Source organism: Cryptomeria japonica, chromosome 6 (genome assembly GCF_030272615.1).
Source record: "Cryptomeria japonica chromosome 6, Sugi_1.0, whole genome shotgun sequence".
Classification (NCBI taxonomy): Eukaryota; Viridiplantae; Streptophyta; class Pinopsida; order Cupressales; family Cupressaceae; genus Cryptomeria; species Cryptomeria japonica.
Window position 1 is genome coordinate 333834139 of NC_081410.1, and position 144179 is coordinate 333978317.

Here is a 144179-nt window from a genome sequence, read left to right on the forward strand (position 1 = left end):
TTCATCAGAGTCTTCGACATCCAAAGAAGTTCTTGAAGGGGCACTAGTGATAGTGATATTAGGCACTAGAGTGTACCCCAAGCCCTTGTTATACTTGTATGAGATAGGATTTATTGGTGCTTTTCTTCCTTTCTCCTCTAGTCCCAAGACATGTCCTTTGTAACCCATATTTTCCACTATAGCTGATGCTTTTGGATACATTTTCTTAGGTATTTTTGCTAGGTCTTCATCTTCTTCCTGATACAACCATGAAGAGACATCTGTATCAAGTCTCTCCTCATCAAGTGGATCTAATTGCTGAAAGGTGGCATCTTTGCATTTTATAACAGGTTTTTGATCTTTTTTTATTTCTTTTGATTTGCCGAATGACTTGGGAGATAAGGGGAGATTGCCTATTAATAAGACATCCTTGAGTTTGTATTCTCTATAACCATTATCCAAGATCTTGATTTTGGGCTCTGCTTGGGATGAGGTGGAGGCAACGTTTGATGTGTCAGATGGAGGAGTTAGAGAGGGTATATTTAGTGGGCAATGATATGGATGCTTCCCCTCTAAGAGCTTGAAATATTGAGAGGGTTGTGGATCACCTTTTATAGTGATCTCTCTTCCATTGAAGGGGAATTTGATGCATTGATGATAAGTAGATGGGATGTCTAGCAAGGAATGAATCCATGGGTGACTGAGTAGAATATTGTAAGGGAGATCAAGATCTAGGACTTGGCAAGGGGTCTTAATTGTAATAGGGCCCACTTGAAGAGGAGAGGTGATCATGCCTTTAAAAACTCTTTCTACATCATCATATGCTTTTATTGTGATTCATCCTGATTTATCTACTAGGTCCTTAGAAAGCCCCAATTGTTTTATTAACTTGTATGCACATAAATTGAGTCTAGATCCACCGTTTATCATGATATGTTTGACCTTGGGCTTTTGGGTAAGGGATTCATTGTCCAAAGGTTTATTATGGTCTTCATTTGTAGGAGCATCACTCGAAGTGAACACAAGGTATTGCTGGGTAGAAAGATTTCCAATGAGAGCTTGAAATTGGGTGGCATTGATATTATTGGGAATGCGAGACTCAAGGAGGGTTTGTCCCAAAATTTCCTTGTGGACAGGGGAATTTTTGAGAAGTTCTAGGATGGAGATTTGTGCGGGGGTCTTCCCAAGCTAGCGAAGGAGGTCATATTGGTGGGTGGAAGACATGAGGGGAGGGTTTGGTGGGGGAGGAGCTCCTTGGACATTGAATCTGCCTTGACAGATGGTTACGTTGCAGTCATTCTAAGAGTGGGAAGTGGAAGGTGTAGCGCCTTGAATGACTATCTTAGCAAGGTTAGATCTGCTTTGGGTAGGGGGAAGGTTAGCTTCTTGGATAGTTATGACATTGACATGGTTGTCCGTAGGCTCAATGTGACCCACTAAAAAGTCAAAGCCAATGTTACATGATGAGCCTTTACCTTTATCATGCTTTGGGAAGGGTTCCTTGTACATTTTGAGTTTGTCATTGTTGTTACTAGGTTTTGAATTTTCTACCTCAATCTCACCTCTATCAATGAGATCTTGTATGTATATTTTAAACTTCATACACTTTCGTGTATCATGCCCATTGATACAGTGATACTCACAATACTCATTCTCATTATACCACCTAGGTTTGGGTTGATTGGGGTCGAATGAGAGAGTTATTAGGAAGACCATTGCACCTACTTGGACAATATTTTGAAACACCACTTCAATGGGCTTGACAAGAGGAGTAAGGTCTCTTGGAGTCTTGTTATTGGATCAGGGTGGTCACCCCTGGACTGAGACATTGTTATGGGGTTTTTGAGATTGATTTTGATTATTTTGATTGTTGAATTGGGGATTGGTGGTGGGTTTTGGAGGAGAGGCCACGGTCTCGACCCGTTTTGTGTCAGCCACACCATCGTTGACAATGTTCTTGTTTTTGGACCAAAATTTTGGTTTATCATTATGGTAAGAGGAAGAATTTTGACTTGATTTTTGGTAATTTTTTAAGGTTCCTTCCTCTAACAAGACACTTTCAAGAGCTAGGCCCTTGTCAGTCAATTTTTGGAAAGATTTGATACATTGAGATGTTAAAGGTCTTGATAGTTTGGGCACTAGATTATTTAAAAATAATTCAGTTTGGTGTTGTTCTGGCATGTCCCATTGGAATTTATTGATAAGATGTCACCATATTTGCAAGAAGTTAGGAAAAGTCTCTCTAGGAGTTTGGTTTGTGTTACAAAGGTCCATCATGGGAACATCATTGGCAATGTTGTAGGCATAGTGAGCCACAAACTTCTCTGCTAAGTCTGAGAAGGAGGTGATAGAACCTTGATGTAAGGACAAGAACCATGAAAGAGAATCTCCAGTGAGACTCTTAGGGAAGAGTCTTCAAAGGTATAAGTCACTATAGGAGACTTCTTGACATAAAATGTGAAACTCACGAACATGGTCTCGGGGGTCCGCTTTGCCTTCATACTTTGTGAACTTAGGCATCTCAAACCCTAGTGGGTATGGTGCAATTGATATAGATGGGGTCATAAGGACAAGGAAAAAATTCCTCAAACAAGTAAGGTTTCCTCTTGTTAGTCCCTTCCTTCATGTCTTGGATTTCTTTAATGAGGTCTTGTTGTGGATTTTGGACATAATGAATTATGTTTGCCGCTAGAATCGGATGAGTCATGGAAGGTGGACCACCACCACTAATGTATTGATATGATGAGGAAGAGGGGATGTGAGATGTGATGACTGATGTCAAATGGACCTGAGTGACAGTTGGTTGCGACCTGCAAATTGTTGTGACAGGAGGAAGTGAAGCTTGAATGAAGTTAGCGATGTTGTTGAGAGGAATGGAGGATTGTGGAATAGAAATGTATGGATGGGTAGATGAAGATGGTATAGAAGCACATTGGAGAATAGATGAGATCAGATTTTATATTGGCATAGATGATAGGAAAGAAGAAGATGGAATGGAGACCACGGGGATAGATGCTGTGAGCGCTATTGATTGGGGTTGAATGATGGTCGGGGGTGCACTTGACTAAGGTTGGAGAACGGGTGTGATGGTATGTGTAGGGGCAAGGTCTCCTTTTGGTTTTTGATGATGCGGAGGATATTGGTCTACAAGCACTCCATTAGGCAATACTTGTTGTTTTGTCAAATTGACCTTGGAAACCTTCAAGATTCTCAAGTCTTTCCCTTTCACCAATGGACTCAAATTTGGATTAACGACTCAATCAATAAAACTAACATCACCTAGGATCTTCACATGCCCCAAACAAATTGCCTCAAAAATTAACACATCCCCATTCGCTTGGTTTACACAAAAACCCTCTTACCCAGGCGCAACCTAGGCCTTATTTTAGTAGCCCTGACAAATTGGTTTTTCCCACTTAGTTCAAATTTTCCCCAAAACACTTGAAACATAAATTGGACTTCTAGATACCCTTTTGGAAGTTTCATAACATATGTGAAACTCATCTATGCTTCCTTTTGACAAAATACCTTGACCAGTGCCCTGCTACACACCGACTAGGCCTAATTAGCCCTTTTTTTCCAGAGAAAGTGCCAACAAATGGTACGACCACAACTCCAAACAAAAAAAAGTCTTGAAAAATGTTCCAAAAGAATATATTTTCCAGCTTTCAAGGCAAGACACACTCATTTGACAGGTTAGATATCAAACCCTCCTTTTTAGGCCTCCTAACCTAGGGCTCACTCAAAACCACTCCTCCATTCACTTCCAGACTTAACCAAGGGTCATTTCACCTTGTATTCAACCTCCACAAACATCTTCCAGCATAAAAACATCACCTTTTTAAACTACGTCTTCTGCTCCTATACTCATGCCTCCATTTTCATGCTTTTTCTCACACAAACAATCACTTTTCTTGGTGATAACCTATTCAATCTCTTTTCCTTGCATTCTTGTCATTGGGTTAGTTAAAAATATATTGATAGGGTCTCATTCCTCAAGGAATAATAAATACATAAAGAGGAATGAGCCCTAACTTCTCATTTTGACTCCAAACTAACACAAAATGTGCACCTACAACAGGGTTCTTTGGGACAGTCAAAATAAGTAATAAAAAATAGATGTAAAAACCTTCAAAATGGATTTAAATGCTCATCAATACCCAAAGAAATCACCTGCAATCCATTGCCAATCCTCAAAATGAAAGAAATAATCCAAATCAAGCAAGTAACTTTCAGATTTTTGTATTACAAAAGAAGTTGTTCGTACAATGCAATTGGGATTCTTTCCCAAACTTCAACCTTGCTTCTCTAGGTCATGTAACATGAGGTATAAATCAATATAAACCTTCCTAAACCAGCCATAACTACCTTTGTCCTTAACAAACTCTTAAAACTCTTGTTTGGCTAACTAACCATTGGTTTTCAAATTTGAATTTGACAACACTAGACATAATCCTCTTAATCCCAATTTATCAACACCAAAGGCTTTATTTGAGCCTTATTACACCAAAATGACTCAACACAACCTAATTAAACTCATTAGGAATCCTTTGCGCTATTTTTACATATTTAGACTTAATGATCCCTATTAGGTCCATTTGCACTCATAACTCATTTCATTCTTCGTATTACATTCAAATGCCTTAATAGGCTTTATTACATCATTTCTAGGTCCTTTAGACCCTTGACTCCATGTTCTATACCAAAATGGCTTCATGTGCCTCCATGTCACAGGAAGTGCTCCTGCACCATACTCCCCCGCATGAAAAATATCTTGTCCCAAGAGAATAGGGGTCTTGTCTGTACTCCATGCATCCTTATAGAAGGCCACCTACACCTTTGGCCTCTTGCAAACTTCTATGGCAATAACAACTCATGAAATGAGTTGGCCTTTCACCTATTACCTGCAGAAAACTATGATAAAAAAAAAAAAATCATTAGATGTTTGGTTTAGATAGTCATGTATGGACTATTGCTGCACCATTTTCCTTACCTTTGTGAGGTCCAAATGACCCCCAACTCCATTCACCTTTGAAGAAAAATCATTGTCCTTAGTCTGCACACCTAGAGGGCACTCAACAGTCCCTACCATCACACTGGTCTTCACCTTCCTTTTGCTGTCAGCAACAGAATGTTGCTGCCCTTCTGATTTCTTTCCAAACCCCTAATCACTGCCTTGTGTTCCCTTCACATTAGGAACCTGCATACTCACATACTCCTTCCTACCAAAGCATATTACACTGGATTCAAAGATAGTATTATTTTTTAAAGGAGTTAGTGTAAATTTCTTACCATCTTTGTGAACAACATATGTGTTCAAGAACCCATCATGCAATGTCCTTCTTTGATATTGCCAAGGCCTTCCCAAGAGTACATGACAAAATGTCATAGGAACAATGTCACACAATACCCTATCATGATAATCACCAATGGTAAAATCTACATATGCTTGTTGTTGGACTACTAGATTTTGTTCATCTTTTACCCAAGTGGCTTTGTAGGGTCTATTATGTGGTATTATTACTAAATTCAACTTGTCAACCATCTCTTGAGAAACCAAGTTATCAAAAGAACCTAAATCAATGATAATCTTACATACTTTAACATGGATCAAGTATTGAGTTCTAAAAATGGATACCTAGTGTTGTACCTGCTGCAACCTTTGTCCTCTTCCAAACATCAGAAAGTCACCCTCAAGTTCTGGAGCAGCAATACCAACTTTCTCTTCTGTTGGTTGTTCTTGCCCTTGGGCCAACTGAACTATTTTCTCAATCTTCTTGCCAACTTGTTTATTCATTGGACACATGAAGGAAGTGTGCCCAAATTCATTGCATGTGAAACACCTTCCCGTAAAGACTCCTAATCCTCTACCTGATCCAAATCTGCCTCCACCTCTGTATTGACCTCTCGGATCAGAAAATGACTCCTTGCTCTTATCATTGCTGCCTTGTCCTTGTCCTTCATTGTTAGGCCCACTTCCCCTTCCTCTATTTGCATTACTTCTTCCACTTCCTCCTTGTCTCTCTTGCTTCCTCTTTACCTTTTCTTTAACCCTTATAGCCAATTGCAAACACTCCCCAAGTGTCTTTGGTATACTGAAACCAATCTCATCTTGCAAGTTGTATCTAAGCCTATTGAGATATCTTGCAACCTTCTCATCCCCATCTTCCAATCCACCTCTTCTACTCAACTTGTGAAATTGCTCAGTGTAGGTCATCACATCCATGTCTTTTTGTTTCAGATTTTGTCTTAACCTCTTTATCTGAATAGCATAATCAGATGAATGAATTGATCCTTTATCATGGCCTTCATCCTACTCCATGTTGAGATCTTAGTCACCGCTCTTTCTACTCTCTCCATCCACACACTACTCCACCATGTTAGAGTATTACCTCTCAACTTTGTCTTGGAAAAATTCACCTTCTTGTCCTCATTCATGTCTTCATACTCAAAGTAGTTTTCTAGGGCATCACTCCAATACCTCTTCACTATCCATCTTGCCATGATACATAGGAAAATCAATGGTTGTTTTACTTCTACCTCCTTGGACTACCTTCAATAACCTCACCATCCATCTCTCTTCAGGGTCTAGTTCCCCTTCTCCATTCCCTTCATTTTGATTCTCATCTGCTCCATCATTTGCTTCAACATCATCTTCCTCATTTGGTGGTCCTCTTCTAGATCCTCTCTCCAAGGCTTCCAACCTTACTTGCAATGCTGCATTCTCCCTTCTCATTTATCTCATCTCTCTATCCCTTGTTGCTTCTTGTTCTCTCCTTTCTCTCCTTTCCATCTCCAAGGTCTCTTTCAACTCTTGGTTCTCCCTAGCTATTTGTTGTTTAGGAGGCATCTTGTATATACCCCAGCTAGTGCACAACTTCTCCCTCTTCTTCACTTCCATCAAGAACCTACTAGTGGCTCTGATACCATTATGATGTAGAGGATACTAGTCTACAAGCACTCCATTAGGCAATACTTTTTATTTTGTCAAATTGACCTTGGAAACCTTTAAGGTTCTCAAGTCTTCCCCTTTCACCAATAGACTCAAATTTGGATTACCGACTCAATAAAAAAAACTAACATCACCTAGGGTCTTCACATGCCCCAACCAACTTGCCTCAATAATGAACACATCCCCATTTGCTTTGTTTACACAAAAACCCTCTTACCCGGGTGCAACCTAGGCCTTATCCTAGTAGCCTTGCCATATTGGTTTTTACCACTAGTTAAACTTTTCCCCAAAAGACTTGAAACATAAATTGGACTTCCAGATACCCTTTTGGAAGTTTCATAACATATATGAAACTCATCTATGGTTCCTTTGGATGAAATACCCTGACTAGTACCCTGCTAAACACCGACTAGGCCCAATTAGCCCTCTTTTACAAAGCAAGTACCAACAAATGGTACAACCACAACACCAAACATAAATAATTCTTGATAAATGTTTTAAAACAAAATATTTTCCAACTTTCAAGGCAAGACACACTCATTTGACAGGTTAGATATCAAACCCTCCTTTTTAGGCCTCCTAACCTAGGGATCACTCAAAACCACTCCTCCATTCACTTCCAAACTCAGCCAAGGGTCATTTAACCTTGTATTCAACCCCCAAAAACATCATCCATCATAAAAACACCACCTTGTTAAGCTACCTCTTATGCTGCTATACTCATGCCTCCATTTTCATTCTTTTTCTTACACAAACGATCACTTTTCTTGGTGATCACCTATTCAATCTCTTTTCCCTGCATTCTTGTCATTTGGTTAGTTAAAAATACATTGATAGGGTCTCATTCTTAAAGGAACAGTAAATACATAAATAGGAATGAGTCCTAACTTCTCATTTTGACTCCAAAGTAACACAAAATGTGCACCTACAACAAGGTTCTTTGGGATAGTCAAAATAAATGATCAAAAATAGATGTAAAAACCTTCAATGGATTCAAATTCTCATCAATACCCAAAAGAATCACCTGCAACCCATTGCCAATCCTCAAAATGAAAGAAACAAGCCAAATCAAGCAAGTAACTTTCATATTTTTGTTTTACAAAAGAAGTTGTCCGTACAATGCAATTGGGATTTTTTCCCAAACTTCAACCTTGCTTCTCCAGGTCGTGTAACATGAGATATAAATCAATACAACCTTCCCAAACTGACCATAACTACCTTTCTCCTTAACAAACTCTTAAATCTCTTGTTTGGCGAACGAACTGCTGGTTTTCAAATTTGAATTTGATAACACTAGACATAATCCCCTTAAACCCAATTTATCAACACCAAAGGCTTTATTTGAGCCTTATTACATCAAAATGACTCAACACAACCTAATTAAACTCATTAGGCATCCTTTGTGCCATTTTTACATATTTAGACTTAATGACCCCTATCAGGTCCATTTGCACTCATTACTCATTTCATTCTTCCTATTACATTCAAATGCCTTAATAGGCTTTATTACATCATTTTTAGGTCCTTTAGACCCTTGACTCCATGTTATATACCAAAATGGCTTCATGTGCCTCCATATCACATGAAGTGCTCCTACAGCATTTGACCAAGAATGGATCTATTAAAATTGGGGGGGATTTGAGCTCCATTTTCAAGGAGAGTCTTTAGAATATCACTAAGATTATGTCGGATAAATTTCTACAACATTTCTTGATTATAAGAGTCATCTAAGAAAGTTTGCACTTTCGGAGAGAGTTCATCTTCATCATCCATATTAGGGTCTTGTGGTTGATTTTGGATGTTGGGTTGCAAACTTTAGGTACGATCTTGTGTAGTCTTCATATAGGACACTAATATCTGACATGCCATATTGTTGTTCGGCCATCTTTTTCTTTTGAGATCGAGTTGCGACCATACAAGAATAGCGTTAGAAAGGTTGATTAGAGGAAGAAGAAACTTGATGAAAGGAATTAGCAAGGATCTTGGATTTTAGATTTAATTTGGATTTGATTTATTGGTAGAGGCCTTGGATTAGGACACTGGTTTGATTAATATTTCACCTTAGTCCTTGGATGAGGATTTTAGGTGGGAGATGTTGATGAAACCACAAACAAGGTAATAACCAAATAAGGTAAAATTTAGATGTTAGGATGATGATAAAAGTCTTTCTTCTACTAAGGATTGACTAGTGATCCTAAGAAAAATAAAGACAAGAGATAAGAGTCTTGAGCGGCTCAAAGGATAGGGAAAAGGTAATTGGAGAGGATTATTCTTCAAGCACAAAGCCAAATGATTGATTGATTAAGGATGAGGTCCAAATAAAACTTCACAAGGCATAAAACCTTAACGTGAGGTTAAATTGGATTAAAGGATGATTTGATTTGGATTTGAGAATTGATTTGATAATTGAAGATGATTGATTTTTGATCAATTGATGTGTTAAGTCCTTAGGAAAATATTGAGTGTGATTGACCAAAGAGAGATGATGGTGATGAATAGAATAAATTTTATGACTAGGCTATTCTTGGCATGAACATGACTCAATAGATGATTGGTTCAGATGGTAAGTTGTATGAAGGAATGTGACCACCCTGATTCTTATGATAGTTGGTGTTAAAAGACAAACCTAAACCTTGATGGAGGGCATGGACTCTTAATTCATCAATAGCATCAAACTCATTGATGTGACCATGGATGTAATCATGGTAAGGGTGCAAAAAGGTCCTATGTTTAAGCAAGAGTTTACGATTTGTGTACCAAAAATTCCAACATCTAATAAGTTGTGCTTGTGTGAGCTTCTTCTTATTGATAGGTCAGTGGATTGACTTCTTTGGATTCTTATATGACTTGGGCTTATGAAACATGAGATGGATGGAGTTCCGACATAGTTTGGGACTTGTTTGGTAAACTTGAGTTTGTTATGACTTGCACTTGATTGATGTTGGTTCAAAATTTTTGTGTGACTAGGACATGACCTTGAATATGATATGGACTAGACTTGAATTTGGTGATAATGACTAGGATGTTGATTAATTCTACTCTTGGCAAGAAGACAAAGAAAACACATTGGACATTAATTCAAACAAGAACATCAAGCATATCAAGCTACCCTAAGGAATTGGCTAAGGAGGAAAACCTTTGCTTGCTTACTCAGGCACACACCCAATAGGTAATCAGAATACAACCACTGGGTCTCATGCAATGGATTCCCAATGCCGTATTAGCCGGCTTCAAATTATAATGGGGGCACAATATGGCTAGTCTCTTATGGGAGTTACTATCTCCCTTGCACAAAGATTATCCACCTTTCAGAGGTGAATCAGGTGGCCTCTAATCCTAGAGTTCTTAATATGGATTTTCATTCAAAGACTACTTCTTGTAGTCATGCAAGAATGATTGAGCCCTATAGCCCTACAAAGTACCAAGAAAGATGTAGTCACACAAGCGTGATTGAGACCTAAAGGCCCTACAAAATAACCAATATGAGAGTGAACTCCCAAATAGCTCCATCCTCTGAAACTTTCAGCTCAAGATGCCTATTTATTATAATGAGTCAGAATGACTAGGTCCGGTCATACTCACTTGGATCGTTCCCCTCTCACAATGCCTAAGAAAATCAAGAGGGAAGGCCCACTAAAGGAAAGCACTCAACAAACTAGAAAAGTGCCAAAGGTCTGGATTTCTGATTGTCTAGATATCTACAAGAGCATACTCTCCTACTTTCACACTTTTTCCAAACAAAATCAAGCACTTTAGTTATTTTACCTTCCTAATTAAATCTGGGTGCCTAAGATAAACTAGAAAGACACAAGATTTGTTTGTATCTCCTTGGAAACCTACAAAACAAAATGATTAGAAGTTTAATCAATGCTTTCTTTGGAAAGTGAGATGCAAAAGAACTATTAGTAATTTATAGTGATGTCTTGGACAGATCAAAAAACTTGCAAAAACCTCAAAATTTTGATCAGTAGACAAAGGTCTCCAGAAACAACGCTCATGCTATTCTACAGACACCCACACAGAAGCGCTTGCGCAGGTACTGAAATGCACGCGTACATGATGAAATGCCTACGTACGTGCTAAACGGGGTAGAGAAGTAAAAACAACAGGTACTGTACAAATTTTTTAAAATGACAGAATATACCTTCGGTCACATTGATGTAAAGTTAGATGCGCTAAAATGTGAGCGCACACGCTAAAACGGGCTAGCAAAGAAAAACAACAATAAAAAACCCAAAAAATTGAAATTTTAAAAATGAGCACCAAACCACTAAAGCGCCCTCGCTATTCACTTGGCGACCATGCTGAACTAGAAAACTTAGAATAAAAACATTGTAAAACTACTAAAAAACAATATTTTTTTCTTTTCCTTGGATTTTTCCCTTTTTAGTGTTTTTTGTTATTATTTAGGTAATAAAAATAGAAAATACAGCAAAACATTAAACTGAAAGAAAATGTGAAAATACAGCTATTGGATGCACTGTTTCAGCGTCGCTCGTGCTGTTTTGGGATCCTATAGAAAAGGCGGGTTAAAATTTTAAATTCTGAGCGCTCACACTAAAGCGCGTGTACACATGCTAAAACTTCCATTTCTCATGCTAAAGCCGTGGCGCTTGTGCTGATTTGCAAACAATCACGCTATTCTGATATTTGTGACAAAAAGCTCACAAGAACTCCAAAAAAGTTAAATTTTAGGGACGTGGGTCCCATCGAGCATGCTAGAATGAAGAGGGAAAAAAACCAACAAGATGGATTTATATGGTTAGTATGAAAATAGAGCATTCAAACACATAAAAACATGAAAACATCAAACAAATGACATAAAACACAAAACAACTATTTATACCTTTCAAATTTATACCTTCTCCTTTGGATTGAGCCTTTGATGAAGACAAAGATGTACCCCTCCTTGACTTGATTGGATTGGCTCCCTTGTTTAATGTGGATGACTCTCCAAGATTGTGCACAAGATGATTAGATGGAATGGTTGAGGGATTTTGACTAAGTGATGGATGAGTGTAAAATTGAGTAGAGTTTGGATGCTATGGATGATTTCTTACACTTGATTGGACAACATAAACTTGCCTAATTTGGAGATGTGAAGTAAGGGGATGGAGTCCTCAATTTATAGGAGAAGAGGAGAAGAAGTGGAGGGCTAGGATTGATCCAAGATGAGGGGTCAGGACTCCATGTGAGCCCACACATGGCCCGAGGAGGTGACATGACAAGTGTGGAGACCAAGAGATATGCCTTAAAGGCATTTCTTGTCTCCACACTCCTCAAGGTTCATTGGGAAGACTTCCCAATATGCCTAGGGAAGAGAAAGGAATAAAATATTCCTTGAGAGATGTGGACGAGGAATTAAAAATTATTCAAAAAGGATGATCATAGGGATTGGAGGAATAAGGAGGAATTAAAAATTCCTTGGAGGAGGAGATGTCTAGAGGAATGTGAGGTTTTGAAAATCTCATATTCACCTAGTAATAGGGCATTTAAGGAAGGTGGTTGGATGGAAGGGACAAGGAGTTGAATTTTTGGCTATGAGGATTAACCACTAGCAACTCATTAGGAGAGGGATTAGAAGAATGATTAGGTGGGATTAGGACAAATAGGATTTGCAGGAGGATTTGACTAGGAGAGAGAATGAGTGGAGGGAATTAAAAATTAGAAGAATAATGATAAGTGAGATTAGGAGGTTTCTAAAAGAATTCATTAGGTTAATGATGGATTAGAAAAAGGGTGATTTGTAGGAATCACCTAGATTAATTAATTAATTGGAATTAATTAATTAAAAGAAGGAATTTGGAGAATTAATTTTAGGGATTTTAGAAGAATAAAGGTAGATTGATTTATTAAATAAATCAATCAGCTAGACTATAGTGACAATATTAATCATATCTAATTAATATTGAGAAACTATAAGGATTGACATAATAAATTAATTATGCGAGGAAATTAAATTAATTAACTAAAATAATTAATTTAAGTGTCTACAACAAGATCAAGCTTTGTCGCTATAGGAACCTTAGGTTGCTCCCCTTTTTGATATTTTGGGTCAAATTTTGATCCCTATTTGGAGCAACTATCTTGTCCAAGGTATCTGGCATTGTAGCTTTAATAGAAATCTAAGAAACCTAGGCTATTGTAGAAGGTGCATAATTTCCTATAGCACTTTTCTTTGACCTAGTATTACTAGCAATAGGGTCACTGTTCATTTGATCCACACCCCAAAAATTTGCCTCCTGTCAATTCATAACGGAAGAATCTCCTTGTGCATAGTTTGGACAATCATAAAATTGTTGTTGTCCTAAAGAAGTTAGCTTACCCTGTGCCACTAAGGCCTGAGAGAGCTCTCCATTTTTGCATGCAATCTGATTATGAGGCTGATGGCATCGATTACACCATTCTTTGTCTTGAGCAAGATTATTCTATGTTGGAACTAATGCCTTTGAGGTACTTGAAGTCGTAGGGTTCAAAATACTCAAAGGCCTGACGTTTCTTCATTGGTTCTACCCTTGAAAGTATGACCTATTTTATTGATAATTTTAACTCTATGGTTGATAGGGTTTACTGGCCTGAGACTATTGTCTCTTTATTGTAACCAATTCATTACTAAATCCCCACATCTTGGTCTTGATTTCTGTCCTGAGCTCTTGAATCTCCAAGGACGGTGGAGTAGGTGTAGGTGTGAGTAGATAACTTTTAGATGTTGTTGGCATATGTGCCAAAATAAGTTGCTATGTAGGAGCCTCTGAGAATAGGGGAATTGTGGGTCTAGGAGCTAATTTCCCTACTTGTATTAGACAATTTTTTGCCGTTATGGTAGTATCACACGCTCCTGGTAATTTCTCCCATTGACTATATCATAGTGGCAGTATCACTATTGAAAACTCTGAGGAAGTATAAGGATGCATGGTTAGAAGATGGCTTGACCAACATTGGGATCCTATCCCAAGTCTCCCATGAACTTATGAGGTGCTCTTTTGATAGCTGCCAACTATTCAACCAATGACAAATGGTCACCCTTGTCTTCAAAGTACTTGCATAGTTTCTCTCCTAAATCATCCAAATTATCAAAAGAGAGAGATTAATCCCCTATACCATTGTAGGGATTTTCCTTTGAAGGATGAGACAAGAAGGCTAACTACTATTTTATCCTTTTTTACATCAAACATAATGCAAATGCTAGCAACATCCTGAACATGCTCAGCTGGGGTAACAAAGATTTCTCCCATAAAAAATGGTATGGCCTTCAAAGCAGCTACTGGGATATCATCCTTTTGGACTAAACCAAAGGAAATCTACCATTGAAAGTGACTAAAGCATTTTCGCTAGGGACAACCATAAGAAATAATGGCCTTTTGATGTGAATGGAAGGGCCTTTAGACTATGATAGTCTTGTGAATGGAGGGGTAGAATGAGACCTTAAGGGTGTTGATGCCACTGCTTCAACACCCCTAATAGGTGATAGTGAATGTCTACCTCCTCTTGTTTTAGAGATAGAACTTGAAATCTCAATATACTAAAAATTACCTCTAGAAGATGCTCGGATTTGAGTTCTTGGCATGAAAATTGAAATTGGTCATGAACAAGAGACTTAATTTCTCCTTGGAGTAGCCAAGTGCTTGAATGGTACCTACCTCCAAAGGCTAGATTTCTAAGAGAAGAATTGAATCTATATCATACAAGTTGAGAGTGTGTCCCATTGGATGTGGTAGAAACTATTGTCACAAAATTTTGCACCCTTGATGAACACCTATTCTCATCAACCTCTTGAAAGATTGAAACAACCTCTAGGTGTGGGACCTTGCATAATGTGAGGTTGAGTCTCTGAAGAAGACTGACTTCCTTATCAATCCAAATGCATATGTTGGACCAACCCAACACATATAAGACCTAATATAATGATATTGAGAGGGAAAATGGAGAAGGAATTCTTGAAAGGGAATTAAGGTGATGCGCCTAGATTGAAGTGTGATCCTCTCTACAAATAACTGCACAAAACATCAAGAAAATGACCCATAGTATTCACAAATTTCTATTCAAATTAGCCCCATAAGTGTAAGTGAAGGTTGGAATTCTATAGGATGAAGAAAATGAATTACATAAATTTATAGATGACATCCACAAAGGCATAAACTTAATCATATAAACTAAGGAAATGAAAGAGAATAAGTTTAGATAATGAGGTAAAAGAGAATACAAAGATTATGAGAATTGAAAATGTATACACCTAAAAATGGTCTGAAGATAGTTAATTAAATATGCAGTTATTTGATTAATTCCCCTTCCCAATTAATTGAATTCACAAGCAATTTAATTAATTTCTCTATTCATCTACTAGTAAATAAATCTAAATGATTTATTTATATAGTTAATCTCACATCCCCTTTTGATTAATTAATTCTAAATTAATTAATGTCTCCCCATATTAATCAATTCTTCTAATCCCTAATTAAGATTAACAAACTCAAGTTTGTTGATATTAATTACCCATTTTCCTATTATTTGAATTTCTAAATTCAAATGAGCACATGGCTCCTAGCTTTAACCACCTAACCTAACCATCCCCTAACTTAACCCATTCAATCTAATCTTGGGTCTAACTAACCCTATCCTATCTTTCACATTCTAACCTCCTCATCCTAGCCTCTCATGGTGTGGATATTCTCTCATTGAGACACATGGCACTTTTGCCACATGTCTCCTCCCTTGGAGACTTGCCCTCTCATGAGAAAGGCTCCTTGACACTTGTCACCACAAAGATGACAAGTGTCCCTTCCTCCAACCTCTTCTCTAACTTCCTCAATCTTGGCCCTTGATATCTTCAGATCAAATTTGGATCATCGATTCCTACCACCTCAGCTTTGGCCTTGGAATTCCTATAAATACCCCTCATTTTGGAGCAATAAGGATCCCATCTCATTTCAGCTTATGCATTGTTACTATAGGCACATCCCATCTCATATCAATTTAGGCATTGTTACTATAGGCATTTGCATTTCAATTATCTAGTAATTAGCTTTGGATTTATCATAGCATGTTCATCTAGGTTCTTAAATCATGCATTTCATATCATCTCCATAATCAATCATGATCAATTAGCTACTCAACTCTTGAGTTGTCATTTTGGAGGTCATTGCTCCGCTGAGAGCCCATCAATCCAACACTTCCAAGATCCTCAAGAATAGAGGAAAATGGGACATTTCAAGGAAGGCTTATGGTTTGCATCTTTGATTTAGTTTTCAATTAAGCTTTCAATTATGTTTTTATTGTCTCATTATATGTGTATGCTTCTTATACTAACCACATTTTTAGCATCACATTAATTGGCGCCCACCGTGGGGCCTAGCCCCTTTGATCTTTAACAAGTTTGTTTGCAGGAAATTTCATTGACAGGTTGATTAGCTCTTTTGGAGTGCAAATTAGCTCTGTTGGGCTCCCAAATCGTGTTCTTGGCATCTCTTGTAGCATTCCAGCACCTCAAATGGCATTTTTGGGAGATTCCTCAACTTTGTTTTTATGCTTTTCTATACTTTAGCATTTTCAGTCTGTACTTTAGCATTTTTGGTATGTATGGTGGCATTTTTGGTACATTTGGCAGCATTTTCAATTTTTTTGACAACATTTTTGGTTTGCAGAATAGCATTTTTGGTTTGTAGAGCAGTGTTTCTAGTGTGCAGAGTAGAGTTCTTGGCACATATGATGGCGTTCTTGGTCAATTTGATGGCGTTTTCAGTTTTTTATTAATTTTGCAAATATTGTATATTGCATTCCTTATTTCTGCTTCTGGACTATCATTTTCCTGAACCTAATTTGCAGATTGTTGGTTTTGCAAGTACTTATTTTGCTGTGAAAGACCAGAGTTATAAACTACTTTGCCGCTAAAGAATGCAATATAAACTACTAACTTTGTTTGCAGTTGCGGGATTTTGCACTTATATTTGTTAAATTAGGCACAGAGACTAATTACTATGGAAATGAACAAACATGTCTTACGTGTCTTGATGATAGGCGAGTATGCTCTCACCTTTCTTAGGTGATCAGAAAGCTAGACTCATCCTTTTTTTTCAATTGCATATCTTTAGAGGGCCTGTCACAGTGGGAAAAAGTAATCACCCTGTGAGAATGACCCAAGTGAGTATAGCTAGACCTAAGCATTCCAACTCACTATAATAAATAGGTCTCTGATGATTAAAGTCTCAGAGAATGGGATTATTTGAGTTTTCTCTTTGAGATCTCTCATATCGAGCATTTTGTAGGGCCTCACGGTCTCAATCACGTTTACATGACTACAGCTTGTTTCAGTACCTTGTTGGGCTATAGGCCTCAATCATGCTTGTGTGGCTTCAAGGGGTAATTCCTGACTAAGAACTTTAAAATAGAAGCTACCCAATTCACCTCCAAAAGGGTGATAATCTTTGTGCAAGAGAGATAGTAACTCTCCCAATACACTTGCCATATCATGCCCCCATTAGCGTTTGGAGTTAGATAATACAGCATTGAGAATCCATTGCGTGAGACTCAACGACCGTATTCTGATTAGCTATTGGGTGTGTACCTAAGTCAGCAAGCAAAGGTTTTCATTCTTAGCCAATCTCCTTAGGATAGACTGATTGATGTGTTTTTAACAATTAAAAACCTTTTGAAACAAAAATACAATCTGATTTTTGTGTTTATAAGTCAAGTCAAGATCTCATCCATTGAAATACAACAAAAATTGCAAACTCAAACCTCAAATTGTCAAATTTACAAGTTTCACAGTAGATTAGCTCTTTCAGTCCAAACGGTCGCACATACAGTCCAAACAATCACACATATGGTCCAAATGGTCACACATATGGTTCAAACAGTCGCACCTACGGTCCAAATAGTCGCACCTACAGATTAGCTCTTTTGGTTCAAACAATCACACATACGGTCCAAACGGTCGCACATACGGTCCAAACGGTCGCACATACGGTCCAAACGGTCGCACATATGGTTCAAACAGTAGCACCTACTGTCCAAATAGTCACACCTACAGATTAGCTCTTTTGGTTCAAATAGTCGCACATACAGTCCAAACGGTCGCACATACAGTTCAAACAGTCGCACCTATGGTCCAAATAGTCGCACCTACATATTAGCTCTTTTGGTTCAAACAGTCGCACATACGGTCCAAACGGTCGCACATACGGTCCAAATGATCACACATATGGTCCAAACGGTCACACATATGGTTCAAACAGTCATAGCTATGGTCCAAATAGTCGTACCTACAGATTAGCTCTTTTGGTTCAAATAGTCGCACATATGGTCCAAGTGGTCTCACATACGGTCCAAACGGTCACACATATGGTCCAAACAGTCGCACCTATGATCCAAATAGTCGCACCTATAGTCCAAACAGTCGCACCTACGGTCCAAACGGTCGCATTTTCAGTCCAAACATTATCTCTCTTGGTGTGAATGTTAACGTTCTCATTTTTCCACATAAACTCTCCAAGGTTGAGCACAATTAGAGTTTCTAGTCTAAACAACAGAGTTCTTAGTCTAAACAATAGCTCTCTTGGTCTAAAGGTCATCTCCTTTGATCTAATCAACAACTCTTATGAGTTGCATATCAAATTGCTCATATTGCAACATTAAATCTCCTAATTTGTACTTGTTAGGTCTTAATACCCATTGTCCAAGTCTGAAAATCACAAAGTTGGATAAAAATTGTAATCTCCTAAGTTCAAATACTCAATTTGTTAAACCTACATATCATTATTTGAACTTTAGAGTCATTGTATTGCAGAACAGAGTTCCTGGTTTGTCTGTCAACGTTTCTGGTCTGTATGTTAGCATTTCTGGTGAGTATAGTAGCATTTTTGGTAAGTCTATCAGAGTTTTTGGTCCAAACAAGAGCATTTCTAGTCCAAACATCAATGTTTCTGGTCCAAACATCAATGTTTCTTGTACAAATAGTAGCGTTTCTGGTCCAAAGAGCAGCATTTCTGGTCCAAACATCAGCGTTTCTGGTTAGTATAGCACCGTTTCCGGTTTGTCTATCAGCATTTTTGGTCCAAACAACAACGTTTCTGGTCAGTATAGCAGCATTTCTGGTAAGTTTATCAGCGTTTCTAGTCAGTATAGCAGAGTTCCTTTTCATTTTGTCAGTGTTTTCAGTAAACTGCATCAAAATCAGAAAACAAAAACAACCCATTTCTCAAATAGTCAAACATAGATCGTAGGTCATATTGTTGGGTCATTCAATCAGGTTATCTTCACACAAGACTCAAGAACAAGACACACAAAGGTCTCAAGTATTCACCTCAAACAAGTTAAAGATCAAACACCTTCAAAGTCCTCAGGAATAGAGGAAAAAGGGACATTTCAAGGAAAGCTTAGGGTTTGCATCTTTGATTTAGTTTTCAATTAAGCTTTCAATTATGTTTTTATTGTCTCATTATATGTGTATGCCTATTGTACTAACCACATTTTTAGCATCATAGAAATAAGGCAAGATGGCTAATTTTATTAGTGCAAAGGCAAGACATTTTTTTTTATAGTTGAAAAAAAACACGAATTCTATCAAAGAAAAGGAAGAAGATCCTTAGAAAAGGTTAAAAAATTGCCTTTGTAGTTTAGGCATAACTTAGATAAAACCCTAGGTTCAGAATTCTAGGGTTAGGTTACAAAAAGAGAGGATCAGATCTAAACAAACTAATCTAATTATTGCGTGCCCTGGAGATATCTTCCTTTATTGGGAAAAGGCAATGATCTCTGCGTTGGGAATTTTTTTTTGCATATTGAAGACTTTTTTGCCCCTACAAGTGCCTTCTAGATGTTCATCTGTAGAAATTCTTCCCAACATAGAGATCATTACTTTTTCCCAGTAGAGAAAGATATCATTAGGGCACACAACCATCAAATCCATATGTTCGGATCTGATCCTCTATTTTATAACCTAACCATAGTTGGTTAGGGTTTATGAACCTATGGTTCTATCTGAGTTATGTCTCAACTACAAAGGAAATTTGGTAACCTTTTCTAAGGATCTTCTTCCTTTTCTTTGACAAAATTCATGTAATATGTAACTGTAAATTTTTTTTCCTTGCCTATGCATTTATAAAATTAGCCATCTTGCCTTCTTTTAGTTCTCATAATCTATATAATCCCTTTTATCTCACTATCTAAATGTATTCTCTTTTGTTTCCTTAGTTTATGTGATTGAGTTTATGCCTCTGTGGATGTCATTTGTGAATTTATTTAATTCCTTTTCTTCATCCTATAGAATTCCAACCTTCACTTACACTTAGGTGGGTAATTTGAATAGAAATTTGTGCATACTTTGGGTAGTTTTCTTGATATTTTGTAGAGTTATAGGAAGGGAGGATCAAACTTCAATCTAGGTGTATCACCTTATTTCCCTTTCAAGCATTCCTTCTCCCTTGTCCCTCTCAAGATAATTAAATTAGGTCTTATATGTGTTGGTTTGGTCCAACATATGAATATGGATTGATAAGGAAGTCAGACTTCTTTTGAGAATCAACCTCACATTATGCAAGGTCTGACACTTGGAGGTTATTTCCATGTTTCACTAGGTTGATGAGCATAGGCGTTCATCAAGGGTGCAAACTTTTGTGACAATAGTTTCCTCATGAGGGAGAAGCGTAGACCATTTAGGACACTAGATATAATCCAATTATGTCATTGTTGGCATTGTGTTGTCATTGATGTGTCAACTGATATATCTTGACTGGTGTGGGAGATTGAAGTGTATTGGTGACATTGATGTCAGCCAATTATTGTAGGTCACGGGTACACAAGTTAGTGTTAACTTGTGTTGATGACAGGTATTGAAGACCAATATGGTATGATGACTAGTAAAGTAATGTGTTGGCATTGAGATGTTGCCAACCAGTAAGTATGTGTTTGGCAAGTTAGTAGGGCGATCTAATAACAAAGTGCAAAAATGGTATGCAAGTGGATGTGAAACTGCAAGACTCCCACCGGAAGACTAGGTCATCCCAGGATGGTGACATGACTGATAGAGTTTGGACTTGTTCAAGTTAGTAAAGTAGACAAAGGGGATGTCTACTGGATTATGTGTAGGAGATGTATCTGCTCACACAAGGAGGCCATATTAGTGCAACACTGGAAGCTGAAGAGCACAATATATTGATAAATGATTCTCTTCTATCATTGGCCCACAAGAGACAAGGATTCACTTCTACCGGTAAGTGGTAATTAATTGGCTTATCTCTTAACAAACATGGAATGCATTATGACTCTTTGGGATAAGACAGAGCAAGAAAGGTAGGTAATTGGATGCATAAAATAGATGAGTAATGAAGAAGATAAGGAAGCCCCCTAAGGTTCAGATCAGAGATGTGCATCAGGTCAGCATGTGAAGACATGATTTGCTACCAAATTAGAGAAAGAAGAGTTAAGATGGTGAGTTTGCCTTATTGGAAAATCGGTTAAGAAGAGAACCAGTCAAATGAAAATGAGGCTCTGCAGTTGCACACATGGAGTTACCGGTATGCAGATGGAAAGTGGTGTTGCCACATATGCATAACAGATGGATATAGTTGGCATGAAGATATCATGCACACTACCGGTATGAAGGAAAAAATATGCAAATCAGTAAACAAGGAGAATACTAACATACAACCAAGCGGACAAAGAGACAAAGGTGAAGTTCTCTCAGTCTGATGAAGGTGCGCATGATGTTTCTTCAAAGATTCCTACTGAAGACTGACATGATTGATGACCAGGCTGACAAGATCCATTGACACAAGGAAGGAAAAGGAAAGAAGGTTATCCAGTAGGCAAAGAGGGACAGGTAGTATGAAGCATACAACAGTTGTGTGATATTGGTCAGTGACTATGTTGGTTCGACATAGTGAGCTAAGTTGGATGTCGACAAAGCTACTAAGAGAAGACATACCAGAAGGGTTACTTGAGAATCGGTAGGGTTAGATGTCTGGTAGGTGTGAACCAGTTGAGCATTTGATCAGTGATCCTATTTTAACTGACACATAGGTATAAGATGTGATGGATACTGATAGGGATGCCATGTGGAATTGAAGTGGAAAGCTTGTAGAGGTTATTGAAGTGCCATGATGGTGAGGTTGTTGCAAAGTTAGTCGACATTTAATGTTGACTGTGACTGTTATGGGTTGAGTTACAGAGGGGTTGTGGGTCAAGGTAGGACATATAAAATCAGATCCATGGAGTGCATTGATTGATGCAAGATCTCTAGATACAGATCACAGTAGGTGAAGCAAACCATCAAACCATTTATGGTGATTGACCAAAAGATGAGCCAATAGATTGAATGCAGATTGCTAAAGATGGAAGACATTCATTGGAAGGCATGATGTTGGTAGTGATGTATAGGCAATCATCTCTGAGACATGATTTATGAATATTTGATTGGATATAGTATGGCTCATTGGTCAAAGAAGAAACCCTAATCGTGCTAGTGTTTGAATTTGTGTTTTGGTGGGAAAACTTGGATAAATGTATGCAAACTAAAGACCAGGAGATGAGGATGCTCCATGAGATATGTGAAGTGTGGAGTGTGAAAGAGCAACAAAGAGCCAACCATTCAATGACTTCAATGAAGATCATATAAATTGTGCATTGGAGATGCAATCGGTGAAAGGGTATTAACCAGTAAGGTGAAGGACACAAGTAAAGAAGTATTTCAGCATGAATGGCAGTTGAATGGTGAAGAAGAAAAGGCAGTGAATCTACAGTGAAAGATAGAAGTGGACTAGATAAAGGTGAACTGATAGAGTAGAAATAGAGTAGAGGTAACTAGTAGAGAAGAACCGGTAAGGCAACAAATAAAGAATGTAGCAGAGAACAAAATATAGAGAGCTATATAGAGGTAGAGTGATAAGAAGAGGAAATATTCAGTAATACAAAAAAGGAGTTATACCGACAGGGTGAAGTATATGCAGTGTTTGGAAGATTCACTTATAACAGGTTATTACTTTTGTAATTGATGATATACATTGTAGGTCACTGAGTTGTAGCTCGGTGCAGGGGTTGGTGCTCATTGGGTTGGTGCTCCTTGGGTTGGTGCCCTAAACATTGTAATCAATTTTTGTTGTGAGGTTGGATTGGAACATGAGACTCCAACAACATTTCTCACTAAGGTTTTTCCCATCTTGGGTTTTCCTCATATATACTAGTGTTATGTGATGTGCCTTTATGTGATTGCATTGTGTTGCTTTACCTTATCCTACCATTATGTTGTTTAGTGCTTGATTTACTAACTGATATCTTCTTTTTGTAGTTAAAAAGGGAAAAGGATTGAAAACTACTGATTCACTCCCCTCTCAGTGGTACATTATGTCTACCAATTGGTGTTTGAGCCCTAGGTTCCCAGTTGATAAGCTTTCTCTAGCTTGGGTAGATTCTGGCTTGAGGACACAATGGTTTGTTTAGTGTCAATCCCTGCTCTGGGTTTTGATGGTTCAAACTATTCCATTTGGAGTTGTAGAATGGAAGTCTACCTATCCTCTCTAGGGTTTGATGTATTGATGTCTATTGTAAATGGTTTCCCTAGTAAAGTATGTCCTCCCACCGATTAAGATGCAGAAAGAAGATATAGGTGCAATGAAGAAGCCATGAAGGCTATATTCAGTGGATTGTCTGGTGATGTTTCTTCATAGGTAGATAAGTGGAGATCTGCAAAAAGTCTATAGGATAGATTGAAGAAACTTTATGGTAATGAACCTTAGACTACATAATCGGTTTGTGGAAACAAGAAAAGGAATGAAGCACGTGTGTCTTTAGATGATGAAGGTAAATCTTTTAGTAGCAACAAAAATGATGAAGAGAAAAATCACCTCTTTATGGCTCAAGAATCATAAGATGAGAGGCACACATCAAAGAGTAATCATGTAAATCACTCTTACCGACATGATGTGTTTGGGAGTGATGATGAAGATGAAGCTAAAGTTGATCTTGAATGTGAATTGGTAAGTGCACTAGAAGAGCTGCAAAATGTTAGAAATGCATTTAAGAGGTACAAAGATTTAGTTCATGAAGAATGTAGTTAGTTGAGAATATGCCTTGAAGAATCAAATAATATTTTTTGCGTATTAACATCTCAACTAGAAGAGGCAAAATGATTGATTGGTGAATTGAAATCAATCTTTTATTCTAAGGAGAGAAGATGTGAAGAACTCCAACTAGAAGTGGAGAAAAAGGACAAAGAATGTCAGGACCTAAAAGGAGGAATGGAGAAAATGAGGAAAGACCTTGAAAAGTGTCAAAATGAGCTCAAGGTAAGGATCCGATATGATGGCAGCATTGAGACCTTGGACAAAATGTTGAGTAAACAAAAACACACCAAGGATACTGAAGGATTAGGATATGCTTCCTGTGAATGCTCCTCAAGTGAGGATGTCTCTCACAAGGACATTCAGTTTGTCTCTTATAATGGAGATAACAAGGGTCAGACCTTCACAGTATGAAGTGCACCAAGAAAGAAGGTTGACCTAGCTACAATCAGTGAGGACTTGAGGCTAAAAATGAAGATTGGTGCAACAAGAAGAAATAATGTAGATCCTAAAGGAAAGGGAAAGCTAAGAGAAGATAGGCTCACCAGAAAAAAGAATGGAAGAAAGTAGCCTAAGAGAGTCCCCACCAGTGGAAGACAAAGAGATGCAACACCCCAGAGAAGTAGAAGTGGAGAAGGCAAACTAGCTAGATCACCTCATGTTTGGCAAAATGAATTTGTAAGTAATATGTCTTCAATCTCTGGTTACTGTTTTGCTTGTAAAGGATATCGCCATAGGGTAGAGGAATGCAAAAAGATGTCTAGGAATAGAAAAAGTGTTCTTGCTAGGAATAGCAATTTAGTTTGTAGAAGATGTAATGCATTTGAGCATAGAACATTAGAATGTAGAAACCTACATAAGCCCACTCCCGGTTATGCTAACCATAGTCCATTTGCTGGCTCAAGAAATATAAATTATATATGTTATAACTGTATACACCTAAAAATGGTCTGAAGATAATTAATTAAATAAACAATTATTTAATTAATCCTCCTCCCCAATTTAATTGAGTTCACTAAGCAATTTGATTAAATTTCCTTTTCATCTACTTATTAATAAATCTAAGGATTTATTAAATAGGTTCATTTCACCCCTTTAATTAATAAATTCAAATTAATTAATTCCCTCATCCAAAATCATTTCTTCTAAATCCATTAATTAATTAAAAGAAATCAAATTCATGAGTTTTTGAGATTAATTATCCATTTCATATTATTTGAATTTTTAAATTCAAATTCTCCTAACTTCTACCACTCCTAAACCTAACCCATTCTACCTACCACCATGTCTCCTTTCATTCAACATCTTCTAGAACCTTTGTGACACTTGTCACTAAGTGTTCCCTTTCATCCAACTCCTTCTAGAAGCCTCTTGACACTTGTCACCATAGAGATGATAGATTTTCCCTTTAATCCAACCCCCTTTGCCATCCTCATCCAATTTAACCATTGATATCTTCAGATCAATCGTCACCATTGATTCTTACCACATCACCCCTAGCCTTGGAAAATCTTATAAATAGACCTCATTTTGGAGCTCAAAGGGTCCCAATTTCATATCATTTGATCCCATCTCATTCTCATCTTATGCATTATTATTATAGGCATCTAGCTTATAGTTTATCAGTTTTAGCAATGTTATCATGCTCAATTTTAGCTTAAATATTAGCTTAATCATGCTAGATAAATCATTCATGTAGCTTAATCATGCTATTCTTGCTAAGATCATGCATTTTCATCTTTCAAATCCTCCATCTCGGTGTAGTCAAGTCACTAGAATATGCATAATCAGATCTGAGAGCATTTTTCATACTCACATTTACTAGGAGGCAATAAGTCAATTAGCTATGGTTTTGTCTTTCTTTGATTTAAATATTCTAACCATGCTTGTAATGATTTTTTGAGTGCATTATGGTTGCAGGTACAAGTACACTTCATAGAGCATGACATTTTGGTGCCCACCGTGGGGCAGAAATTATCATTTTCGACCTCTCAAGCTTTAGCAAACTTCATCTCTGTTGGATCAAAATCAGAATGTCGTATGAGTTGATTTTCCAACTCGTACGAACTACCTTTTAGCCTAGGATGACACTTCATCCTAACTCGTACTAGGTCTAATGCTGACTCGTACGAGCTTTTACATTGAAAATTCTTTATTCATTCTAGCTCATTCCTATGTTGTACGAGTTGATTTTCACTGTCGTACTAGAGCTAATTCTGTTTCGTATGAATTTCTGGATTCAAAATCTGATGTCGTACAAGTCTGTTTGTATTACAGTATGAAATCTAAAGTTCTATCATACTAACTGATAAAGCATGTCGTATGAGTCTTTGGTTCTGTGATTTTTTGAAAAACTACAAATTAGAATTTTCAAGTTTGTCTATACATTTGTTATTTCCATTTTTGAAGGCCTTCTGGTCATTTTTAGCCCTTAAAAGTGCTGAAAAAAGCATAGCTAGTGTAAGCCCTTTCAAAATCTCATTTGCAACTCTTGGAGACCTTTCCAATGAGTGAAACGATTTGTAATTTTGAGTCCCGAGCAGAAAGTTATGCCTATTTGAAGTTAGGCTAAAATTTCATATAGCTTTTTTTGAAAATTTCATAGTTCGGATCACTAATGCTAATCTTGTTATGTCTATGAGATGTTTGTAGCCTAACTCTTTTCTATAGGACACTTGTCAAAGACAAGTTCAAAACACAATCATGACTACTAATGGATCTATTTTGCAGTTTGCCTAAGGATTCAACAAAAACTGTGTATTGTTTAAGATTTTTAGGCACATTTCAATTTGGGCTTAAAGAAATGAACAATCATGTCTTATGTGTATTTGATGATAGGCGAGTATGCTCTCACCTTTCTTAGGTGATCAGAAAGCTAGACTCATCTTTTGCTTTCATTTGTGCATCTCTTTAGCAGGCCTGCCCTCCTGAGGAGTTATTAACTCTTAGCCCTTAAGGCCGGTGAGAGGGGAACGACGTAAGTGGGAACGGCTAATGCCAAGTAATCCAACCCACTATAAAATAAATGTGTTTTTGATGAAAATCAAATCAATGACAGTGCTCAGGAATAACTCTCCTCCGTACCTTCGGGTATATCAAACCTTGGTTTTCAAGGCTGGGAGACCTCTTAATTGAGTTTATACCCCGACGCGCTGAATGGATCCCTTTCTAGTGCCAGTTAAAATAGAAGCTACCTGATTCACCTCCGAAAGGGTGATAATCTTTGTGCAAGAGAGATAGTAACTCTCCCAAGACACTTTCCATATTGTGCCCGTATTAGCGTTTGGAGTCAGATAATACGGCGTTGAGAATCCATTGCGTGAGACTTAGCGGCCGTATTCTGATTAGCTATTGGGTGTGTACCTAAGTCAGCAAGCAAAGGTTTTCATTCTCAACCAACTTCCTTAGGGTTTATCTTGATTGAGAGTCATGTATCACATCATGTGTTTGCTGTGTATTCAGCCCTAAATTGAAAAATAAGACACTTAAAACTGGAAAACCAAAGTAAAACATCAAAATTCAATGATAAAAAACTCAAACAAACAAACACTTTTTACACCTGTTAAAATACCTATCGTACGAGTCAAGATATTCTGTTGTATTGCTTGATCTTTTGTTGTACGAGTCAAGGTTCTATGTCATACGAAACACTGCTTTACACACGAAGTCACTAGTCTATCGTTCTATTTTGTATCTCTTGTCGTTCTATGCTGCATAATCTCTCGTATGAAACTCTGCATCTGTCAGTCCAGAACTATGTCTTACATGCCTGTTTTAGACTTGTCATTTCTGTCTAATCAATTTGTAGTAAGCATAAACACCTGTTATCTGTCAATCCATTCTTAGATTGTCTAGTTGGTTTGCTTGGTCAAGTTATCATTCGTCAAAATTAGACTCTAGAAAATAAACACCTCAAGATTTTCAAGTGCTTACCCCCAACAAGTTCAAAATCTAAACATCTCAAAGTGCATTATCATCCTCTTTGATTAACTGATCACTCAAACATAGTTTCTCATTAGGATCAATCATCCTTTATCATGAAACTGAAACGTTTGGTTAGGATAACCTTGTCCCACATCGTAGGATAGATCATTCCTACTGGACTTGGTTCTTATCAAATCACCACCATTGCACTCCTAAATCGAAGATCGAAAAACTTACAAACTTTTAAACACTTGAATTCTCTTTTAGTGTCATATCACTCTATTGCCTTGAAATTGACTATTGATCACTTACTCAAAACAACCTTTTCGACAATCAAATCCTAGCACAATATCAAACACAATGCCCATTTTAATAAAAGAGCAGAGACATAAGATCGCTAAAACATTTGAAATAGCAGAAAATCATATTGACATGACATACCAAAGCAAAACACAAGAAGAAAAAATGACAAACCAACATATTAGAGAAATCAAACAAGTTCAAAATCAAAATCCAACTATGTTAAAACCTCACAAGGATTTAAATACATCTCAAAAGAAAGGTGGCTCTTTTATGCACCTGTTAAAGAGATCCCTAAAGGATTTGGTTAAAGAAGATCAAAATTATACACCTATATCTAACAATGATCCATCCATCCATAAGCAAATTGACTCTCCAAAGGCATCTATTCATACATCTCTTGAAAGCTTGCAAGAACCTTCCATAGCATCCTTGCCAAATAATGCATCCAAAGCTAAAGTTCCCCAACGGATATCCATAATGGCTATCAAACCTATTTTAGAGGATACTATTCAAAGCCCATGTACTTCATATCCAAGAATTAATTCATTGCAGAATCCCCATAACACTTCCTTGCAAATTGAAGTCCTTATTCATAGAATGCTTGTTAAACATGTCCTAATAGATGGGGGAGTTGGCTTGAACATTTGCTCTATGAATCTTGTCCGTGCTCTAGGATATTCAGAAGATGTAGCTGATCCCCAGAAAAGGATAAAAATCAAAGCATCTGGTGAAGAAGAACATTACTCTAAAGGAATTGTGAGGTTACCTATCAGGGTGGGACCTTTGCAAAAAGATGCAGCATGCCAAGTTCTAGACGTGGACCTACCATACAATATACTCTTGGGGAGATCATGGATACATGACATAAAGGCTATTCCATCAACATGTCATCAGTGCTTAGATTTTCCCTATGCAGTACAAAAAATCACAATATCACCAGATTCAAATCCATTGCAGTGTTGTAGTAATCTGAGATCAGCTCAAGAGATCATTATTCCACATAACAAAGAGGCAACACCTTCAAGCACACAATCCAAGGAACAATCATTTGCATCAATTTTGTCAAACATGGAAGAACAAATGCAGCTGAAAGATCAAGGAAATGGAGAATATTTGCTATCTTGGAAAAACAAACAAGAGCAACGTGAAATTGAGAAGGATGAAGAAGCAGATGTAGTAGTCGATGTAGTTCACACGTATGCAGAACAAACGTTAGGAACTAGCCTACTTGAATTAGAATTACATTAGACTGACATGGACTTAATCGAGGATGATCAAGATTTTCTTATATGAGGTCATTCTGATGAGAGTACTGTTATAGACAATGACATACACACTAAAAGCTCGGATATCTCTATCATGACCCCTAATATCTTTGAAACTATTCAACCTGAAGATCCTTTATCCTTAAGCTATCTTGAACCTATGGACTGGGAAAATGAAGGACATACTAACATTGATACCTTACCTAATGACCATGCTATATCCTTATATCTTAATGAAATCAAACCAGCAACAACTTTCACCAGGGATTCCACTAACGTATCTTTGATTCAAATGGATGTCAAATCTCCTAGTCGCAAAAGTGAAAATAAAGAAAACAATATCAAGTCTAATGCTGAAAACCATTTATTGGAAACATTAGACCAAGAAAAAGTAAAAATAAAGGATGAATCTAATAGTGAAAACCTCCTAGAGGCACCAGAAGATGGGATATTTGACACCTTACCTGAATTTTATCAAGAAAGATCGTCCATTTTGATAGAACCAGTAGAGGCAGCTATCATTGGCACAACTGATCTACATCCAACAATATCTCTATCAAAACCAGCAAGACAAAAATATTTTGAACCATTCAAAAAATGGCAAGTCAATTTTATCTGGTCATATACAAACATTCTAGGGTTCGATCCATATCTTACAATACATCACCCGAATATCAATCCAGGAGTAGACATCAATAATGAAACACATCATGGATCAAAAGAAAAATATGAAGCATTGGTAACAGGTATCAAAATGGCTGTAGAATGGAACATTAAACAACTTCAAGTCTTTGGAAACTCTCAGCTTGTCATTAATCAAATCAATTATGACTATCAAACAAAAGATGATAAACTAATGCCTTACAAAAAGATGGTGGATGATATCAAGAAGTACTTTGTAGAAATAACTTTTGATTAAATTCCAGGAAATGACAACAAAGAAGAAGACACCATGGCTACACTTGCTTCTCTATTGTAGACATAGGAAAATCAATAGCGTTATGAATTCCTGGTTGAAGAGTTGTTTCATCCTGCCTTTAATTGTCCTGATTCCCAAACCATCTATCAACTTATTGGACACGATTCCTCCCACTAATGTCAAACTTACACATACCTGAAAGACAATATCATTCCTCCTGACTTATCAAAGAACCAAAAGAGAAACTTTATTCACCAATCCTCTCATTTTACTCTCATTGCAGATACCCTGTATAAACGAGGTCTAGATGGTACTCTTTTATGATGTCTTGAACAAGAAGAATCTGAGAAGGCTTTACATGAAGTCCATAATGGCATTTGTGGCACTCATTCAAGTGGTCTTACCCTTTTGAAAAAATCATACTCTTGGGCTACTATTGGCCGACTATGGAACGAGATTCTTTTAAGATAGCAAGAACATGCAAACAATGCCAAATCCATCGGAACTCGATCCATGCACCAGCACAAGAACTATATGATTTGTTAACATCTTGGCCTTTTTGTCAATGGGGACTTGATCTAATAGGAAAGATAAATCCTTCCTCATCTAATGGACACAAATTCATCCTGGTAGATACTGAATATTTTACAAAATGTATTGAAGCTTTACCTCTCATAAACATCACAGGAAAACAAATTGTTGCATTTATCTTGAACTAGATCATCTGTCGCTATGGAATACGAATGACCATTATCACTAATAATGGGCGAACATTCAAGAATCAAGATGTATAAGAGCTATGTGAGAAGTTTAAAATCCACCACAGATTCTCCACAGGGAAATGGGCAAGCAAAAACATCTAACAAAACTATTCTGAAAATCCTCAAAAAGATAGTGAATGATGCCGAGAAAGATTGGCATATCCAACTAAACCCTGCTCTATGGGCCTACCACACTAGTATCCACACACCAATAGGTGCCACACCTTTCTCTCTTGTATATGGATCAGAAGCCATATTGCCAATCGAAGTAGAGATACCCTCTCTACGTGTATCACTAAAAGGTCTCATCCTAGACAAAGAACAACGAGTATCTAGACTACAAGAGTTAGAACTAATCCATGAATGAAGACAAAATTCCTTTGATCATCTAAAGGTATATCAACAAAGAATGTGTCAGAGCTATAATCACAAGGTGAAACCATGAATCTTTCAAGTGGGAGAACTAGTGCTAAAGGAAAATCCACGCAACTAGGCAGATTGAGAAAAGAAAGGAAAGTTTGAACCTAACTAGTTAGGTCCATTTGTGGTCACAAAAGTATTTGGATCAGGAGCATATCAATTATCAACACAAGATGAAGATAAACTTGAAGAACCCATCAATAGCATGCACCTGAAGAAATTCTATGTCTGAAAAATTAAAAAAAAATAAAAATAGCGAAAAATCAGAAAAAATCAAAAAAAGTGAATAAGAAAAAAAAAAGAAAAAAATTAGAAAATCCTGAAAAAGTGAAAAAGAAGAAAAATAAAATAAAATAAAATAAAATATTAGAAAAAGTGCAATGAAAATAGATGGTGAAAACCTTGCAAACAGGTGCTATCTATCAGCTAGCTCTTCCATCTATCAGTTCATGCATTTTTTCTGCTTGCATTCATTCATCTTCCATGAAGCGCTATACATAACCATCATAAAGCTTTTGGACATATGCAGACATCCCAAGTGGCTTCTTACCATGGTTTGGATCATTGGATATATCATAACGACTTTGTTTCTAGGCTTGGGGCAAAATCCTACACCTAGCTGGGGGCAAAACTCTTGATCAATTTTGAGCTTAATCAAACAGGTAGAACAAACAGTTAGACAACTCTTATCAAGCGAAAACTGAGACACATCCAACATTGAACACAAGATCAAACTATCAACTATCAAGCTATCATGAAGTCAATCAAAGCACATCACACACTTTTCAGTGGATAATATCTTTTGGATAATGATTGTAACATGATTGTTCAACTTTTCTATATTGATTTTTTCTATCATGATTTCTGAGTGACTTCAGGATGTCATTTACTAGAGGAACAAGGAAGAAACATGATATTTTTCTTGTCTACTGTCTGAAAATTAATCATTAATATGTGCAAATTTGTCTCGGGACATGATCATCAGAATATCATTGAAGACATTTCCAATTTGCATATTGCAATGATTAATACTACCTGTTTTATGCAAACAACACTCAGGTCATCTCAGTTCAATTATACCTCGAAGCTTGTGTTAACTTGCTATATCAAAATCCAGGAAAGTAATGCTTAGGTCATCATGTTTTAATTATACCATCGATGTTTGCACTCACTTCCCACATTCAAAAGCTCAATGATGATAAAAAACACAAAATAATCCAGTGACTAGACTGGTCATAGTTTGCATTCCATTGCATTTTAGTTTGCATTTCATTCTTGCATGGGATCTAACAAAGCTCCTTTTATCCAAGGCTAAATCTATCGCAAGAATCATCAAAGTATCGTCACAAGTGTATACGCAATCAGAATGACAACTCATCTCTCTCATGATATTATCAACCCATCAAAAATCTTATGCTATCTCTCTCAATAGAATAAACAATCAACATATCCAAATATTTCTGCAACTTGATATCAACAAACTATTAGTTCTTTATCTATCAACCTTATCAAATCAAATCAATCAATCAAACCTAATCAATTCTATCACATCTTATACAAGATGAATCCTTCCTGAAACAAAATGATCTGATTCTAATTCATGTCTTATATAGGATGTATCCTTCCTAAAACCAGACATTCTAATCATGTCTTATACAGGATAAATCCTTCCTGAAACCAAACGCTTTGATCATCGTTGTCTTATATGGGATGAATACTTCCTGAAACTAGACTGAATCTAATCAATCAAAAATTTCTATTCTTACCCATCTAAGAAATCAAGCTAATCGAAGAACTCACATTTTCATCAAACCACAGTTACAGAAATCAAATCAAATCTATCGGGCTATCAATCTCGCAAAAACTCCAAAGATCAATTATCTCAATTGATCTCTCGAGGGGGCATCATCATATCAAAATTTAGCAATCAAGAGCTGGGGCATCCTATCAAATCAATATCAGTGTCAAAATGAGATTATTCTTTGAATCAACGTGTCATCACACCTTGCTTCAAAGAGGGGAAAAATGTATACACCTAAAAATGGTCTGAATATAATTAATTAAATAAGCAATTATTTAATTAATCCTCCTCCCCAAATTAATTGAATTCACTAAGCAATTTGATTAAATTTCCTTTTCATCTACTTATTAATAAATCTAACGATTTATTAAATAGGTTCATTTCACCCCTTTAATTAATTAATTCAAATTAATTAATTCCCTCATCCAAAATCATTTCTTCTAAATCCATTAATTAATTAAAACAAATCAAATTCATGAGTTGTTGAGATTAATTATCCTTTTCATATTATTTGAATTTTTAAATTCAAATTCTCCTAACTTCTACCACTCCTAAACCTAACCATTCCTAAACCTAACCCATTCTACCTACCACCATGTTCCCTTTCATCTAACATCTTCTAGAACCTTTGTGACACTTGTCACTAAGTGTTCCATTTCATCCAACTCCTTCTAGAAGCCTCTTGACACTTGTCACCATAGAGATGATAGATGTTCCCTTTAATCCAACCCCCTTTTCCATCCTCCTCCAATTTAACCATTGATATCTTCAGATCATTCATGACCATTGATTCTTGCCACATCACCCCTAGCCTTGGAAAATCTTATAAATAGACCTCATTTTAGAGCTCAAAGGGTCCCAATTTCATATCATTCTTTCATATCATTTGATCCCATCTCATTCTCATCTTATGCATTATTATTATAGGCATCTAGCTTATAGTTTATCAGTTTTACCAATGTTATCATGCTCAATTTTAGTTTAAATCTTAGCTTAATCATGCTATATCAATCATTCATGTAGCTTAATCATGCTATTCTTGCTAAGATCATGCATTTTCATCTTTCAAATCCTCCATCTAGGTGTAGTCAAGTCATTGGAATATGCATAATTAGATCTGAGAGCATTTTTCATACTCGCATTTACTAGGAGGCAATAACTCGATTAGCTATGGTTTTTTCTATCTTTGATTTAAATCTTCTAACCATGCTTGTAATGATTTATTGAGTGCATTGTGGCTGTAGGTACAAGTACACTTCATAGAGCATGACAATAACTGGAATGGATCTGGCCATAGAAGTAATGTGTATGAGAAGATTATGTTTCATGCACATGGTAGTTGACATAACAACTATGCCCAAGGGAGAGATGCTCCTGCAATATCAATAAGTGAGTTGAAATCGGTAGTGGGCTATAATGGCATGACCCTGAGAAGAAGATCAAATTGGCCTGATAGAGGGTCTTCCAATCATCAAGTTGGGATGAGTGCAGTATGCTTCTATGGAAATGTATCCTGTTATACTGTAGAATCTAGTAATGCAAAGACCTATCAATAGAAGAAGATGAGATCTTCTCCAAAGGCTACAAATGAGAAGAGAAGGGAGTCCAAGTAGGTATGTAGGAAAAGGGAAGAGAATGCGACCATGGACCAACATTGTGCACTTAATGCATAGGTGATATCTCCTAAAGTTTAAAGGAGATGAAGATCCTTAGGGGGAGCTATATGTTGGTCAGATCATTCAACCCCATATGTTGAGAAGGACAAAGGAAAGAACGGACAGTCATTGACATGATGAAGAAGCTGAGATAAAAGAATGTGTAAAATTGATATCTTGGCTACACATTCACATGGGCAAGATGGATCACTGCTGCAAGTGTCAAAGTGGGATGCGACATTGGAAGGAGAGCCAATGGATAAAGTATACTGGTAGAGAAACTAAATTGGTATAGTAAACTGACAGGTGGAGTATGTTGTCAGTAGGGACAGTTACTGACACTAAAGAATATGTGGGTAAATATGTTTTGGTTGTGTTGTAGTGACTTTGGTGGCCTGGATAGATGAATTTATGTCTTTGATGATATCAAAAGTTGTCCTAAGTGATAGTGTGTTGGACCAGTAGCTGATCCCATGTGTATGAGACATTATGATGTCAATAGGTGTGAGAGTTGACATGGAGTCAATGTGACATGGTATTGTGTTTAGGTTTGTTTATGTCACACAGATGGGATGGATGTCATGGAAGTGAAAGACCATCAACATGTATAGATGCTCACATCTACCAGTACAAAGTGCAGTTCGGGGTACCGGTTTAGGACTTGATAGAAAATGAAGACTAGAGGACTGTGATTCAGGGGGAGTTGACAGTCATATCTTATGATTGGTACCTAATATACTTGACACAAGAGTAAATAAGGTGTCATCACTATTGCACTATGGACTGGTGTATAGGGAGATGTGAGTTACCTGCATAGGGCAAGAATATGTCAAACTATTTGATGTTTGTTCTTTGGTTTATATGCTTCCAGTTGAAAGGTTGCAGAGCATAGTGGTAAAAAGGGAACAAGCAACTAGTATGAAAAGGGGAAGCAAGAGCTTGCAATATACTGACTATCAAGACCCTTTGCCATTACTGTCAAAGGGGGAGAAAGGATCTATAGTATACCGAATACTACATGTGTGTTGACATCAATGCCAAAGGGGGAGTTTGTTGGAATTATGTTGTCATTGATGTCAACCAGTATAGCATGATTGGTGTAGGAGATTGAAGTGTATTGGTGACATTGATGTCAACCAAGTATTGCAGGTCACCGATACAAAAGTTAATGTTGACTTGTGCTGATGGCAAGTATTGAAGACCGGTATTGTATGATGACCGGTAAAGTAATGTGTTGGCATTGAGATGTTGCCAATAGATAAGCATGTGTCTAGCAAGTTAGTAGGATGAGCTAATAAAAAAGTGTAAAACCCGTATGCAGGTGGATATGAAACTGCAATAATCCCACTGGAAGACTAGGTCACCACAGGATGGTGACATGATCGAGAGAGTTTGGACTGCTTCAAGTTAGTAAAGTAGACAAAGGAGATTTCTATTGAATTATGTGTAGGAGATGTATCTGCTCACACACAGAGGTCATATCATTGCAACATTGGAAGCTAAAGAGCATAATATGTTGATAATTGATTCTCTTCTATCATTGGCCCATAGGAGACAAGGATTCACTTCTACTGGTAAGTGGTAATTACTTGGCTTATCTCTTAACATACATGAAATGCATTATGAATCTCCAAGATAAGATAGAGTAAGCAAAGGCAGGTAATTGGATGCATAGAATGGATGAATAATATAGAAGATAAGGAAGCCCCCTGAGGTTGAGATCAGAGATGTGCACCAGGTCAGCATGTGAAGACATGATGTGCTACCAGGGTATAGAAGGAAGAGATAAGATGGTGAGTTTGCCTTCTTGGTAACCGGTTAAGAAGAGAACCAGTGAAATGAAAATGAGGCTCTACAGTTGCACACATGGAGTTACCGATATGTAGATGGAAAGTGGTGTTGCCATAGATGCATAATAGATGGAGATATTTGGTATGAAGATATCATGCATACTACTGGTATGAAGGAAAAAAAATGCAAATTGGTGAAAAAGGAGAATACCAACATACAACCAAGTGGACAAAGAGACAATACCAACATACAACCAAGTGGACAAAGAGACAAAGGTGAATTTATCTTAGTCTGATGAAGATGCACATGATGTGTCATCCAAGATTCCTGTTGAAGACTGAGATGATTGATCACCAAGCTAACAAGATCCACCGGCACAAGGAAGGAGAAGGCAAGAGGGTTAATCAATAGGCAAAGAGGGACCGGTAGTATGAAGCATACACCAGTTGTGTGATATTGGTTGGTGACCATGTTGGTTTGACATAGTGAGATAAGGTGGATTTTGAAAATGTTGCTTAGAGAAGACATACCAGTAGGGTTACTAGAGAACTGATAGGGTTAGATGTTTGGTAGGTGTGCACCAGTTGAGCGTTTGGTCAGTGATCATGTTTGAATTGACACAAAGGTCTAAGATGAGATGGATACCGATAGGGATGCCACGTGAAATTGAAGTGGCAAGCTTGCAGAGGTTTGTGAAGTGTCATGGTGGTGAGGTTGTTGCAGAGTTGGTTGACATTTAATGTTGACTGTGACTGTTATGGGTCGAGTTGCACAGGGGTTGTGGCTTGAGGTAGGATGTATTAGATCAAATCCATGGAATGCACTGATTGATGTAGGATGTATGGATGCAAATCAAAGTAGGTGAAGCAAACCATCAAACCATTTATCGTGATTGACCAAAAGATGAACTGATAGATTGAATGCAAATTGCTAAAGATGGAAGGTGTGCACTGGAAGGCATGATGTTGGTAGTGATGTACATGCAATCAAAACTAATACATGATTTGTGGAGATTTGATTGGATATGGTATGGCTCATTGGTCAAATAAGAAACCCTAATTGCGCCAATATTTTAATTTGTGTTTTAGTGGGAAAAACTGGATAAATGTATGTAGACCAAAGACCAGGAGATGAGGATGTTGCATGCTGTATGTTGAAGTGTGGAGTGTAAAAGAGCAGCAAAGAGCCAACCATTCAGTGACTTCATCGAAGATCATATAAATTGTGTGTTGGAGATGCAATCGGTGAAAGGGTATTAACCGGTAAGGTCAAGGCCATAAGTAAAGAAGTATTTCAGCATGAATGTTAATTGAATGGTGACGAAGAAAAGGCAATGAATCAGTAGTGAAAGATAGAAGTGGGAAAGATAAAGGCATATTGAGAGAGAAGAAACAAAGTATAGGTAACTGGTAGAGAAGAACCGGTAAGGCATAAACAAAAGAGTGTAGCAGAGAACATAAGACAAAGAGCTATAGAGAGGCAGAGTCATAGGAAGAGCAAAGATCCAATAAAATAGAAAAGGAGTTATACTGGCAAGGTGAAGTGTATGCAGTGGTTGCAAGTTTCACTTGCAATAGGTTATTACTTTTGTAATTGATGATATACATTGGAGATCGCTGAGTTGTAGCTCAATGCAGGGGTTGGTGCCCTAAACATTGTAATCAATTTTTCATTGTGAGGCTGGATTGGAGCAACAGACTCCAACAACATTTCTCACCAAGTTTTTTCCCATCTTGGGTTTTCCTCATATATACTGGTGTTATGTGATGTGCCTTTATGTGATTTCATTGTGTTGCTTTGCCTTATCCTATTGGTATGATATTTAGTGATTGCATTGCTAACTAGCATCTTCTTTTGGGGTTAAAAAGGGAAATGGATTGAAAACCACCGATTCACCCCCCTCTCAGTGGTACATTGTGTCTAGCAGTCATGTCATGGAATTTATTCAAACCATTTTTGGCCCACTCTAGTTGGACCCATGTTACCCTGGAAAGATCCTTTTTACAAGGCATATTATAAGTTCAAAACTAGGGAGTTATAATCACTGTCAATTCAGCCCATTTGTTCTTTATCTCTTATATCTTTTGTCCCTCCATCTTAGTCTACTCTTTCATAACAACATACTTCATCCTCTACTCTTTCTTTATCAAGAGTTAAAGATAAGTCTCTTCTTCTCATAAAACCCCCTCACACTCCCAACACATAGAAACTTCCCATTCCTTTGATTCCGCCTAGCATAATAAAAGGCGCATATTTTGATGAAGTTGAAACCCCATTTCTTTGATATTCCCATTATTTTGGATATCCCTCACCCTATTCTGCATAGAAAGGGTAAGTTTTATTTGCATGCTATCCTTCACTTGCAATACCCACATCTCAGCTTCTGAGGGATAGTTTGTTCCTTCAACTACTCCCACAAAAAAAGAGGAAATGTGTTTGTGGTTTATCCTAAGGTTCCTACAGATATAGAACCCCCTACTTCATTGGTTGAAACTTCTCCTCTACTGAAAATAGCACAAAAAACTTTGTTTGTGATGCAGGATGCTACATAGTTTTCTCAGGCTTCTCCTCTTGGTGTTCATCTATGTTGGAACTAGCTTGTGCATGAGAATTAGTATTTTTGATGGGTTATGTCTTGACAACAGGAGGCTAGATTGAAGACTAAGGTTGAGTCTTTGAATTCTACTATTGAATTTTCTTCATCTATTCTTATTCTACTTTCTTATGTTCTTACTATCTTGGCTCCTATCTTCACCCCTTCTATTTTTCTTCTTGATTATTTGAGGGCTATCCATGAGTCTCACCCTAAGACGATGAATTTTTTCACTTATCCCTCTTTAGATCCACCTCTTATCACCTCTCTTATTTATATCCCTTTGTTCTCACAACCCATAGGCATGCTTCACATGGAATTTGTTGTAGTACCCCTCCCCGATCACACTCTAGTTAACGTAGTTTGACCATGGTAGACCTTATTAACAACTTGCATGGATGGTTGGAACACTATATAAAGATGCTTTTATTCAATATGACAGACTATGCTAGCCAAGTAAATTAGTGAATGTGGACCTCCTTGTGATGATTATATAAAGTTGGCTTATGCATCTTATATCGATTAGGGGTTTGGGGTCCTATCCTGAAACCATCATAAGAATATATTTTATTTCTATTATGGGCTTATCTTTCAAGATAGAGCCTTGATACATCATGGTCATGAGGCCTTTTGACATATGACCTTCATGGGACTAGTGGATAAGATGTATTCCAAATTATGATTGATTTCAGTACTTAGATTGATGATGTCATGATACATTTATGCATGTCTTGAGAGTTGATTTATATGATTCCTAAGATGATGCACTTGAGTAATTGATTGCATATGAATTTGATAGGAAAATTTTTAATTGGATAATATCTTTATTGTTCTTTGATTTGGGTCAATTTATGAGGTATTATAAATTGGATGTTATGTATCAGATGTGTATTACCTTTCATATACTTCTATATGCATGTGGTTTTGGATTACTAATGTGTTAAATGAGATGTGCGATAAATTAATCCATGTGACCATGGAAATGCACAGAGAACTAAGACCAAACCTATGTGAAATAGTAATGCCAAGGGTTATCTATTTGGAGAGACAATACCTCGTATGTGATGTATTTAATTTCATAATAGTGATGCTTGAGTGTAAGTTCATAAATTGTAATTGTTATTGTTAATATTCCCAAAAAGGACATACCAAGTCTATTTTAGTGATGTGTATTTTATGGTGTGACTTGACACGTGATGTGTGTGAGTTGGAAAATGACATGTCCTTAGGAGGGAATGTCTGTAACACAATGTATTTTTTAAATATCATGTTGTGGTCCCAAAGATAACTTAGTTAGAGATCCATTAGTTTTGTCAAATCAAGTTTGACCCATCGACAAACTTTAGGTTGGTTTTTTGGGGGGTCAAACTGACTCCTAGGGTTGGGTTTAAGTCAATTTTTAAGGATCATATGATACACCTATGGGTAAGGGTCATTTTAAGCCACATGACCACTCACATTTGACTATCAAGTCACCTCAAAAGTGTGTTTTCCAAGATGGACGAAAATTGAACTTCTACAAGATTGATTCTTGGGTAGACAACCTTCCCTTTTGGTGTTTAGGTGCACTTCCCTACCTTGTAAACACCTTTTTTAGTTTCCATTTGTAGAACCTCTTATGTAGAACCATGTAAGAGGTTTGGAAGACCAACCTATGGGAACTCACATCCTTTCCAAGAAAGTTGGAAAGTGTGATGAGATCCTACATAAGGGAGATTTTCAAACTTGGGGCTTTGATCACCCACTCTCCAATCTTGGAGACAAGTTTCTGGTATTGAATCTGAAATTTTAGAATAGGAATCTAGACAAGTAAGAGGATTGTAAGGGAATTGGGCAGCTCTTCTACAACATACAAACCATAGAAGGAGTAAAGGTTCGTGTCAATCCTTCCAAGTAGTTAGTTGCATACATGTTGTAAAATGGTGAATATGAATTTGTTAAGAAATGAATATGTTATCTATGTTCTTGAAACTATGTTTGTTTTTGGAATTGTTTTAGTTGTTTTTCCTTTGTAATTTCTAGTTGTTGTACATGGGAGTCAAGACTAAACTCACCCTTGGAAGGGAAGAGTAGTCTTGGGGTGGAGGGTTTTAGGAGAGTCTAAGGGTGTAGAGTCTCTCTTCTAGGAAGAGAGGGATAAACAAGAATTATGGGATCCTTGTTGTTGTTCTTTTTTTGTATAAATTGGGGCTCATAAGGGGAGTTTTGGCTTAAAGCCTTTGGGGGTCATAAGGATCTTTTTGGTCATGTGAGAGACCAAGTAGATGGATTATTTTAGCCTTGTGAAGGAATTTTGTTATCAATGGTTTTATTGTAGTTTCTGCCTTTAGATACTTGGTCCACCTTCAACCCATTGTTTTGAGTCACTTGGTGACTATGTACAAGCCTTGGGTTGGGAGTTATTGTTGAAATGTTTTCCTTGTAAATTTGTGTTTTGTATGTGTGTGTTTGAGTATGTGTGTAACCTATTTGGTCCTTGGTTCTCCTAGCTTGGGGGTGGCCTCTTATAGGCCTAGGTTGGGAGGTGCTCCTCCATGATCACAACCAAGAGTTCATTTACTTGAAAGTCTGCAAATAGGTTGTTGAAGATGAAGAAAAACAATTTTCCTATGTGGTTGTTAAGGAGTGGTTTTAGGAGCTCTTACATGTTTATTTTTAGAATTTGATTCTTGTTATGTGAAAATATAGAAGGGATTGTAATGAAGAAATAATACATGTATTTGAGTGCTCAAAAAGCCATGAGTGAAAGATTGTGACATTCATTTAAGTTTATTGCTTAGAAGCAAAGAAAAGAGTTATGAATGACTTTTGAACCCGATGTAATCATTATTAGTAAATGCATGTAAAGAGGGAAGCAAAAAAAATAAAAATAGGAGACTTGGAAGTTTGTACTCTTATTATTGCTATTGTATAATGAAAGTAGAAAGAAGAGAATGTATTTAATCCCTTGTTTTGTTTATTCATTAGCATAAAAAAAGAGAAATTCTTAATTTGCATTTTGTTGAAGGAAGTTTATTCTTCCAATAATGAAAGAAAGAGATCCTTTGCATTTCGTGTTTACATTATTAGTATTGAATTAAGGTAGCATAGCCTAAAAGGGAAAATAACAGATTCAGATTTTTTTTTTGTTTTACTTTTAAAATGTTTATAGTTAGAAACTCCATTATCTAGCTGGAAATGTTTTAGCATTATATGTTAATACAAGGTTTAGAAATGTTTAACAATATATATAACTTAAGCAACAACTTGTTACTTCAAAAGTAAAAAAAATAGAGCAGATCAAAATGTCTTCTCCCTTCTATTCATTTGAATGAATACACATGATTATAGGCATAAAAATACATCTAAATACACTAATACTTAAACCTGCAACTACACGCACACACACACACATATGATTATTGTGTACACAAACATTGGAAACTTGCAGATCTAGTTTTAAATATCCACTAAAATATGAGTTTTAACATGGGTAAGTTTTATATATATATATATTTGAATACAAAACCCCTCATATTTATAAACTGGAAAAAAATACTGATTAATAAATAAACCCGTTCTAGCATAGCGAGTTTCACCTGTGTGTGTGTATTTATATATACATGTATATATAGAGATATATATACACACACACAAATATTTATATTATATATAAAATTTAAAATGTTGATATTAAATTAGAAAATATATATATACATATATATATATATATATATATATATATATATATATATATATATATATATATATATATATATATATATATATATATATATATATATATATATGCACATGTGTGTATATATATATATATATATGTATAAATGACATATCATATTTAGTAGTTGATAAAAGAGTTTTAAAAATAAATTTGAACAAAAAAAAAGAGGAGAAATTATTTCGCGGGGTGGGGAGGGGTGGGTGAACTATGGGGAAGGCTGTGGCCACCCATAGTCGCGGAGGGTCTCTCCTGCGACTGTGGGGAGGCCACCCAACAGTCGCGGAGCCGAGGTTGTGGGGGGGGGCATCCCCATAGGCATAGGGGGCTTCCCGACGGCTGTGGGCGGTGGTCACCACGATGATCACCACCCCTTCCCTCTTCATCGTCATCACCGCCTTCAAAAAAACTCTATGTTGCCCCTCCTAGACCATGCACCACTGTCCGTCATGGATGCGTGCACTTAAATCTGCCATGGGACATTTGCATAGAAGAATACCCAAATCTGATTTAGGGTTTGGGTAGTAAAGAAAAGAATAAGAAAAAAATATATAAAAAGAGAACAAAGGTGTAGAATACCTCATTAATAAGAAGGAAAACCCTAAATAGGGTTAACCCTAGAAAGGGTTAGATAAAATATAATTTAAAAATTATAGGGTGTTCACAAATGGATAAGAATAATAGAGGCTTTTAAGATTAAAATATGGTTATTGGGGAAGCAAACTTATTCTTAATAAAGTGATTTTATTATATCTTATGGTATTTTATTTTATATCTTATGGTATTAATGAAAGAGGATAAATTGTGTTAAATGAATGTATAGAAAGGGAGTAAAATTTTATTAACAAGGTGATTGTTATTTTGAAATTTTGGTGACTTATTAAGTGAGATGAAAATTTGAAAGGGGTTATAATTTATTGGGGGTATTTTAGTGGTAAATGATTATTTAAACTCTTAAGGGGGAATTAGTTATCAACAATGGGAGATTTATTTTCTAAGCAACATTATTAATGGTTTAATTATTAAAATATTATTTTTGGAACTTTATATCCATTGCTCAATTGATTAATACTAATACAATGAATTTGTATTAATATTAATTTATTGGAATTGGGAATTATTTGAATATTATAAGGAAATAATATTAACACTTAATGTAATTAAAATTGAAGAATTTATTGGGTGAATTAATTAATTATAAGGGTTGTGTCGACTTTATAGGAATAATTTATTCATCCTTAGTTAATGGGAAATATTGTAAATGCTAAGTAATTTAAATATAATTTATTAGGAACTAAATTCAAGATTATTGGATGGCTTTCAACACTTAGATAAAACCTAATTAAATTGATTATCAACTCGTATAGGAGCTTGGGAAAGGTCGTAAGCCTCCTAGTTCAATAAAATAATTTATCGCCCACATTAGAGGCCCATTCATATTGTCAATTAAGATATATTTTAGTGAAACTAATTAAGTTATCACATCTATTTAAATGTAAAACACAAGTATTTTAGTGGTAATAAAAAAATTGTTGTTGTGTTTTTTCCCAAAAATTTGGGCATCACACTTTGGTATCAGAGCCCTAGGTTCATATACTGGAGAACATGAGCTACCTTCATAACTTAATTGATCCAAATTATGATGTTAGAATAACCCACCTAGGTGAGGAGCCACAAAAAATTCGCAATAATGACACAAGATAAAAAGTGAAGTTCATTTTAACTATAGGATCAACGTTTATCAATTCATGGGGTTCCAAGGGTCACCAAAAATCTTAAAATTTGAAAATCAATAGTTATAATGGTTATGACATTATAAGACCCCAAAATTACAAAATTTTGTCAAAAAAATTATATCAGAACTTACCCTAACTTAAACTAGTCATAACTTCCCACTCGGGACTTAAAAATGTGAGGTGTTTACTTCATTGGAAAGGTCTTCTAGAGTTGTAGGTGAAGTCTTGAAAGAGTTTCTCTATGACCACACTCTAAAGGACTGAGCAAATTCTTCAAAGATTAAAGTGCTCCGAAGGTCTTTAAATGGTAAATACTAACATCTATAAATACAAAATATATATATATATATATATATATGAAAATATTTTTGATATTTCATAATTAAATTTAGATCACTAGTACATATGAGGTTTCTATTTAATTGTAACCTAATTGCAATAATTTTACTTAGTCAAATCGAGTATGAGGAGTTAATTCTACAATAGAATACGCATAATAGTAACTAAGGCAATACCATCAATCGGGGTATGTTCTTGGCGTGGCAAGTCAAGAAGGCTAGATAGATGTGAGGTGAAGGCACAGTTAACAATTTAAGTTAGATGGATCTAGTTCTACTTAACATTTAACACTATGAGAAGTTGTGGTGGTTTGTAAACCATGATTTCCATATGAGGCACCATTGAAGAGAGAGTTAAGAGGCACCCTTATAAATATTGGGTAGAAACATTACCCTATCTTAGTGGATAGATGCCTTAAGCATGTGACTATACTATGTTACACCTCTTGATACCACCTGTCAAGGATTCCCATATCAATGCGAAGGAGCTTGTGGTGAATGACCTTGATGATGATGGATGAAATGATGAATAACAATCTCCTTGATTATGAACCCTAGTAATACTATATATAATTGAAATGAGAAGCAAGGAGACATGAACCTCTTTGGATTAAATCATGTAATTGCAAATGAATCTGAAGTCCTTTCGTAGTTATGTCCAATAATTGGAGATCAAACAAAGTAAAGTCATAACTAGTCCCTTTATGGGTAAAGAATCTTGAGAGAACTAAGTAAATGGTCAAGAGAGTAGAGATGATATGGGAATCATGTATAATCCCTACTAAAGTACAAGGAGTTGTAGATGACTCATGATTAGATAATCAAGAAATGATTAACTCATATGAAATTTAGAACCTAAGGAGAAAGTGCAACCCCATCATGACTAGTAACTAGATATAGGTTAGTTTGGAACATTCTTACTACTTTGGCACAACCGACAGAGGTTTGTAAAATAATGACACTTGAGTGTGAAAGTATGAGGAACATTAGGTATGGACGAGTCAACATACAAATTGGATAAGACATATGGAAGGTTAGTATAGTATTATAATTAGTACCAATGTTTTAATGAGAATTAGTTGGCAATATAATATGGTGTTCAAATGCAAGGATTTATCAATACAATGCTAAGGATCCTATTTATGTGGTTGGCTAAGGAAGAACTTGAAAATTATGAGAATCTTAAGACATTGGTAATTATGGTACACCTTTACGTTATGCAGTAATAGTTTAACTTGATATTATGATAATAAGGTGATTTTATTGGATTAAAGGTAATTGAAAGTTGTGATCTATCATGGTCGGCTAGCAAGTAAGAATATAAGAAACAAGATAGAAAATGATAATTTATTTTAGTCAAAATTTAATTAAAAGGAGGGTGTTGATGTCTATGCTTGTCACTTCTTGAGTAAGCACCCCCTTATTCTCATGGTTGCATAAGTGGAATAGGTGAGAATAATTCAAATTTCCACATCACTAAAGAAGGAACATGGTATGTGTGATAGTATGAATTAGTTGTCAAAGCGTTATTTATTATACTTAATGATTATTCCACTTTTGTTTGTTCCTAACCATAATTGATAGTAACTTTGGCATCATGCTCCTACTTGATGTGGTCAATTAATAATTAGTTACGAAGGTACTAGGAGCTAACACAAGTTGCTAAGAAAACAAATGATGTCTCTATTAAAACTATGTAATTGCATTGTACAACTCCTAAAGTGGTTCTAAGTATACAAGTATTGAGTTTGTACTCAAATATCTACCTATTAGTAAGCAAGGCATAAAAGTATTCATGCATGAGTTACCATGTCATATTGAACAAATGAATTATCATATTTTGTTAGTTAATGGAAGTCCAAGAATAATGGACGAAGGATGGTAGAATTAGTGCATCCATCCATTAGAATTTAACTATGGTTGTTGAAAATCCTAAGTGGATAACGGTTTACATTGGAAAGTGTTGCTTGTAATGGTAATAACATGGATGTAAGTGGAACATGATCTATGTAATTAATGTACTCTCATGTGTATGTTGGAATCCAATAACACTGAGAGAGGGGGGGCGAATCAATGTTATACTGGGAAGTCCAATTTTAACCTTATTAAAACATGCATACACCAACCGGTATATCGATACATACATAATTGAAAGAAGTAAAGAAAATCATAATCCAATCACATAAATGAGAACCATAACATAGAATTATATGTGGAAAAACTCAAAGAAGAAAAACCACGATGGGATTTGTGACCCATAATATCAATCCACTGGCCATATGAAGAGATATTACAAAACATAAGGGGCCTACACTTGCAAGAAGGCTTACAACCTAGAGCACACTACTCAATATCAAAAGGAGTCTTACTGACTACATATAAATCTAGATTACAATCTAGAGAAGTGTTGAATTGCTAAGATAGTATCTTCTATGCTAGAATACAGTTTTGGTTTAAGCTTTGTCTATTCCAGTCTCAAACCCTAAACCCTTTGATGAAATAACCCTTACATAAATATCCTCACATACATAATCTCTCTGATATATTTCACATTATATCACATCCACACTTCCATCACCATATCTCTATATCAAAATGATCTAATCCAACTGACCTATATACCTTATACAACTTATCATGCCTTATGTCGGCTTACAAAGATTATTACAATATCAAATTACATGTCGGCTAGATAACATAAATATATGAATATCAAAAACAATTATCAATGTCAGACCCAAGAGATGTCAGCCTCCAATATTGATAATCATATTCTAAACCATGTTGGCCTGCATTGTCGGTAACCAAAGAAATCCTTCTATCCGTCGATGCACAACTGAACCAAAACATGAAGCCAGAACAAAATATCATATGGCCATCAATGACAACATAGTGAAACCAACCAATTGAGTGTCAATTGCCAACAATCTCCCCCTTTGGCATTGAGGGAAACAATCATGTGAAAAATATGGTCAAGGTTTTATTTGCCGGTTTCATCCTGCCTACTTCCCCTAAGCTGAATATTCATCAATGCAAAATACTCCATATTCCCATAGATTTCCATATCTCCCCTTAATGTATACAACTCCTTCTATTTCTTTTTCACATCTATATCACTCTCCCTTTGACATCAATGCCACCAAAATTTCAAAAGAATGTCAAAGATCCAAACTATACAATGAATATCCCAAAAGTATCTTACTGGAGATTAACAAATTTGAAAGATTCTAGACATGCCTTCTCCAATAGCTCAATATAAGGATCCCAACCAGATTTGAAAGTGTCAGAGATAGATACAAGTCCATTCAGTATATGTGCAAAGGAATCTTTCTCATTTAGCTCTGGCGGTGTGGGCTTCCCAACCATATCTATACATTCCTTCTTATGTACACTGAGTGAATCCAATTGGGGACTCACCAAGCCTCTAAGACTTCTGTCTCTTCTTATGATTTAGTCTCTTTTCTTCTCAAGAATAGAAATTTGGGCTTCCAAAACCAAAATTTGACCATCAATGGATGTAGTCAATGAAGTCAATCCATCAAAATAATTATCTATATTTGCAATTTTCTCCTAAAATTCCTTTATCTTCTTATCCACATTAACTGTAAGTATATCTGTGTTACAACATACCCTATAAATATGTGTACATTGCTTCAAAGAATTATCTATCAGTTTCAACTTTTCATCAATCTTCTTCTTCTCAGATTCAATCACCTGATCAAATGTGGCTCTTTTAGCCTAAGTGAATCTCTCTAGTGCTTGCCTATTTGAAATCTGTTGCAAGGATTGAAAATCCTTTGAAATATGCTTAGTAATTGTCTTAAGCTTTCCGGATGGGCTCACTTCCCTGTCAATCTTGCACTCTGGGACTAGTCTATGTAAAACAGTGATAGACTGATCAATAATCCCTTTATTTGTAGATCCCTCCTTCATTAATTTTTGTGTCACCATCATCATGAGTTTAGTAGGACTCATCTTGGTTATTATTCTATTTACAACCTACGAGGTGTCAATTGACAACAATGATGGACCTACTATCGGTTCCCTATCGGATTCTCCTTTCTTCTCCTCTGATGATTTATCCTTAATAGCTTCCTCACTTGCACCGGTGGCTTCACCACTTGGTGCAGTCTTTGTAACTTCTGGTTCCTCTCTAGGAACTATAATCACCTATACATTAGTATCATGTACAATATTAACCTTTTCACTCTTTGTATTAGCCGATGTCTCAATATTTGATTGTAAACTTGTATCTACCAGGGGCTTAATTTCCACTATCTTAATGTTCTTCAAAATTGAGGGTGAAGTACCCATAATACCCTTTCCTTTTCCTTGAATTGGGGTGTCTGCAATGTCTATTTTTGATTCTGATGAAGTAAAGAATTCTTTGTTTTCCTCAAAGAACTTAGCCCATGCCTTTTGGGTCTCCTTTATTATCTCATTTACCCTTCTTAGCATAAGACTGGTTATTCTATGTTTTTTGTTGAAGAATTTTCTATCTGTAACCACAAGTGTCTTATCCATTTCCTCTCGAGTAATAGAAACACAAATAGATAACAACTCTTGAATTTTAATATGCTTGTCTTCCTATATTGTTGATATCCTCCTAGCATCTAACATATCATACAGTTTTTCAGGTATTTCATTTTCAATTTCTATCAAGGCTTTCTTATAAATATCTAAATATAACAAAACTACCTTCTCTATCTCTCTTTGTTCAATATTATCTAAATGATCATAATAAAACTGTGGTATGATAGTTACATTGCCAATTTGAATAGCCATGTCAATGTCATTCTTCTTCTTCTTCCATTTTGCAGTACTGGATGGAGCTGAAGTGGTTACTTTTGGTGCTTTCTTTTGTGTTGAAAAACTTGAATGTAACCTTCCTAACCAGTTTCTTTTTAGTCTCTACCTTTGTTTCCTCTATTTTCTTCCTTACAACCCTCTTGAATGCCAGGGGTGTGTCATCCTCATATGTAGACTCAGTTGTGATAGAATCAATGAACACTTTTGGTTCCTTCCTCTTCCTACCTTTCTTTGGGACATCAATTAATGCTTTGATGTCCTATGAAACCTTCTCAACAAAATTGTTTGCCTTTCCTTCTTGCTTCTCTCTCTTCTTCTGGTTGAGCTCTGTTTCAACCTCTTGTGTTTTTTTTTTTGCAGTACAATAGGGCTTCTCAGCCTCATCAATAGGTGCATCAATCAACATTTTTGCATAAGCCTCAAGGATCCGTGCATCAACTTCATAGCCCATTTCCTCAATCCAAATTTTCTAGGGCTTAACAACTTCCATAAGTGTTTCATCTTTCTTCACCATGAAGCATATGTTGGTTGAGTATTTTTCAACAATATGCTTAGGAACCCTTTCCCTAGATTTCATAGACTTTTGGAATCCCTTAAAATATCCCCATACTTTATCATTTCTCTAACTACCTAAAGTAGCAATTGATTGTTTCAATTGTCTCCTTACCGGGATATCAAATGCCCATTGCCTCTTCCCAAAACCGGGAGTGTCATTCATTAAAAATAACATTAAGCAGACAATTAAGTTGCCATACCCGAAAGTCCCTTTCTTTTCACCTTTAATCTTTCCTAGGTTTATTAACAATTCATGTAACATCCAACTGCATAGATCCAATTTCTCATTTTCTCTCATCATTTTGTAAGCTGTGAAAATGCAGGAACTGGAAAAAGAATTCAGTCAGTTTGACTGAGTTACCTTATAATCAATGATCATGCTACCAAATCTAATGTTTGTGTCGGTAATAGTGCTTATTCTCATAGATCTTCTATTAGATGTCACACCACTGATTTTGTTGACATAGTCATTCGAAACCTTCTTGTCTGGATGTTACCCAATCTATGGTAAACTAGTGAATGCCCTAATGGCTTCCTTGGTGATCTTGTAAGTTCTATCTAACCAGATAAATCTCCATGTACTTTGCTCAAAACATACCTAATTATTTCATCTTCAAATTCTAGAATATCCAGAATGCCGATAAACCCTAAGTTTTCAATGTGCTTATATGCTAGTTTGATCTTTTCAGAATCTCCCATAAGCTCACTCACGTACATGCTCTTTATATTATATGTCCCCAAATCCTCAATGTGATAGTGTATGTATGCCCTAACATCTTCGATATAAACAACTCCCTCCGTAACACGGGAAAATGCTCCAATCAAATCTTTCATGGTAGCCACATGTGGATACCACTTGAAAATTATCTTGGGGTGGTCCTTGACCTCTACTATAGTCAGATTTGCAACAAAGATAGGAATAGATGATGATCCCACTTCCATGATTAAAGATATATACCTATTGATCGCTTCTAGTGAAAACCCTTAACAAACTCTCCAGTCGCTGATGAAATCGCTCAAGAAGAAATCTAATCATACTGAATAGCCTTTGATCACTCTGAATCATTCTAAATCATACTCAAATTGCTTTGAATGCAAGGTGATCAATAATGAAGTGAATTCGACCTTTTAACCTCCAATAAAAACCCTAATCTTTCATTGACATCAATGAATTTCAATGAAAGATACCGAATCTCTAACAGAACACCTCCATGCTGAATAAGCATCTCCAATGTCTAGAACATCTTCCAGAACCTCTTCCTGGGGTATATGCAGTATCTTCATGAATTTTGCCTACCCCTAGGGCATCTGCCTTAGTTACTGATTGAGCTACCTATTGGTGCAAGAGAAACCTCTTCTGCCGGATAAGTAACTGGTGCATTTCCATCTGTTGATTGTTCTTCAGTCTTCCTGACCCATCTTTGAGAATGATCTTGTTGGATTTAACTAGCCTTTTATTTCCCCTTCTCATTTGATCCTCCATTACCAACTGGTGGATTTCTACTTCTACAAAATTTAGCAATATGTCCAACCTCATTACATGCATAACATGTAACATTGTTCCTTTGAATTGCTTTGCTAAAACTAGTGAAATTGCTTGACCTACACTAATTAGCCATATGTCCAAACTTTCCACATGCATATCATTTAACATTCATTTTGCAATCTTCTATCTTATGACCATACTTATTACATTTAGAACATTTACCAGGAGTAGAATCTGGGTTTTGATTTGCTCTATTTCTATATTACCTAGCCATGTGACCAAATCTATTGCAAACAAAACATCTACCATTAAATTTATAAGCATTAAAACTGGGAGCATAATTTGGGTTTTGATTTGCTCTATTTCTATATTACCTAGCCATGTGACCAAATCTATTGCAAACAAAACATCTACCATTAAATTTATAAGCATTAAACTGCCTTATCGGTGCCTTATGGTTTTGATCTTCATTAGCAGTACCAAAATCCCATCCTTACTGAAACCCAAGTCCACTAGAATCTCCAATATTCCTTTGTCTCTTCAATAATTCATCTAGCCGTGCTGAACTAATCTTGAATTTCTCTTTGTACTCACTTGCAATAGTTAGATCATCTCTCAGAATTATCATTTGCCTCTCAAGCTCTTGTTCATTACTATGGGATTCTACTAAATCAATTCTCAACATATCATTCTCATGAACCAACCTACCACATTCTTCAAATTTGTTCTTCAGGGATACAATAAGTTTTTCTTCCATTTTCTTCCGGTCCTCAATCTCTTTAGACACTCTCATAGTTATAGCTTGCATTTCATTTCTCATTAACATATTCTCCTGACTTAATTTTTGACATTGTTCCTTAAGTGCATCTTTTTCTTCATCATCTTGACTTTGCAAAATTTTCTTCCTCCTAGCTTGAACATATGATAGCCTCTCTTGTAGGACAAGAATGAATTCCTTAGTAGAATTCAATTCATCTTGTAGCTTCAAGTTCTTCAACCTTTCAACATCATAATATTCAAGTGCCATCTCAAGTTGCTTCTCCAAACCCATGTCCATGGATTCCGGATCAGGCTCTCCCTCAATATGTTAAACTTCCTCTGAGGTACAAATATTTGATACCAATTGTTACAATCCAATAACACTAAGGGGGGGGGGATCAACATTATGCCGAGAAGTCCAATTAACCTTATTAAAACATGCATACACCAACCGATATTCTGGTACATACAAAATTGAAAGGAGTAAAGCAACTAATAAGCCAATCACATAAATGAGAACAATAATACACAAAATTATACATGGAAAAACTCAAAGAGGAAAAACCATGGTGGGATTTGTGACCCACAATATTAATCCACTAGCCATATGAAGAGATATTACAAAATATAAGGGGTTTGCACTTGTAGGAAGGCTTACAGCCTAGAGCACACTGCTCAATCACAAAAGGAGTCTCACTGGCTACATATAAATCCAGACTACAATCCGGAGAAGTGTTGAACTACTAAGATCACATCTTCTATGCCAGAATACAGTTCTGGTTTAAGCTTTGTCTCTTCCGGTCTGAAACCCTAAACCCTTTCCCAGAATAACCCTTACATAAATATCCTCACATACATAATCTCTTTGATATATTTCGAATTATATCACATCCACACTTCCATCACCATATGTCTATATCTAAATGATCTAATCCAAATTACCTATATACCATATACAACTTATCATGCCTTGTGTCATCTTACAAAGATTATTACAATATCAAATTACATGTTAGCTAGATAACATAAATACATGAATATCAAAAACAATTGTCAATGCTAGATCCAAGAGATGTCGGCCTCCAATACCGATAACCATATTATAAACCATGTCGGCCTACATTGCTGGTAACCAAATAAATCCTTCTATCCGTCGATGCTAGTGCCGGTGTAGTGTCTGCATGTACACAACTGAACCAAAACATGAAGCCAAAACAAAATATCATTTTTCCATCAATGACAACATAGTGAAACCAGCCAATTGAGTGTCAATTTCCAATAGTGTATAAGATATTTCATGATAATAAAGAAAATTATATAATCTAATAGCCTTAAGTGTCTGATAATCACTGCCTAATGCACTCAGGACGTGTGATCTTGGGTGATGTGCAGCAGTTACTACCTATAGTGTGGCTAAAATGGTCACCTTGTTTGAGTTTTGATTTCGAGGGTGTTTTTACTGTCTATGTATAATGTTATGTGACCTATGGGCTAGTACTTTCTTTGATATTTCTTATGATGGAAGGACCACTAGATTTTCATTTCTTTTGATTTGAGTTTTGACAATTGCCATGTTCCTAATTTTAATGTTTTTGATCATCAAAATTTTACCTTTCATATTGGACTTGGCAAATTTAACTTTTACTTCTATCTTTTGAGGTGTCAAGTGGTCGTTATGAATGTTTGATTTAGCTAGCCCTAGTTATGTGATCAGTGTAATGTCTATCATGTTCATTGGAGCTTTGATAGTGTTTCAAGGGAGAACACCACATGTAGTGACATTAGGCATAGGGAATAAATAAAAAGTATTATATCAAATTAAGATAATGGGAAGTGTACTCTCTATGATGGAACTCTCTTGCAATCAATCTAAGCAAGAAGTATTAGCAAAATGGTGAACTAGACCTAGTGAATTGTGTAAGATAATAAATTGCAGACTTGTTGTGTTGGAACATGCATTGAGATGTTTACATGGATGCTATTTAAATTAAGTGTAATTATTTTCACCACTCCCTTAGAATGGGATTGTTATATACCTTAATATTTGGGGTTACAAATGATGCGACCTATATAACTTGAACCTTTGTGCCTAGATATCTAAATATTGTAAGCCCTAGAGGTATAAAACTACCCTAATTATGGGCGGATTTGAAGAACTTAAACTTGAATATACCTTGTTGCCTTATGATGTGGGAAGAAATCATGCACATAGGGTGGTTTAACAAATATGCAATTAACACCCTTATGAGGCCCCTTGATGTAAAATAAATGAATTCATGCTTGGATAAAGTAAGTTATGATGTTAATTCTCTTTGTTACACTTGATATTGATGAGAATATCAGTAGAATAATCATGTTTGAACAGATCCTTATCAAATTATGACTCCTAGAAATTGAATAACTTAACTAATATGTGTCGTATTGATATGATTTTGATAGTGCATTAACTTAAAGTAATTGAGGAATGTGTAAAGTAGAACTTGTAAACACCTACTTGAGCTAGAAGGAAAATGTCATAAAAATGCTAAGGTAAGTGAAGTATGGCAATAATATCTATTACGTTAGTAAGGTGATTGTTAGTATTGCATCTTCCTAGTAGGAAAGATAAGAATTAGAGTAATTTAGTGAAATTGTGGGGAATGTTATGTCCCTATTTTCACATCCTATCCATGCAACTTCCAAGAGTAAGTCAAACCCTAGGGGGGGATGTAGTACCCCTCCCCAATCAAACTCTAGTTAACCTAGTTTGACCATGACTGACCTTATTAACAACTTGTATGGATGGTTGGAACAGTATGTAAAGATGCTTTGATTCAATATGACAGACTATGTTAGCCGAGTAAATTAGTGAATATGGACCTCCTTCTGATGATTAGATAAAATAGGCTTATGCATCTTATATCTGTTAGGGTTTGGGGTTCTATCTTGAACCCATCATAAGAATATCATTTATTTCTGTTATGGACTTATCTTTCAATAGAGCCTTGATACATCATGGTCATGAGGCCTTTGGACATATGACCTTCATGGGACTAGTAGATAAGATGTATTCTACATTATGATTGATTTTAGTACTTAGATTGATGATGTCATGATACATTTATGCAGATCTTATGGAGAGAATTTATATGATTCCTAAGATGATGCAATTGAGTAATTGATTGCATTTTCTTTTGCTAGGAAAAACGTTAATTGGATACTATCTTTATTGTTCTTTGATTTGGATCAATTTATGAGGTGTTATAAATTGGATGTTATGTGTCAGATGTGTATTACCTTTCATATACTTCTATATGCATGTGGTTTTGGATTACTAATGTGTTAAATGAGATGTGCAGGAAATTAATCCATGTGACCATGGAAAAACATGAAGAACTAAGACCAAACCTATGTGAAATAGTAAAGCAAAAGGTTGTCTATTTGGAGAGATGATACCTCGTATGTGATTCATTTAATTTTGTAATAGTAATGCTTGAGTGTAAGTTCATAAATTATAATTGGTATTGTTAATATTCCCAAAAAGGACATGCCAAGTGTACTTTAGTGATGCATATTTTATGGTGTCACTTGACACTTGTGATGCGTGTGAGTTGGAAAATGACATGTCCTAAGGAGGGAAAGTGTGTAACCCAATGCATTTTTAAAATATCAGGTTGTGGTCCCAAAGATAACTTGGTTAGACAGCTATTAGTTTGGTCAAATCAAGTTTGACCCGTAGACAAACTTTAGGTGGGTTTTTGGGGGGTCAAACTAACTGCTAGGATTGGGTTTAGGTCACTTTTGAAGGCCCATATAATTCCCCTATGGGTAAGGGTCATTTTAAGCCATGTGACCACTCACATGTGACTATCAAGTCACCTCAAAAGTGGGTTTTCCAAGATGGACGAAAATTGAACTTGTACAAGATTGACTCTTGGGTAGACAACCTTCCCTTTTGGTGTTTAGGTACACTTCCCCATCTTGCAATGAACTTTTTCAGTTTCCATTTGTAGAACCATGTAAGGGGTTGGGAAGACCAACCTATGAGAACTCTCATCCTTTCCAAGAAAGTTGGAAAGTGTGAGGAGAGCCTACATAGGGGAGATTTTCAAACTTGGGACTTTGATCACCCACTCTCCAATCTTGGAGACAAGTTTTTGGTATTGAATCTGAAATTTAAGAATAGAAATTTGGCTAAGAGGGTTGTAAGGGAACTGGGTAACTCTTCTACAACATACATCTCATAGTAGGAGTAAAGGTTGATGTCAATCCTTGCAATTAGTTAGTTGCATACATGTTGAAAAATGGTGAATATGAATTTGTTAAGAAATGAATATGTTATCTATGTTCTTGAAACTATGTTTTATTTTTGGAATCATTTTAGTTGTTTTTACTTTGTAATTTCTAGTTGTTGTACATGGGAGTCAATAATAAACTCACCCTTGGGAAGGAAGAGTAGTCTTGGGGTGGAGGGTTTTAGGATAGTCTAAGGGTGTAGAGTCTCTCTTCTAGGAAGATAGGGATAAACAAGGATTATGGGATCCTTGCTGCTATTACTTTTTTGTATAAATTGGTAGTCATAAGGGGAGTTTTGGATTAAAGCCTTTGGGGGTCATAAGGATTGTTTTGGTCATGTGAGAGACCAAGTAGATGGATTGTTTTATTGCGGTTTTTCTCTTCAGATATTTGGTCCACCTTCACCCCATTATTTTGAGTCACTTGGTGACTGTGCACAAGTCTTGGGTTGGGAGTTATTGTTGAAATGTTTTCCTTGTAAATATGTGTTTTGTATGTGTGTGTTTGAGTATGTGTGTAACCTATTTGGTCCTTGGTTCTCCTAGCTTAGGGGTGGCCTCTTGTAGGCCTAGGCTGGGAGGTGAGCCTCCATGGTTACAACGAAGAGATCATTTACTTGCAGGTCTACAAATAGGTTGTTGAAGATGAAAAACAAGTTTCCTATGTGGCTGTTAAGGAGTGGTTTCAAGAGCTCCTACATGTTTATTTTCAGAATTTGATTCTTCTTATGTGAAAATCTGGAAGGGATTGTAATGAAGAAAGAATTCATATATTTGAATACTCAAAAAACCATGAGTGAATGATTGTGACATTCATTTAGGTTTATTGCTTAGAAGCAAAGAAAAGAGTTATGACTGAATTTTGAACCTGCTGTAATCATTATTAGTAAATGCATGTAAAGCTAGAAGCAAAAAAAAATAAAAAAATAGGAGACTTCGAAGTTTGTACTCTTATTATTGTTTTTGTATAATGAAAGTAGAAAGAAGAGAATGTATTTAATCCCTTGTTTTGTTTATTCAATAGCATCAAAAAAGAACAATTCTTAATCTACATTTTGTTGAAGAAAGTTTATTCTTTCAATAATGAAAGAAAGAGATCCTTTGCATTTCCTCTTTACATTATTAGTATTGAATTAAGGTAGGATAGCTTGAAAGGAAAAATAATAGATTCAATTTTTTTATTTTTTTTTCTTTCAAAATGTTTATAGTTAGAAACTCCATTATCTAGCTGGAAATTGTTTTGCATTATATGTTAATCAAAGGTTTAGAAATATTTAACCATATATATTAAGTTAACCAACAACTTGTTACTTCAAAAGTAAAGAAAGAGAAAATCAAAATGTCTTCTCCTTTCTATTCATTTGAATGAATACACATGAGTATAGGCATAAAAATACATCTGAATACACTAATACTTAAACCTTCAACTAGATATTTCATAAACCAAAAAGAAAGCTAATTTTACATGTGTCACCAAGTATGAAAAAAGCACACACACACACACATATATGATTATTGTGTACATGAACATTGGAAACTTGCAGATCTAGTTATAAATATCCACTAAAATATGAGTTTTAACATGGGTAAGTTATATATATAAAATTATATATATATTTGAATGCAAAACCCTCATATTTATAAACTGGAAAAAAATATTGATTAATAAATAAACCCGTTCTAGCACAGTGAGTTTCACCTGTGTATATATATATACATACATGTATATATCAAGAGATATATATACATACACACACACACACACACATATATATAGTTTAAAATGTTGATATTAAATTGGAATATATATATATATATATATATATATATATATATATCATATTTAGCAGTTGATAAAATAGTTTTTAAAATAAATTTGAACAAAAAGAATAGAGGAGAAATTATTTCGCGGGGTGGGGAGCAGGGGCGAACTGTGGGGAAGGCTGTGGCCACCCACAGTCGCGGGGGGCTCCCCTGCAAATGTGGGGAAGGCTATGGCCACCCATAGTCACAGGGGGCTCCCCTGCGACTTTTGGGAGGCCACCCAACAATCATAGAGTTGAGGCTCCGCAGTTGTGGGGGGGCATCCCCATAAGCATAGGGGGCTTCCCTGCGGCTATGGGCGGTGGCTGCAATGACGATCGCCACCCCGTCCCTCTTCATCGTCATCGTTGCCTTCAAAAAAACTCTCTGTCACCCCTCCGAGACCATGTGCCACCATCCATCGTGGATGTATGCACTTAAATCCGCCATGGGACATTTGTAGAGAAGAATACCCAAATCCGATTTAGGGTTTGGGTAGTAAAGAAAAGAATAAGAAAAAAATCTATAAAAGAGAACAGAGGTGTAGAATACCTCATAAATAAGAAGGAAAACCCTAAATAGGGTTAACCCTAGAAAGGGTTAGATAAAATATAATTTAAAATTTATAGGGTGTTCACAAATGGATAAGAATAATAAAGGGGTTTCAAAACTAAAATATAGTTATTGGGGAAGAAAACCCCATTTTTAATAAAGTGATTTTATTATATCTTATGGTGTTTTATTTTGATATAAGAAGGTGATTTATTAATGAAAGAGGATAAATTGTGTTAAATGAATGTATAGAAAGGGAGTAAAATTTTATTAACAAGGTGATTGCTATTTAAAAATTTTGGTGAGTTATTAAGTGAGATGAAAATTTAAAAGGGGTTATAATTTATTGGGGGTATTTTAGTGGTAAATGATTATTTAAATTCTTAAGGGGGAATTAGTGGTCAATAATGGGAGAATTATTTTCTAAGCAACATTATTAATGGTTTAATTATTATAATGTCATCTTTGGAACTTTATATCCATTGCTCAATTAATTAATACTAATACAATGAATTTGTATTAATATTAATTCAATGGAATTTGAAATTATTCAAATATTATAAGGAAATAATATTAACACTTAATGTAATTAAAATTGAAGAATTTATTGTGCGAATTAATTAATTATAAGGGTTGTGTCGACTTTATAGGAATAATTTATTCATCCTTAGTTAATGAAAATTATTGTAAATGTTAAGTAATTTTAATATAATTTATTAGGAACTAAATTTAAGATTATTGGATGGTTTTCAACACTTAGATAAAGCCTAATTAAATTGATTATCAACTCGATTAGGAGCTTGGGAAAGGTCCTAAGCCTCCTAGTTGAATAAAATAATTTATCGCCCACATTAGAGGCCCATTCATATTGTCAATTAAGATATCTTTTAGTGAAGCTAATTAAGCTATCACATCTATTATACATAAAACACAAGTATTTTAGTGTTAATAAAAAAAAATTGTTGTTGTGTTTTTGCCCAAACGTTTGGGTATCACAGTTGTGTCTAGTATGGCTCCATTTGCGACTATGATTTCTTGTCTACATCTTCATCCTAGTTTACCTAGGGTCCTTCAACCTACCACAATTAATATGAAGGTTTGAATCCTACAACCTCAACATAAGTTTGATCAAGGCCTCATATCTAAGTTTCATTGTAAGAACTCGGCTCCTAGAATACCTTATTATTTTTTCTTAGTAGTTGAGGGGGGGCGCCTTCTTCAAAGTTTTTCACTACCCTTTGCTAGAGGTAAAAAATATGTCTCTTTTCTTGTAGCCTCTAATTGATTCACTCACCTCTTCTTTAGAGAGGTGTATGTTTGATTTTGTAGAAGATATTTTGATATTGTCAACTATCTTAATAAGATTGTTGAGTCTAGGCTTGTAGGAGTTCCTAACTAAGAATGTTGAAGCAACCTCATGCTTAGCTCTTGATATAGGTGAGACACCTAATACTACTCCTCCTATTATTCCCCTTTGGGCTCATCTTGGCTCCCCTTATGATAAATATTACGAGGATGATGATCTGAGTGTGGATGATCACTAGAGTATCATCTCTTCATATCTCTAAACTAGAGCATGTTTGTCTATGCTCCCCCATACTTTTCTATATGTGTGTTATCAAAAAATATTTTACCCTTCACTAAGCTATTAACTCAATAGTTTTGTGACACTTGGAAACACTCTTGGGCGTATGGGTTGCTTGAAGATCAAAGGGAATCTATAGAGAGGGTTGATTCCCTTGGATTCTAACCTAAAACTATTTGACTTGTTGGGGAAAAAGAAAAAGGGATAGCTTAAAATTAGATCTATACTATTAAGGTGATGCACCAAAATAATTTCAATCCTATACTTATTTTTTAATCTCATAATATAATTAATAACTTGAACTATGACATAGACAACACAACATTTCATATGACTTTACAACAATGTTTCACAACTAGGTACAATATGTCAAGGACATTATTTAAAAGGAAGTAAAAATTCTATCACAATTTAATGCTTCCTCCATAACTAGTTTAACATGTTATGACCTATAAAAGTACATATTTTATACATAAAGGCAATGAAAATAGGATAGAAATCCAAAGGTAACTACTTCACGACAAGATTGCATCAACTATCTCAAGTATTTCACATAGTAAAAATCACCAACAAAAGGTAAAATAGCTTATTTTATGGATCAAAAGAGTTTACAACATCCTTGCACAAGTCTAAAAATGAGTCTTTTGTCATTATAATACTAGAAAGAATTAGCTTCAGATTACAATCTTAGCTCAAAACAAGAAGAAGTAATTAGAAAAGGATCCTAAGGTTGAGTTTTATAATGTAAAATAGCCTACTATAATAATATAACATGTGCTAAATAAATAAAGACAAGAAAACATATGTTTCTTGAGTTTTCTAGGTAAAAATCCTTACTTAGTCATCTAACTAAGTTATGCACATTTTTAGGCTTAAATATGCTCCAAAATGTTACTTGAGTGAATAAAAGTTGTTGCTTTTACCATATCTATCATTTAAGGTTCCTTGAACAACTCCTAGATGTTTGGAAGGTGCCCAAATTTAGTAAAAAATACACCTAAATCTGTTCAACCACTTGAAAAAGTTCTCAAACTATCCTTTATTATCTCCTTGACTATTGCAACCTCTTTCTATGATCATAGGGTGCGTGGTTTTCCTTTATTTTGAAGTTAGGAAAGAGATTGGGGTCAAAATGAATTGAATAGGTCATTTAAGACCTCTTGGGTTGCTTCAAAATGAGTTAATATAGCTTCAAATTACCCTCTATATATGTTGTTATCCTCAAAGGGTCTCTAGATGTGTTGAAATCACTTGCTTGAAGTGAATCTATTCTATATTTAGTATCATATTTATTTTAGTATTTGAACACTCTATCACTCCACATCTCATGACTACTCACTTTCATACTATTTATGTCCCACCACAAACTAGTGAGTTGTTCTTGTAGAGAAAACTATGTTCCTTAATCTCTCTCATGGCTCTAATTAGCATTCCAAGTTTTCTACGACAACATTTTTGGCATTGGTTTTAGCTTCTTCAAAGCCATTCTTTATCCTTGTTTATTAATATCCTTTTATATTATGCTCTCAAGACCTCTATACTATTGATGCAATACTAACTACTTTGTCCCCATATGTATATTTCCTTCATACCTAGTATACTCCTTATGCTATTTTGATAAAGATCTTTATAGTGTTATAGACTTTAGAGACTTCACACATGATTAAAAAATATGCATTCCCTTTAGATGATGGTACACACTTGTAAGACACCATGCAAATTGTCTTCCTATAAGGATTGAAGCTTCATGCTACAATGTATACTTTTGGATAAAGTTTGAGTTGAGACACTTAGAATGATTCCTTGTCTTTTTGGTGCAAGGCACATATCACTCCAAGCAAGCAATTTTGGTTTGTTCTAATTTTTTGTGTTGTCTGTCAAGTTTTAATAATGGACCAACCATTTGGGACTCAATAAAGCCATGGTTGAGTGGTCCAAACTCTTTGTTGTTTTCAGGATGCTATTAGCCCAACAAGTTGTAATGTTGATGTTGATCATAGGTGTACTACTCTAAAATAGAGTCATCATGTAATAGGGGTTTAATGTATTGTTTTATGTCTTCTAGGATGCTTAGAGGGCCTTTGGGAGCCTTGTAATATAGTTTAATCCAAAGTTGCATCCTAAGTGACAAAAAATGTAAAAGTTGCTAAGCAACATTTTTGCAAAAGTTGCATTTTTGGATGCTGGCGGTGAAGAAGTTGGTTCAACCAATTGAACCAGGTAGTTTAAATCCCAAGACATCATCATTGTATGGGTTAGAGGATTTGGAATGCAAAAGAAAGTTTTTGTTGCAAGAAGAAATCTAGTTTTGACACTATTTTAACTGTTTTCCTTTATTTTGTTGCATTGTATGGTCTAGTACAGACTTGTCAGAAGAATCTCATTGCAAGGCATGAGATTGTGTTGAATACTCTTTGCATAAACGTAGATTAGCAAGTATTATTGTATTTGGTTGTAGAGATCTAATCCATTCTTTGTGACTAGGTGTGAAACCCTTGCAAAGTAGGGTTTAAGGGAAAAATGGCTCTAACCTGAGCATCCATTGATGGCACCAGTTGAAATCATGTGGAATGATAGGTTAGGGTCTATACATATGTTTAGAGTAGGTGTTTTGGTTTTGCAGGCCTTTGTGGTGCTTCTACAATGATACCCTAGGCTCACAACTAGGAGTTGGTGAGTTTAGGACAGCAGAAGATATGCAATTTAAGAGCACATCTGGATTGGTAGAGGGGAAAATGATGCATGGTTGGAAAACCCTTTGAATTCCCTTAAAGAACCCTAAATTTATTTGTGAAGATGATTTGACTGGTGAAGGTTTTTAAGACCAAATTTGTAAGTCACCCAGGTAGGCCTAAACCCTTGAAAATGGGATAGTTTTGGTTCACATATGTGGATAGTGAACCCAGATGAAAATTTGTAATATTGTTTGTAACCATGGAAAGGGTATTCAAATATTTAATTTATTTTTGGCCTTGTGTGGGAAGTTTTGAAACTAAGTCCTGAAAACTGCTATAGGAGGGCTAATTGTATTAGGCCTATTTGGAGCCAGTAGAGCCAAAGTGAGGTTGGGTAAGCTTGGCGATGGACTAGAAGGTGATAAAACCCCTAAAAGAAAACCAAGACACTGTTTAAATGCATTTGAACACATAGAATAGAATGGTGGATAAAGATCCTTAGCAGAGGTTGTTGGAGTATTAGGAAGGTGTGATAGGTATTGAGGTAGAATCCTCAATAGGAAGAGTTGAGTAAAGCACTTGTGGCTATACCTTGGAGGAAAACTAAGGTGAATTAGGACTTGGAGGTCTAACCATCATAATCTATACCAAGTACCTTTGGAAGGGATTGAGTGGTTAGTAGGTTGGAGTGAGAACAAGGAAGACAAGTTGGTGATTTGAATCTACTCCAAGATTCTCTGCATTAGAGTGGTATTAGAGCCACCCTTTTGTGAAACATTGGTGTATGTCAGACGTTGAGGAATCATAAGCAAGTTGAATGCCATGAAAGGCAATGACTCTAGAAGCCATCTGACAGATGGTGACAAAGATGTTAGAAGGATTGAAGGATCAGGAAGGAAGTAAAGGAACCAAAGATGTTAAGAAGGAGAGGGGGAAGGTTAAGACAGAATGGGGAGATGAGATAGATGAAGAAGTGGAAGATGAAGAGGACCAAACAATAGTGGAAATGCCTCAAGACCAAAAACTATTCTTGGATGCAGTCGAATCCATTTCCAAGGATAATTTGGATGGATTACCCACCTATGGAGGAAATCTCAATGGAGAGGAGTTACTAGATTGGATAGAGGAATTAAATAATCATTTTGATTATAAGGAGGTAGCAGAGGAGAAAAGAGTAAATGTGGCCAAGTCAAGATTGAGGGGATCAACATTGGTTTGGTGGAACATGATGCAAGAAGAAAGGGTACAAGTAGGTAAGAAAAAGATAAGTTCATGGTAGCATATGAAGATAAGGCTTAAGGCTCAATTCCTACCAAGGGATTACGAAGTTAAAATCCACAAGAGAATGCAAAATTTAAAACAGAGGGAGCTAGATGTCAATGCATACACTGAGGAATTCCACAAACTAAGTTTGAGGGCTAGGAAGCATGAGAATGAAGTGGAAAAATTGGCCAGGTACATGAATGGCCTTAGAAAAAGCATACAAGATGAAATAAGCATCCTCACACCAGACACTATTCATAAGTGTTTTTAGTTGGCATTAGGGGTAGAGGAAAAGATCAAAAGGAGAAGTGAGCAAAATCAAAAACATAGAGGTGGTAAGAACTTCAGAGGTAGAGGAACCTTTGGCAGAGGGCAAAATGCTTCAAGAAATGAAGAACAACAAAACCAAGAAGGAAGTGGGGACTCACAAAGAGGAACATATAGAGGATCCTTTAGAGGGAGAAGCAATTTTAGGGGTAGGTTTGGAAACCCAAGAAGAGGAAATACAGTCTTCACTGATAGGTGTTATCACTGCAATCAAGTTGGACATACCATGAGTAGGTGCCCAGGAAAAGGCTCAAGTTCAACCAGCTCATACATGGGTGAAAGAAGGACTCAGTTAGTGCAAGAGGAGGATACTCAAAGTGATACCTCTCCAATCAGCAAGGCAAGGCTGGTGATAGATGGAGAAAACTTGATGATGAGAAGAACAATGCTAAAGATACCCCAAGCTCAAGAGCCACCACAGAGGAAAAGTTTATTTAGGACCACTTGTAGGTCACATGGCAAAATTTTTTAGGTGATTGTGGATTTAGGTTCCACTGAGAACATTGTCCCAGTTGAAATGGTGGATAAGCTCAAATTGAAAAGATTGTCTCATCTCACTCCTTATAAGGTATCATGGCTCAACCGAGGTCAACATGTCTTAGTTGATGAACAAGCATGGGTGGACTTTGAAATTGGTGAATAAAAAAACAAACTTCTATGTGACATATTGCCTATGGATGCTTGTCATTTACTTTTGGGCCATCCATGGAAATATGATGTGAAAGCCTATCATGATGGAGAAAAGAATAGTTATCTCATCACCAAGAATGGTAAGAAATATCAGATGGATCAATTACCTGATCCAAAGGAGGCAAAAAAATTAGGGTCATGTTATGTTGATGAGAGGAAAAGAGTTCCTTAAGGTGTTAAAGGAAGAAGGTCATCGGGGCCATGCTATAGTGTTAAGGCCTAAAGATAAAGCTAAGGCAGATCCAATGAGTGAAGTGCCTCAAGAAGTGCAAGGGTTACTAAAGAAATATGTAGAACTTATAGGAGATGATATGCCTGATTCTTTGCCTCCAATGAGAGATGTAAATCATCAAATAGATTTGATACCGGGGGAAAATCTGCCTAACAAAGCTACTTATAAATTGACACCTAGCCAAAATGAAGAGATCACCAAACAAGTGCAAGAACTCTTAGACAAGGGGTTTATTAAAAAGTTTGAGTCTATGTGTTGTTCCTACTGTATTAGTGCCTAAAAAAGGAGGAAAATGGAGGATGTGCACTGACTCAAGAGAAATCAATAAGATCACTATAAGATATCGGTTTCCCATGCCAAGGATTGAGGACCTATTAGACAATCTAGGTGGAGCAAGCTACTTCACAAAGGTGGACTTGAAGTCTGGTTATCATCAGATAAGGATCAGTCCTGGTGATGAATGGAAGACAACCTTTAGAACCAATGCACACCTATATGAGTGGTTGGTGATGCCATTTGGCCTCACCAATGCACCTAGTACCTTTCAAAGGCTCATGAATGAAGTCTTAGTTGAGTTTATTGGTAAATTTGTTATAGTGTATCTTGATGAAATTTTGGTCTTCAATAGGTCCAAGGAGGAACACCTTAAGCATGTGGAGATGGTCTTGAAGAAGTTGAAGGAGGCTCAACTCAAAATCAACCTTGAAAAATGTGAGTTCTTGAAAACAAAGTTAGTTTACCTTGGTTTTGTCATTTCACAATGTTGTTTAAAGATGGATCCAAGTTAATTAGAAGCAATACTTAATTGTCCTATACCTAGGGGCATAAGTGATGTTAGAAGTTTTCATGGAATGGTATCTTTTTATAGGAAGTTTTGAGAAACTTTAGCCATGTTTGTGCTCCTATACTCACCACCATTAAAGGAGGGATTAAATGTCACTTTAAGTGGATAGAGGAAGCCAATAAGGAATTTTAATTGTTGAAAGATAAGATATCACAGTTGCCAACCCTTAGATTTCTTGATTTCATTCAGATGTTTATAGTAGAGTGTGATGCTAGCCAAAGGGAAATAGGGGTTGTTTTGAGCCAAGAAGGTCACCCTATAGCAATCTTCTTAGAAAAATTGAATGAAGCCAAGCAAATATACTCCGCATATGACTTGGATGTGTATGTCATGGTGCAAGCATTAAAGAAGTGGTGTCATTACTTGCTGCCCAAAGAGTTTGTAGTTTTCACTAACAACCATGCCCTCAGTTTCCTTAATGGGCAAGAGAAGTTGAATCAGAGACACCTAAAGTGGGTTGAATACCTACAATCCTACACCTTCACTATCAAGCGCAAAAAGGGCACTGCAAACAAGGTAGCTAATGCATTAAGTAGGAGAGTCATGACTATGCATGAGATACAATTACAAAGTGTGGGATTGACTGAGTTAAAAGACCTCTACAAGGATGATAGAGATTTTGCAGAGATATATGTTGTTTGATCTGATTTTTCTAATACTTCACATGTTTCTTACTCAGAATATATGCTACAAGAGGGTTTTCTATTCAAATGACACCTCCTTTGCATTCCTCAATATTCTATGAGACAAAACGTTATCCAAGAAAAGCATCAAGGAGGTCTAGGAGGTCATTTTGGTATAGATAAAACTTTGGAGCAGGTTAGTAGGTTTTACCATTGGCCCAAGTTGCAATAAAAAGTGAGAAGGTTTGTAGAACAATGTGCAATTTGCCAAAGAGAAAAAGGATCATCAATTAATGTAGGTCTGTTCCAACCTTTGGTGATACCTCAAAGGCCTTGGGAATGTTTAAGCATGGATTTTGTGTTAGGCTTACCAATAACTCCAAGGGGATTTAACAGTGTGTATGTAGTGGTTGATAGGTTCAGTAAAATGGCACATTTTATACCTTGCAAGAGAACCAATGATGCCACCTACATTGCAGGACTCTTCTTCAAAGAGATAGTAAGAATTCATGGCCTTCCAATCCGCATAGTTAGTGATAGATGTGTGAAGTTCCTAAGCCACTTTTGAAGGACATTTTGGAGGAAGTTGGGCACCAAATTATCTTTCTCATCTATCTACCATCCTCAATCAAATGGTAAGATAGAGGTAGTCAACAAATCCTTGGGTAATCTACTAAGATATCTCACCAAACGACATGGGTAGACTTGGGATTTGGTAATCAGTCTGGTAGAATATGCATACAATGACTCAATTAACCAAAGTACATGTAAAAGTCCCTTTGAGATAGTGTATGGTTTTCATCCTAGGGGCATTTTATAACTTAGGGATCTCAGCTCTATGACACCCAAGAGTGCAAAAAGTGAGAATTTTGTAGAAGGAATCAAAGAAGTGCATGATAAGGTAAGATAAAACTTACAACAAAAGTCTGAGCCGTATAAGGTGAATGCTGATAAAACAAGAAAGGATGTACAATTTAAGGTTGGATATTTGGTCCTAGCATACCTAAAGAAGGAGAGACTTCCAAAAGGGAAGCCTACCAAGCTATTGATGAAGAAGATTGGACCTCTCAAGGTAGTGTACAAATATATGAAGAATGCATATGAAGTTGAACTCCCTCCCACCTTGGGTATTTCTCCTATCTTTAATGTATGTGATATCTATCCATACAAAGGGGAATCACAAACACATCAGTTGGACACTTCATCACAAGGTACTAAAGATTTGGTGAGAGATTTGCCACCAAGCCAACTAATCAAGTTGGAAAGCATCTTGGACACCAAGGTGATAAAGAAGACAAGGAAAGGAGTTTACAAGCATTATCTTGAAAAGTGGGCAAGGTTACTTGAATCAGATGCTATGTGGATGTTAGAATCAGATATACTTCAGCATGCTGTGGAAATTTCAGACCTCTTAACTCAAGGGACTTGAGTTCTTTGTCCTAGGGGAGTATGGTGCAGGGCACACATCACTCCAAGCAAGAAATTTTGGTTTGTTCTAAGTTTTTGTGTTTTCTTTAAAGTTGTAATAATGGACCAACCATTTGGGACTCAATAGAACCATGGTTGAGTGGTCCAAACTCTTTGTTGTGTTCAGGATGCTATTAGCCTAGGAAGTTGTAATGCTGATGTTGATCACAGGTGTAGTACTCTAAAATAGAGTCATCATGTAATAGGGGTTTAATGTATTGTTTTAGGTCTTCTAGGATTCTTAGAGGGCCTTTGGGAGCCTTGTAATACACTTGAATGCAAAGTTTCATTCTAAGTGACAAAAACTGTAAAAGATGCTAAGCAACATTTTGCAACATTTTTGCAAAAGTTGCATTTTTGGATGTTGGCAGTGAAGAAGTTGGTTCAACCAACTGAACCAATTAGTTTAAATCCCAAGACATCATCATTTTATGGGTTAGAGGATTTGGAATGCAAAAGCAAGTTTTTGTTGCAAGAAGAAATCTAGTTTTGACACCGTTTTAACTATTTTCCTTTGTTTTGTTGCATTGTACGGTCCAGTACGGACTTGTCAGAAGAATCTCATTGCAAGGCATGAGAGTGTGTTGAATACTCTTGTCAACAAGGTAGATTAGCAAGTCTGATTGTGTTTGGTTGCAAAGATCTAATCCATTCTCAATGACTAGGTGTAAAACCCTTGCAAAGTAGGGTATAAGGGAAAAATGGCTCTAACCTGAGCATCCATTGATGGAACCAGTTGAAATCATGTGGAATGATAGGTTAAGGTCTGTACATATGTTTAGAGTAGGTGTTTTGGTTTTTCAAACCTTTGTGGTGCTTCTACAATGATACCCTAGGCTCACAACTAGGAGTTGGTGAGTTTAGGATAGCAGAAGACATGAAATTTAAGAGCACATCTCGATTGGTAGAGGGGAAAATGATGCATGGTTGGAAATAAATTTTAATACCCTTAAAGAACCCTAAATTTATTTGTGAAGATTATTTGACTGGTGAAGGTTTTTAAGACCAAATTTGTAAGTCACTCAGATAGGCCTAAACCCTTGAAAATAAGATAGTTTTGGTCCCCATATGTGTACAGAAAACCCAGATGCAAATTTGCAATATTGTTTGTAACCCTAAAAAGGGTATTCATATCTTTAATTTATTTGTGGCCTTGTGTGGCAAGTTTTGAAAACCGCCATAGGAGGGCTAATTTTAGTAGGCCTATTTGGAGTCGGTGAGCCAAAGTGAGTTTGGGTAATCTTGGCGATGGACTAGAAGGTGATAAAACCCCTAAAAGATAACCAATACACTATGTAAATGCATTTGAGCACATAGAACAAAATGGTGGATAAAGATCCTTAGCAAAGGTTGTTGGAGTATTAGGAAGGTGTGATAGGATTGAGGTAGAATCCTCAATAGGAAGAGTTGAGTAAAGCACTTGTGGCTATAACTTGGAGGCAAGATAAGGTGCATTAGGCCTTAGAGGTCTAACCATCAGAACCTATACCAAGTACCTTTGGAAGGGCTTGAGTGGTTAGTAGGTAGGAGTGAGAACAAGGAAGACAAGTTGGTGATTTGAATGTACTCCAAGATTCTTTGCATCACTTTTTTTGGTCCATTTTGCATTTTTGGATGGATTAATTGATTTTGTATGTTTTCTTTTGCTTGATAGTTTCACATACTTTATTCTTGGTCATGCCCTTTTCATTAATTATCTCACTATCCTCTTCCATCTCTACCCTTTGTATTATAATTCTTTCAATCATTTCTTGTCTCCTTCATCATGCTAATTGTATCTTAGCATTCAGTCAACCCTATGTGACTTGAAATTATATTTTATGCACAAGTTTTCACCCTTAAAGCATGCTTTATTAGTTTAGTATACCAACTGAGTAATAGACCCATAATGGGACTATCCTTAATTTGAAAATCTTGAGACACTATCATTCTCTTGTAATTTTTTGTCTTCGGGACTATGCATTTGTTTCTTTTGTTAGTCATGGTTAGGGTTGAAGTGTTTCATTTTGTAGAACAAAACCTTAACAAGTCTTCTAATACTTATGCAATCTTTTCATGATTTTATTCTTCCCTTCACATGTAAATTATTATTATTCCTCATTTGGATTTCATTTGGACTATAAGATCCATATGCATCATTACTTTATATGATTACAATAGTATTGAACAACTCCAATGCAACTACTATAATATGATACATGATAGCCAAACTAAAATTGATAATATTTTTATATTGTGAATATAGGTTGTTGCCTTGCATGGTTGGATTAATATCATTTTGGCTTTTCTTATCACACGTGACTTTTAATGGTCAACACCATCATGTACACTTCATCCTACATGTAGTTTATCCAACAACTTCTCAATAATAGTTCTCTACACTGTAGAAATTTTATGTGCCTCATGATTCTAAGAACCAACTTCATTGTGTCTTTTCTCATCTAAATATTGCATAAGCCTTATCCCTTCATTTATACCTTTGTATGACAATCATGTATACTCTCCTTTGGATATATTAATTTTTCTTCAAAGACTTGAATGAGGACCTTTGCCCTTATGATATTACTTTCTTTTGATGACAGAGACATCCATCATTTAGACTACCCATATGAAGGATGATTATCTCATTTCCTCTAACATTGTCATATATTTTCTTGGTTTTTATTTATACCTACACATGTTTTCCCCTAACTATGTATTCCCTTTTTTAATGGTGAAAAATTAAGGCTTTCATCCAATTATGATAAAAACCTGCTACTTTTAGGCTTAGGCACCACTACATTCAAGAGGGGTGAACCCAGTAGATCTAGCCACAAATCAGCAAGGATAGGGCTAAGAATTCTATTGGATTCACTAGGTTGTGAGTTGATTATCCTCTTTTAAGTTGAATTGTTGAAATACTAAAATTAGAGTAAATGAGATGGAATTAATGTAATTATATGCAAAAACTGAGCTATAGTCATCAAATCAAGCCACAAACCTAGATTTGAGTAGTATAAGACTATTCAGACTTATTGCTAGAAGGAGCTCTTAATTTTTCAGGACCAAAATGCCCATCTCCCTAGTCCTTCACACTTTTCCTCATCTAAAGGAGAACCTATTCGTCTTTATAAATAAAGCCAATTATGAAGATCACAACTTTATACATGTTCCTACACACAATAAATAAGGGAAATAGCTTGGAAATGGTGGAATCAAGGAACACTGAGAGGGAGGGTGAATCAATGTTCTGCAATTTTTAACATTCTTAATCTGATTTTGCAACCACTGAATGAAACTGAACAAAAGAAAGATGTAAACACATAAACAAAATATCCACCACACCATAACACCAAGATTTATACCTAGAAAAACTAGTTAAGGGAAAAACTATAGTGGGATTGAGACCCACAATATTAATATACTCTTTTAGAAGTATACAAATATTACATAAGGGGAATGCACATGCATTCAGGCACACTACCTAAAGCTCACTACTCAAATTACAATAAGGGTTACAGTCCTGAAAAAGCTCACTACCTTACAAAATGATTACAAAATATAATTGGAATGTCTGAATTGATAAACATCTACAAATGCCAAATTATAGTTCCGGTTAAGCATAGAGTACTCTTCTCTACTACAATGCTCTATTTTGTTGTTCTGCTAAATTTTGGAGCACAAATTGTTTACTTGGACAAGTGAAACTATGCACAATCATGCACAAATTCTTTCCAGACAACCACTGATACCAAAAATAATCATATCAATCGCTCGTATACAGTGAAAACTTTAGTGGCTAATATTCGCCAATTGGCTATTTTTTAAAATTTGGGAATCAAAATTTGGCTAATAATTTCAACTTCTAAGGTGACCTGAATCGCCACATTTTTACAAATTTTTATTTTAGTGTAATTTAAATTGTCATAGAATTTATTTTATTAATTTTTTTAACTAAAAGATTTGCCACATTATTCAATACATGATTGGATCAAATTTGCCAACTTTTTATAATTTATTGTAGAAATCTAAATTAATTTGCTAATAATATATCATAATTATTAGTTACTTTAGGGTTATATCAATAATATTTAGTTGGCACCATTGATTTAAAATATAATCTAATGAACTTCATCGTATTCCATGAAGTAGATTTTAGTACAAGTTGTAATGCTTGTAGGGGTTAAAATTGCTTTTTAATTGTTTGACCTTAATGAAAATCAATGGTCTAAAAGAAATTTTTGGCCCCATGAGTATTACAAATTGTTGGTACATTTTATCTCACAAAATATAAAGAGGGTTATTAGATTATTTTAAATTAATGGTAGAAACTAAATAAAGTAGAGCCTACCGTTTAAACTCGTTAATGATTTCCACCTTTAGCCCTCTAATTTTCTATTAAAAAAATTATTTTTTAAATGAAAGGATTCACAATAGTAATTAATGCATACTCTTATTATTTTTCAATATTTGTCAATATTTTCTACCCAAAAAAATTGATATAAAAAATTGGACAATAAAATTAATATTTTTCATCAAAAAAAGGAAAGATTAACCAATAAAAATTATCATTTTCTTTTAAAAAAATGAAAAATTCACCAAGATTTTATATAATTTTTTGAGAGGGGGTTTCTTAAAGTTTTCATTGCTCGTATATATGCACAACATCAAATTAGATCTTTTACATGTCGGCCCAAAAAGAATAACACACAAATGAAATGTGTATACCAAGTCAGCTTAATCCAAACTCAAATGCATAGGCGGAACAAAACAAATTTTCCACATACTTCCCACATGTTAGTTTATCATCCTTGAACACACAAATAATCATCAATATTACTCCACACGATCTACATAATGAATATCCACACGTTACCACTGATGAACACTATTCTAACCAAAAACCTATATAGTGGACCTTCCAACTCACTCAAGAATCATCACTGGAGGCCACAAACCTAGAATAAGGTAGATTACACATCCACAATGTTTTTTTGAGATCCACAACACCAAATACTCAAGACAACTGAGCCGCCAACCAAATTACTATACATTATGAATGTCCTTTTCTATCTCACCAAAGCTTACCAGATCTCAATCTCTCTTGTTGTATGAATGAATCGTGAACTGGGGATTGTATATCTAACTCTAGTTGCCATCAATGACAATATCTAAACAACAATGTAGTGTTCATTGCCAACAATCTCCCCCTTTGGTATTGATGGAAACACTTATTGAAAAATGACTAAGTGTTGGACCAAAACCAAAATGCTATATACTGCAACCAAAAATCCAAAATTGCAAAACTCAAGAGACTCCCCCTAATCTTATTACAATATTTTTCACTCTTCTACTCTCCCCATTTGAAATCAATGATAAATATGGGGATCTGGAAATCAAAATTTTTCATAAAATCTATATATCGAGCATATACATATATACAGTCCTTACAATAGCTTTAAAATATCTGCAAAAGCATTTTTCAATGGCTCCAAATGGTTATCCCAACCCTTCTTTAGACTCTCTAAGATGGATATAAGGTCATTGAATAGATAGGCTTGCATCTCTACTGACCTAAGATCTAAAGGCTCTTTGGAAGTCATGGAATTCTGAGCATCCTCTAGTCCACTGAGCAATGTGTCTAACTTAGGAGTGATGAGACTTCAAAGCTCTCCAACCCTAGCCAATGACCTTCTCCTTTTCATGGATTAAGCTTCTCATCTTGTCAAGTAGAGATATGATTTGGACTCATGGTTTACTTTAGTAGCGAATATTCACTAATGGTAAATATATTATGCTGATCAGGGGTGGCCATGTCGCCCAAACTTTATAAATATTCGTCAAATGCATGGCCCAATCAGCCATTATTTTATGTAATTAATTGTATCTCTATCAAGATTTTGCGAATAGAATCTACGTTTTCCACATGGTAAATTCAATATTTTCATCTACACTTTCCAAGGTTGTCTTAATAGACGATCATAATTCGCCAATAGCCTTATAAAGATTTATTGGCCAAGAGGACCCAATTCATCTAGAATTTTGTGGAAGCGTGTCTCAATTCACCCTAATTTTTGCCAACTCTATTATAATTGACAATTAATGTCACGACTCATAATCACCTCAAAAATTACATAAGACATGTTATAATTAAGTGTGATTCACCAAATATTTTTATATCGTATAAAATTCCTTCCAAATTCGCCAAATAAGAATTGGTATAAATATAGTGAAAGATCAAATTTATCTCTATACAATTTGGTCAATTTTGAGATCTTAATCTGGATCACTAGCAAAGTTTTAGATTGGGAACAACCATTGCTGGTGACTGCATTGGTGACTGCTAGTGACCTCAAGGTAAGTGATCATATTTTTGAAGTGTTATAATATTATTCTGAATTCATCTCTATTTATTTGCACTATTGAGTTCATTCTTATTTAGTGGGGACTCGTCAGTGGTCACTCGGGAGACCTCAGACATCTATATTGTAGGCCATAGGGCCAATGAATCATATAGTCTATTATTACTTATCAACAAATTGATATTTTTTTGCAGCCTATATTTTGTTGGAGATGTCAAACATGAAGAAAGGTAGGAATCTTGCATGTGGGGATTGCCAAGATAGGCCAACAAATGCAGAACATTGTCATCGTACTTTATCGTTAGCAAAGATTTTGGTGAAAATCAGGAAGGTACATCATCAAAAGTACAAGTACAAGATTCAAAACCTACACCCCATATTGAACAAGGTGGCAAACAGGATATCTTAGATTACGATGAACTGGAAGAATATTTTCAGGTAGATACCTAGGTCAGCCAGAATGATATAATTGACTTGGGTGATAATGCCATAAATTATAATGCACAGAAGGGGAAAAGAAAAGCCTAATAAAAAAAGGATCAGGAGTGGGATATGTCAGTGAGGAATTTTCAAATTAATTGGGTGTCAAAGTTATCATTCTTTGGACTAGTGGATAATCCAATTGAAGGCGAGCCTCCATTAGAATGCAGGTGTAAGATTTGCACTTGGAAACATAAAAAGGAAAAGAGGTTGCACCTAAAAATTGACACCATAGAAAATAATATGGTTAAAGTTTATGAAAAATAATTGATAGAGGGAGTTGAAAAATCAGTGATAAGATGGAAAACAAAGGAGGAATGTAAGCATGTGAGGAATGCTAAAGAATTTTATTTTTCAGGATAAAATATAGACAAAGCCTGCTAAAGTTCAAGGTTCTATTGAAGCCATTCTTGGAAAAGCAATGCAAATAGAACAACTAGGAAATTTTATTCAATTAAGTGTTGGTTTTTATATTTTGAGCAGAGGGCGTGCTATGATAGACTACCCATCAATGAGTGGTTTATTACATTTTTTGAAAGTTCCTAATTATCCTAATAGTCACTAGTCAGTAAACAGTGGATGGGAATCGATAGGTTGTCTTGCTAAGGTTGAAAAAGAAAATGTAAAGGAAAAAATAAGAGAGTCAAAATTTATTGCATTGTCTTTAGACGAAGTTATGGCAGCAGATAATACTTCGTGGGTATGCATGCATGTTTATATTGTACATAATCATGCCTGCCAACCTCATCTACTATTTGTTTCTAAAATGAAGGATAGTGCGATAGCAAAAAAATTATTTTAACTAGTAAAGAGTTGTTTAATTGAATATGGAGGTATGGATGACATGATTATTGCCAAAAAATTGGTGTGTGTTGGAGCAGATGGAGCTTCAATAATGCAAGGTCATAGGAATGGTCTTTGCACAAAGATGGAAAGTTTTTGTGCACCCTACATTACTTGCATTCACTACATGGCTCATAGAATGAATCTAGCTTTTGGAATTGTGAGCAAGCATGCTCTAGTAAAAAAAATGAACATTTAGTTAGAGAGCTCTACTAACACTTTTGTCAAAGTCCCAAATGATTTATGGAATTTCAACACTTTGCTGATGGAATAACCGATGAGAACAAGCTTCTTAAGGATAATGATACTAGATGGATCTCTTTGGATGGACAAACACATTGAGTTTTTTTCAGAATATCTATCTTTGACTAGACCATTTCACACAAATCATGATGAATCAGAGAAACTAAAATTTCCTGACTTGCTTCAGAGGTTAAGTAATATAGAGAGACTCTTAACTTTAGTAACTCTTATCCCCATGCTAGAGGAAATGAGGAATCTTATGAAAAATTCCTAGGAAAGAGCTATGTATATTGCAGAATATGCTAAGATGCATAAGATGACATGTCTCACCTTCGATAATCTCTATGGATCTCAACCAAGATTATCTGATGAAATTTTTTCTAAGTGGCAGATACTCATAGATTTGAACAATCTTGATAAGTTTTTATAGATCGGTGTAAATGAGGAGTTATGTGCTAATGTACACGAAGTTGAGATACCAATGCACTTATTTGCCACGGTCGAGCCCGAGGAACTAGGAAGGCACCCCAAGAAGCGACTAGCAAGAGTTACAAGAGAAGAGTTTAGCAAGATTGTTGAGTCTGTAACTGCTTCTGTGAAGATAATTGCCTATGATCTTTCCTAACATATTAGAAGTAGATTCCCTCCTAAGAAACTACTTGAAGCCATGTCTATTGTGTTTCCTCAATATTGGAACCTCAAGAGTACAGTTGATTTTTGAACTAAGCTACTCACTTTGATAAATCAATTTTGCAAATCCAAAGAATTCAATGGAGTAACTATAAATTAAATTTTAAATAAAACTTTTCTTAGAGTAATCATCCCATTTTACATACACTATGAGGGAACAATATGACGTAATGGAGAACCCCCACGAAGAGGGATCAATAACAAGGTTTTGGACAAATCTAGGTGAGAGCAAATTGATGCGTGTATCAATATCAAAATATTTCAAGCTCGCTGATTTATGTCTTACCATTATATTGGGTTCAATGGAGGATGAGAGAGTTTTCATTGCTTTGGGGTTCCTAAAATCAAAGCTAAGAAACAAACTAGACAAGAGTTTGGAAAATTTCTTGAGGCTCTATACATCTAGGTATGATGTCCACACTTTTCCTTGTGATAGGGCACTGAAAATATGGAGGTCCAAATGTGAAAGAAGATGTCTAGACAAAACTTAAAACCAAATTAGCAGTGAGATAATTGAATCATGTACTGGACCTACTAGTAGCATTGAGATGTAGTTCAGTGGAGGTATGCAGACTTAGAGTGAAGAAAATATGGACAAGAATCAAGGAAGCTCTGAATTTGTTGAGGAGGAATGGAAAATTTAAGAGATTTAGCACTAACACTTCCTAGGTATTTATTAATCTTATTACTGTATCTCATCATTCATATTACAAACACTTATTATTGTGGTTGATAACTTGATGATATTTTATGTGTCTGTCAACTTTTTGCAATCAAAATTTAATATTGATTTGCAATTGCATTTTTCAACTTTCTAATTTCAGATAGAAAATATCAAAATAAAAGAGCGTAATGTGTTTATTGATAGAGTGATGTTTATTTAGTCATGTTGAGATTTTCATTAATTCTTTCAAAATATAGCCATATGATACAATTCATTCAATACACAACTCTGTGTGATTCTCTATGCAAAAGTCAATATTAAATTTCAGAACCCTTTGCAAATGACCCTGAATTCCCTTTTATAGAAAAAAGGGAGCAACAACAACTTTAGGTCTATTTGCAACATGTGAAGACTCAACATCAAAATCAATTACCAAGGCACTGAATCTATTGTCCCATCAGTTTCACAAACTCAATACAATTTTACAAGGCTGAAGGTATCTATGACCATCATAGGCCGGATTAGCAATTTAGCAACTGCTACATGTCTCCTCATCCTATTCAAAAATAGAGTTCAAACTTAAAACTTAATTCAAGCCATGACAAATTAAATATAGAGAATAACAGTGCACAACACCTAGAAATCAGAAATGGAGAAAGGCAAAAAAGTTAAAATCTAAGAGAATTTGAGAATACAAATTTACAAGGTTGAAGGTGTGCATCATAGGCTTGATTAGTAATATTGAGTGCTGCATTTTTCTTGTTCATAAAATAGAGTTATTTCAAGTGATGCCAAAAGTAGAAAACCTTTAAATTAAGAGTAAAAGCAGAAAACTATGCAATACATACTATGATTCATGAGATCTTTGTGCCATTTATTGTAGGGTGCTCCACTCTCCATCTAATGGAAGTCCAATTTCTTTTAAAGTATAATAAGTCAACTGCAACTTCCTCAACAATCCATATTTGGAAGAGTGACTTGACTGTACCGTTTCATCCAATACCGCATACAAAATTGTCAATGGTTTGATGAAATTTAGAAAGTTGTGAGGAGTTGTATCATGAGGAAGCAAGTCTAATTCATAATTCATTTTGTCCTCCATACTTTTTTTGAAAGCTTCTTTTGGAATGAATTTATTTGATGTGTCAACACTCTTCGACAAACCAAGATTTAACAATTTGACTATCTTTTCTTCCAGCTTAAATATCTTTTTCCCCTCTTTATTCAGAATTTCCTGTGCTTCCCTTAGTTTGTGGAATTTTTGAAGATCATGCCTTTACCGAGGCATCAATGCAGCTCTTAATTCCCTTGGATGCCATATAGTTGTCACTGGTACTAGAGACTTCTTGCAAAATCTGTTTTGTAATATTCTCTTTTGAATAAACATTTATGTTCTTCTTAATGTGGTCTTTGAGCTTCCAAAAAATTAATCTCAAACTTTCATTCAATTCAAATGATTCAAACAACTTGTCACTCCTGCACATTATTTTCCCCCAAATGTTTTCTTTGATATACTTCACTGTATTTTTCATATTGTCTTCCAAATTTTTAATTTTATTATTTGCATTATGCAACTCTTCTTTCATTTGTGCACATTTTTTAATTTCTTTCTTTGCTTTCTCTTCCAAATGTTTTTATTTTTCTATCTCATGCTCCAATTGGTTCTGTAAATTTTTGTTTAAGGCAGTAGCAAACTCCAAGATTTTGTATAATTGTGCTGAAGTGGCTCTTTCATCATCATTTTTTTTAATGCTTTCATCCAATTTTTCCATTTGTTCCGCCTCCATCTACTCCTACACTGTAATTGCTGAGGTAGAGGCCAAATTTTTATCCTTGTCTGTAATTCATTGCACTTGTTATCTACTGCTTTCCTCTTTTCTTTTTCATTTGCCAGGTCTGCCTATAACTTTTCCATTTGTTTCACCACCTTATTTTTCTCTCTCTAGCTTTAGCAGTGAAGTGTAGATCACTTCGTTGGTCTTTTTTGACACACTAATTTTGTCCACATTTTGAACTTTGGAAAAACCCATTTGGAGTGTGCTAACATGAAATTCAAAGGGATCTATCATACTCTGTGACAAATTTTTATCTTTATTTGGGGGCATAACAACCATGAAATCCATCATATCTTTGTTTGGGTCATATTTGGGAAATACCCTATTCGATGCAGGCGGTTCCTCTAAAGCTGCAATAAAGGCACCCCTCTTCATTGTCTTCTTTTTTTCTTTATTCATATTTGTTGTTTGTGCAAATTTTTTAAAGAAATCATTGTAATGAAAATATGGGTTTGCTGAAGCAATTGAATGTTTGAAAGGTGAAATAGAATTTGCAGTGATATATGAGGCTCCACCTATGCCTGTGGTTCTAACTAATGCCTTTTGAGGAGTACCAAAAGCCATTCCTAATCCTATTCCACCTTCACTCGCAAGTGTAGTTTTTATAATCTTTCGAGGGGTTTGTTTTGAAGGTTTTTTGTGCTTTCCATTGTTGTCATAACCTTTTCCTTCTTCATAGTGCCTTGATCACTAGGATTATGTATAGTATCTACTACTATTGTCCTCTTGCAAGAGATATCTTGTTGTTGCACTTAATCGGGACAACAAGTATTAGTACCCATGCCATCCCCACTAGTGGTAGTGGCACTTGATTGAACACTAATAGAAATAATATCCCAAGATTCCCCACAAGTGGTAGTGGCACTTGATGTTGGCATTTTTTATGATTATGTTGTGATTATCATTGATGGACACACACTTTCATTGAGATCACTTTTATATGTATGAGTTATGCTCAACCGACAATTGTTCCCAACCGGTATGATGCATTATAGTCTTTAGACTATCCATATTTTGTAGAATGTGTTTACCGGTCTGAGGCGGTATGTTGACCCCAAGCAGTTTGAGGATCTCAAGTGGTACGAAGGATCAAAGTGGAAGAACACATATTTCCCAGTCTTCATTTTTGTCAAACCGGCAACCGGTATTTTGTATGAACTGGTAATACTCTGTGATGAGTTACCAACTGACATTTTGTGATGAGTTACCATCCATCGATTGTTTGACGGTGTCGACACTTTAACAATGCTTTTTGTGTCATGTTACAGAATATGTCTAGATGCATTGAACCTAGGAAATTGTATTGTAATCCTATTGGGTTGACATGAAATCAGATTCCTTTATAAGGATATCATGTCTAGGGTTTTAAGTTGTTGCTAGGGTTTAAGGTGGTTGATGAGTTAGAGAGTGTGAATGTGTTGAAGACTGAAGTAATGCTGGAATGCATTAGGAATGAGCTATCAAGGATTTAACCAAGCAATTTGTGCCATTTACTAGATCACTCACTTGTTGATTACTCACATCTTCGACAATTCTGAAGCCCTTAACCGGGTAGGCCCAAAAGCCTTTTGTAAATCCTCTAACAAGGTGGTTCATATCTGTGGATCTAAAATCCTCTAGCAAGGTAGTCTTTAATCGGACTTATCTCCTAACAGAGATTGAGATTCCTAACAGGATCTATTCTGGTAAAGAACATTGTATGACCTTAACCAGTCTGACCTTAACTGGTTTGGTTCCTATTCTGCAGATAGTTGCTTGTGAGTTCCATCTCACTGTGGTTTTTCCCATTTGGGTTTCCACGTCAAAATATCTTGTGTTATGGTGTTTGTGCTTCTGTGGGTGAATGCATTATATGCTATTTGGTTTGCATATGTGCTAACCAGTTTGTCTACTAAACTGCTTTATCGGTTTACTGGTAGTCTTGTAAAGTGTTTAAGTACAGTGATTTTTGGCATACTAATTCACCCCCCTTTTAGTATTCATCAATTGGTATCAGAGCCAACCTTTCTATAAGTCTAACCACTTGGAAAGAGATATGGGGGAATACACTATGAGGGAACTTACTCATCGGCTTACTTAGTCTGAGCAAGCCTATGACGATCTTATGGTCAAATATAAGGCCTCTCGGGAAAAAAGGAGAGAACATGCTGAAAAACTGATGGAGCGATCTGAAAATAGTTCTTCTAATGAAGCGGACATGGAAGCCCTGATTCAAGAAGTAGAAAAGCTGAATGAATCCAATTCCAACCTGAGAAAAGAGTTGGAAGGATTGACAATTTGAATGTGCCAAGAGCTTGAGAACCAAAGGAAAGCTGAAGATCTAGTAAAAGACAAAGATCATGAAACCTCCAAGCTGAAGCAAGAGATTAGTGCCCTAACTGCTCAACTCCATGCGAGCAACGTGGAAAAGGAAGACATGCAAGGAGAACTGAACATGGCCATCTCTGAGAATGCAAACTTGATGGAAATAAATGCTCCTATTTCCAAAGAACTCTCTGAGTCAAAGGAAATACTTGCTAAGTTAACCAAGAGTACTGTTAAGCTAGAGAAAAAGCTTGAATCTGCCAAACCTATCAAGAATACTGATGGAATTGGTTATTCCAGTCATGAGGAAGGTGAGACCTATGGTACAAATGTTGGAGCATCGAAGAAACAACCAGCATCAAAGGATAAAGGTAAGCAAAAGTTTAAACCTATTTGCTTTAACTATCTTAAAGAAGGACATACTACCAATGTGTGTAGGACCAAAGCCTACAATAATTTTCCTTACTTTATAAACAATGTACCTAGATCCAATAAGTTCAATGGTAATTGTTATGCATGCAACAAGTTTGGGCATAGAGCATTTGAATGCAAGTCTGTTATGAACAACAATGGAAAATATCCTCAGAGGACTCAGGAGTTGGTCTGGAACCTTTTGTGAACCGGAATCACAACCAGTTTAATGCCTTTAATCATCAGGCAGGAAGTGGTGGCTATCAAGCGGCAACCGAATGGAGAGAAAATTGTTTGATCTGTCATTGTCATGGTCACACTGCTGCAACATGCAGGAGGAAGAACGGTAACATAATGGAGCTTGGAGAGCACCTGGAATGGTCTGCTATCATTGCAACAAACCGGGTCACATTGCTAGATTCTACAGAAGTAGAAAGAGTATATCAGATGATATACCAGTCACTCTAGAAGGAAAGATTGATATTAAAACTGTTCAAGCGGATATGAACAAAACCTAGAAAAAGAAACCAACAATGTTGCAAGAAGAACCGGTTTCTGCACCTAGTGTGGAAATCATAGAACTGACAAACTAAGCATCAGAAAAGCTTAGGGGGAGCAAATGGTGAAATGTTTTGAACCCTCAGTTTACACTAGTAAAAGACCTTAACCGGTATGTGATACTTGTCATTTGGTAGAAGACTGGAAATGGTAACATGCAAATTAGGTTTACGCCCTAATGGTGGAGCATTTATTACGGTAGGTGAGGAATATGTTTAAAAGGAATTTTCAAATCATTTCTCACTATCATTTTTTGAGTGAAGAAGTTTTTCAAGTGTAGAGCAAAGAAATAGTGATTTGTGTTGTGATTCAAAGAAATTTGAAAACCCTGAAGAAGATTTAGAAGCAAATATCAAACGGTCAAGAGAAGAACTGAAAGCAGCAATTCAGCAACCGACAAAGTGTGAGGTGAAGTGGAATTTGTAAGCCTTAAATTCTCGATTTTTGAAAGGTATTTCTCAAGTTATCTATTTTATCATGGCTTCCACATCACATGCTCGCTCTAGTGCACCTATTGATTCTATGAATTTCATTCAATGCAAGTCCAAATACAATGCCCTGTCACAAGTACCTGTTGGTTTAATAGTGGAAGAAGGCATTTCTGATTATATAGATTGTAAAATTGAAGACCTAGGGTCTCTCGCAATCCATTCTCAGCTAGGTCTATTCTGTGGGAAGGATAAAAAGATCAAACTGGAGTATAGCATCTTGGAGAAGAAGAAGCTTCACAATGTGATTTACTTCCTAGAGGATTTCATAGATGACCACATTCGAATCATTCTGAGCAGAGTTCATGGTGACAAGATGTATCTTGAGAGAACACATGATATCACACCACAAGCTATTCATGTTGTCACTGATTTTTGCAATGTCGGTGAAGTGCCAGCCCTAAGGAAGGTCATTAAGACCGAAATGACCAAGCTCACCGGTTCAGTGAGCGACTCATGAGGAATGATTGTCAATTCCATCAAGGATGACCTAGTGAAATATGTGTGTATGGTGATAGGATACTAGATGTTTCATGCCAATAGAATTAACTTTGTATCTACTACAGCGGTAAATGCCACTTACAGGATGATCAAGGAAGATGCATCATTTGATCTATGCACTTGCATGCAAAGACAACTTCTATTAAATCTCAAATCAATCAAACAGGATAATGCATTGAAACTTTTTGGACAACTACTGGTAGGGTTATTCTTCTACTTCCAAGGTTATTTCCCAAGAGTTGGAGATATTTAGTGGTCTGCCAACTAACCGGTTACCAAGAAGATCAAAGAGAGCCTACAAGCAGTTGGAACTGGTTACCCTGAAGTTCTAAACAAGTACTTTGATGAGTTCAGAAGCAAGATGAGCCTAAGGATGAGGATATCTAGTGACATTGTCAAGAAATATGAAGAGGACATCTGCTTTATCATCAAAGTGGATGAATGCTTAATGGAGGTTGTTGAGCCTAGGCAGGAAGAAGTAGAGCCTATGGGCTATGAGGTGATGTATGATATGCTAGACAGGTATGCCTCTTCCCTACTTGCCTCACCTCTTGATCCAAAGGCAAAGAGAACAGGAACTTATTTGGAAAGGGTGACACCGGTTAAAGAACCCTCAGCAAAGAAAGGGAAGGCAGTGCCTTCAGCATTGGCACCGATTACTCCATCAAGTCCCAAAGTGACCAAGCAGTCACCTGCAAAGCAGAAACTAGAAGCAGAACCTGCCAAAGTCTTCAAGAGGAAGAGGAAGACAAAGAGTAATTCACCGGACTTGGAAGAAACTATGTTTGAAGAAAAACCCAAGAAGACAAGACAAACAAGGAAAAAGACAAAGAATGAACCGACATCATTGGCACCGGTAAATAGTGACATTTCTTCCTACAAACCTTTGACACATTGTCAAAGAACTATTAAAAATATTAGGAGAAAGTTATTGAATGATTTATTAATTCATTTTGATGATTTCAATGATGAAGAAAAGGAAGAAGTTGAGCAGGAAATTATTAAGTATTTGTGTGCTAATGACTGGTCGCCTTCAGAAATTATATCTGAGACACCGGATTCTTTGCATAAGTCTTTAGACAATAAATGGCACATTGCCATAGAGAAGGAACAAGAAATAAGGGAGAAATTTTTTGCCCAACACTTTCCTGACCTGTCCAATTCTGAGCTATTTGATGTCATCAATCAAAATAAAGGACTCTTCTTCACTAGAGGGAGAAGACTCTAGTTATTAGAAGGGAGAATTGATGATGTCAAAAAGGACACTCATCTGCATATGACAACTATTGTACATATGCACAAAGTGCTTCAAGTGAACAAGAAGGCTGAGCAAGAACCGACAATAACAAAACCGGATGAAGTGTTTGATAATGAAGGAAACCCAGTTACTGAACCTATAGACACTATTGATGTCGATGCTCTAGATGTAGAGGATGTTGCTCAGGGTATACCATCAGAAGCAACAAGACAAGAGAAGCAGGCAAAACAAGTAGAAAAGAAAAAGGAAGCAGAGGACAAAAAGGAGGAAGCAAAGAAGCAAGCGGAGGAGAAGAAGATGGGGAGAAAAGGAAAGAGGAGGAAAAGAGAAAAGAGGATGAGAAAAAAAGGAAAGAGGAGGAAAAGAGAAAAGAGGATGAGAAGAAAAAGAAAGAGGAGGAAAAGAGAAAAGAGGAAGAAGAGAAAAAGAAACAAGAAGATGTGAAGAAGAAGAAAGAAGAAGAGGATAAAGAAGAGGAGAAGAGAAAGGAAGTGGAGAAGAAGAAAGCAAAGGAGGATAAGGAAGAGGAGAAGAGAAAGGAAGTGGAGAAGAAGAAAGCAGAGGAGGATAAGGAAGAGGAGAAGAGAAAGGAAGTGGAGAAGAAGAAAGTAGAGGAGGATAAGGAAGAGGAGAAGAGAAAGGAAGTGGAGAAGAAGAAAGAAAAGGAGGAAAAGGAAGAGGAGCAACAAAAAGAAGCGGAGAAGAAAAAGAAGGAAGAAGAGAAAGAAGAAGTGGCAAAAAGCACTCAGATGGAGACTCCAAAGGCAATTGGTAGTCAAGCCAAACCGACTGACCTCACCAGTCCTATTGACCTCCAGTCTAAAAATGAAATGGAGTTGCTATAGAGAATTAAGGTTGCTCAAGAACGCCTTGAAGTGATAAGGAGGAAGAAGGAGCAACATGTGATCCAAGCTGCGGTGGACACTCTTACTGATTTGTTACCTGGCACAAACCTCCCCAATATTGATTCATCACTGGCACAATTGAAGCTCCTATGCACCGTAGTGGATGATTAGGTGTAGAGCCTAGAAGAGGTAGCAGAGGCAAATGCCAAGAAAGAGCTTCAAAAGGCTCTCAACATTGCCCTGGTGAAGAAGCTAAATGAGCTCCAGTCCGATCTGCAAAAAGCTCAAAAAGATATAAGAGATGCTCTGGATGAGGGGAATCTACTACTGAGTAAGATCTGCCAACCCCATCTCTTCTATGATGATGTGCTTGTACAGAAGCAAAAGCTACAATCTGACTTGAAGTTATACATGAGCACCTTCAAGCTGCCATATGACTCTTTTACAGCTTATGGGCAAACCGTTCACCGGTTTCATATCTAGTCTGCCAAAATAGAGTTGGAAATCAGCAACCGGACTTGATATTTGTAGGAACTACAACTGGTTCTACTCCCACGCCTACAAATACTTCAGAAATGTTATCTCAATATGGATGCCTTAACGGTGACTCAAGAGATGAGCACAATAGATGTCATGGAAGAACAGGTCTCCCAGACGTAGACAAAGAAATAAGTGGCTACCTCCCTACTTGAGTCCTAGTCCTTATTTATGATAATTTTTGCAGGACTTTAAATCAGTTTTTGACAAGTTTTATTCTTTATTGTCATAAACTCTTATTACTTTAATACCAAATGAAAACAGAGGTTGTGCAGTTGTACTTTGTCATTATTGGCAAAGGGGGAGAAGTATTCTGGTATTTAAAATTTTGATGTATACTCTGTATATCTTCATGTCTATCTCTGTACGCAAATAGTTATACATTGTTTTGTTTGCAAAAGGGATAGTGTATATGCTTAGTGGGAGTAATTTTTCTTATGGCATGATTTTTGTTGTAAAACACTCAGAGGTCAAATTTTTTTTTTCCTAAGTGTTGCCATCAATGCCAAAGGGGGAGATTGTTGGCATTTTTGATGATTATGTTGTGATTGTCATTGATGGACACACACTTGCATTGAGATCACTTTTATATGTATGAGTTATGCTCAACCGACAATTGTTCCCAACTAGTATGATGCATTATAGTCTTTAGACTATTGGTATTTTGTAGAATGTGTATACCAATCTGAAGCGGTATGTTGACCCCAAGCAGTTCGAGGATCTCAAGCGGTACGAAGGATCAAAGCGGCATAACACATATTTCCCAGTCTTCATTTTTGTCAAACCGACAACCGATATTTTGTATGAACCAGTAATACTCTGTGATGAGTTACCAACCGACATTTTGTGATGAGTTACCATCCACTGATTGTTTGACAGTGTCGACACTTTAATGGTGCTTTTTGTGTCGTGTTATAGAATATGTCTAGATGCATTGAACCTAGGAAATTGTATTGTAATCCTATTGGATCGACATGAAATCATATTCCTTTATAAGGATATCATGTCTAGGCTTTTAAGTTGTTGCTAGGGTTTAAGGTGGTTGATGAGTTAGAGAGTGTGAATGTGTTGAAGACTGAAGTAATGCTGGAATGCATTAGGAATGAGCTATCAAGGATTTAACCAAGCAATTTGTGCCATTTACTAGATCACTCACTTGTTGATTACTCACATCTTCGACAATTCTGAAGCCCTTAACCGGGTAGGCCCAAAAGCCTTTTGTAAATCCTCTAACAAGGTGGTTCATATCTGTGGATCTAAAATCCTCTAGCAAGGTAGTCTTTAATCGGACTTATCTGCTAACAGAGATTGAGATTCCTAACAGGATCTATTCTACTAAAGAACATTGTATGACCTTAACCGGTCTGGTTCCTATTCTGCAGATAGTTTCTTGTGAGTTCCATCTCACCATGGTTTTTACCATTTGGGTTTCCATGTCAAAATCTCTTGTGTTATGGTGTTTGTGCTTCTATGGGTGAATGCATTATTTGCTATTTGGTTTGCATATGTGTTAACTAGTTTGTCTGCTAAACTATTTTACCGGTTTACTGGTAGTGTTGTAAAGTGTTTAAGTACAGTGATTTTTGGCATACTAATTCATGCCCCCCTCTTAGTATTCATCACTTGATTCACCACCAATAGGAATACCATTGTGTGGTAGTGGTTGTGATTAAATGTGAGTGTCCGTACAAGATGGATTTGAAGCTCTAACAAATTGAAATGGAGATGCAGTGTAATGAGTAGGACCTTTCTGTGATGAATCTGATGAATCAAGTCTAATGAATAGTTTTCCAAGACATTTTTATTTTGATTTTGATGGAAGCAGTACCTCAAGTAGAAACTAAGGGCCTTTTCCTCTGGGACCTAGACCACCACCTTCAAAACCCATTTTTTCCACAATGTTTGCCCCTTTGCTATATTTTTCCTTCATAGAAGAATCATCTGTACTCAATTTTGCAGAGATTGTAGTAGTTGTTGGAGTGACCTCAACCTCATACTCATTTTCATCATCACTTCTTTCATATCCTTTAATGGGATGCTCCATATTCTACAATTTGCTAAACTCAATATCCTCTTTAATTTCATCAAAGTCTGCACTAGTCTTTGGTTCACCAATATTCTTCCTCATAGTCCAAAAATCATTTATTTTGGTTCGATTCTAATGTCTGTCTTTACATTCATGCAATATTTTTTTGCGAATAGCTTTGTTAGATGGATTAGCAAATTTTTGGTAGAAATTGTCGGACCTCCTATTTTCATTTTGATTTTGGATGGCCTGCTCTGTTTTTTTCTATTTGTGCAATGCCATAATTTGTGATGACAATTCTTCTGTTGAAATTTTATTGTCACCGACAATTTTCTCCATATCTATTTTTACCTCATCCTGAGAGTCCATGTTTCTGAGCTTTTTTAGCAATGGTTTACTTTCATGTTGACATAACCTTTCAGATTTCCCATTTTTCTTAAGCCTTGTTTGAATGATTTTGAGTGGATCATATTGCCAGTGAACCTCAACAACAAAGCTAAAAATTGTGAAAAAATCATGTGCCACTTCAAATGCTTTTCTGTCAAATGTGAACCCTCCACATGAGAAAGGCAAGGAAATATGCTCTTCTTTTGCTCACCATGAAAGAGTACATATGTGCTCTCCAAATGCCATACATATTCCAATGCAAAAACCCTCTCTGTCACTTGTATTGGAAGTTTGTAGGGATCTACTACTAACCTGTAAAACCTTAACACAGTGTATTCTCCCATGAAGAACCAGTCAGCCAATTGTATTTGACTTCCTAGTTGAATGCAATCTCTACAAGACACATTTAATCTAGGCATTGGAGTGCTTGTAATTTCATTATACACTGGTGCCAAAAAGAAGTCTACAAAATAGTTTTAGTTCTTTTTGTTATCATCCATCATTATCTTAGGTGTCCATTTATATATTGGACATTCTGTTCTATTCTAATACTTCTCATCAATCTTATAGACCTCAATGTGAAGCTTGTTGATCTTGAATATTGCACGATACTTTGATAGAAGAAGATAGCACAAGTAGGATGTGAACCTAAATGTCTTACATGAACCTATTTTAATCATTCGTAATTGTGTTTGCATGGATTAAACAACGTGCTCAACAAAATTAAATCTTATTGGTTTTGTTACACAATGGATATTAAAAATCATTTCAAGAAGGCTGACACGCACTTCCCAATCATTTTCTAATCCCAAGCAAAATGTTAGCAAGGAAATAGTATCCTGAACCCATGTCACAAAAATATTATAATCATAAGGAGGCTTATGATTCCGATCCAATCGAGTACCATGCATTGTTAGACCTTTGATAAATGATTCTTTATAATTTGCATCGATTCTGTCACATTGCTCTGCCAACTTTCCTAGGTCAATGTGGACGCTTGATTTTTGTGCTTCAAACCCTAGGTTCAACAAATGAGCAAATTCTCCCTCGATTACAGACAAAATTTCCTCTTGAGTATTTTTATTGACAATTTCTTTTCTATGTTCATCCTAATTATGGGCACAAACCATGACAATTTCTGGGCAAGGGAATACTTCAATAACACCATGCTAGGAAGTCCAACATACCACAATACAATTTTATTTGTACTTGCATTTAACATTGTGTTAAAGATAGTATATTTTTCCCTACTTGGATCTCTCACCTTATTAGACAATGAATATCTAGTTTCTATGATTCACTTTCTACCATGGATAACAAGGTCATAAATATCATAGTATTCATTAGTGAAATTTGTTGTTTTAACCAGTTTGGTTAAGTCTATTTTTTTATTCATGTGGGTTTTAGTTGTACTATCTCATTTCCCCATCACTAGTATTGTTAATAGATCAAAATAATTCTAACCCTCAAGTTGAACCCCTAATTCTAGTTCTATAATATAAACAGTAAACCATGAGATTCAAAAATTAAAAACACGGGTTGTAGGTGTTCTAGATTTTACTAGAAATTTCTATTTGAGTAGATTAGCGCAGACATAATCTGTTGCATTCCTCAATCTAGTAGTCCTTTCTGAATCTCCCTGGATTTACTGGTTTGTCCAAGAATCAAAATACCAATATGAGTACCTTAGTTTGAAAACCCTCAAAAGTTCAAAAGTAAAACCTAAAGGGTAAAATTTCTACAATCATGTTGTTGTAATTTTATAAATTATTATTAATAACTATTCGCTACTGCATGGCAAAACATCCATTGCTTGTTTCTAGATTTTGAGAACTAGTAGTCTGACACATCACACAAGTCACTTTTTTGGATTGTTTTTGAAGACCTTTTTAATCCTTTACAACTTCTACCCGAAATAGAGCTTATTACACTTAATGAAATATACAATTACAAATTTAGAATTTAACTATACTTAATTAAATGTTTATTATTTATGGAAGTCTTCTAGTAGAAGTTTTGTAAAAATGTTTATAGTTCCCACATGCGGCCCAAAATACACTTTATGTCATTGATTTGTTCTCATCGAATGGATGGTGGTATCCTTTGTTAGTTGTCGTGGGTCCTAGTATACATAGAATTTTTGAGACCCAAATGCCACGTCACTTGACAATTCATCGTCCCATGGGCCATAACCTTTATTTCATGTTCATGTTCAATGACATGTGTTTTTGGTGGAAGTTTGTAAGAAAAATTAGAGATCCCACATTCAGGCCGAAATACATGTTAAGTCGTTGATCTATGCTCATCCAATGAATGATGGTATCTATTGTCAGTTGTCATGGGTCCCATTATCAATATGATTTTTTCCAGTTTGGGGGAAATGTTGTTGGCTAGTTGGATGAATTAACTATGTGTTGCATTGATATTTTGCCATTGATGTCAACACTAGTTGTTTGGATACTTTATCGGCACCCTTTTGGTCCTGGTAGGTTGAGTAGTTTCTGGTTGGTTTGGATGTAGCATGATTCGGTAGGCTCCAGTATGGTTTGGTTATGGAATTGTCTTATTCATGATACTCATGTTCATATTCAGTAAGTTGGTTTTAGTCTGGTGATTAGATGCTATCCTGCTTGCTCGGAAGCTTGGCTTGTTGTTCTAGCGAGGGTTTCATCGGCAGAGCTTTTGATGAAGATCTTTGATGATATGCATAAGTGGTGTAGGTGTAGTTTTTGGTGAAGATTCAGGATGCTATTGGTGATCATGTTTGAGTCTTAGTAGATGGAGATCATTTCTTTAGTGTGTGGACCTATATTGGGTCCCGGTTGATCTAGACTATGGATTGGTTTAAGGTAATGAATGGATTTGACCTCTCAATGTGTTTATAGGATGTCTTATGTGTTAGGTATTATTTATTTGGTCTAAGGCCGACATGTTTTATAATTATGTAATTTGTTTATTGTCTGATAGCTGACCTAATTGTTTATGGTTGAGGGTTTGTATATATATGATGTAAGATCTCATTGTAGATCATGTGTGAGGATATGTAATGTGCGAATAATGTAATATCATTCAGGAAGAGGATTTGGTCGATCAATAGAGATCGAATTGGGTTTATGTAAGAGGATTTAGTCCTCCGATATTGAGCTTAACTGAAACTTTACTCAGGCATAAGAGATGTTATCTTTGCAGTTCAAACACTTTATCCAGATTGTAGTCTGGATTTCTATGTAGTCAGTGAGGGTCCTTTTGTGATGAGCAGTGCGCTCTAGGTTGTTGGCCTTCCTGCAAGTGTAGGCCCCTCAATTGTAATTCATATACTTACTGTAGAAGTATTATCTGACTGTGGGTAGGCTTCCCACCATGGTTTTTCCCTTTGCTGGTTTTTCCACATATTAATCTTGGTGTCATGTGGATGGTATTAATTTTTTGATTTTTTTTATGCTTAATTGGTTTAACTGCAATTCCAATGTTTGGTTTAAGAATTTTGGTATTAATGTTTTGGGTTCCGGTATTAAAGTTTTAATTGCTAAATATTGTGGTAATCTATGATAACTGATTCACCCCCTTCTCAGTTGTCTTCCACTTATTTGAACTGTCTAACAATTAGTATCAGAGCTTTCATACTCTCTGCAAAAAGATTAACCTCTTGAGGAAGATCCTATGGTGACTACCAATTCAAGTTCATCCAGTTCATTTGGACCTATATTTCAGAAGGATATCCCTAGTCTTGATGGAACAAATTACATAGTATGGAAGATTCACATGGAAACTCTTCTGAGATGTCTTGGCAAGGAGATTTGGGAGATCACACAAAATGGTGTTACACCTCATAATTCGGCATCTAGAAACCCTCCTCTGGCAAAATTGGATAAGGAGATTGAGAATTATTGTAGAGAAAGAGAAGCCCTCTTGTGTGCACTTTTTGATCAACAAATAATGGGATTGACTGATAAATCATATGGAAAGGCTATATGGGATAAGTTGGAGACTCTTAATGAAGGTGACCCTATAGTGAATATTGCTAAACTTGATGGTTACCAGGTGAGATATGAAAACCTGAAGATAGAAGAAGATGAAAGGATTACTGCATTCATGGAAAGGGTAAATGAGATTGTTATGGGAATTCAATGTTGTGGTGGAACTCTAAGTGAAGATGAATTTATTTCTAAATTTTCAAGAGCCCTACCACTGACTTACAAGATGAAGGCTACTGCTATTAATGAGTTGAGAAAATGGATAATACATTTATCAACAAAGATACATTGGTTGGGAAATTATCTTCTTTTGAGATTGAAGAATTTTGACCTTCTGGAGCTATGAAGATTGAACCTTCTTTTCATGCATCTGCATTAGCAACCGGTAAAAAAGATTGGAAAGCTTTGTATGCAAAGAAATTGGATGACATGAAGAGAGAAGATGATGAGTTTGAGCAACTTGAAGCACTATTTTCTAGAAGAGTACCTAAAGGACTGGTAGGAAGTAAGTATGAAGGAAAAACACCTTTTAAATGTTTTGCATGTAATAATATTGGTCATTTTGCATCTAGATGTCCTGAAAGGAATTCAAGATTTGAAGAGAGAGTTAGAAGTTATTTTAAGCCTAACCCTGGATATCAGAATAAGTATGGGTACAAGAAAAATATAGACAAATCATGCTACATAGCGGATGAGGAAGGCATTACTAATTTGATGATGAACCAACAAAAGACTCTGCTAGTGGTTCTAACAATGGGAAGGAATGGGTGTTCCTGGATATCAAGGAAGATGTTCTGGCACTGGAAGAGAATGTACCTAAAGAGAAGGTACTTGCTGCTAAAATTGAAGATAAGGATGAATGGGTAATTAACAGTGGCTGTTCACATCATATGACTAGAGATAGAGGGAAGTTTCTATTTTTGCAAGAATTTGATGGTGGTCTAGTTAGATTTGGAGATGACAAAGCATGTATGATCAAAGGAAAAATAACTATATCATTGGATGGTAAGAACAATTGTGACAATGTTTATTATGTTGAAGGTTTAAGGCATAATCTTTTGAGTGTAGCACAATTGGTGGATAAGAGATTTCAATTACAGTTCAAGGATGGAAAATGCAAAATCATTACCAGATCTGGTTTGGAGATTGCAACTAGTAAATAGACAAAAGGTAATATATTTCATTTAAATTTTGGTGAGAAGACATATTTGATTACACAAATTGATGAAAGTTGGCTATGGAATAAAGGCTCTGTCATGTGAATTTTGATTGCATTGTGAAGATCAGTTCATCTAAGGCAGTTAGAGATATACCTAAGATTATGAAGCCCTATAATCTAGTATGTAAAGAATGTCAAATGGGGAAACAGGTTAGAACCTCTTTTAGGAGTATACAAGACAGATCTAATGATGTTCTTGATCTTATTCATACCGATTTGTGTGGCCCTGCTAGAGCTAAAAAATTTCAAGGTGATAGATATTTCATGCTAATCATTGATGATTATTCTAGAATGATGTGGGTTACTTTTCTAAGGGAAAAATATGAAGCATTTGAAAAGTTTAAAATCTTTAAAGCTAAAGTAGAAACTAAGACAAGATTGAATATTAAATGCTTGAGGTCAGATCATGGTGGAGAATTCACATCTGGTGAGTTTAATAACTTTTGTGACAAGCATGGTATAAGAAGACAATTTTCTACTCTTCAGACACCTCAGCGGAATGGAGTTGTGGAAAGGAAGAACATAACTATCTTGGATGTTGCTAGAACAATGATGATGTATCTACTGGAGAGAAGCAGTGAGCACAATGATTTATACATTCAACAAAGTACATATCAAAGGAGAAACCGGTAAGAAACCTTATGAATTATGGTCTGGTAATACACCTATAGTTAATTATTTCAGAATCTTTGGTAGTAAATGTTATATAAGGAGAGATGATATCATTGGCAAATTTGATCCTAGATGTGATGAAGGCATATTTATGGTTATTCTAATGAAAACAAGTCATATAGATGTTATAACAAGAGATTACAATGAATTGTGGAAAGTGCTAATGTCAAAGTGGATGAGCTGAATAGAGGTCAAATGAGAGTTTATGAGAAGAAACCGATGGTGGAAATGATTATATCTGAACCGATAGCACCTTTACTGGAACATAGTGTTGAACCAGTTACTCCAGCAGTATTAGAAAATTCTACAGTAACTAAAGAACTGGGAAGAGGAACAAAGAGTCAGAAGACTCCTAGGCATGTGAGATTGAATCATTCAGAAGATCAGATCATTAGGGATAAGAACAATGGCACAATGACAAGAAGAAGACTGTCAACTAATGAGATATGTTTAATATCTCAAGTTGAACTGGTATCAGTAATTAAGGCATGTAAAGATGAAAATTGGTTGAAAGCTATGGAAGACGAATTAGATCAGATTGAGAAAAATAACACATGGACTTTGGCTCCCCAGCCTAAAAATAAGAATGTTATTGGAACAAAATGGGTTTTTAGGAATAAATTGATGAGGATGGTCAAGTTTTAAGGAATAAGGATAGATTGGTTTGTAAAGGATATTCTTAGAAGGAAGGAATTGATTATGGAGAGACTTTTGCACCTATAGCTAGGATTGAAGCTGTAAGATTATTTATTGCCTATGTTGCCCACAAAAACTACAAGGTTTATCAGATGGATGTTAAGTGTGCATTTATGAATGGGGATCTTGATGAGGAAGTTTATATTGAGAAACATGATGTTTTTTCACTATCAGATGATATAAATATGGTTCGTAGGTTAAGGAAATCTTTATATGGATTGAAACAAGCACCTAGAGCTTGGTATGGAACGTTTGATAAATATCTTTTGAAACTTGGTTTTACTAAGGGTAATGCTGATAGTAATTTATATTATAATTACTGATGATGATATAATAATTATTGAAGTATATAAAGGTATTTTAATCTATCTAACTAAGTATGCTAGGGAATTGTTGAAAAAATTTGGTATGGGAGATTCTAAACCGGTAAGTACTCCTATGGTTACAAGTGAGAAATTGACAAGAAAAGATGTTTCTGCACTGGTAAATCCTACAAGATACAAATATATGATTGGAGGTCTATTTTATTTGACTCAGACTAGGCCTGACATAATGAATTTTGTTTGTATTGTATCAAGATTTCAGAGTGATCCTAGAGAAAATCATGAGAGTGCAGTGAAAAGGATTTTTAGATACTTACAAGGTACATCAGAATATGGTTTGTGGTACCCTAAGGATGATGAATTTACTTTATTTGCATATATAGATGCAAATTGGGTTGGAGATGTTGATGACTGGAAAAGTACTTCCGGTGGAACTTTCTTTCTTGGAAATAAACTTGTTTCATGGATAACAAGAAACAATTATGTACTTCTTTATCTACTATTGAAGCTGAGTATGTTGTTGCTGCTACTAACTGTACACAAGTTTTATGGATGAAGCACACGTTGAAGGATATAAAGGTGGACTGTGATGGACCGGTAGTTATTCACTATGATAACTCTACTGCTATTGATATATCAAAGAATCCGATATTTCATTCTAAGACAAAGCACATATCTATCATGTACAAATTTTTGAAAGATAAGGTGGAAGAAAATGAAGTTAGATTGGTTTATGTAAAAGTTGCAGATGTCTTCACTAAACGTTTGCCTAAGGAGTCATTTGAGTACTTCAAAGACAGATTGGGAGTTTCTGCCCCTCCAGTAGAGACTTGATTGATGCAGTTTGGTATCAGTTCGATATGCATTATTAGAGATATTTTTCATTCTGACACTAATGTGGGGATGCTACTACTGAGGGGGAGTAGTCAGCTTTGTGATTCAACGGTTTATATTTTTGTCAGATTTCTGACATTGATGTCAAAGGGGAGAGATATTGATGTGAAAAAGAAAAACTTAAGGAGTTGCATACATTAGGGGGAGAGATATATGTAGAATTCAAAGCTTTACAGAGATATTATTTATAGGGCGAGTTTGGTCTTTGTTTCAGAACTTCATTACTACATCTATATGTGGGAGATTGTTGGATGTCTTCCATTGGGGGAGACTTGTTTGGCATTTCTTGGTACTTAGATATTTTTCACATCTAGTGTTGCCATCAATGCTAAAGGGGGAGGTTGTTGGCTATTTGGATGAATTGATTGTGTTGCATTGATGTTTTGTCATTGATGTCAACACTAGCTGTTTGGACACTTTATCGACACCCTTCTGGTCTTGATAGACTGAGTAGTTTCTGGTTGGTTTGGATCCGGTATGATCTGGTAGGCTCCGGTATAATTTGGTTATTGAATTGGCTTATTCATGATACTCATATTCATATTTAGTAAGTTGGTTTTAGTTTGGTGATCGGATGCTATCCTGCTTGCTTGGAAGATTGGCTTGTGGTTTCAGCGAGGGTTTCACCGATAGAGCTTTTGATGAAGATCTTTGATGATATGCATAAGTGGGGTTGGTGCAAATTCTTGTGAAGATTCAAGATGCTATTGGTGATCATGTTCGAGACTTGGTAGATGGATATCATTGCTTTAGTGTGTGGACCTATATTGGGTCTCAGTTGATCTAGGTTATGGATTTGGTCGATCACTGGAGATCAAATTGGGTTTATGTAAGAGGATTTAGTCCTCCGGTATTGAGCTTAAACGAAACTGTACTTAGACATTGGAGATGCTATGTTTGTAGTTCAAACACTTCTTCCAAATTGTAGTCTGGATTTCTATGTAGTCAGTGAGGCTCCTTTTGTGATGAGCAGTACGCTCTAGGCTATTGGCCTTCCTGCAAGTGCAGGCCCCTCAATTATAATTCGCATACTTACTACATAAGTATTATCTGACTGTGGGTAGGCTTCCCACCGTGGTTTTTCACTTACCAGGTTTTCCACGTATAAATCTTGGTGTCATGTGGATGGTATTTATTCTGTGATTATTGTTTATGCTTCATTGGTTTAACTGCTATACCTGTTTTTGGTTTAAGCATTCAGATATTAATGTTTTGGGTTTCGGTATTAAATTTTTAATTGCTAAATGTTCTGGTAATCTGTGACAACTGATTCACCCCCCCCCCCTCTAAGTTGTCTTCTGGTTATTTGAATTGTCTAACACACGTCACCTGACACTTTCCAACTTAGATTTTTACACTTACATTCTTTTCACTTTTAAAACTATTTTTAAAAAAAAAAAATTTTAACAATTATTTCTATTTATTTTTTAAAGTTACATTAACAAAATGATAAATATAATATATATTAATATTTAATTATATATTTAATTTTAAAAAAATAAGATATTTTAAAATTTTTTTTATTCTTATCTATTTTAATAATAGTTATATTATAACATAATTAAATGATTTTATGATATATTGTATGAAAATTTTAAAAATGTCATTATTTAACTTTAAAAAAATATATATAGGTGAATAATATAAATGTTGATTTTTTAAATGTTGTTTATACTTATTTTAATAATTACTATATAGCATGCATATTATTTAATTAAGTGATTTTAATATGTATATTATATTAAGATTTTAATACATATAATTATTTTTGAAATTATATATTTAATTTTTTAAAACAATTTATTATAATAATAATAATTATTTTTAATTATTAAGTGCTATCAAAAGGGGATAGCTCCCATACATTCATTTCCTTAGAATTACATAGAAAGCTTAAGTAATATAGTCATTGTTCAAACACTATTCCAGATAATAGAAAATGACAGTCAGTCTTTCTCTGATATCAACCACATGGACCGCCGAAGCTACATTCAGCTAATTTTCTGTAGAATGCAATAGTCTCCTAAAAGGCCCCACATCATGATTCATGACTCCCACATGGTACACCTCCTAGGCCTTAGGAATTAAGTTCCTCTTCCTCTCACTTTCAAACCTTGCCTCCATGGCCTCCTCGTCCTCGGAATCAGAGCTTTGATCTCATGGTTCGAGAATGCAATGGGCAGGATTAAAGTGACAATCAAGGATGCTTGTCCATCCACCCAAGTCCAAGTCTATAATAGCATTAGCAATAGCTTGACTGTCCACTGCTCTCAAAAAATAATTAATTTTCTAGATGGATACTTATTTAGAGTTCAGAATGTCTACCAAACAAGCATAATACTGCCTCATATATAAATCCATCTTACCAGTGCCTCTCAGTGTCTAGTGTTCCCCTCACCAATCTCCACACCACATCCCACGTCCACTCATCCGAATGAAAAAGTCTCTAACATTGTTGCTGGAACATTTCTTCCTCACACATGAAGCTCAAACCAAAATGATGCACCATTCTCACATCCACACACCTTGATGCTTTCCTGAGACTATTCTAACCAGATATTTATAATCAGATCTCATGAGATTAATCCAATATGGAAAGAATCCAAAAAATGGCTCCATAATCTTTCTAGTTTTAGTTTTCTATTTTCAATAATGTTGAAATAACGTAGATCGTAGACATTGTGATCCTTATTGGATGCTATCACTCCCAGACAATCCCTAACATTATTCTTTTTCAAATACTTCTTTGTCAAAATATCTTTTAGAAAAGTTCATCTTAGAAGTGACATTGAGTTTGTTCTTTAACTTTAGATAAGAAATTAGCTACTATGTTCGACACAATCTTCCCTCCTTTAATTACTATCCCATATTTGAAATCTTCTAATTCCAATTTGTGTTCAAAATTTTAAATTTTTTAATGGTCAAAATTAAATTTTATATCCACACAAATTAATAACTATTTAAGCTATTTCAGAACATAATGATTATGCTAAGTATCCTGCCATGGTAGGAACTAATAATACAATGAAATAGAAAGCATTTTTAAATCCATAAAAGAAAAATTGAAACAAACTGGAATTTGCAAAATTTTCATTAATATGTTTCACAAATTTACAATTTTTGACTGTTCGAGTCCGTGTCCATCCAAAAATTTAAAACCAAAATGAGGGAGGTTTCCAGGAAATAGCCAAAAAAACAAAACTACTAGGGGCTAGGGAACTGGCAGTGGATGGTGGACCAGTGGTATCCAAAGAAAAAGACAAAAAAATTAAACCCTTCATGGGTAACCCTAAGGATCTTGCCCTCTGTCTAGGTAGAATTATGCAGAGATGAGAAATTTGAGAATTCTTTGAGCCATCTGTAGTCTTGAAATTCATCGAGGAGAAACCATTTCTAAAGTAAATCCCTACCAATCCGCGCCCATTTCCTATGTCATGTCAACTACTCAGCATTCAAGTTCAAAAGAAAAGGTTGCTTGGCCACATTTTGGTTAGGGAGGAGAAGCTTGGGTAAATCACTTGCCCAAGGGATCCCCACCCCTACTTCTACAAAGATGACAATAGTAACGTCATCCCCAAGGAATTATTCTTTGAACACTCTCCTTAACAGCCTCAATATATCCACCTTTTCTTCTTAGAGGTCCAGAAGAGACGCCAAGAACCGAGATGTAATGTATGTGTTAACACGGTATCTATTATCATTTCTCAAAAACTCTTAGCCCAACACCATCCTCACAGCCTCGTTAGTGAACATCCTGACCTTCTTACAAATTGATTGGAGGGTTGGATCTTTGACAGAGTCCAAAAAGGCCCTCTAGTCCTCCTCAGATGTTCTTCTCAATTAGATAGGAGTGTCCATCTTTAGAATTTTGAATACCAAATTATACAACCTGAAGACCTAAACCAAATGTAGAATTTCAACTACCGTCAACTCCGACAATTTATCTACCAAAGGAAAATTGAAGAAGAAATAAGGAGAGATCATCTATAAATAGCTCTTGATACTAGCAACTCCCTCACCAACCTTATTAATTCCTTTGTCCTTTAAATTTTTATAAATCTTTCACATCTCTTAGTAAATCTTTCTCATAAATGCATGAGTGTGTGAAATTTGAAACAGTCGTAAACCACTACCAATTACAAGATTGGAAGTCATGCGTGATAAGTGGATCATAGTTAGAGAATTTCAGTGAAAAGACATTAATAAAAGTCGATACTCGATTAGGATAATTATGATTTGATACATGTCTACTGTCTCCAATTCTATTCCGAGGACTTTCTAGAGAATTATGTTCTCTTTAGAAATTTGGGCCAAAATAAAACTTTAGCCATTGATCTATGAACATCGAACGGTTTTAAATCATTGATAGATTTTAGGTACATGTGACGTGTTGATGAGGTCATGCTTATTGATACATCATGCAAAGTTTGGACTCGACGTGATATTGCATTAATTAGATAATGAAAATGGCTATTAATAGATAACAAAAATGGCAATGAATTAATGAAATCACTAATAAAATATTTATTTTTCCATAAATAATAAAATATTATCCAATAAAATTAAATAATTTTCAAATGGTAGATAAAAATTGCCAATACACTTAAATAATTTTTCCTTTGGAGTATAACTATTTGCCCATACACTAATGAAAAACATTTTCCTCCAACATTATATATTTTTTCCTCTAAATGAAAAACATTTTCTTCCAACATTATATATTTTCCCCACATAATAATGAATTATTCACCAGGATTTTATGGAATTTTCATACCCTAAAAAAAATCGCCAATACAAATTAATTTTTCCTCCAAATTTGAAAAACATTTCGCCATCAATATGAAATTTTCCCCCCAAAAATAATGTTTGATTCACCATGATTTTACACTTTTGCCTAGGGGGTGGTTTCTTAAAGTTATCCATTCTTGGACTTCCTTGCTACTTACAAAGAGTGTCAAAGGATCAAGAGAGTAATATTTACCTGCTAGCTGCTCTTCATGCTCGTTATACTTCTTCTCAATTTCATCAGTGAACTTGGACAAAGATAGGTATGATTTGTAAATGTTTCCTCCTTCAGTCAGTGCATCTTGAATGCTCTTAATATAGGTGTCCAATAGAGCTTTATCACTGGCAATCATTCTTTTAAATGTTCTCATCCTCTTTGCATTGAACTCACTACAGACCTTCTCCTCTATATATTTCTTAAGAGACTCAAAATGAGTATCCACTGATTTGATCAAGCTCCTTAGCTAACTGGAGGTACTCTTTGATGCATCCTTCTGAAATGAGCTAAGGCCTTGAATGCCTTGAAATTACTAAAAGCTTCAGTCTTATCCTTCAAGAATGTGACCCACATCATCCTTGATCAATCATCAGTGAAGATCATAAAATATTTGTCACCTTGAATACTTTTTATCCTTATTGGTCCACAAAGATCTGTATGAACCAAATTTAACAAATGTTCCACTGAAAAAAAATTTCTCTTGAAAGTTGAGGATGCCATCTTTCCCAGTTGACATTCCTTACATAGAGCATTAACCAGTTTGTCCAACTGAGGCAAACCTCTCACTATCTTGGACTTACTCACTTTAACAATGTTATCAAAGTTTATATGACAAAATCTCCTATGCCAAATCCATCTATCATCTATCTTTACAATTAAACAGTTGCTTACTTTAGGATTAAGGTGAAATAGGTTACCTTTAGTTTGCTTCCTGGTTGCAATCAGTTCACCTTTGCTCCCATATATTTTGCACATATCATTCTTAAACTCCAATGGGTATCCTCTGTCATTGAGTTGTGCCACACTCAAAAGATTGTGCTTTAAACCTTCAACCCAATAGACATCATCTACACTACTCTTTCCATTAAGAGAAATAGTTCCCCTACCTTTAACCATGCAGGGTGAGTCATTACCAAATCTTACAACTCCTCCATCAAATTCCTTCAAAGAAATAAATTTTCTTTGGTCATCGGTCATTTGATGTGAACAACCACTATCAATGATCCAATCATCAGAGTTATCCATTCGAGATACTAACACCTTCTGATCTCTGATCAGATAATTCCTCTTTAATGGCTACAAAAACAATGTCTCATTAGCATCACCATTAGATTCCTCATCAGTGATACCACCATCAACAACAATAAGACAATCTATTTTGCCTTTACCCTTATACTTCTTAAATTTCTCTCATTTGTCCTGATTATCACCATTAGGATAGTTAGTAGCTATATGTCCAATCTTGTTGCATGCAAAACATTTCAAAGGTAGTTTACCTCTATATTTACTAGTACCTCTGGGCAACCGCTTGGCCAACAATGCTTCAAGCTCAACTAAACTGTCTTCATCATCAGCTTCTCTACTGGATGTAGATTCATAACTGTGACTGACATCTCTACTTTTCCTCATAGATGGGTTAGAAATAGAAGCTCTAAATGTAGATTCAGATTTATGTACACTACCATCATAACCATTTAATTCAAAAGAAGTAAGCTTGCCAATGATGGAGTCAAGGGTTACCTTAGTTTTGTCAATAGACTTTATCTCCTAAATGGCTACAACTCGGATAGCATAGACCCGTAGCAGGGTTCTCAGTACCTTACTCATCACTGTGGCATCTTCCACTTTACCTCTTGCACTCTTAATTTCACCAGCTATCTCTTTTATCCTTTGACCATACTATTGGATATTCTCACCTTCAGCCATCCGCATGTCATCAAACTTTCCTCTTAGTCTCTCTTCTTTAGCAATCTTAACATTTTCATCACCGCTATAAATCTCTTCAAGTTGTTTCCATACATCATATGCAGTCTCTAGACCATTAACATCTACATAATTTGGATTAGACAAAGAACTGATAATAGCCTCTAATGCTTGATTGCTTTCTTGTTGCTCTTTCTTCTGATCATCAGTCATAGTCCCACTAGGTCCAACATATTGAACAACAACATGTTCCTAGTATTGATTTCCAAGACTCTTAATATAAATTTTCATTCTATCACTCCATATCCTATAGTTCTCTTTATTAAACTTCAAACCTTCCTTCTTCATCATGTTCTACAAGATCTTTACCTCAAGCTATTAGGCTTAGACCTTAGAGGACCTGATATGCTTTGATTCCAATTGATGGTATGATGAAAGAGTAATAATCTAGTCAACTACTAAGAGGGGGGGTGAATTAGTAGATAGAAAAACTGATACTAACTTCACCAATCTTAAAATCAATATCTCAAAGTAAACTTAGAACTATCAATACAATATCACTGTCAAGATAAAAAATCTCAAGATAAACTAGTTGACTGTTACAACAAACTAACAGTAAACAACTTCATACTCATAAACATCCAAATGCTTTTACTGACATAAGTAAAAATTCATTTCATAATGCTTCCGGTTATCATGACTTATCAAAGTGGATTAATTAGTTAAACAAATCAACCATAAGAACATAACCACAAAACATTCACCACTTGACACAATATTTTTGATGTGGAAACCCAAATGGGGAAAACCACAATGAGATGAGACTCACAAGATAACTATTTGAACTCCTCTGAAGTTCACCCTATTAGGAGCCTATCCTGTTAAAGCTTCTCAAAAGTCCAGTTAAGAACAGATCCTGTTAGGGACCACTCGGTTAAGAGATTGACTATAATGCCTTGTTAGAAGCAATACCCTTTAAGGAGTAACCTCGGTAGAGGATTTGAAATCCAAGCTAATGGATCACCTGGTTAGAGGATTTTAATAGCACCAAGCTTGTTAGAGCTTACCTGATTAGGGGATTTCAATTTGCTATAATTGTTAGAAAACAACAGTAGTTTGTTGATCTATTTGAATAGTAGTACACTTGCTTGTTCAAATCCTTTTCATGCTCCTATCTACCTTTACTCAAACTGTAGATACATCATCCAGTTCGGCAACCACACACTCAACTAAAAATTTGCCAACTCTAAAACTAAACAACTCATCGATCTTATAAACAAATCAATTAGGTTGGTAATACAACAAAAACCTAATTCTCTCATAGAGATTACAAACAATTCAGTTCAAGTATGACTGTTGGATTACATAGCAATCTCTGCACATCAATCCAAAAAATATCGATCGCTCCTTGATCACCACTTCATCGAACTCAGTAAATCATCACACACTTTGCAATATACTTTCTCATTCCCTAGACAAAAACTGTTTCATCAACGTGCCAAAATCACTTTGAAATTCTCTTTATACAATAATCATATGTGTTATAATCATTACCACTCATTATTAGATCATAAACCAATATAACCAATTCACCAAACTTAACCAGTTAGGGTTTATCAAATCAATAATAAGGGTTTACCGGTTTAACTCTCCAATACATAGGAATACTGGTTCACTCCACAAATTCTTCCTACCAGTTACAAAACATCATTACAACAATATCAACAATATCATTACTGGTTAATTGACATCAATGACAATATAACATATCATTAAGGCATTCTTCATGCAAATGCCAATAGTTTCATGGTGTTGAAGTGTCCATGCAAAATTGTAACAAAATCCTCTATATCATCTACTATCTTATAGTTGGGTGCACTTATGAGGCTTTCTACTTCTTTGACATTCCTTTACATGAATTCAATGATCAGTGCAAGGTAGCACTATAGATCTAACAAATTAGGAGCTCGTTTATCCTCTTCTACTTTTAACTTTTTTATTTCATGAGTTAATTGTTTGACCTTTCCACTAAAGGTCTTTGTAGAGCTTGTAAGAGGATCAAAAGAACCTATCAAATCTTGGATTTCCATTTGAGTTTGAACTCTTTTATCTTCAAGATCTTTGATTAAATCAGTGAAGCTTGATGATTTAACCAATAATTGGCCAACTTCCTATAGTATAGATTTGACCTCTTCAGTGTTGGTGGAGAGAGAAACTTTTCCAACATTAACAAGTGACATATTCATCAATGCTATTTCGTTAGTCTCTTTTGTGCATTCTGGTTTGGAATTCTTTAAAATAACCCCACATTGTTTCTCCAAACTTATCACCTAAATCTCTAATCATTTCACCTACCTAAATCATGATAGGTTTATCTTTAGACCACACTACATTTCCCTTACCAAGAAATAAATTTTGTGCATAGAAGAATATACATACCAGTAATGAACCATACTTGAATGATTGCTTCTTGTCCTTCTTAATTTGATCCATGATCACCAGGAATTTACTTCTGATCATCTCACAGATATCGTATGTGTTGGCAATTGACACTCATTAGATTTATATGTTGTCATTGATGGCAAGAAGATTCTATACGAGGCATACACCACCAGATACTGGCATTGGAGGCATACACCAATAGATATTGGCATTGGAGTAATCAAGGTCATCACTGACATCTAGCACTTCAGTGAAGCTGACATCAGTCTAGGATCCGAAAATTTTATTTGTAAAATCATTTTATAATTATTGTATAGGGTTGACATTGAATATATTTTGTAATGTATTGTAAGCTGACATAAGGCATATTGTTTGTAGAGGGTATATAAGTCAGTTTGTTAGGTCATTTTGATATATGAAAAGTTAGTAGAATAAAGTGATGTGAAGGATAAGTATGTAGGTCATTTGTATGTGAAAGTAATATCATGCAGTGATTAGTAGATGGTCTGTAAATCATTCTTTGAGGAAACGAGATACTGGTAAAAGGGTTCAGGGTTTATGAACCAACACAGAGCAGATCTATAATAGGAACTCTTTTTTGCATTGCAGATGCATTTTGTGAGTTCACCATTACTATTTTATCTCAGCAAAAGCTTGTAGTCAGTGAGACTCTTTTGTGTTGAGCACTGTGCCTTCCTGCATGTGTTGGCCCCCATGCTATGTAATATCTTTCATATGGCCAATGAATTGATATTATGGGTCACAAATCCCATCATGGTTTTTCCTCTTTGAGGTTTTCCACATATAAAATTCTATATGTTATGGTGTTCATTCATGTGACTGGTTTATTTAATTCATGTCATATGTTTCTTCATTTACCGGTTTGTATGTGTATGTAATAAAAAGTTAAAATCTTGTTTTATCGGTAGAACACTGATTCACCCCCCTCTCAGTGTTCTTGGACTCATTGTATTCCAACAGTATGTAGAATCCTCCTTGATGATTCGATAAGCTGCATGGATATCACTGCTCGACACACTGTTCATGCAGCTTGATTGATAGACCCTATAACCTAGCACTATAGAAGAAAACCTCACTTTTGTGTCCTTAATGTGATTGATTGTCATTTCTCTCCTGTCATATCAGGATTGAGTCAACTGAGTGACTTTAGTGGATGATATTTTTCTTAGGGTTAGTGCTTCACCGGTTGCGCTAAACCTTGTTACTCTTTAAATCACATCCTTTTTTATTTTGATTGGTGCTTCAACTTGTAGCCATATAAATTTATCATGCACTCTGATTAACACATACCTAATCCAAACAACATGAAATTGATTGGGAAAATCAATAGTATTCGACAAAACCTTGGTCTTTAGATGCGAATGTTCTGCCTTCAATAGATCATGATCACAAAACCCTTTGAATTCATTTCAAATGAATTTATCTCCAATTTATTCAAGCTTCCAATGGATGAAGGAGCGAATATCTTCAACCAGTAACACACCGAAGGGCACAAATTATAGGGCAATGGTCATGTCAATCTGTCCAACCTTCATAGGATGTAGATTGAACTCAGGTTGTGGTTCCTTAATTGATTCAACCAACATAGGAGTTGACCTAGAAGCTGCCATGATGAACTTCAAAGAATTTTTTTTTCAAAAAAAGTTTTGAATACCTTCTCCTCTAGGGTTTCCAATCACCACTATTACACTGCTTGATCACTTCACACAAATAGTGCTAGCAATATTTTGATTGTCTTAGGTTGCATGAGAGATCAAGAATTTTCACAATAAAGAAAGGTAAATGAAATGTATTATCATTTCTTTATTTATTCATCAAGGTTTATCAGTGCTTCAAAACAACTGCTAGTTTATACAATTTTGACCATTTACAACTTAAGGTACACCGATTTAATTCTTACTTGTTTCTTGTTACCGATACCAGTACACAAACAACATTTACACTAACCCTCAAAACATTTACCAAATAAGAGCTTTAAACAAACTTTTATGCATCTAAACTATGCAGAGAGACATAACCTCATATCATTCAAGGGGATTCAATAATAATCTTACCATATGTGCTCCCCCTGAGAATCAGTATCCTTAGTTTGAAGAGGAACTGTCATCATCGGTGGATGACGACTTAGTTTCAGAATGATTCTCTCCTTCTTTGCTTTCTTCCTTCTTAGTCCATTTCTTTTTTATTTCATTCCTCACCTCTTCAATTGTCTTCTTTCCTTTCAAGTCATTTTGCCCTTTCTTCTTGCCAAATTGGTTCATGTCTTCAAACCAGTTATAGGATCGGTTCTTGCATTCTCTAGCTAAGTGACCGATATTATGGCAATTGAAACATGCCATACCAATTGTCTTCCATGGTCTTGCATTATTTCTCTGACCCATTCTCATTGTGCAATTTGCTAAACCATGACCAAAATTGCCACAAGTGGAATAGGTTGCATTGAACTGATTACTCTTGCTACTAGGGCCAACTAGTTTGGATGGAGATCTTGATACATTTGTCTTGAACATGCATTCCTCAGCTTTGTGTCCATATTTATTACATGTAAAACAATATCCATTAAAGCTTATTCTACTAGACATGGTGCTAGATCGAGATATACACTCATAAGAAGTGTCTCCATACTTGTGACAATTATAGCAATAACCATCAAAGGTGAAAGACTTCTTTTGACTGACTGGTTGATTTCTACAGACATCAGACCTATGACCTAGTTTACCACAATAATTGAAAGAAAATTTAGAAAAGCTCATACCTTTCATTCTTGATTTGTTCCTTTAATCATCCTTTATCCTCTTGGGATTAGATGATTCTCCAGTTTCCATAGGACCTGTATCGGAGTAACCAAGACTGGTTCTCTCCTCTGTTCTCCTTTGAACTTTTAATTGTTCATCTTTCTTCTCAAAGCTTTCGTTAGATTTTCTCAGCTTTTCATTTCTCTCATTTGCAGCTTTCAACTCATTTTTGAGTTGTTTTATCTCTTTCATCATCTTCTCCTTTTCCTCTGCTTTGTCATGCAGATGCTCATGCATGGCTTCATTCTCTTAAGTGAGAATTTGGATTTCTTCATCTTTTTAATGATGATTTCATCATTTTCTCTTAGGGATTCTTTAGCAAGCCTTTTGGCTTTTTCAGCTTTTGACAAAATTTCTTTTGCATCTATTTTTCTTTCATCTGCTATCCTATTGGATTCTAGTATTTCAATCATTTGTAGGGCCTAAATTTCATGCTCTATTTTTAGATATGTGATTTCTTCAATAATCTTCTTTTTGTTTTCCATCAGTTCTAAGATTGCTTCTTCTACTTCTTTAGAGCCACTCTCTTCGAAGAGTTGATCTATGATATCCTGAATCCCATTTAGTTGTAGAGATAGTTCCTTCCTTTTAGTAAGTGATTTTCTCAATCTCTCCTTCAGTTGAGAAATCATTTCATTAGCTTCATCAATCTACTTCTGATACTGGTATTCCTCCATGAACTTTTTCCTCAAGGTGTCAAAATTTTCTTCAGAGGACCTAGGATCTGATACTAATTGTTAGTATTAACCGATGACTAAGAGGGGGGGTGAATCAGTCAAAACAATTTATACACAATTCAAGCTTTCAAACTAACCAGTCTGCAACTTTCCTAATTAATTTAAAACATTTCATTTATCATGAAAGAAGAGAATATCGAAGAAAAGAGATTTGCATGCACAAATAAGCATCACATAACACTAGCAATTATATGTGAAAATGCTCAGTTAGAGGGAGAAAACCACGATGGGGATAACTCACAATCTCTTTTACTGCAGTGAAAAAGAGTGCCCTATTAAGAGCTTACAACCAATTCTTTCTGAGAACATCACCCTATTAGGAGTTATTGGTATCCAATTAAGAATATCTTAGAACCTGTTAAAGTTCACCTTGCTAGAGGATTTTACAACTTCATATTAGAAGTGACTTTGTTAAGAGATTTTACATGAAGAACCAGTTAAGGTTCACCATGTTAAGGGATTTACAATGCTACAATTGTTAGAAGGCAACAAAGATGATTGATCTCTTTGATGACACTACCTCTGTCTCATAGATCCATTTTGCATGCTCTGTTCTTTTGATCAGTGTCAGCTTTACCAATTCAAACCTCTATCTTTTGCACTCTCCCTTTTATTCACCCTTTTGCATTCACAAAGATCTTTTTCACACTGACAACACACACAATCAAAATGAAAGATGTGAATATATTATCCTTTAGTTTTGGTGCCAACCTTCCCTACAAAAATCAAATTCAAAAATCTCTTATCGTTCCTCAAATTGCTCTCCAAAAATCATTCTAGGAATATCGGTCAAGACAACGGTTCACATTGAAAAGCTTGCCAGTTGAATAGGGAAGACTGCCGGTTCAATTGGATGATTCTAAGTCTGTTAGTTGAGACTCTTGTATTTCCGGTTGTTGCCTATGTACCCGTCAAATCTTGCCTAACTGGTTACCTCTTGTATACAAGTCTACTTTCTACTTAGTCGGTTAACCCCTACATACCGGTCTACTCACTGCCGATAGGAATAAGGACTCTTGTTCTTCACCGGTTACCCTTTACTCCTTTATCGATGGACTATAGAGACTTAGAAGATGATGTTTCCAACAATGACAACCATTTCACTGGTCATACAAAATGCATCATAATGCTAACAGAGCGAGATGTTCATCTTGATTTGAAGCGATGAAACTGAACATATTGAATTAAAGCAATACCAATCCTAAACATGATTGAACTAGGACCAACAAAGAGCGAGATACTGTTCTTGAACTTGATGGATCAAGAAACGAGCATCGATGTAGAACTTGATTGAACTAGATTGAGCGAAGAGACAAAAATTGATTCCAAACTTGATTGAACAAGAACCGAATGAGCGAGAGATAAAACCAATTCTGAACTTGATTGAACAAGAATCAACTGAGCAGGAGATAAAATTGATTTTGAACTTGATTGAACAAGAATCGAATGAGTGAGACAAAACCGGTTCCAAACTTGATTGAACAGGAATAGATTAGCAAAGAGAGAATGCCCAACTTGATCTGATGTAATGAAACTGAACATCAATTTGAAGATTGATTTAGATAAGGACAAAAAAATGATATGCCCCTAGAGATTGCTTTATTTGACATCGAAGAATATCAACTTAATATGAGGTGATTTAGTTAGTAACATGGTTTAATTGATTTTCTTTGTTTAAAAAATTTCTCGACTTTTGAATAATGATAATCACTGAAAAGATGTCATGAGTATGCCCCCTTGGGAGAGAAATTGAAAGATAATGTGGGTACAATGATTTTAGGCAATTTTGAAAAGATAAAAAGATTTAGCAATGATAATTTTGAGCACAAAGATTGATGCAAGAATTAAAATCAGAGTTGATTTAAGAATTAAATTGAGTGCAAAATGATTCAAAAATTGACTTGAAGATGAAAATGCTAAGTGGTCAACATTGTGAAATTTTGACTAGAAAATTGTCATTAGATTTTGATTTCAATCCCGAATATGGACTCAAGACAATCGATTTAGCTTAGAGTACAAGTTTTATGTCCATCAAAGAAAGGTTAAAAATTAGGGTTTGGGCTATATAAGGGGTTCAATGTGTCATTGTCAATTCAGTTTTACCTCTCAAAGTTGAAAATTTGAAAAACCTCCTGTGAAGAAAAATGGTAATTCCTATTCAAGAGCATTAGTTTAAGCGCCAGAGAGGACATAATCGACCGCAGAACTATGCCCCAATAATAAGTGATTGATCTTAAGGTTTTTGAATTTTTTATTTTTTTTATTTTTGTTGAATTTTTCATTTTGAATTTTGTTTGAAGTTGGAATGTGTCATTTTATTGTTCGGTGTGATACGCTTTATCGTACGACTAACTGGCATTTTTTGTTTTATCGTATGGTCAAGTAGTTTTTTTTGTCTGGTGTTTACCCTTTTTTCGTATGATAATGCGCTTAAGAGACCATTTAATCGTGTGACATGATACTGTTTAACGTATATGAGTGTTTTCTTGTGCGGTTCATTGTGTTTGCTTGTACGAGTTGTTGCTTGACTGTGGTAACTCGTATGGACAACAACAAGCATTTTTTAAGGTCAAAAGAGCAATTTTTTATTTTGAATGTTGTAAATTTATGTTATTTAGTATGTTTATCACATTCTTAGTGCAAATTTGATCATGTACTAACAATTTGTGTATACAATTTTGTAGATTCAATTGCTAGATATTTAGTTTCGGTGTACATATCGGCGAACAAGGAGATTAGTGCGTGATTTATCAGATGCATAGAGAGGTCGCAAAGGGTTGTGTGGATTTGGATATTTGCTACAGATGCCCGATATTTGTGTGAATCACAGTATGTTGACCACATTAGTTGAGTGTTTTATTGGTGGGAGAGATGAAAATCACTCCGAAGGATATTTATAGGATATTGAGGATTCCATTTGCAAGAGATAAGGTAGATTATGATTTTACTCCACGACCAGGTATTTTGGCTCTTAAATAGATATTCCATGATGAGACTATCCTTGATCGTGCTATCACTTGGGATGATTTGATGAGAAGGTATGGTGTAGAGTACCCTCTGGCTTGCATTTTGGTTGGCATGATTGGTTGTTTCGTGATGCCTGATAGGGGATAGCAGGGATTTCTATGTGGTTGGGGAAGGATGCTAGAGAGATTGTTGACTTGTCTAGTTAGATTAGGGTGGGGTTCATGCTTACTTGCCCATATGTACCATGAGATGCATGAGATTTTCTATCATGAGGGGAAGAGCATGGCAGCAAGTGTCTTAGTTTTGCATATATGGGCATGGGAGAATATCTCAGTGTGTAGACCTATTGTAGATGATTCTAGAGAGGCACACCAGCCTATTGTATGTTGTTACTCAGGTTATGTCACACAGCCCCACCTAGGCAAGACTAATTATTGGAGGAGGCAATTGGATGATTTGATCATCGTAGTATGGAGACCATATAGGGGTCTAGAGTTGTGGGACGATTGGAGGGCACAGAGGAAAGACATGTTTATGACTCAACCACTGATCAATAGATTTGTTTCTATTATTGAGCAGTTTGTAGTATCTAAGGTTCTGAGAAAGAATGGGAGACCATAGAGTATATCCCAGGAGTTCAAAGGATATGCTAGATATGAGGAGGAGTAGAGACGTAGATGGGCACCGAGACTATCATATGCATTGAGTATGCAGGAGTTAGTGGGTTTATAGCTACAGAGATGGGATTACCTAGAGGATGTGGCAGACATGAGGGTATTTCCCCAGTATAGAGATTGATTTTAGAGACACCCTTTTCTTCGGTTTACAGATCTGGGAGAGCATGCGACTCTTATAAAGGAGGTTAAGGAGGATGCACCAGCACAAGAATAGGTATCGGGTTAGATACAGGGATGAGTGCAGGTAGAAAGACAGAGAGAAGATGTACCAAGATGGATAGGAGGTGATCCTGGTGCTTGTAGTAACAGGGTACCAGTGAGAGGTTGACAGTAATAGAGAGGGGAGGGTGGATCCTTAGGAGCTATTGGGGTTGAGGCTGGAAATTCTAGGGCAATAGAGGTTGGAGGTGACAAGGAGAGAGTGGCTCCTAGGCAGCGGAGGGATGAGCAGGGAGGTGGAGAGGGGGAGATGGGGAGAGAGAAGGAAGTGTCAGTCGTAGTACGGTCTTTGAGGGTGACGGTGACCGGTTTGTAGTCACAGTTGATAGTGGCACAGATGCAGTTGGTAGAGAGAGACCGACAACTTGCTGAGATCAGAGCTAAGCATGATTGATAGATTGCATAAGTGAGAGTAGAGCAAGATTCTCTTCAGCAAGAAGTTTTGCATCAGACGAGTCGAGCAGCTTATTATGTTGCAGCTTATAGCATAGCGGTCCTAGTAGCACAATAGGTTGTGTCATATTCTTAGTATATGGCTCTATTCGAGGGAGATAGGACACTCATATAGGATGTCGAACAATAGGCACCACCTCATCCACCTAGCGATGAGGGAGAGGCAGAGAGCTAGATTTGTATATTTCCTAGATTTTGTTATATACTCCATTTTTGTAGCTTATACAATTGTTTCTCCGATGAGATATTGTATTTGACAGTTGATATCATTTGTAGTCTTAGACACTGAGATTATGATGAGATATCCGAGCTCTTAATTTGATTTCATCATACTTGTGTTGATTGATTATGAGATGTCTTTCTATATGCTTTATTCTATATGTATGCATATCATTTCAATATGGATGTATGTAATGGAGATGAATATGGATGTTTTTTTTTGTTTTTTTTTCATATGCAAATAATTGATGAAAATGAGTAACTAGTAATGCAAAGTTTTATTTTTCATGTAATAATATGATGCAAATAAATATATAATGAAATGTATGGATCTATATAAGATGCTCACGTATGCAAATAACATCTTAATACACAAGTACTTGATCAAAGAAGCGATGATGAAAAAAAGTTACCACTTAGTGGATAAATGATGATTACTTCAGACTCTCATTCAAAAAACAAAGAGATCATTGTTATCATGCCAAAATCACTTGAAATGCATAAAATTTAGAATGAATGCAACTTAAACTTAGTCATAGAATTTGGAATGCTTAATTTTCATCACTGAGCATTTTACAAACACAACATGAAAAATAGAGTTCCTTCCTTTTCATATGCAATATTAATTATCTTGTCCATAATGACCCTTTTATCGTTCATATCCTTGGATAGATTACACATGCATCCGATTTGCATATTAAAGAAATTCCCCTAAAATAGACAAAGAAATGACTTCAACCTCCCTGTAGCATACAAATGAGTGAAGTCAAGGTATGTGTGATGATTTCACCTTGATGTGAAGACACTTATCATAGACACCCACCTGATTATATGTTCCAGATTATCAGAATCACTCCTACAAGCAGAAAACAAAGAAAAGTATTATGCCCCCAATCATTGCTCCTTTTAGTCAAGATATACTTCCTCAAGTTACTTAGAGGGAATAATAAAAAATCAATTTATAAGACAACACACAAAGAAAATTTTAATCATATCTCAAACAATTTAATGATTGTTTTCAGTAGTCTCGTTTTGCTTGTTTACTCAGTAATAAAACTATGCACTAGTTTGGAGACAGGTGACTAACTCAGATTGGGTGACCTAATACTACCAATAGAAAGATGACTTGGTTAAACTTCTTAGGACATGTAAATTGACGAGTCAATTACCCCTAAGACTAGGATGTCGATCGGTTTCAAGCCACGAGGGTTCCAAAAGAACCAGGATGTCACAAAAGCAACCAAAAGATATGTACAAGCAAAAGCAAAGATGCAGGAAAGTAGGAATAAAAATAAGAAATGCCAAATTTGTGTTGATATATGGAGCACTTGAGTACAAGAAGAACCTATTTACCAGGTTTTCACCTGCTTGGCAAAGATCCTTTCTCTCTTTTTTTTCCCCTTTTTTTCTCTTTTTTTTTCTTTTTTTTTTCTCTTTTTTTTTTCTCAGGACTTTTTAGTTGTACAGGTTGCTGGAGCTGGGAATACTATGTGAAGAATTTCTTCAAGTGGATGGTGTTGACCGGTTCATGGAGATGTTCTCCTTCCAGTGTTGAGAGTTGATAGACACTAGAGCCAAAGATTGCCGTAACAATGTAGGGACCCAGCCAGTTGGGTTAAAACTTCCATTTGTTGTCTTGAAACTGTTGATTTTTTAGGATTCTCTCTCAAAATAAGGTCACCAACTTGAAATTATCTTTGTCTAACTTTCTTGTTATAACCTCTAGACATTCTCTTTTGGTACACTCTCAGATGATCAAATGCCACTTACTGATGTTCATCCAACAACTCGAGTTCTTGCAATCTAAATATTTTGTAGTCTTCATTAGTAATAAGACCTTGGAAAGAAAATCTCAAAGAAGGTATTTCCACCTCAATAGGTAAGACTGCTTCGGATCCATACACCAAAGAAAAAGGTGTAGCCCCAGTAGGTGTTCTGATACTTGTTCTATAAGCCCATAGTGCAGGATTGAGCTTCAGATGCCAATTCTTTCCAGATTTGTTTATCGTTCTATGCAAGATAGTCAACAGATTTTGTTAGATGCTTCAGCTAGTCCATTACCTTGAGGGTAGTATATGGATGACTAATGCTATTTGATTTTGAACTTTGCATAGAGCCCATCTAGATCTTTATTTTTGAACTGCCTTCCATTGTTAGTCACAATTGAGGAAGGTATCGCATACCTGTAGACGATATAGTTAAGGATGAACAGAGCTATTTATTTACTGGTTACTTTGATTAGCGAAACTGCTTCAATCCACTTAGTGAAGTACTCAATGGTAGTTATGATAAACTTGTGTGCATTAGATGATGCAAGATAGATTTGGCCAATGAGGTGAAACACCCATTGCTGAAAAGGCCAATGTGTGATGAAAGGTATTAGATCCCTTGTTGGAGCATGTATGAGATTCCCATGTAGCTGACACTTCTCACAAGTTTTAAAAATTTTTATAGCATCTTTCTCCATATCTGGCCAGTAGTAGCCAACCCTTAGAAATTTCTGAGCCAGAGTAAGACCATTTGAATGAGATCCACAAATACCTTCATGGACTTCAGATAACATGTGTTGGGACTCTTCAATTTCTAGACATCTAAGCAATGTACTATCCAAACCTTGCCTATATAGATCATTAGCGATGATGGCATACCATGAAGCATTTTGGATTAGGTTTCTTTTCTCATTACGAGCAAGATTAGCAGGGATAATTTGGTCATGCAAGTAAGAGTAAATGTGGCTATACTGAGATGAGTTATGTTCAATGATAAAACAAACCATCTGGGACTCAAGGGAATCATAAGAAAGATAATGCAACTCTTCCACCAGGAATTCATAGCAGAACTCATATTCTTGTAGCTGTGGTATAGATGCCAAGGTAGCCATAGCATCTACTGCTTTGTTTGCTGATCTAGGAATCTGCTAAAATGATACAAAGCTAAAATATTTCTTAAGGTAATCAACCATTATTTATAGGGCATCATTTTCTCATCCAGATTCTGATATATATCATTGATCTGATTAATAATTAGGTGAGAGTCTCCATAGATGTATAACTCAACAACCTTCCATTCAATAGCCAACTTGATTCCATTTACCAAGGCTTCATATTATGCAATATTGTTGGTACAAGGAAAGAGAATCTTGTACACCTTTGGGATTGAATATCTCTAAGGAGTGATAAAAAATATTTCAGCACTAGAAACTTGTTGAGTGAAAGACCCATCAAAGAAAATTTTCCAAGATCGCTGAGTAAGGTGCATGATGAATTTATCCAGAAATTCTATGTGCAAAGGTTGATTGTCTTCAAGCGGAGCATCAACAATTTGATCTACAATGACTTGTGCTTTGATAGCTTTGTGTTCTATATATTCAATATTAAATTCTGTAAGAACCATGACCCATTTAGCCAATCTCCCTATAAGTGTTGCTTTGCTGAGAAGATATTTGAGCAGATCAATCTTAGCCACTAGTTTGATAGAATGTGCTAACATGTAGTGTCTTAATTTCTGTGATGCAAAGACCAATGCCAAACAAGCTTTTTCTATGATAGTATAGTTCATCTCATAGGACACCAAGGTCCTACTGATATAGTATATAGCTCTTTCTCTTTTATTCTCATCCTGTTGTGCCAAAAGTGCCCCCAGTGATGTATCAATAGTTGATATGTAGAGAATCAAGGGCTTGCCTTGAATTGGTGGCATCAATATAGGTGGATTAGAAAGATATTCCTTGATGTGATTTAGATGTTGTTCACAATCTTTATCCTAGTTGTATATAACTCCTTTCTGTAATTCTTTTGTGAATGGTTGAGCCTTATCTGCTAGCTGAGAAATGAAGCATCTTATTGATTGGAATCACCCTTGTAAACTTCTCATTTGAATGACATTCTTTGAAGGTGGCATTTCCATGATAGCTCTAAATTTTTCTGGATCAAATTCAATTCCTTTCATTGAAACAATATATCCTAGGATCTTACCAAATGTAACCCCAAATGCACATTTCTTGGGATTTAATCTAATTTTGAATTTTTCCATCTTGTCTAATATTGGACCTAGTTCTGATAGATGTGTCAATCTCTTCATAGATTTGACTAGAGTATCATCAACATAATCCTCCATTTTTTTGTGCATCATATCATGAAATTTTTTTGTTACAACTCTTTGATAAGTAGCACTTGCGTTCTTTAAGCCGAAGGGCATTAAATTCTAGCAGAAGGTTCCTCATACACAGGTGAATGTTGTTTTCTCTTGATCCTCAGGTGCAATTTTCATCTGATTGTATGTAGAAAAACAATCCATTAAAGAGTACATTTCATAGCCAGCAGTCATGTCCACTATCATGTCTATGTTGGGTAGTGGAAAATCATCTTTTGGACGAGCTTTGTTTAAATCTTTGAAATCAGTACAAACACGTATTGATTTGTTAGGTTTGGAAATAGGTACAATATTAGATATCCACTTGGCATAATCAATTGCTCTAATAAATCCAGAGATTTTTTTAGTGGTGAATCTTTGCCAATTAACGAATTCTGTGTTTTTGTTTTTAAGGAAATGGCGAATAGTCTGGGGCAACATAGTGGTCAAATTGCCCAGAATTTTGGGGTTAATGGTACACTGTAGTCTAGCTTCACCATTGACCACACACTATTCGATGTGATTGCCCATAATATTTGCCTGGAATCACTTGGATGTGGGTATTATATCACCTCTATTATTCACCAAAAATAGTAAAATGACCACATACCCAGGACCTAATTTGCCAACGGTAAATTAAATGTTCATTGCACGCATCGGCCAAATTTGCCAATATCAATTAAAACATTATAAGAATTCGAGGACCCATTTCACTCCACTTAAATCAAGATGCATTTTGAAATGCTTGTGTAATTTTCCAAAAAAGCAATCATGGATTGATATAAATACACTCTTTCTTACAATTTGTTCGTGTCTAATTAGTAAATTTGGGAGCTCTTGATTCGCATTCCACAATTTGAGTTGGAACGTCGAAGTTCATTGTAAGGTGGAGGGCCACAGTTGCAATCCTACAACATAGGCCCAGACATTCCTAGTTCATGATTCAGAGAATTGAGAAGGCATAAAGGTGAGTAATCATTTCTTCATACTTTATAGTATTAGTTTTAACTTTTAATTCATAGTGAGAGGTCAAGACTCAAGATGTCACAGTCAAACAAGGGTGAGACTCCTCAAGGTGGTGAAGGTATTGAGATGTTAGACAAGGGTGAGATTGAGACTCCTTGGGTTGGTGAAGGGATCGGGATGTCAAACAAGGGAAAGACTCCTCAGGGTGGTGAAATTGAAGGGATTGGGAGGCCATAAAAATACCCAAAACTTAAACTTAAAGATACTACCATAAAGTCTTTCTTTGGAATTGGCATAGTTTCTGGTCCATCAACTTCTATAGTTACAGAAGCCATTCACAGTAGCTCACCACCACCACAAGGTGGGATTGTAATTGAGTTAAATGCATCAAATGAGGATGAAAATATCAACATGGAAGAAGATGTTCTAAGGGATACACACAATGAGATAATTCACTCGGATGCAAATGCTAGTACTGAAGATGATGTTGGTAGGAATAAAAGAAAAAAGAAAGTAAAACTGGGGCGAGAGTGGGAGATGACAAGGAGTTTTATGATTGATTGGGTAGCAAAGTACCCATTCATTGAACCAGTCCCAAACAATGATGAACAACCAATAGAATGTAGGTGTAAGATTTGTAGCTGGAAAACTAAAAGAGAGAAGAAGATGCAGCTAAATCTTGACACCATAGAAAAGCATATTGGTAAGGTTTATGAAAAACATATCATAGACGAAATGGAAATGTTAGGTCCTGGAGACAACTGAGAGGGGGGGGGGTGAATCAGTTGTCAAATAAATTCAAACCAAAAACTTATTAACCAACTTAATACTTAATACTGGTAAACCAGTTAAGTGTGTCGGTAGACAGTGTTAATAGTAAATTGCTATACCGATAAGGATTAATTCATGAAACATAAACATAAAGTCATCCACAACACATGACACCAATATTTGTACGTGGAAACCCTGTAAGGGGAAAAACCACGGTGGGAAACCTTACCCACAATCAAATGATACTACTGCAGATAGTAAGTGTACATAAATGGGGTCTACACATGCAGAAAGGCCAATAGCCTAGAGCTCACTGCTCAATCACAAAATGGGAGTCACACTAACTACAGTTGGATAGTTAAATCCAATAAGAATGTACTACACAAAATAACATCTTCATATGCTGGATTCAGTACCAGTGTAATGTTGAAATGCTTCTATAAAAACCTAACTTCACCTTCAAATGATGTCTTCATGTATATCCCTGTATGATCTTGCATATACCTTCACTTAATTCTTTTTCGCATTCCACACTTGATCTTACAAATAAGATCTTACATTTATACCATACCCTAAGACCAATTTTAGTAGGTCGGCTCTACAAGATATTACAATAAAAAACATTTTAAATACAATATAATATCCGATGCAATAACTGAATGAACATGTCAGCTTAATGCATTTACAACAATAATAAGTCATCTCCATAGCGTGCCATGCTGATCTGGAAAAGATAAACCTATCGGTGTAACCCTAGATAACCTGGACCTATTTGCCAGTAAAAGCAAATATGCAAATATGAATATACCAATGATCATTTCTTCAAAATAAAGTCTCCATATGATGTCTTCAACATTACCAAGTGTCTTCCATATCATTCCAGGTACCGGTGAACAATATATCCTATCGGTGAACCATGTACTAGTAACTGTTGCACAGTTTACTGCTTGCCAGTGAATGTTGCTGGATCTCCAAAGTAGGTGTATTTAGTAGGTGTTGACATCAATGACAAAACCGTACCAAAATACCAATAGGAAACACCAGTAGTAAGATGGAAATCAAAGGAAGAATGTCTTCATGTTAAGTATGCCATGGAATATGAAGAGCATAACCACAAAATGACACTGATTGGTAATAGTGGATTTGGAAATACAATCAAGGCTGGGCTTGAACAAGAAGTGAAAGATACAAACCTGGCAAAGACTTTTCAGATGAGTGTTATTTTTCATATTATGTCGAGAGGGCGTCCTATGAAAGATTTCCTAGAATATAGTAATTTATTATCTTTTTTGAATGTTCCTCACTATCCTATGTCACATTGGTCAATAAACGTTGGATGGGAAATGGAAAACTATCTCGCTAAGGTGGAAAAGTAAAATTTACAAGAGAGTGTAAAAGAGTCAAATTTCATTTCATTATCGATAGATGAAGTTATTGCGGTAGATAACACTACTTGGGTTTGTATGCATGTGTATATCGTAAAAGAACATGTCCGCCGAGCTTATCTACTCTATTTTCGTAAAATGAGGGGCAATTCAACAACAAAAAAATTATATTTGGAAGTTAAGAAAGCTTTGAATGAAATTGCTGAAGTTGGTGTGTGTTGGAGCTGCAGTAATGCAAGGTCAAAGGACCGGTCTTTGCGCAAGATTACAAACTAGTATTGCACCATACATGGTTGGCATTCACTGCATGGCCCATCGAATGAATTTAGCATATAGAGTTGTAAATAATTTCCCTACACTATCAAAAGTTGAAGATCTGGTCCACGAGCTCCACTCATACTTCTGCCAAAGTCCTAAACGTTTTACAGAATTTTAGATTTTTGCTGAGGGAGTAACAATAGGAAACAAGCTTCTTAGGCATGTTGAGACTAGATGGGTCTCCTTGCATGGACCAGCGGAACGAGTTCTAACAGAATATCAATCCTTGATCAGACTAATGTATGAGTAACGCCTCACAGTAGACAAAGCTCCTGATCTCTTACATAAGTTAAGTGATATATAGACTGTTAACTTTAGCTAGTCTTCTCCCCATGCTAGATTCAATAAACAAACTTGTTAAGAAATCCCAAGACAGAACTATGTATATCAATGAGTATAACACTCTATGTAAAATGACATGCTTGGGCCTGGATGGTGTATATTCAGATCTAACAGGGCGAAGCCCAAATTTTTTTAGGTGGCAGATAATTACAAATTTGAATCATGCTGGTCTTTTTTTACATTTCAATACAAAAAATGAGTTATGTGTCTTTGTAAAAGGATTTCAGATACCAATGCACCAATCTAAAATGGGAAAGTGAGGCAGAGCACTACCAGTTAAAAAAGAAGATTTAGACAGGATTGTTAAATCTATTAGTGATAATTTGAAGTCTATTGCATATGAACTTTCAACTGAGATTCTAGAAATATTCCCTCAAGAAGAAATACTTGAAGCCACGGGCTATGTGTATCCTCAATTTTGGCATTCAATTGGAGATAATCCAAATGATGCAAAGGTGTTTCATAAAAAACTAGAAGAATTGATATTGACATTTTCAAAATATGCATATTGCAATGGACAACCAATAGAAGGAATTTTAGATTTAGATCATCTTAAAAAAACAATGTAAACACTTTGCATTGATTATGAAACAACAGTTGGTTGACTTGAAGAATCCATTTGAACCTGGATCAATCACAAGGCTTTGGAAAAGGATAGATTAAAGTGAAGTGTTGCATATTGCAACACCAGAATATTTGAAACTTGCTGATTTATGTCAAACAATGATATTGGGGTTGGTGGAAGATGAGAGAGTTTTTAGTGCATTAGGGCTTTTGAAATCAAAGATCAAAAACAAATTAGACAAAAATTTGGAAACTTGCTTGAGGTTGTTGTAACTCAGTATAATGTTAGAGATTTTCCATATGATAGGGCACTGGCAATCTGGAATTCCATGCATGAAAGACGAGGGTTGTGCTACTGCTAGTGCTAGTGCTGAGACAAATGATGGATCGCAAACTCAGAGTCAACATGAAGATGAAGAAATTTTTGGATGAGTGGAACTGGAGGTTCCAAGCGCAAGGCCACTGAGGAAAAGAAGGATAAGAAATACAAAGAAGAATTTGTTTACTAGTAACTCAAAAAAATTTGGAAATTTTTGAATTATTAGTAAAATGGTTCCATGTTATGTTCAACATGAAATGCAACAATTTGTGTCGCAAGATCCATAAAATTATTCATATTGCATAATTGTTAAAACCTTTCTACTGTTCTACATTAAATGCTTAACATGATGTTCATGGCGATTAGGGTTTTGTGTTTGTTTTTTGTCCTAGTTGGATAGTAAACCAAAGTTGTCATGCATTGAAAATCTGAGTTGTCCTCTCTTTATTTGTCCATGTCAACATCAAGTGTGGTCAAATGGATGGTCAGACAATGAAACATGTTTAATGTTTCATCTCTAACTTGCAGATAAATTTCATGTTTAACAATTTAAGTGGCGAGTTAGTGAGTGTTGGTTTGGGTTAAAATCGCGAGGTCTCTAGTTTTTTGGGTGTTAGCATTTTATGTTAGCGAGCTGGAGATTGTTAATGAAATTGCTTTGGTCATGAGGTCTTGAACTGGTTTGATGCCATGCATTATAGCCATGAGAGTTAGTGAGTAAGTAATTAATGGTCTATGTGCCACTGCTCACCCTATTTATGAAGGTAATTAACATAAAACAACAATTTTTGTTGGTACTCACTAGGTCATTGTGTTCAAGAGATAAATAGTTTTGAGATTTTATAGTTATCGCTAGCTCGCAGGTCCTTTATCATCAAGTCAGTTTAAGTCGTGAGCTTACGAGTACTGAGAGATTTTAGTAGTCTCTACCTCGCAAGATGTTTTGCACTTGACCATTTTATGTTGCGAGGTTGCAACTGGGTGTGATTTTATGTTATCGCAAGGTGTTCATGGTTAATTCATTTTAATTTGTGATCATGCGATGTGGTTGGTATCGCAGCTTAGTTGGTTTTGTTGCTTGCTCACAAGTTTTGAAGTTGTTTAGCATTTTATGTTGCGATCTGGGCGATAGGTAAGTTTTGGTCTAATTTTGTGGTCATTGCATTCTTGCAGGTTTGTAAGTCTTAAGTCAAGAAGTGTTGTGAGCATGCGATGGCAGTTAAGTGTCTTGTTATCGTGGGATCACAAGGGTTTAAGTCAAGTTAAGTTTTGAGTTGCAAGCTTGTGATGAAATAAGTTGTTTTGTTAGATTTCCAGTGGTTGCCAGCTTGCAGGTAAAGAAAGAATATTACAAATGTTGTTGCGAGGTTGTGACTGAAGGGCTTGATGAAGATCAACAGTTGTTGCTCACTTGCAAGATTCTTTCAAGATTCATAAAAGGGGCTGTGAGCTTGTGATTAAGAGGATTTGGTAGCATTGTCACTAACTTGCTGGTTACTTTCCAAATTGTTATAACCAGTTGCGAGTGTGCGATTAAAGATGGGGATTGACACATGGACTTTTTTTTTGGGTTCTGTAAAAGTTTTGAATGACAATCACTAATCAAATAGAAGGGCATGCATTTAAATTTCGCTTGAGTACTTCAACTTTGAATTAATGCCATAGTAGCTCATTCATGCAAGTGTCACAATTAATGAGACTTGTAATGCCCCGCTAGGAAACCCCGAAGGGATTAAGCCATAACACAAGAATAGAGTGCAAATTTTTTTTTAAAAAGTTACAACACATAAGATGCAACAAGATATCAAAGATTCAGATTACATAGCGGAAGACTTCAACAACGACCTAAAGAGTTTCCCAACGAGATTACTTAAATTTCACAATTCATTTAACTCACATAGTTAATCCAATAAGCTGATAATCTAACAATGAGATAATTCTTAATCAGGATAATTTCTTTCAAAGGATGGAAATATAATTCACAAGCAATGATTCATCCATTAAGATCCATTTATGATTCTCATTCAAGCTTTTCATTTAAAATTACAAACCATACATCTAACATACTAATACACTAGGATTTTCATAACATAAGAGATCTTCCCAAGCATATTTAAATTCCTTAACAACAACTGAGTATAATTCATTACTCTAAGTTACATTCTTTTCATATACCAACTTATTGCATTTTAAAAGACGATTGCATACTAGCATCTACGATAATCTCATCTAAAACACTTATGCATTCGATCAACATGGCATTCAATTAAGAACTGAATATAAGCATTTATAGTTGATTCCATTTATCCACTTAACCATTCTAACATAAGCTAAACAAACATGATAAAGCTGAATAAAGGAACATAAGAGAATACATCACATGACACCATAATGATCTCGGAGTTCACCCCTAAAGGGCTACATCTCCGGGTCTACTCAACTGCAAGACCCCTCTGATAATTAATAAAGTTAAGAACACAAGAGGTTACACCAAGTACTATCCAGCCATCAAGGCGATACATAAACAATATACAAATGACCACATCGGTCCATTAATACATAAACGATCCTTGAGAAGAACAGGATCCAGCTGAACATAATCAAGCTAATATAAGAGGTCCATGAGAGCATCCATAAAATTGAGCCATCACCACCCAAGGTCTAACATGAAACCGACACTCACAAGGGCAGAGACAAAAGGATGACTCACAAAGGTACTCCTAACAGGACAAGACGACAACACACTAGCGAACGTAGGGACAAGTATCATCACATAACCTGGTATGGATACCATGGCAAGTCTTCATAGGTCCCGGCCCCATACACTGGGTCACCTTGGCAACCTAATCCGAGCTTCCGGCCCATCCAAGCCTCATGTGGACCCACACATCCTCTCGTGAAGATAAGGAAGATGGTTTGCCATTTCAGGCCTTCTCACAGCATGTCAAATCTATGATAGCACTCGTCCCATGTGTGAGGCACATTATCTTATTTAGAGATTACATTCTAATCTATTAGGTTATCACTTATTAGACTCACTTTCGACAGGTTACCCAACAGCCACTTTGGGCGCGGCCCCCAATCGAAAGCCACTTTCCCATACGACACTAGACTATACTCGGACGAACTCAAACCAAGGAATACACATGGTAAGATGAACGGAGTTCAAAGAGAGAGACAAACATCAGGTCAAACACGACTCAAAGATGAACACTTACTATCGGTACTCTAATTAGAGACCCGACCAACAACGGTCAACCACAATCATCATTCGACTCACACACAAGGAGGATATGATCAAAACGACACTACCACAATACCACAGTCAACTCGGAATCGAGGACTGAACCAGGTACCCCAAGTCAATCCATACGACAGGGTCCTACTAAACAAAGCAAAACATGCCATTTCATAATTAAAAGCGAATATAGAAATTAAACTCACAAGGCAATAATCAGAAAAGACAATATTTCCTCAAATTGAATTTAAACATTAAAATCGATCAAGTTTTCTACAAGATCCAAATCAGATTACAGTTATCTACCTCATCAAGGGATAAGTTGTTCTTGGTTTTCTAACTCCTAAGGTTCAAAGCATCGAACAGGCAAATTAAGCCATAATGAGTTTTTAACCAAATCATATTGATAAAATTTAGACAACCATTAATCAACTAAAATAAGATATTTAATCTCCAATCAAAACGTCATAGACCTACTGGTTCAAAATCAATCTCTACAGATTCATATTTTCAATTCCAGATGTACTATACGGATCACGGAAATATAAATATAAAAAGGAAGTCCAAATACAGATAATCATTATCAAAAGCATAACGTTAAATTTCTAATGCCCAACGATAAATATTTCACTACTTTACAATTACTCAAATGATATGTTCTACGATAAAATTTAACATCATCAAGCAGTAATTACATCGTATTTCAACGATCAAGATCTAGATTCATTAATCCAAGATCGATCAGAATATATTCAAAGATATTTAGTTGCAAAAATTCATAGTTGAAGAACTTAATTAGAAGGGGTGCACAAATCGTGAAATGAAATTGAATGATTAATTCACCTATAACTCCATTATATAATTAATCAATATCAAGTTATCATAATCATGAAGACGCAACCTTAATCGTACTTACAATTCTGATTATACTTAACATTAAAATAACTTTCCTTAAAATAATAACAAATATTAAATGCATTTTTTTTATATACTAAAAAAAAATACATATAAAAAAAAAATAACATCTTAAAAACTAATTTCCAAAGGAAAAAGCATAATGAAATGGCTAGGGTGGTCCGTGCCCTAACCCTAGCCGCAGGGCAAGGTGCGGGCGGCGCTCGCGGTGGTGCCCGCAGGTGCCGCGGCACCCTGCGGCCACCGCGGCCCCTGCGGCCACCGCCGTGAGCCGCAGGCAACGGTCTGCGAGGGAGGGTAGAGGGGGACGTGCGGGGGAGAGGGGAGGAGGAGCGGGTGGAGCTCCGCTCCCCGCCCTCCAACCCCAAAACACAGTCCGCTAAAACAAATAAAAACGCACGGTCCCGATACAAGAGCAAACGCCCAGCTCAAAAATGAATAAATTTTAATTTTTTTTTTTTTTAACACACAGTTCGGCTTTCAACAAACACAAAACGCCCACTGCAAAATTCATAACAAAATTTTGATTTTCTATGAGTTCGGTTAAACGAACTGGGTTTGATAGCCATTTCTTTGGTGGTTCCATTCTTCCCTAAATACGAAGGGGTTTCAAACGCCCAACAATAATGAGGGATAACACACCTCAAACAAATTTATTTTTATTCAACAAAGAGAAAACAGACATGGCAAGATAATCCATTTTAACATAATGATACAGCCATGCATTTTCTTGAAGAACATAGCTAAAACATGGTTTTAAACCCACAATCCAAATTAAAACTGAAAGCAATCAAAGATTGGATTTGGCAACAAGAAAGCAGTTCAAAATCCTACCTTAATACGCAATCCTGGAATGGCTGAAGGAGAGCCCACCTGCCAGATCCAGCATCATTCCTTCCCAAAACCTCCAAAATTTTCCTCCCAACCAAAATCTTCTCCAAATTTGTCCATCCTCCAATTTTTCCCCAAATTGGGTTATATGGAAGAGTTGACCCAAAAATTTCTATTTTTGGAATTAAAAATTTTATTTACAAATAATTCACAAAATTAATCATTTTCTCACTAAACGACAAATTAAACTTGCCTTATCAATTCCAAAAAAATCGATTTCCTCATTTAACTGAATTTAATCTTTCTAATTTCAGAATCCAACAGAATGCAATTACGTCTATTGCAATAAAATACAAATCTTTCTTTTTCAACAGCATATATATAATGCATTAAATATTCAAGATCAGTCATTTAATCGAATTCACTTCCAATTTAAAATAAGCAATTCATATCAACGGAAATCGCATAATGGAAACCAGATTAATTTAATCCATTAATCTTCAATGCACAAACGCATATATAATCTAAATAATTACTAAGGACTAATTAATCAATTAACCAAGCACACCAAGCACGCAAAACGAGAAGGTCAACCAGACAGACGACTCGCAAACCCAAACAAGAAGGGGATTACCGACGACGACTGGCGATGCTCACTGGAGCACGACTAAGGTCAACTAGGGTCTTATGACCGCCTAATCCAACTCTAGGGATAAAAAGGTACACTCAAACCTGCACATCCAGGTGAAGACGAACCTCGCAATCATGCGACTTCATACCTGAAATCTCCTGCAACCAAAGAACATACATGCATACATATATAATAACTTAATGAAAGCGTTAGCTCAATATTGATACCACGAAATAGGTACACTAACAACTTGCATACAACTAGTGAGAAAGCCACATCAATAGCTATGCGTAAAATCAACATCTGACTATAACATAATATTATGATAATCTAACCAAGATTAAACCAAGATTAGAGATCGATTACGGTAGGGGTACTACAAGACTTGAAAGAAGTGACGATGCCCAAATACGATAAATTGCATGATCAAGCTGATATTTTGTATAATTGCATTAATTCATTCTATCTTCAAGGTAATCCAGTAAATTGAGCTCTGCAACAACATTGGAGAATTCAGATTGTTGGGTGTGGGAAAGTTTTAGAAAATTGGTTAAGTTTTTCTCCTCTAGCTAATATGAGCAAGGCGATGAGTGGAACTGGAGGTTCCAAGCCCAAGGCCACTGAGGAAAAGAAGGATAAGAAATACAAAGAAGAATTTGTAGATTTGCTGCTAGGGACTTCCGTTGCTTTGAATAAAAATGATTTGGCATGGAAATATTTATGTAGCCAATGCAGAAACCCGACCATGCTTCATATGATTGGTTCTGCTATGTTTCATTATTTCTAGAATAATAGGGTTAAGGGTGTCCCGATGTCAAACCCTTGGGATTTAAATATGGCAAATTTAATTGTGCCAGATGTGTATGTTGATGTGGATTTGATCAAAGAGTTGGCCAAACTCTATTGCCCAGTATCTAGGGTAATCAAAAGAAACAACCAGACTGCCCTAGTTTCAATTAGCAGAGCTAGTTTTGTTGAAGCTTTCTAGATTACTGGTGCTACATGTATAGATATAGATTTGGAGCAGATTGCAGAGGATTATGACAAATACAAAGGTGTTATCAAGAAGCATGCAATGCCCAGATACATGCCTAGGGTGAAAAGGAAACCGGTTATGATTCTAGATAGTATTGAACCAACATTTGACATCACACCTTTCTACCATTATATGCATTGTACAATCTATGAATTATGCAGAGTGTTGGGTTTTGATGGAGATTCAACAATGTCAGCTAAATTACTGATGATGGCTATGGACATTCAACATCTAGATGTTAACAAAGATTACGATTTTGTGAGCTATGTGGTTGAACACATTCATAATGATCTAGTTGAAATTCAAAGTGGTGCACCTAGCCCTACATTCAAGCATTATTCATTGCTGATGCATTTAATCTTGTTCTATAATGTTGAGTTCATGGATAAAGAATTGGAGATTTTCAAAGAAGAATTGGGTGTCTTAACGCTAATACAAAGATGGGCCTAGGTTTGGGACAATAGTTCTCCCCATTCTTCTTTCCTTTTCTTTGAAAATTGGATTGTTTTGCCAATTATGGAAATGCTAGGAATAAATAGGAAAATATTGTCAATTAATGTTAGGAGAGTTTTGAGACCTTACCAGTATGTTCCAAACTGGTTTATTTCACATAAATGGGGGGACTTTTTCTTTTTTGATAACTTTATTGTGATTAGAGTCTATGGGTGTCCTCAGCCTCGCCATATTTTACGAAAATTTGTTCCAATTAGGATTACTTTTATGGAGTTTATTTGGCAATTGACACTAGTTGAAAAAGAATACCTTGACAAACACAAAAAGGATTCTCTTCTTCCTAGGCTTTGGGTTGTGTCTGATTTTACCATTGGTAGGAGTTCCTTTGATGAAGTAAACAATTTCCTTAAAAAGTATAGGTTGGTTAATACTGTGTCTATATTTTGTGATCTTGAACAATTTATTAAACGTGCATTGCAAAAAATGACACCTTGGGCCACAATAAAGGACCATGAACCAATGGATGATGAAGTTGTGGTTAGAAATTTTCTAAGAAAAGAGGAAGTAGAAGAAAGGAGAAGAAAATGGAAAAATTTGATGAGAGTTGAAGAAGAATTGAAGGTTGTTGACGCTAGTTTCTCAGGTTTTTGCCTTGATAACCCGTACCTGGAGAGGATTAACAAAATGCTAAGTTTATATGAAACTCTGATGGAACAAATGCCTCAAATTCCAGAAGTGGCTTCTTAGTATCAAGACCCCCAAGATGGGCATTCTTCACATGGAAAGAGGCCACTTAGTGTGTTTGCTGATGATGTAGAAAGAGGGTATGAATTTCAATCTACCTGAGTGCCACCTGCAAAGAAACAAAAAACCAAAGAGGTCAGTACAATTGTGAGGAGAGTCCCTGCTAGAGAAATTGTTACAAAACAAGGACACTACTTTCATCAAATAAGGACACATCTCAGAGAAGTAGGGTAGAATGAAGAACAGGGAGAAACAAACGAAGCCCTTGCTCAAGGCTTTGATGAGCGTGTGATGTTATCAAATGAGTTCATAAAAGATGATGACTTTATTAAGTCAGATGAATTTAAAAGTTTTTTGACAAGGTTGAAACAAAATCAATTAAGACAAAATCTGATCATAGAGGAAGGAAATGTAGAAAAGAAAGAGGAGATCATCAAGGCACAACAGGAATATGATCCTGAGAGGGAGCAAATATCTGTGGAATAGGAAAGACAATTGATTAAGAGTATTGGTATGATTATGATGCTTGACTGGGATATCCAGTCTATTTTTATTATTGATTAGATTAGGAAGCAAGAGGACCCAATGTTTAAAACTGAATTTGAAATTGGAGATGTAATAAGAGGATCAGGATTTAATCCTAAGTCAAAGACACTTACTGCTTGGTGTTTTGCCCCTTCCACTCAAAATTCCTTCCTTCTAAATATCCAAGTAGAAAGGAAAGTTGATAGAATGATCTGGAATTTGCAGAACACAACTGACACAGAGATTGCCTCATTTTTACTCAAGTTTCTTTCATGAATTCATCAAAAAATAAAGGTTTTGTCAAGAAGATACACAGAAACATATAGCCAATTGATTGCCTTATCTAAAAAATATGAAGAGACACTGATGAAGAAGGGTCCTCTGGAGGAAGAGTTAGTGGAGATGATTTTTTTTTGTAGATGAGCCCCATCCAATACATATTACAGATCAAGTACAAGAAATACCAACTAATGTGATAGCAAAAATGGAGGAATTCACTGTCATGCCCAAACTTTTGGGTAAAAACACACAACAAATTTTTTTTTGAGCACTTAATTACATGCAACTTATGCTTAATTAGATGTGACAACTTAATAGGTTGCTCCAAGTGGAACCTTAAATTATAATAAAACATTTTTTTCTAACGTGAGCGATGAATAGAACAAATTTATCTAGAAGCCTTAGGTTTCTATGAAACCCCTAGACGACAAAGTTAGGATATTCCTAACATAACAAATTACGAAAACTCCTATAATCAAATGGAACAACATGAACTTATAAGGACAATAATATATTCGCATCGAATGTCCCCTTTATTACAGTTGCAATTTATAATTCTTAATTAGATCAACTGCTACTAATAGGCATTAATATAATTACTTGATTCAATAAAAAATATTTATCTCCTAACAAGTTTCCTCCATCCGTGATAATACCTCCTTCCTTTATAACTTGATTAAATCTTGCGTCTATAAATTAATTTTTAATATGATTTTAACATAATAATATTAATTCATCGAGAAATTGAAAATTGAAGTGTCGAACATTAAAGGTTAATTGTTTTATTTAGTATAAGGTCCCATCTAGGCTAAAGGAGTTCGCAAGAACAAGGTCTTGGACTTATTTTCGAATATAAATGATTCCACCACTATATCCTCTTCCAAAAAAATTATTATTATCTCAACATTTAATAAATAAATAAATTCAATTACGCATAAAACCTCTAAATTAATTGTCCAAAGATATTATTACTCTCAATTAAATCTTTTTTATTATAATAGGAATTAATTAAATTAACTCTAGCAATTGGATTTTTAAATCCTATGAATTATTTTAACAATAATTATAAAGTGGCTAAGATTTGGCTAAAGGGTCAAATAATTCCTTAATGAAAATTGTCCTATAAAGTTTAATCTCCCAAAAAAAACTATATCTAGGTGGACTAAAAATAATCCCCCATAGCCAAAATAACTTACCAAAATTTGTTATAAAATTTTCTAAAAGATTAAACTTCATAAGTATTTTAAATTTCTAAATCATCTTATTTAACGATTTATATAATCGTAAATAAAATAATGAATGTACAAATAAAATAATTAAATTAATGTTAGATTTATACATTCTTAAATTTATCTATATATACATATATGGTAAATATATATAGATATATATATATTTATTCTACGCATATATATATTATTATGAGAGGATATTTATTTTTCCAACATACATTATTATAAAAATCCCCCATTTAACCTAATTAAAATTTATTAAATACCAACAACAAAACAAAACCCTAAATGAACATGATATTATAAAACCAAAACAATCTACAACCTATTTTTTTTTTTTTTTATAAATCTACCTACCCTAACTTGAACCAGGTTAGGGTTTATTCTTTTTGGCTCGCAAGGTTTCGAAGTTTACCATGGCGCCCTTTTTGTTTTGCAGGGCCGAGGGTTTATTGGGGCCGTGGGGTGCACAGAGGGCAACAGAGGAGGGCGGTGCCAAAGGAGGGGAGGCGGAGGTAATAGTGGGGGAACTCCTCGCAGGGACGACCGCCGTTGTGCATGCGGGTCGTAGCCCATAGAGGTGGCCTTGGCCATCGCTGTGAGTCGTAGCCCGTAGCCACGTCTGTGCCATCGCTATGGGGTGCCACCCACAGGGGGGCCGAAGCCTCCCCGACTGTGGGTTGCGGCCCATAGTGGCGGCTACGACTACCCTTGGGAGTCGTCGCCTAGAGCGCAGGGGGGGGGCGAGGTTTCCCCATTTACTATAGATATCTTTTTTTTAAATAAAATGAATTTAAACCCTTTTTTTTGGTTTCCCCCCATTTCTATATAAATATATATATTTAAATATAGATATATATACATATATATTTATAAGTATATATATATATGTATATATATGTATATATATATGTATATATATATATGTATATATATATGTATATATATGTATATATATATATTATATATATCTATATATATATATTTAAGATATATCTATATATATATAAAATCTAACCATAGTTAAATCACAGGTAGGGTTAATATAGATTTTCGTAAATGTATAATGTTATATTTTTTAAAAATATTTACAGGAAATTATTAAAATAACTAGTATCACAGCATTAGACCAATATTTTTATTTCATCTTTTAGATCTAGACATAAATCTATAGTGCAATTATTTAATTTGATTTCTGCAATAAATAAAGGAGAAGATGATAGAATTAATTAAATTTAAGCAACAACTATATTAGTCTAGGAAACATTGAAAGGCATGTTAATTTTTAGATTTATTTTCTACGAATAAATAAAAGGGAAAATGACAGAATTTAATAAATTTAAGCAGCAATTATATTAGACTAGAAATCATTGAAATAAATCTTAGAGATATGCAAGTTAAATTTTATTAAACCCTAACATGTATTTGGAAATAAATATTTAGAACTAAATGCAAAATTTCCTTTTACTAACATGCAAACTTTCTACTTTACTCATTTCCCATTATTTCAATATGCATAAGGAGATAAAATGAACGTTTATTTTCAAAACTAATATGCATACTAAAAACATTATTTCATTAACTATAGGGAACTTAATCCAAGATAAACATTTCATTTTTGCAACAAAATAATACTTGGTAAAAATAATGCATTTCTTTAAAGTGTATTTAAAATACAATATAGCCAACAATACAAATGGGTGAGATACCCAACTAGTCTCTCATTTCTATTAAATGAGGACTTTAAATAAAATAGATACATTTTTTTTTTAAAAATAAAAACAACATGCAACTTTTTATTTACATTTTTGCAACATGAAAATATAGCATCCCTTTTCTAAATCTTTTTCTGCAATTCAAGTAAAACCAACAACTTCCAAACTTGTCTTTCTCTTTTCTTTCCAAGCAACCTGCAAATATTCATAAGGTTTTGACCATGGAGTGCTCACCTCCCAGCCTAGGCTTACTAGAAGCCACCCCTGAGCTTGGAGAATCAAGCCCTAGATAGGTTACACACATGCAAACACAAAAAGTAGGGGAAAAACATACAACAAACACTTTCCCAACCATGGCTACACTTCATCATAAAATGTGATGTATTTACATGGGTGGTAGTGGACCAATTACCCCGAGGAGACTGCAAGAATAGTAGATCACAAAGCCATCTCATGGCAAACAAAAATATATCATAAGTTCATTAACCCCGCATTCCTTATGCCCCCCAAGGAATTCATGCCATACTTTCTCCCCTTATGACCCCCAAATGCTCAAACCAGGCCATGCAGCAAGGGTCACATATACACCCCTTGAGTTCACTCTCATAATGAGAGTCTCTCACTCGAGGGCTATCTAACTCCTACCACCCGCAAGACCATCCTACTCTCTCAAGAGTAGAAGGCCTTGGTTACTCCCAAATCACAGGAAATGCATAAAAGAATAAAATAAGGGTCGCATGATAAATTTTTACAAAAGAAAATACAAGACAACAACTTTTTCATTTAAATAGTCTTTCCAACATAAACATGCAGCTTAAAAGAAAACAAAAGAAGTGGCTAATCCAACCTTCAATCTGCCAAAGGTGTGCTAGAACTTAGTTTGAGAATGAGCAGCTCAAATCCACAATCCTCGCTTCTACACTTAACCAAATTTCCGAATCCAAAACTAACTTTTCAAAATGCATAGTCTCCAAAAATGGAGAGTGGGTGATTATACACAAAATCTCTCATTCTTGCCTAAGAAGACCTCAGTGAGAGTTCTCACAAGTTTCTAAAATTGAAAAAAGAAAAAGTAAGAAAAAGATCAAAAAGGATCTCTCATCAAAAGGGAAGGTTATCTAACCTAGATGGCACCTTCTAATTTTGAATTTTCGCACATCTTAGAAAACCCACTTTTTGGGATGACTAATTAGTCACATGGGAGTAGACACATGCCTAAAAACACTCCTAACTCATAGGTATACCTTATGGGCTTTAGGAAACACCTTTAAACTACCCCTAGGAGTCCATTTGACCCCTTATAAACCCATCTGAAGTTAACTTTCGGGTCAAACCTGAGTTGACCACTCCAAAGACTCTCTACCCAAGAAAAATTTAGAACCACATACAAATGTTTTGAAAAAGCTATACTTGAACAACTCCCTTCAAGACAGAAGTCAAAATTCAAGACATAAATCAACACATGTGTCAAGTGACACAATAAAATACATTACAAAATTACACATGGAAATTGTCTCTTGTTGGATTTAAATAAATCAATAAATAAAATTTAACACACATGCATTATTTACTATTAATAAAATACGATACATATGGGGTGTTGTCTGTCCAAATAGACAACCCCCGGCTTTACGAACATACATAGGTCTAGGTTTGGTTCTCCATAATATTTCCATGGTCACATGGATAATTTTCCTACGCATCTCAATTACACATTAGTAATTCCAAATAACCTCATATAATATTAAACACATGAATAAGAATACACATCAAACACTGCATATAATTTACATTTAAACAAATCGATATATCTTATATCTAAATAAATCCACATAAACAATTATCATAATCTTCATAATTTTGATCCATACATAAGACATGCATCCTATTTCTATCATCACAATAAAGTCTTGCAAATTGAATAATTACATACATCATCTCAAAGTTATCCTATTCTAGAATCATATGAAGTTATGTATCCATAACACATCAAAATGTACACCTCAAGGTGAAATGATTCCATAACCTAGTTCAATTGCTTTTCTCAACAATCTATCCGTCTAACAAAGCCCATCCTATTGAATTATAGCATTTATTAGTAAGGTCAACCATGGTCAATTGAGTTAACTGGAGCTTGATCGGGGAGGGGCTCTACATCCTCCTCCCCTCGAGATCGACTTACTCCTGGAAGTCGCATGAGCAGAATACAAAATAGGGACATAACATTTCCCACAATTTCCTTTGAACCATGTAAGCCATCTTATCATCATAATATCCTGTTGCCCAATTACGGTATAACATAAGGATGTCCAATAATTACCAATGTCTTAAGACTACCATAATTTCCAAGTTCTCCCTTGTAAATCCACATAATTCGGCTCCTTATCCATGTTCTCATAAAATATCTTATACTGCCATCTAATCATCATTAAAACCTTCGTATTATAATACTGCTATGCTATCTTTGCATACGCAATTTCCATCTGCATGTTGTTTCATCCATACTTAATGTGTTTCTCATACCTTCACACTTGAGTGCCATAAATTTACAAACCTACTTCGTTTGTGTCAAGTAGTTAAATTGTGTTACATATTGTCTTGTAACTAGCGACTAGCCATGATTGGGTTGCACTTTTCTCCTTAGGTTCTGAGTGAATATTAATTACTCATTCCTAGAGCATAAGATCCTAATACTTTTACACTCCTTGCACTTCGATAGGGATTTGTATGATTCCCAAATCGTCTCTACTCTCCTTGCCACTAATTTCTCCAAGATTGTCTTCCCATAAGGGAACTAGTTGTGGCTTTACTTTGCTTGTTTCCCCAATATATAACTATGGATGAACTTAGGGTTTATTGCAATTACGTGCTCTAACCCAAGAAGCTCATGTATCCTTTCTCCTTAGTTAATTCACCTATATTATTGCTAGGGTCCACTTATCAAGGAGATTGTCCCTCATCATTTTAGTCCTTATCTTCAGGGTTATACAACTCTAGCTTCTCTGCGTTGCTACAAGGATTGTCTAACGAATGCTCTTAATAAGCAACCTAGCCTAACCACATGCTTAAGGCACCTATTCATTAGGATAGGTTAATGCTTCTTTCTAATATTCGCAAGAGTACCTCTTAACTCTTCTTCATTGTTGTCCCAAATGGCGGTCGTGGTCCTCGAACCATCAAAATTTTCACATAGGTAAAAAAAACACTAACTTGAGTTGTCGCTATCTCAATTATCTTGGTTATTGTGCCTTCATCTTATGTCTAACTAGCTTGCTTGACTTGCCAAGTCAAGAATATACCTCGATGGATGGTATTCTCTTATTTTACCATTAGAGGTATTTTATTGTAGAATTAACTCCTCATACTTGATTTTATTAGGGAAATAATTGTATTTGGGTTCCAATTGAATGGTAATCTTATAAGTACTAATGATCTAAATTTCTTTTATTAAATACCGAGAATATTTATAATTTTAAATTTTTTTTTTGTAGCCTTTGGGGTCTTATTATGCCTTAAACATTATGACTAATTAGTTTCAAATTTCAAGGCTTTTAGTGCCCCTTGGAACCCCTTAAATCGATATCTGTTGATCTGTTGATTTAGAAGAATCCTCACTTAATTTTCACTTGTTATTTCACAAGTTTCCACCTAGGTGTTATACTTCAAAGCCATAGTTTAATTCAACTAAGTTATGAATGTAGCCCATGTTCACCAGTGTATGAACCTAGGGCTCTAATACCAAAATGTCATGCCCAAACTTTTGGGCCAAAACACACACAATAATTTTTTTTTTGAACACTTTATTACATGCAACCTATGCTTAATTAGATGTGACAACTTAACAGGTTGCTCCAAGCGGAACCTTAAATTATAATAAAATGTTTTTTTCTAACGTGAGCGATGAATAGAACAAATTTATCTAGAAGCCTTAGGTTTCTATGAAACCCCTAGATGACAAAGTTAGGATATTCCTAACATAACAAATTAAGATAACTCCTATAATCGAACGGAACAACATGAACTTATAAGGACAATAATATATTCACATCGAATGTCCCCTTTATTACAGTTGCAATTTATAATTCTTAATTAGATCAATTGCTACTAATAGGCATTAATATAATTACTTGATTCAATAAAAATTATTTATCTCCTAACAAGTTTCCTCCATCCGTGATAATACCTCCTTCCTTTATAACTTGATTAAATCTTGCGTCTATAAATTAATTATTAATATTATTTTAACATAATAATATTAATTCATCGAGCAATTGAAAATTGAAGTGTCGAACGTTAAATGTTAATTGCTTTATTTAGTATAAGGTCTCATCTAGTCTAAAGGAGTTCGCAAGAACAAGGTCTTGGACTTATTTTCGAATATAAATCATTCCACCATGATATCCTCTTCCAAAGAAATTATTATTATCTCACCATTTAATAAATAAATAAATTCAATTATGCATAAAACCTCTAAATTAATTGTCCAGAGATATTATTACTCTCAATTAAATCCTTTTTATTATAATAGGAATTAATTAAATTAACTCTAGCAATTGGATTTTTAAATCCCATGAATTATTTTAACAATAATTATAAAGTGGCTAAGATTTGGCTAAAGGGTCAAATAATTCCTTAATGAAAATTGTCCTATAAAGTTTAATCTCCAAAAAAAAACCTATATCTAGGTGGACTAAAAATAATCCCCCATAGCCAAAATAACTTACCAAAATTTGTTATAAAATTTTCTAAAAGATTAAACTTCATAAGTATTTTAAATTTCTAAATCATCTTATTTAATGGTTTATATAATCGTAAATTAAATAATGAATGTACAAATAAAATAATTAAATTAATGTTAGATTTATACATTCCTAAATATATATATATATATATATATATATATATATATATATATATATATATATATTTATTTATTTATTTATTCTACGCATATATATATATTACTATGAGAGGATATTTATTTTTCCAACATACATTATTGTAAAACCCTCCATTTAACCTAATTAAAATTTATTAAATATCAACATCAAAACAAAACCCTAAATGAACATGATATTATAAAACCAAAACAATCTATAACCTATTTTTTATTTATTTATAAATCTACCTACCCTAACTCGAACCGGGTTAGAGTTTATTCTTTTTGGCTTGCAGGGTTTCAAAGTTTACCATGGTGCCTTTTTTGTTTTGTAGAGCCGAGGGTTTATTGGGGCCACGGGGTGCACAGAGGGCGGTGGAGGAGGGTGGTGCCGAAGGAGGGGAGGTAGAGGTAATAGTGGGGGAACTCCCCACAGGGATGACCGTCGCCGTGCCTGTGGGTCGCAGCCCACAGAGGCGGCCTTGGCCACCACTGTGAGTCGCGGCCCATAGCCACGGCTGCGCTGTCACTGTGGGGGGTTGCCCACAGGAGGGCTGAAGCCTCCTCGACTATGGGTTGCGACCCATAGTGGCAACCGCCGCTAGGGGTCACCGCCCACAGTGCGGGGGGGGCGAGGTTTTCCCATTTACTATAGATATGTTTTTTATAATTAAAATAAATTTAAACCCTTTTTTTGTTTCCCCTTTTTTTTATATAAATATATATATTTAAATATATATATATATATTTATATATATATATAAAATCTAACCATAGTTAAATCACAGGTAGGGTTAATATAGATTTTCGTAAATGTATAATGTTATATTTTTTTTAAATATTCACAGGAAATTATTAAAATAACTAGCATCACAGCATTAGACCAATATTTTTATTTCATCTTTTAGATCTAGACATAAATCTATAGTGCAATTATTTAATTTGATTTCTGCAATAAATAAAGGAGAAGATGACAGAATTAATTAAATTTAAGCAGCAACTATATTAGTCTAGGAAACATTGAAAGGCATGTTAATTTTTAGATTTATTTTCTGCGAATAAATAAAAGGGATAATGACAGAATTTAATAAATCTAAGTAGCAATTATATTAGAATAGAAATCATTGAAATAAATCTTAGAGATATGCAAGTTAAATTTTATTAAACCCTGCCATGTATTTGGAAATAAATATTTAGAACTAAATGCAAAATTTCCTTTTACTAACATGCAAGATTTCTACTTTACTCATTTCCCATTATTTCAATATGCATAAGGAGATAAAATGAACCTTTATTTTCAAAACTAACATGCATACTAAAAATATCATTTCATTAACTATAGGGAACTTAATCCAAGATAAACATTTCATTTTTGCAACAAAATAATACTTGGTAAAAATAATGCATTTCTTTAAAGTGTATTTAAAATACAATATAGCCAACAATACAAATGGTTGAGATACCTAACTAGTCTCTCATTTCTATTAAATGAGGACTTTAAATAAAATAGACACATTTTCTTCTTTTTTTTAAGTAAATACAACATGCAGCTTTTTATTTACATTCTAGCAACATGAAAATATAGCATCCCTTTTCTAAATCTTTTTCTACAATTCAAGTAAAACCAACAACTTCTAAACTTGTCTTTCTCTTTTCTTTCCAAGCAACCTGCAAATAATCATAAGGTTTTGACCATGGAGTGCTCACCTCCTAGCCTAGGCTTACTAGAAGCCACCCCCGAGCTTGGAGAACCAAGCCCTAGATAGGTTACACACATGAAAACACAACAACCAGGGGAAAAACATACAACAAACACTTTCCCAACCAAGGCTACACTTCATCACAAAATGTGATGTATTTACACGGGTGGTAGTGGACCAAATACCCCAAGGAGAATGCAAGAATAGTAGATCACAAAGCCACCTCATGGCAAACAACAATATATCATAAGTTCATTAACCCCACATTCCTTATGCCCCCCAAGGCATTCATACCATACTTTCTCCCCTTATGACCCCCAAATGCACAAACCAGGCCATGCAACAAGGGTCACATATACACCCCTTGAGTTTGCTCTCATAATGAGAGTCTCTCACTCAAGGGCTATCAAACGCCTACCACCAGCAAGACCATCCTACTCTCCAAAGAGTAGAAGGCCTTGGTTACTCCCAAATCACAGGAAATGCATAAAAGAATAAAATAAGGGTCGCATGATAAATGTTTACAAAAGAAAATACAAGACAACAACTTTTTCATTCAAACAATCTTTCCAACATAAACATGCAACTTAAAAGAAAACAAAAGAAGTGGATAATCCAACCTTCAATTTGCCAAAGGTGTGCTAGAACTTAGTTTGAGGATGAGCAACCCAAATCCACAATCCTCCCTTCTACACTTAGCCAAATTTCCGAATCCAAAAACTAACTTTTCAAAATGCATAGTCTCCAAAAATGGAGAGTGGGTGATTACTCACAAAATCTCTCATTCTTGCCTAAGAAGACCTCAGTGAGAGTTCTCACAGGTTTATAAAATTGAAAAAGGAAAATTAAGAAAAAGATAACCTTGATGGCACCTTCTAATTTTGAATTTTCGCACATCTTAGAAAACCCACTTTCTGGGATGACTAAACAATCACATGGGAGTAGACACATGCCTAAAAACACTCCTAACTCATAGGTATGCCTTATGGGCTTTAGGAAACACCTTTAAACTACCCCTAGGAGTCCATTTGACCCCTTATAAACCCATCTGAAGTTAACTTTCGGGTCAAACCCGAGTTGACCACTCCAAAGACTGTCTACCCAAGGAAAGTTTAGAGACACATACAAATGTTTTGAAAAAGCTATAGTTGAACAACTCCCTTCAAGAGACAAGTCAAAATTCAAGACATAAATCAACACGTGTCAATTGACACAATAAAATACATTACAAATTTACACATGGAAATTGTCTCTTGTTGGATTTAAATAAATCAATAAATAAAATTTAACACACATGCATCATTTACTATTACAAATAAAATACGATACATATGGGGTGTTGTCTGTCCAAATAGACAACCCCTGGCTTTACGAACATACATAGGTCTAGGTTTGGTTTTCCATAATATTTCCATGGTCACATGGATAATTTTCCTACACATCTCAATTACACATTAGTAATTCTAAATAACTTCATATAATATTAAACACATGAATAAGAATACACATCAAACACTCTACATACAATTTACATTTAAACAAAATGATATATCTTATATCTAAATAAATCCACATAAGCAATTATCATAATCCTCATAATTTTGATCCATACATAAGACATGCATCCTATTTCTATCATCACAGTAAAGTCCTACAAATCCAATAATGGCATACATCATCTCAAAGTTATCCTATTCTAGAATCATATAAAGTTATGTATCCATAACACATCAAAATGTACACTTCAAGGTGAAATGATTCCTAACCTGGTTCAATTACTTTTGTCAACAATCTATCTGTCTAACAAAGCCCATCCTATTGAATTATAGCATTTATTAGTAAGGTCAACCATGGTCAACTGAGTTAACCAAAGCTTGATCGGGGAGGGGCTCTACATACACAGAGAAAATCAAAAAGCTTGAAAAGGAACAAAATGTCAAGGCTATCTCTATTGTGTCAAGAATTCTGAAACACAGGATTAATGTATTGAAAGAAAATTGATGGTAGTGCATGATTTGCATATTTCTTTGAAAGAGGCAAGTAAAACATCCTCTGAGGCTATCGCTTTTCTTAGACCTTTGTTCAATGTTTGGTCAAGAAGAAGTAGATTAATGGATAAGCTAGATACTGAAATGATGTATAGTGATGAGTTCCCTCCCAAGATCAGTGACACTAAAGACATGGTGGAGGTAATGAATGCAACTTATGCATTTTTCACAGGGAAGGATATGCTTATAAATGAAAAATTGCAGACATTTGGAGAAGGTTATAGTAAATTGGTGCCTTTAATTTATGGTAGTAATGGAGATTTGAAATCAGTTTCTGATTGGACCAGTGAATTTGATTTTATTATGGAGGAAGAAGTAATAATCAAGCATATAGATGAATAGCTTGATGCTGATTTCCTTAACGGTATGCTTGATTCACTGTTCAAGGTTGAGGTTGACCATGGAAAGTTTATTGTTGAGGTCAGGGTAGTTACAGATGCTAGATGGACAGATTCAGTTGCAAAGTTGGAAGAAGTAAAGGCATTCAGTTGGCCAACAGACAAAGAGGTGGACAGCTGGAAAGCCATGCTAAAGAAAAATAAGAAATGTTAGGTTGCTACCCAAGATTCCTCATAGTAATTC